The following is a 140199-nucleotide window of genomic DNA, read 5'->3' as shown; positions in this document are numbered from 1 at the left end:
TGACAACTGCAATTGTTTCATCTTTTTTCCTTGCAGATGAGTGGTTCTCCTGCTCAACACCCCTCGGGTACAACCATTGCCACTTGACGCTGCAGGCAGACGGCGAAGAGAACGAAGAGGATTCATTGAAAAGAAATAGGCCTTTTTCCTTTCTACATTTATTCCCTGGACAATCACTCTTCCACAAATGTAAAATAACTTAACAGTTAAACAGGAAAAATAAGACATACATACCAGAACTGTATGAGCCATGTCTGATCATAAGGACATGACAAATCGCCACCTGCGGCATAAGCTACAGAGTCTTGGCCGAAGGTTAGATGAACTGGAGGAAGCCACCAACAAGCTGCAGAAGTCAGAAGATGAACTACTTGACCTGCAAGTCAGTACTTTCATGTGTATTCAGTTGAGCATTCTTGCATTGAATGGTTATTATTGGGGTAATTATTTTCTTAATAATAACAAACTGAGCTAAAAAAAACAACAACATAATTTGTGAATGATCACAATGAATCAAAGTGTCTTTCCGGTGAGAACTACCTGACGTTTTTCAAACATTACCCATTGATTAAGAACTCCCCTTCCTTCATAGGACAAGATCATCCAGGCTGAAGGCAGCAACTCTTCACTGCTAGGGGATGTGGAAGCTCTCAGAAAGCGGCTGCTTAAGATCCAGGGCAAGGATGAGGAGGTTTGCAAGGCTGAGGATCTCTGCCGCACGGTGAGAGAGAAACTGGAAGAGGAGGAGAGCCTCACCAAGGAACTGAAGGCAGAGATCGAGCGCCTTCAACAGAGGATGGCTGAACTGGAAAAACTGGAAGAGGCATTCGGGAAGAGCAAGTCCGACTGTAGCCAGCTGTGTCTCAGTCTCAACGAGGAGAAGAACCTCACTAAGAAGCTCTCGTCCGAGTTGGACACCCTCAAGGCCCGCTTGAAGGAGGTGGAGGCATCCGAGGTGAAGCTAGACAAGGCAGAGCAGGCCTTAGCGCTCGAGATGGAAAAGCTTAAAGGTTTTACCCTGACTTTTGTGAGCGAGCGCAAGAGGCTACTGGAGAAACAGAGGGAGGACGAGAAGAACATTCTGAAACTGACGGAAAAACTGGAACGTCAGAAGAACCGTCTGGGCTCTGGGGCAGACACTGATCATGCAGATTTCATGAGGTCGCGCATCGAGGATGAGCTCTCTTCCACGGGCCTTCTCGGCAGCAAGCTGAACCCACACAAGAAGAGCCTGGACTACCTGAAGTTAGCGGACGACATTGGTCTCAGGAACAAATCGGAGAACGAGAAGAACAGCCTCGAGGGCTCGCAGGAGGAGGACAACAAAGTGAAAGAGCTGTCGCAGGAGGTGGAGAGGCTAAAGAACCGCCTGAAACAGCTGGCGATAGTCGAGGAAGACCTGAAGAACTCAGAGTCCAAGAACGGGGAGCTCCAGGAGAAGTTCCAGTTGGAGCGCGATCGGACCCAGCAGCTCAGTGAGCAAGTGGAGAAGCTCAGGACGCAGCTCTGCGGGAATGGTGGGACCGATAACGGAAGTAGCCACGGCAATGAAAGCACTAACCTTTGCCCCAAAAGCCCGGCCAAGGTTCTGGAGAACGGCAAAGCAGAGAACGAGGAGATAAATGTGAGGGGAGGTTTCAGGCAAGAGAAGCCCAAATACAGGAGCGCCGCGACCATCTCTGAACCGAGCTCTCCCAAATACAGGAATAGGGAGCTGTCTCCGCAGCACAAGCGAGAGCCCAAGCTGAGGAGCAAAGAGCTGAGCCACTCAGAGGAGAGCTCTCCAAAGTTTGTAAGGAGAGCCCTCAGTCCTGCTCACAAGAGCAGGAGAACACCCAAAACCACAAGTACTGCAGCTGCATCTGATAATGGAATAAGAGACATAGGAAAGGGTCCAGAGGAGAAGACGAGAGGAGCCACACACAGCTCTTTAAATGCTTCCTCTACTGACAATAAGAAAGTTTCTGTCCTCAGTCGCTATCCTCCAGCGGCTAACGACCAGAAGCCGTGCAGGACGGCTCAGAAGCAGAGCGATGGGGAGAGTAAGAAGAGCAGAGTAGAAAAGTTTTCAAAGTTGTACGTGGGTAGCGATAGCGAATCAAACAATTCTGATGCCGTGCCCGAGAGCTCCTGCAAAGCCAACAACCTCTTGGCGCAGGAGAGGGACGCAGCGTGCGCGTCGGATCAGGAATCGCTGGATCAGGCCCTGGAGTCAGTTGCTGTTCCCGTCTCAGCGTCCAAAGCCAACGGGTCCTACACAGCCTTCAGATCCCACGTCACGCCCCTGATGCCCAACGACCAGGGGTCAGAAGGTCACTCCTCCGCCTCAGAAACGGAATCCACTGGTTCGAGGCCCTCTGAACCGGAGCCCATCACTGAGGTGCCTACTACAAATGTAAGCAGTCGGAGTACGACCCCTAAGTATCCTAGATACTCCCGCGTCCGTGATTCAAATTCGGAAGGTTCCTCATCCAGAAGCTCGTTTGATGAAGAGCTTCATAATAGGCCGCTGCCCGCCGACAGAGGCATCCCAGAGCACACGCAACCGCCGTCGGGGCTTGAGATCCAGCGGGTGTGCAGCCCACGAGAGGCGCTGAGGTCAAAGGGCGTCATCAAGCCGGCCATCGTCGAGATCGACAGGAAGGAAGTCATGATGTCAGATGCATTGGCCACCAACGGCAAACCCAAAATCTCCACCAAACCCATTGTGACCACCACAAGTAAAATGACCAGCAGTATAACCATCTACCCCAATGACCCAAGCTTATCCAGGACCAGCAGTCGTAGTAGTAGCGTGTCCAGTGAACCCATGCCCATCAAAGAGCGGCACACGTCCACCAGTAACATCCTCATAGGTATGATCTCACCTTTTTAACCTACGAATTGGTAGAGCGGCTTTCCTTATTCTTTCTTATCTTTTCTCGTCCTTGGGTAAATCCTTGAATTATTGGATAAAAAATGTACCTTCAACTCTTCTTGAATTATAAAAATGACACATACAGTGGACAAAGTATTAAGTAATCGTTGCCCATACATTGAGCTAAAACCCAATTGAGCTGAATGTTATTGTCATTGTGTTCAACTTTCTTCCTAGGCTTGAGCGGTACTACTTAGTCCTTATTAACATTATATTAAAAAAATTATATATTTTGAAGGAACCAGAAAGAGTTGTGGAAATTGTAGAATTTATATAACATGATAAATGTTTTGAAATGTTCCTGCCAGGCCCCAGCATCGAGCACCGTGGCAGCATCTCTGTCCCATATGAAATCTCCATTCCAAAAAGCGAGATCACGTTGCGGACCTGCCAGGACTACGACTGCGGCGCTGAAGACCAGGAGGACGTCTCGCCGACAAGGTCCAGCCTGTACGACACTTCCAGGGTGGAAACCGCCGCCGGCCGCCTCGGCACCCAACGCAGCAGCTTCAACGTCCAGTCCCTGGAGGCCGGCTCCGGCGACTTCAGCAACGACACGGAGTCAGGATTCGAGAGCAGCAGCAGCAGCACCACCACGGCGGTCTCAAGCTGGAGAAGCCAGGGTCACAGCCTGCACCCGCAGGACGACAGCCTGCCAGACCTGAGGAACGTGACCGTGCGAAGCACTTGGAGGAACCGGGACCCCGCATCCGTGGACGAGGCCGCCGGTCGAGGCAGGGTGTGTCAGACGGCGGCGACAGACGGCTTCTCTGAGGATGAGGCTGAACCTTCTCCCACATGGAGGGCCTACAGAGCCAACACCGTTTTCGACACAGAGGAGACGGGGAACAGTGGGCTGGGCGTGAGTGGGAGTAAAGGGGCCAGGCCGACCCCGGCAGAGGTGAGCAAGGGTATAAAAATAGAATGAAATAGAATATAGGGCTGAACGGTTTGAGAAAATTTGGTAATTGTGATTTATTTAGACCAATATTGCGATTTAGTATGCAATTTTTTTTAAAGTTCCTTATTTTCTGTGTTATTCACTAAACACAATTAATTAGTCATTCATTATACAGTGAACATATAACTGCTCTTTCCTGTAGGCCCGGTCTACGTCTTCTGTTGAAATTAGATGAATTGATATGAATAACATTGTATTTAACTATTGAATTGTAAAAAGAAAAACCTTCATTCACAGTAGAATATTGACGCATTGATTTAACTTCAATCCTTGTAATTGTTAGAATCTGAAAAGTAACATTTGAAAAATATGCGCCATTTCAGCAGATGTTTTATTATTTATTTATTAAAAACGTTGCGCGCATACGTGGGCATACACGGAGCACCACTCCGTGTGCTCAGGGACAGCTTTTTGCTTTATTTTTATGATAAAAAAATAAAAAACAGAGGCAGTGTTCTGGAAGAGGCTCCATCCAGACTCTACGGGTGCGGAGAGTTGAAACAATCTCTAAAGCCCGGGTGGGCACGGAGAAAGTGTCCCCATTGGTTCCATTAGGAGACATGAAATAAAAACATACTGTTCTTCATCGTCGGTACCATCGGCGTGGGAGACAAGTTTTTTTAGTTTTTTTTTTTAAACGGAGCCCTTGTGATTTAAAATTTCCGTTCTGTTAAATTGCGATGTCAGTTTGAATTCGATTCATCGTTCAGCCCTAATAGGATGGATTTATTTTTCCGTAGATGAACTTCGGGTGTACTTTTCGTCAACTTCACACATGTCAGCTGTTTAAAGAGTTTGAAATGGAAAAGACTTCCTTTGCCCTGACGATAGTATCCTAGATTTAAGGCGTGTGTCCGTAGATCCGTTATTCAATCACCTTTCTGGATATTTCCACTCGCCCTCATAAAGCTTGTTAATGGCTGTTTTCCAGTGGTTTTAGTGATCTGCAGTATCACCCTCCCAGCTTTTATCTTTCGCATATTGTGGAACGAGAACGACCCGGGGAACAGAACGCTGAAAGGAATAGTCATACGCCGCTTGCATGTCACCGACACTAACGACTTCTTCCTCATGTTCAATCGCAGTTGTACATGCGCAAGATCAAAAACGTGGTCACCAGCACCCGGGAGGTGCAGGAGCCCGGGGCCCGTCGGAGCAGAACTCAGGTCGCGGAGGCGAGAGGGCCCGGCAGAACCGTTCCCCACGAGCCCGTCACGTCCCAGTCCTGGGGACGCTCCTACACACAACCCACGGTGAGGACGAGTGGGAACGGGGGATGTGAAAAAGAGCCCACGTCCGTATATAGTGAAGGGAACGTCGGCTCAATGTCGATCCGGATCTCAATTGTAGGTTCAACCGGGATCCAAAACGCTGGATTTCATACGACTTAAAGAAATATCCTCTTTATTACATCTAAACGTCCTCAATAGTGTGGGTAAGACGATCCGGAGCTATAATGCCTTAAGTGTTTTGTTCCAGTGGAAAGTATGGAACTATATGAATGATCTGTACTTTGTTTACCCTGAAAAAGGGGGAAACTATGTGAAACTCTTATCTGGCTTTAACGCTGACATATTAGATCCTTCATTTATCACCAGGCAGAAAAGTAGAAAACACTGTCAAGGTCTTGGCAGGTTTTGGCTGGCAATTTTCCCATGCTTGGGATACCAAGTTCTTTTGAGGATAAGTGAAGAAAAATCCTCCCTCAAATTAAGTTTTAACAGAAGCTAGTTGAGAGCGGGCTCTGGATTCTTTTTTTTTTCCTTTTTCCATCCTCTCACAATGGTCTTTTCATTCCAAGATGCTGGCAAGGGACCACAGTGTTTAAATGTGGTGTTTGGCACCGCGAGTGTGACTGATATTTCCTGACAGATATGTGTAAAAATGTTCATATCCCCCTTTTTCAAAGCGGCGCTTCTGGATCTCGGTCAAAAGATAAAACTTGTTTATTTGATTCAAAACAGTACTTGAAAATCCATTGTTGCTTTTATGGGGGGGGCGGGGGGGGTCTCGTCCCGGTCACAGGGGGATGTTTTGCGTCCGGTTTAATGAACATGTCTGGCACAATGGAATTGCCAGACATGCCTTTAATCCAAAACAGCGCCTGTAGTTTTCACAGTAAGGCATCTGAAAGGATACTACTACGTGTGTGTGTGTGTGTGTGTGTGTGTGTGTGTGTGTGTGTGTGTGTGTGTGTGCGTGTGCGTGTGCGTGTGTATATGAGAGAGACTGCATGAGAACCCGCTTGTGTTTTTCCTCGACGCCAGCCTCTTGGACTTGGAGCTTAGCACAGCAGTTCTCTGGGCCCCCACTCCTCCTGCCCTAGCGAGCACAAAGGGAAAAAGGGTGGGACAAAAAGGAGGGAGGATGGAATGAAAAAAAGGGTTCTCAACAGGGAGAAAAGGAGGTTAGCAGAAACCTCTAAGAGGAGAAAATAGCTTGCTCGTGTTCTGGCCTTACTCTGCACCCATGTCCGGCTGCGCCGCTGTTCCGCGCGCACGTAATTGAAGATGGGCATTGTTGTTCCACCTTTAAATTCGGCCCAATATGAGGCTGTTTTATGTCAGGCCACCAGGATATGAATAACTTGTTTTTGACTGAGAAGGTGTGTGTGTGTGTGTGTGTGTGTGTGTGTGTGTGTGTGTGTGTGTGTGTGTGTGTGTGTGTGTGTGTGTGTGTGTGTGTGTGTGTGTGTGTGTGTGGTATCTCAAGTGCTCACGAGTTAATTTATATACAGAGGGTGGAGAGGTTGACAAACAGATGATGATGAAAAACGAGGTGAGGATTACAAACGGACAACGGCAATAACACCGGCGTCTCTCGGTATCAAGTCCGCCGTCAGATTGCCGGAGGAACTTAAACATCCCCGGGGCTTGGTAGTTACAACAACACGTCCGTCTGCATGCTTGACAAACTAGCTTTTTTCACCAAAGGCCGCTGCGTAGGGTTCCCTCTATTTCATACGCAGATAAGTTTTAGCGTTTCCAAGAATGTGTTCAAAGACCCGCACGCTTTGATTGATGCGTGAGCTTATCTCCTCTCAGCCCGTGTTTCTCTTGTCTTTTTCTCAAATATGATATAATGGTGAAAGATAAAATTGTAAAAGATGTTGTCCTGGTATGCGTATGGGCTGAGATGACACTGATGCATTTGGATTTTTTTGCCCCCCCCTTTTTTCCCTTGGATTTTAAATCTTCCGCTCATGGTCCCTCAACAGCAATGCAGAGTTTACCCGAGAAATGCTCTGGTGTTCATATAAATATAAACATCGATGAACAGCCGCTAAACATCCTCAGCTTGTTGTGGTGTTTGCCGGTTTTCGTGTCTTTTTTTGTTTTGTTTTTTGTTTTTTTTGGAACTTAGAATTACTTGCATTGTAAAGCAGTCAGGGTAAATGGATACTGAATGTGTGCATCACATGTTGTCGTGGCTGTTTTCTAAGACGTCTGCTACAGCTCTCCTGGATGGATTCATCATGACACATTATAAGTCACATTTCATTGACGCAGTTATTAACGATTTGGTAGAAACGGATATATCTTTCTTCTTTCGACATTGACTTTCACATTCACCGTCGACCGCGTAGGAACGGTTTCATGTCGATCGAGTGTTCCCCATCAATGGCTGTGGTAAAGGGGGGAGGCAAACATCCCAGCATCCTTTGCGTCTCCGGTAAGCCCGATTGGCATGTGACGATTCCAAAACGGACTTCCGAGGCCTCGTGCTGCACGTGGGTCCGGTATCCATACAGCCCGTCCGTGCATACATCAATTCACACGCACACACACACGCCAACACTCATCAGTCAAAGCGAAGGAGGACAATGAAAAGGGAGCGCGGAGCCTTCTGCCGGGGCCTCCCATCTCCAGCCAGGCGAGCCATTGTATAAATAACATAAGAGGTAACATGCCCTTAGAGCTGTAATTACTGTCCATCTCTGCCTCGTTGCACACGCGCACACAAACATGGAGCCCCTCCCACTCATTAGCCTTCAATGGGGCTTAATTAAATCAGTCTAACAGAGGGCCTTAACTTTCAACCCCCCCCCCCCATGTCACTTTTGTCATGTGCCTTTTGACCCCGAGCTCTACCTTTCTCTCCCTCGCTCTCTCTTTTTTTTTTTTTTCCTATTACTCCCTGTCTTTCTCCTACTCACCTCACACACACACATCCTCTCCATCACCTTTCACTTCTTCTCTCTTTCTCCCTCTCTCTCTCTCTTCCCGCTAACCTTCTTTTAATTTGTCATCTGAGCTCTGCCTGGAACAAAGTTTTCAGAGAAGCTCAGTCAAGGTTAGTGGCCAAGTTAATTCTGCCACATGCCCTTAAACTCAGCCCAGTGCGTTAATAACACACACACACACGCACACACACACACACACACACACACGCGCGCACGCACACACGCACACACAGACACTCACTCACCAGCCCCAGTCTACTATTCCCTCATCAGCCGTCCTCTCCAGCCCTCTATGAAGACGGACTATGGGTTATTTTGGATCCACTCACTGGAGTCTGGGGGCCCATTCTGGAGTGCTATGCCAGCTGTTGGCGTCCTCACACTGAACCACGATCTATTCCTTAAATCCCCGTCCTGCCAATCACCCGTTGTGCCCTCCATTCCATCCAGGTCCTCTGCCCGGATACTGGGCCGCCCGGCGTATTACAGTAATACCATCTTCATCCAAACCTCAGACTTATAAACTGGCCGCTCTGTCGAACAGACATAATAAAAACAGGATTCAGTGCAAAAAAAGAGAAAAAAAGTTTTACTTTGGAATTTGACTTTTGAGTTTGTTTTGGAGCACCCTGCTAAAGCTGCGGTTTGAGATTTCAATATATTTAAGTGGTTTAAAGTGAGCATCCTCTATTTCCAAAGCTCTTGCATAAAAGGGCAACTTTGTTTTGGACACTGGGAGCTTGGAGATAACCGTGTGATTATGGCGTCAGCGGATTGATAGCCGTGAGCGGGGTCATTACAAGATGAAGGCTCCGGGGTCTGATGAGAGTGGAATGAAGTCAATATTTGCATGCTGACAGCACAGGTTTAAAAAAAGGAAAAAAAGAAAAAGGAATATAGTCAATATTTACCACATTGACTTTCCCCCAGCCAGTTATCCATACTGACCCTTGATCTGCACTGAGAGGCATTTTTTGATTGATTCGGTGGGATACACAGGGTTATACAAGTCATATCATGTTGGACCTTTGCGACTGTCAATCAATAGGACGCGGCGGCCTGGGAAAGTTCCTCGCTATCAATTATCAATATTGAATACCGTCAACAGTACACAGTCAAAGGAGAACCCTTGGATTGGAATTCCTCTTTAATCAAACTTGTCTTTCACATTTTCTTCATACGTGTTTGAAAACCAGCAAGATCAAGTTACACCGGAAAGGCTCTCTCGCTCAATAGCCATTTACAGGGAGACGACCGCTTCCCGTTCCTTTAAGTACCCTAGAGTGACCCCAGACAAGACGACAGCCTATTTATCCTCTTCTCTTCAACCCCTCCATGAATAAATGATTTGGTCGTCGTTTATTTTCCCGCTTTATGGGGCAGGGAGCGATACCACTTTTGTCTCTTGGAAAGGCCATTGCCGCCTGCCTCGACGCCATCGCTGCTGCCATGACCTTGACAGTGGCCCCCCAACCCCCTTTGGTTTCCTGGAACCAGGGTAAATAGCACACATTTCTAGGGCCCTGATAATGGGTGTGGTGACCAGAGGCCATGATGAGGAATGAGCGCACAGGATATTGTCAAAAACCCGCTTAAAGTCCATTTCAAATATGAATAGCGCTGGTGGGCCTGAGTTAAAAAGGGCGGTTGCTTTGCTTTATGCGGCGGTCTCTCCTCACCTCCCCGGTACAGGACAGGACGGCATTGTAGTGTTTCCTTCCCAGTGCGGTGCGAGGAAACCTCAGCCCCAACATGAATGGGCTGTGAACTTATGTTTGGCCGAGGCCGGCGGGGCCTTATATGGTCGATGAGCGAGATACCAAAACATCCTTTGTTGAGTTGAAAACCAGCGGCACCAAGGTGAAATGTGGTCAAACAGTCGTACTACGGTTCGTGTGTTTTTTTGGGGGTTTTTTTTGTTGTCTTTTTTTTTTTTGCCTGACATAACCCAAATAGAAAAAATAAAAAAAATAAACCTTCTGGAATAGCAATCTGTGCAGGAGCTGGAGTTGGCAGCCGCAGCGGTGGGTTACTGGTCGGAGGCTAGAACAGCAGACACCGTACAAATGAACTGCGAGAAACGCTATTGAAGCAGTGTCTTTTTGTAACGTATGTTAGACCCATTAAGTTTACCCCCTTCTTTTTTTTTTTTTTTTTTTTTTTTCTCTTCTCTTCTCCAGCCTGGCCAAATTAAAGGCCAGGCTGAACATTTTTATAAAAAATAATAATAATGAAAAATTCAATTGAACGTGTGTTTTAAAACCTTTCCCGAAAGTATGAAACCGAGTTTCACAAACACTGAAGGGAATACAGATATCTTTCTAATTGGGACTACACAAAAGCAGCTCACTAATCAGACGGCACCGCAGCGAACAAGGTACTGCGGCGAGGCCGGCAGGAAGAGAAGCCGTGCCAGAAGTTTTCCCCTCCTCGTCTGGCACATCATTATTACCTAAGGGCATTTATTGCAGGCTGGTGTTTCTCCAACTCAAATATTATGGCAAATTGATATTCAGTCAAATTTGGAGCGACAGAAATGACAGTTAAACTTAAATGTTTTAAAGCATATTATGGCAATTCCTTTGCTAACTATATAAGTACTAAGTAGTAATATAATGTAACACTGTGTTAGTGGACAGTGGACTTTATATTCTGTCCTTGTTTTATTTTCTATATTTTATTCTGAGGGGAATATTGACGTGGACTTGGTATCACCATAGTTACCAACCTAGCGTTTCGAGTCTTGTGTTCAGCCTATTTGCCTCGGAGCGGTGTCTTACCATAGAAGGACAAAGCGCTGCGCAAGCCGTTTCCTCCCACCGTCGACCAGAGCAGGAAGTGACCTCATTGGCCACGCCCACTTGGCAGCGCCGGCATGCTGACTGATTTCCTGTCTGCTGCCCCCGGAGAAACGAGTAAGGCAGTCCAGCGGTGCTCCATTAAAGCCAATTAGCAAAAATGCGTTTTTCTGAAACTTCCATCAGAAGCCAACTCCAACCCACCAACTGTCACTAATTATGGTGCTTTTTAAAAGCTGAAATTACAGGAGCGCAGTGCTGTTTCTGTGTGTTTAGGAACTGCTTCGTCATCTAACTCTCGCTTTCCCCAGCGCCGGGTCACTGAGGTTACGCGCTGATGCAGACTCCGCAGGGCCGGCAGCTTTGGGGGTTTGTTTTCTAGTCGGGCCACCAAATTATAAATCTCTCGGCTTGGGGGTGTTTTTTTTGTTTTGTTTTTTTTGTTTTGTTTTTTTTCGGGTTGGGGAATTTTTCCTCTGGCAAAACTCCACATGGCATGGATTTTTCCTTGTTGCACACTAGTTAACATAAGCAGCATGTATCAAATGCCCAGATAATATGCTGCCCGGATCAAACATAGCCCTACACCACCCAAGGAAATTGCCCAGAGCGCTTAGAATGTTGCCTTGGTTCAATAATTGAACCACGACTTGTTGGGTATTACATGTTTTCCGGCGATAGTTGCAGCCAACTCTACCGCAGTGGGAAAATTGTTTATGATTTTATGAAATCGTCATTGTTACCCGACCGGCCCTGTCGCTCTACCTCCCTTGTCCATCAAACGGTATACAGCCCCCCGCCCCCCCCAAAAAAATGGGACCGGTCGGACCAGTGGTTTTAAACATGGGGCCCCCAAGGGGGTTCATTCAAGAGGTTCCAGGGGGTCCCCAGCAAAATGATTAATAGTTAAACTTCACCACTATTTCCTTTAAAATGTAAAATAATTACTGCTTTGAGCATAGTTTCGCTGTTCTCTCCCTAAATATAGTGCAGACATTATTTGGGACTAAATCATATCTGACTGTCAGAGCCTTTTTCCGATGGGGGTCCAATAAGCCCAATCTTAACAAATGGGGTCCGGGGCCTTATGCCTTGAGAGTCCTTAATATGATAAAGGACATTCTTGCGCCTTACGACACTCATAACCTTTCTCCCTCTTCTCTATTTTAGGCTTCCGAGAGCGCAGAGCCCGCTCCCTTTGGCCATAACCCCGGCCACAGCCCGGCCTCCTGGAGGCGCCACCCGCCCGGCGGCGACCCCCACCACCCGGGGAGCTCCTACTCCTACGACCGGGGCCCCAAGGCCACGGGGGCCTCCTCCCGGGGAGAGCCGTGGTCCGGCAGGGGTCAGGCGTCGGCGGGGAGGGCCGAGGGACAGAGCGGCGTCGGGGGCAGACCCTGGAGCCACCGCCAGTCCGAGAACCACTAGACCGGCCTGGTCTGAATGGGAGATTTGGACCAGCGTGGAGGCCAGGTTAGGAAGAATAACGGCAAATAGGCAGAGATATCTTTATTCCTCTTCCTCTTATTTATTTTTATCCGTCTTTCTTCATCTTCCTTTCTGTTTTCCTCTCTGCAGGAAAAAGGGAGATCTTTCTGATCTCCGTCTCGCACTAAAACAGTCGTCATTGGGGGATTCGGCAAAAATAAATGAATAAATAAAAACTGACGTTCTCCCTCTTGACCGAACTGAGGCCGCCTCTTCAAACCCCTAATTAAAAGGAAACTTATGTAATTACTCCTTCTGCAATTATGACAGATGTCTTAAGGGGATTTTCGCACCAAACCGAGCGCACAGAGCTGACTCTTAGCGCTGGGCAGAGGAGGTTCGGCGCGGCAGTGACGTCCGGCTGTAGTACCTTCGAGAAACATGTTGAACCTTCTAAAAATAAATAAATAAATTAAAAAATAAAGAAGAGAGATTTATAGTATAATTATAAACCTTTTCTTTTGTGTATATATATATTTTTTTTTTACAGCACTCAATCTCTCATCTGTGCCAGGAAGGCCCTAGTCCCGGCTCCATCTTTTTCCCACCACTTTCCATCTCACATCTGCTGCTTGTGCCAAGACGGAGAGCAGCGGTTGCACCGATCGCCGACGCTGACCCCACGGCCCTCCCACCCCCACCCCCCCACCCACCCGAGCGCACGCATGAGCAGAGACGCCAACAGAAGCTCCGTTCCGGAATTTCTCCCGACCCTTCCCGGGAGGCTCGTAAAAACCCTCCCGCCCGCACCCCTGCTGTCTCCGGTGAGGTGCCGGGGGGCGGGGGTGGAGGTTTTTTTTTTTTGTTTTTTGTTTTTTTTTGAGCCTTCATCAGCCGACGTTCCCTCTTCCGCTTCTTCAGTTGGATATATTTTAGTGTAACCCCCATGTTTGACAAAGGAGAGGCCGGCGTGGGCGGGGGTTGGACGGCCGGGGCTGCGCGCGCGCGCGTGCGTGTGTGTGTGTGTGTGGGGGGCGTGTCACGCAAGCGACCCGGTTGGAGTTTTTCGGAACTGTGTCACGTTCCCCTCACAGGCACCAGCGGGCGGAGGGGGAACCCAACCCGACGTCTGCTCGGCGGCGACAGACTTTTCACCCGATGGAAGTCCACCGAAAAAAACAAAAGGATAAAAAAAAAAAAAAAAAAAATAAATGACGGATTTGTATCTGAAATGTGACCAAAAAACAGGGAGCGAATTACATCGCATATGGCGCTGCGTTCTTTCCGGGGGGGGGGGCGTTGTCAACGCGCACGCAGACATAAGTATAAGCGCAGAAAAAGATGCAAACATATGCACAGACATGCGGGCACACCTACGGAGGACCTATTCTAACCCATATGTTACCACTTTCTGGCATGACCTAAAGCTGCATATAAATGTTAGGCACTAAGATTGTCGGTGAATGCATCCGCATGCTTTTAAAGCCCCTCGATGAAGAGCACTTTGGAGGATTATGTCTCGGCATGCACTCCGCATTCAAGAGGGCCTCGCCGGGCCCCCCCCCTCCCGGACTTTAGGGGACGCGAACACGTTGTTTTTTTTTTTATTTGATCTCGCGCCGTTACCGACTCCCTTTTCCACGCCGTTTTTTTTCCAGGCTATTTTGATTCACAGTAATTCGCTTCCTGTTGTGCGCCGTCCCCTCCCCCTCGACCGCAGCGGGGCGAGGGAAGCTCGCGGCGAACGATTCTAAGAGACAAAAAAGACAGCCGCGGGGGGGGGGGGGGGGGGGGGGTGCGTAGTTTGGCACTACGGTTCCCATGGTGCTTTATTTCATGTTGCTACTGTAACTTGCTCACGTAGGATGAGAGAGCAGGAGCCAAAACGGAACTGTTGGAACTGAGCGCCAGCGAGGAGGACGCCGGTGCCTCGCGTCCGAGCCCGCCGCCGAGAGACTCGACGGCCGATCGGAGGAGGACGCCGGGGGGCTTCCGCCTCCGCCGACCTCCACCCGCCACAAACTGTCAGTCCGACTTGTATGCGACCGGGTTCGCCGTGCGAATCGTCTCAACTTCTACCTTTCTTTTTTTTTGTTTGTTTTTTTTTTTCTATAGAGATGTATTATATTATAACGATAACGACTTTTCACTTCTGTTTGGCGGGTTACGGAGGAATGTCTCTTGACTGATCACCGGCGGCCGCTGTAACCGCGGGGGTGCCGCAGAAACGCAAACGTGGCCACGGGGGCCGATATCGAACGGGCCGTCAAAGATTCGATTTCTGACGCATCCGAAACGGCGGGCTCCGCCTTGTCCAGTGCTCCGTCTGTTCAAGTGCCAAGCCTCCGAAATAGTCTCAAGCAACCATCGATGGAAGCCTCGACCTCTCGCCTCAGAGCGGCTCCGCGGCCAGACCGCGGGGGGGTTGCGTTTGTTGTTGTTTGAGATTCGTTGTTTTTTCCACATCTGTAGTCGTGACCGGATTTTTGGATTCTGACGCTGCCGGGTCAGAGTCTGCCCCCCGGGGTAACCGGCATCATCTCGCCACATCCGATCACTTGACCTAAACCCCGCCCAGCGACCAGCCATTTTTTTTTTTTTTTTTTTTTTTTTTTTTTTTTCCTCCATCCAGCAGCCATGTTTACCGGCATCTACCCCGCTACGTGTCCTTTCAGTCTGAATATGTCCGCCCGGCGTTGCCATCCCAGCCCGGGACGGCCCTGCCCGCTCTCACCGTGCACCGTTTGTTTTTGTTTTGTTTTTTTTGTTTGTTTTCTGTTTTTTGTGCGGAAGCAGGAAGGGGAGGCCACTCGACGCCAACCGATAAACACTCCACCCGTGCCCCTGTCCGTGCGAACCCCCCTGCTACGTCCGCACGGACAGCATTGGAAACTCGTCACTTTAATCGCGTCCGGTTCCTCGTACTTGGTGTTTGATCAGGCCAAAACCAACCGGCATTTTGTGCTTCATAATATTCACCTTTTTTTTTTTTTTTATTCCGTCACTGATTACGCCCCATCACGTTCGGTCTCCTCTTCCCTGCTCCGAAAGATTATTCAACATGCTCCATTAGTGCCTTGGGGGTCGGGGGCGGAGGGCGTGTCGCTCTCACTGTGTTACCGCAGCCGTGCCGCCGTCGTCAGCTTTCTGTAAAGTCCTGAATGCAGATCAGGTGTGAAGGTTTTGATCATTCTGACGAACGCTTATCGATACGACCTGCGTCTTGAGAAGTTGCATTACGGGACGCTGTCGCCGTGTTTGGATTCAGGTGCAGAAGAACCTTCCCCCAAATCGATGCTGGTTTAAAAACAAACAAACAAACAAAAAAAAAAAAAAAACACTTTGGCCAAACTTGCACTTTTGGCCTCAAAGAATGTAGGCGGCCGGGAAGGGAGCGGCCCGACCCTGGTGCTCCTCCGCGGGGTTCAGATTCGTACCTTCTGTGGCTTCCGGGGGATTTTATCGTGCGTACTGTGAGGCGGTTTTCCTTTCAGTATGTTTGGGAATCAAAGACGCGCGGCGCTCCGTCTCCCCTCCCCTCCCTCCTCTTCCCTTCCGTTCCTCCCCTCCTCCGCCCCCCGTTCTTTCCCCCCGTCTCTTCCTCTCTTTGCCATCGAGGGGCTTCTTTGATTGTTGTTATCAGCGAATAGAGGTCGCTTCAGGGAGTGGACCTCTGATGGGGGACCGGGGGCACGTTGGCCAGATGGTGACGGACAGGACCCCCCCCCCCCCCCCACCGGGTAGCGGGGAAGGTCAGAGGTCGTGGCCGAGGCTAATCCTGTCTCTTCCTTTTAACTCAGGGCGTCTAAATACATGAGAGAGGAGGACGGAGAGCGCCCCGGCAGGCCGACGACGTCCACTTTTTTTTGAGGACGATGAAAGCGGAGGAAGGGATCGGATTTCCGGCTCCGCCGGTGCAGGAGCACGCGGTTCTCTGTTCTACGGGACGTTGGTATTAATATTATGGCGAGTGGGGCTCTCGTTTAAGCCCCGACGTGTGAACTGGAATTAGCTCTTCCAAAGCCCCCCAACCCCCCCCCCCGCAGCCCCCGGCCCCCCAGAGCAGCTGGGTGTATTTATAAGCTGGTGTTGTAGAACACAGGCCTCCGGCTTTTATTTTTATTTGTGGTGGCTGTTTATGGAGGCTGACGACACCCTGAGTCAGGATCGGATCGCGAAGCGGTGACGCAACCCCTGTTCACACTTCCCCACCGACTCGCCCACGCTCGCTCTCTCTCTCTCTCTCTCTCTCACCTGTCTCTCTTCATCCGTTCAGTCCTCTTGTGCTGGAAAAGGGTGGTGCCTCCGCCGGGTCGCGTTGAACGCTCGTCATCGAGTCTCCCTCCACTTGACCTTCTCGACAAATGAACGAAATGCCCTCGCCGTCCGCACTCACCTCCACCCGCCCATCCCCACCCTCCCCCCTCCACCCTCCACGCCTCAGAGGGGACTGTCACCCGCAGCGGGGGGGCCGGGGGGGGATCCCGGCGAGCGGACGGACAGCTGTCGGAAGCCGTAGGTTTTACCTACGTCCGAGGGGGTTCCCTCCGAGGAGACCGGCTTCAAAGAAGGGGCGAAGCTGAAACTCCATCCGCGCACGCCGGCCGGCTCCGCCCTTACAAGCCCCGCTCCCGTCCGCCGCTCCCTTTGCTCGACGGACGGCGGCCCGGGCCTCGACCGGGCTCGGTCCACGTGGGGACCGGGCGGGCAACCCAGGCACGCGCGGTTTTACCCAGAGGGCGTCTTAACGATCGGGCCCTCCAGATCCAGGTCCAGATCCAGGTCCAGATCCAGATCGCCCCCCCGCCGTGACGGCACGTTTTTGCCAACCCTCTGGGACGTGGACGCAGACATCAAGAGGTTTCGTCCCCGTTGACTCGGGTTCATCGATATTTCTTCGGCCGTAGACTTTCTGCAACCGCGCGGTGGATGCGGGTTTTTCCAACTCCCAAGCGAGGTGTGTCCGACTGGCAAGGACGGGAGCAGCACTTTGTTTGTGCCAGTTCTAACAATTAATTGAAATCCTCCAAAGCCCCTGCTGGTGTAAACATCCGTTGCTTACGGCCCATTGTTTTCTTTCCCCCTTCCACAAAGTTGTCTAGAATGTACTTAGCGGAGATCAGAGGGCCTGGATGGAAAACGGCTCTTGGGTTCTGAGCTGAAGGCCTCCATTATAAAGCCACGGTCATTGGTGTCATTGGGTGGCGTAGGCCGTAATCTGCACTTAACCAGCACTTAACTTTTAAGACCTCCAACAAGTAAAGCCCCCCCCGCCCTCCCCCTTAGTCCTCTTTCAAAACTGACCTGCTTTTTTTTCTTTTTACCTGCTCCAGAAATGTACTCCGGACTCTCCGTTTCCATTATTCCTACGCTGAATGTATCTTTGCCAGAAATATGTTTTAGCACCAGCCAAACTGAATTTTATCTTTAAAACATGACTTGGAATACACCTCAACGGATCCAGATAGGAATTGCTTGGACATGCTGAGGGAATCTTTTTTTTTTTTTTTTTTTTTTGTGTGTGAACAGTTTCAACCATTATTTTTATTTTTATTTTATTTTCCCTAGGGATGGCACCCGGTGGTGCCTGCGTCTCAGCCTTGGAACATAGTGCCAAAATCATTCCACAGTATTTCCAGTTTACAGTCGGTGCCGGTGTTTCTCCAGATGGATACCCTGTCTCTTAGACTGCTATCATGCTGTAATTAAGGGGAAATATTCAATTTAAGGTTGTTTTTTTTCTTTTCTTCAATTCTGACTATGCATGTTTTCTTTTCTTTGTTAAACAAAAGATATCTTATTTTGGAAGATGTATCGGATAGATTTTATTTAAGGAAAAATCGTGTAATTTTGTAAAGTGGGCCTTATTAATGAAATATATTTGGTATTTGTCCTCTTTGATTTTAAGAATGATATTTTTACCACATTAATGCATCTTTTTTTTTCTCATTGTTATTGCACTCCTGGAGAGTTATTTTTTCCTGTATTTTGTGTTTGTTGTTTTAATGCAAGACATTTCTCACGGCCTGGGAATATGATAATACGCCATGACTCAGAGAGAGAAACGGGGTTTATGAGCGAACGAGAGGCTAGAGGGAGACGGAGGCCAGATTTGTGTCCCAGTAATCGAAGAATGACGGGGGTGTGTGTGTGTGTGTGTGTGTGTGTGTGTGTGTGTGTGTGTGTGTGTGTGTGTGTGTGTGTGTGTGTGTGTGTGTGTGTGTGTGTGTGTGTGTGTGTGTGTGTGTGTGTGTGTGTGTGTGTCGGAGCTGAGCGGGTCTGCCGTGCTGAGCGCTTTGCCATGTGCAGTCCTGTTGTGTCAGGAACCGCGCTCCAAGGTCTTTACAAACCCCCCCAGCCCCCCCCCCCCCCCCCCCAAGTCTCCCTCTCGCTTCTAAAAACGAAAAAAAGAAAAAAATCATGGTTATCACATCGTATGTTCGTAAGCTCTGCCAAAGAAAGAGGCGTAAAAAAAAAAGGCCTTGAGACGCACATGCAGACACATAGAAACAGATCCTCCTATGCAGGATTTAAACGGAATAAACACAGATCAAACTGTCTGTCTGCATAACACAGAAATGCATCTCACACACACACACACACACACACACACACACATAATGATGCCTTTGCAAGCAAAACCCAGCAGTCGAATGACATATTTTTTCAAATTCTAATTTCCAATGTGCTTATTAATACGAACATGTCTGTAGAGAGACAGGCGGCGGTGACAACCTGGAGTGTGTGTGTGTGTGTGTGTGTGCGTGTGCGTGTGCGTGTGCGTGCGTGCGTGCGTGCGTGCGTGCGTGCGTGCATGTAAAGAGATGAAGAAGGGTGTTTTCAGATTTGTCACTCCGCCGCTCCACACGTCTCAGTGGGTCACATATCCGAGTGGGGGTGCTGGGGCGGGGCTGTTTTTTTTTTTTTTCTGTTTTAGATTAAGTACATTGTGCATGTTTTAACCTCGCCGTGGCTGCACACTCTGCATGTAGATCTACTCCAAGCTGCCAAACAGACTCTGTACAGCAGATTATGTATTCCAATAAAAATGAAAGAAGAAAAAAAAGAAATCTCAACCTGGGAATGTTGTTTAAAAGGCAGAAAAGCTACTGACGTGAGGCACCATACGCGAGCCATCTGACAAATTAGGCAAATTGGTCAGGTGCGAAGGAGGGAGGGGGAAAAATAAAAAAATAAATAAAAAAGCGCGAGCGGGCGTGGAATGCGGAGTCAGCAGACACTCCCTTCTATTAAAGCTCGACGCCGTGCTGTGAGCAGCGGGGCAATGGGGCCGTTCTTGACCTGGAGATGCAGCTTTTCGCTTTTTTTTTTTTTTTTTAACAGGCCACTTAAAATACACAGAGCAGAGATGTCACCAAATACCGGTGCCCCGCCCGCACCGAAAGTGAGGGGAAATGCATTACGCCACTTTTGGTAATCTCATTCGGTTTAAAATTAAGGTGCAAAATGACTTTAATTTGTTTTGGAACGCCTTTCTACTTATCTCCCTGCGTCTTATACCCGTACTTTGAGATATTTGGCTTCCTTCAGGGGGGTTTGATGATGGTGGTAGAGAAACCGCATTGATAAGAAGTATAATCAAACCACGCCTCCCCCCACCCCCCCCCCAACAAGCAAAATGGAATTTTCCAATTATTCCGATATTAATTCTCACAATGTGTTGCGTCGCTTCCCATGCGTCCCTTTCAAAAAAAAAAATACATCCTACGTGATTAAGAAATAACTTTAACAAGTCTGTTTTTCACCACAGCGACAATAGGGGGAGGGAGGGAGGCGGTCGGCTTAGGCGATGGAAAACCTTTCATTTTCAATGTGCAGTATTGGAGTGCGCGCTGGAGAGTCGGGGGTTAACAGCGTCTCCTGCTTGTGTGGTTTGATTTAATCTGCCCCGAGATCACATCCAGCCAGGTGCTGCCGAACACTGCGGTGCCGGCCTGGAACTTGGCACCGCGGGCCCCGACACCGATGCCTGACCTGAATTATTGAAGTGAAGTCAACCGTGGAAATGACTCGCACACACTGCAGGAAGAGGGGAATGAGGGGTGGGTTGTTTTTATAATTATTATGCTTTTATATTTCATAGAACTGGTTTATTGGTTAAAATAAAAATAAAAATTTAATCTGTAGGGGATGTTGCTTTGTGTGAACAAAAGCTCTATAAGAGGTCAAAGGGTTTAACAACAGTTCCATTTTTATCCTGACCATACCGTGGTTTCCATTAACAAAAAAACAAAAAGCCTCCCACAAATAAGTCGATTATTCATCCCATTATGAAGTCGTTTCAAACCATGGCACAGCGACTTCTTATTTCGGAAACGGAATCATTTCAGTTCATGGTCATGGATGGTGTCCTCGTTATGCAGCACTATGTGGGAGGCGTGCGTGTATGCGCGCCCACACTCCAGCACATTCCTCCCCACACCTGTGGCGTCTATGCCGTGCTGTGAATCACACGGCGGCCCGAGATGTGCTCAGACACGCTGTGGCCCATTTTGTATTTTGTTTTTCTCCCCTCGCTCTCTTCCCTATCAAAAAATAAGTGGTTCATGTGGGACCGCGATTACTATATGAAAAATCGACTCATCAGTCAATGGTTGCACGCTGCTCCAAGCGTATGGTTTACCAGGGAAGTGAAAATACCCCCGATGCCATTCACTCACTCCCAAATTCCCGTCTGAAATTGCTGCCTAGATCAAAACCTTCCTCTTGGTCACGATAACCGCAGCCCTGCAGGAAAAAACAAGGCTTGTGATTGCTGGGGGATGCATGGAAACAGAGGGGGCACGCAGCCCTGGTATTCAGTTCCTCAGAAAAGCCCCATAGCTCATGGCTGACCATTTTAATGTCTTTCCTCATTCATCAGATCCCCCACTACGCGGGGCCGCTGCCAGAGACCCTCGCTGTGCGCACGCGCGCGCACACGCGCGCGCACACACGCACGCAGACACACACAGCGCTGCAGGCCCCGGGGGACGAGCCAGGCCCGAGGAGGTCGGCAGGAGGTCACAGAGGAGGCAACGTTCATGTTGTGCGATGGTTCTGGACCTCGCTGTGCGTAAACGGGGCTAGAACACCGGATTGGAAAATGTTAATTATCCCAAGTTGTTGTCTGCAATGCTGGCAAAGACATTAGAGACAACAGGCAAAGGAATAAATTCAAAGCAGGCGGGCAGTGTGGCTCGGAAGGTAAAAACGGGTGGTCCGGTAATCAAAGGATTGGCGGTTCAATCCCCGGTTACTCGCTGATGTGTCCTTGAGCAGGACGCTCAAGGTGGATTGGGACCTCGCACGGCTTCCTGTCGTCTTCGATTTCTTATTAAGAAGGTCTCAAATAACAGGAGGGAGAAGTTGGACTCAAGATGCAATTATTTTATTTAACAGAACAAAGAACGTATAAAAAGTAATGACAACCGCAATAAAATAAAGTTAAACAAAGTCGGAATAGTAACAAAAACATTCACAAAAAACGTATTTTCCAAATATCTATTTAGCATTTAAAACTTCTTATATCTATTTTCTCTATGCTATGCGACCTAAAGGGATGAAATAGCTTTTAGGAGGCACACTTCTACCGCACAGACGTGTTTTTCAGCCTTAAAACCAAGACCAGGTCCTCTGAACGTTTCCAAAACTGATTAACAGAAAAATAAAGTGAGTTTGAATCACCTGCCTCCGAGGGTGTGATGTTTCTGTAAGCAGAAAGAAAGGAGTGTGCTGACTGCCCTGTCTTGTTTTTAAGGTTGAACTCTGATAATGCTTCGGGAGTACTAGGATACTCATCGGGAATTCCTGGAGTGGGAGCCTCTTCCGTGTAGCTCCGGGGAGCTGTCCGCGTTGGTGACGCTGCAAAAACGCTTAAATAACAGAAATATATATAAACACAAGTATAACGCCTGGCCATAAAATTCTCCAATCTGACATATGTTCAGAAATACTGCGAACCACCAGCATCACATATGATTTCAGTTCCGTAGACCCAGAAAACAGACTGAAAGCGGAAATGTTTCATGTGGGTGTGTTTTTTTTGAGGTGAAGCTCCACGGCTCCTCATGAGATCACTCAGTGCCGTCCGAGGGCTGGGGGGGGGGGTTCTAGACACTGGGCGTGGGAGGGGCCTGCTGGGGGTTGCTGGCGGCCGGGGCGCTGGCCTGCCGGGGCAGCGTGTACATGGCTCCCAGGAACTGGTCCGCGATGCGTCCGGCCTCGCGGAGCCCGCTGAGCAGCGCGCCGTGCACCGTGGCCGGGTAGTTCCTGATGGTGTGCTCCCCGGCGAAGAACAGGCGAGGGACGGGCTGGGAGGAGAGGGAGGAGAAGGCAGAGTGTTCACGGGTGCCGCACCGAGGGAGGGGGGGACAGTGGGAATGGAAGATGACAGGTCGTAGGAGCGGACACATAAATACGACTTGTTCGCGTCGGTCGGCGCCGCTGGCTTCAAAGCGGCCCCAAAACCATCTGCGTGAGGAGTCTGGTCAAGGACCGTGGGCTTCGCCGGGCACGCGCACACACATACACACACACAGTTGCCCATTGCCATCTCATGTGGTCTGGTTGCCCCGTTGTCAACCACTTTTCATATGTAAAAATAAATAAATAAACACGGCATAACGTTGTTTAGAAATTGAGAATGGGGCGTTACCCCGCCCCATTGATTCCAAACAAGTGGAAATACAGATTATGTAGCATTTTGGAGAATTGTGACTCAGACATAAAATGATTAAAATTCAGCGACCATTTTCTCGGGCTTGGCAACCGGCGTGTCGCGCGGCTGCCGACCTCTGGTAAAAAGCTGGCACCGGGGCCGTACCTGCGAGGCCCCTGGGATGGCGGGGCCCGGCGTGATGGGCTGGGCCATCAGGTCGTAGTCGTTACCGGAGGAACCTGCCGCCACGTACGAGTAGGACCCCCGCGCCCAGGGATCCGCGCGCCAGCGAGTCACCACGGTTTCCTTGGGCTGCCAAGACAACAAAACAACAACACAAACAGGGTCGGTTATTAAGTTTCCGTGCTCGGGCTTCAAAATAAAAAGTCAACAGCTGGATGGGGAAGGGCTCCAGCGCTGGCCACCGCACGTATGATTTTCCCCCCACGTGAAACCATACAGAATAATTTATAATGACGGGTGGTTTGGCTCCGGCCGCAGATATGAGAAGCTCGACTTGTGAGGAAGCCGCGCCGGCCGGGGTCGGTACGGCGACCAATTTGATATTCCGCTTAAGCCGTTGGAAGCGCCAAAGAAAAGACTATTCGCGGATCTTACAACATTTAATGGACCGCCATTTTTGTGGCGGCTGGAAATCCGCTGGCGGGAGTTTAGGGGCCCTAATTCCAGAGAATTAGGCGGAATATTGCAGTTGCAGTGTGGAGAACACCTTCTTTTACATTCTGTCTGGTGGCTAGTAACGTGTAAGGCCACAGAGAAAGAACTGAAGTAGAACTGCAGTAGAACTGCAGTACTTCAGGGACAAGTGGACTGACCTGGGGCACGGCGCTGCTTCCGAAGATCCCTTTCAGGATGGCGAGGCAGCGTCCCACTATAACGTCGTCGCTGATGTTCTCCATGATGCCAGCCGCCTCGCCGGCCATGAGAGCCAGCAGGATGGGAGCTGATGAAGGACAAACAGAACTTAAGTTCAAAATGACCAATAACTACATTTGTTACGTGTTTAGAATTTACTAAAGCACCACCGGCAAAAACATGTTTGAGTTGTATCACTAAAGGACTATGAAATGGTCTTCAATGAATATTTATTGTATTTAAAGAGATTAGAATCCATCCCAATGGAGTCTTGTCTTGATCACTTGCTCGGTCCTTCTGAAATAAAATGTAGTCTGGGAAATATACCCAATATATTATTTAGTGTTTATGTAGCATCGAAATAACGAACGGAATCTAAAGTGTGGCCTAAAATGACACCTTTGTAGAGGTTCCAGAAGAGGAAGAGCTCCCCTCGGCTGGCGGTGGTGGAGCCGACGTGACCGAAGAGGTTGACGCTGGGATCCCAGAACACACGGTCGAAGCACAGCACCACCTAGAGGCGGGGAGGACAAAAGATCAGTCCCACGCACCGACCCCGGCTCCGCCCTTGACCTCAGCCGCAGAGCTGTTATTAATTGGGTTTGAGCGCTTTTTGCCGCACAGCTGAAAGGGAATGAAGATGGAGTACAAAACCGATGATTACATTTAAATTACTAAATGGAATTCAAGACGTACAAGAAAGAAGCAGCGGTGATTGAAGATGAATTGACTTATTTTCTCTATTGTTTTATTAATGGATTGAGTGAAGGTGAAGCGAATGGGATCCGGTGGTAGAGCTCCCTCTGGTGGTCAGACGCAGTACCAGCGGCTCCCATTGCATAATAATGCCGCATTCTCTCCTCTGTGCTGCAGCAGTATTAGGGAATGGAATTGTCCGCAGTAAGTGATACTCGACCACGGGGGGAGGGGAGAGACGGATGTGACCGGAAACGATCATTGCCAAAAAAAAACAAAAACAAATTGACACTTTGACACCCTCTACTCTCCTGTCCTAAGCTCAGCCTCTCTCTCTCTCTCTCTCTCTCTCTCTCCGTGCACCCAACTCAAGAAGCACCCAGATGTAACCCAGTCTGGCACGGTAGCCCACAGGCTATTTATAGGGAGGAGGATGAGGACGGTGGGAACTAAACACCTGTTCTGACGGCACAGAGATGCTGCAGTTAAACAGCGCCTTCATGAAGCAGGGTGGAGTTACCTGCCTCCACTGCAGCAGCTCAAGGTGAAGTTGCCAACACAAGGACACTGCAGCAGAAACTGCGTGGGGGCGGGGTAGCGCTGGGCGATATCGACAAAACTACTTATCGCAATATTTTTGACGATAATGTGACGATATTTTGGGGATGATATTTACACATAAGAGGAAAAAATAAAAACCTTAGTATGTGGATGTTATCACTAAGGTCGGGGTGTCGATTAGAACAGCAGGACTTTCAGCGGAATCAATGAACCGCTGACGACCTCTGACGCCTAAAATGTGCGAATGTGTCTTGGGAGTCGGACCTTGTTGAGGTTTCCAAAGCCCATCCTCTGGATGGCGGAGGTCTTCCACTCGGGCAGCGGAGGAACAAACTGCACAGCGGGCGGCTGCTGCTTCATCACCCCCAGCGGCAGCGTGCACAGCACCGCGTCGCACTTGTAGATGAAGGTCTGGGTGGTGGAGCGGGTGTTGACCGCGATCACCTCGCAGCCTGGAGACGGGGAACCAGCGATGAGAAGCTTTCTTATAACTAGCGTTGATTACTTGATTGAGACAAAAAATATTACACCTAATAAACGTTTTGCACTGGAATTTATCAAAGCATATCCTTATTGTGGAGAGATTACCAAATCATTTTGGGAGTGTCATTTTAGGCGAAGTTAAGGGGAAAAAGGCTGAGGGTTAAAGTGGTAGTAGTTAGTTGCGTCGTCAAAGGTGTTTTTATTTCTATCTAGTCATTACCAAATCTCTGAACACCTTTGTACACCTTTATCACGTTTGTGCACAAATCTGAAAATTATTGCCAATTTTAAAGGGGAACTGAAAGCACCCGTCGACGTACCAGAGGCCGTGTATCGGACTTGGCGTACTGCCGTGTTCAGTTTGATGTCCAGCCCCTCGGCCAGGGCCACGGGAACGCAGGAGTAGCCGTTCCGTACGGTCAGGTGACTCCCCGTGAACTCAAAGTCGTCGTCCTGTACGGAGGTTTTACGACCGTGAGACCAGGTGATGGATTTAAAGGGACAGCGTGTTGGTTATAAAAACACAGGGTGTCTATACCTGATCCCAGTGCTTGAGTGATAGAGTGGACAGCGGTGTGGCGTTGGCAAACTCCAGATTGGCAAAGTGCCAGTCGAGGATCTGCCGGTCCCTGGACGATAAGTAGACGTCACTGTTGAGAGACAGAGGACAAGGGGACAAAGGGCGGGAGGAGACATTAGCCGTAGAAGTATGATTGCTCACGGTGGAGCTTGGCATTTCTCGTCATGATCGGAGGTAGCAGAAAAGGTAATCCAATCATTTAAGCGTTATTATGATTTGAAGGTTTATACATACATACATACATACAAAGCTATAATTGGTAGCCAGAAAAAACACAGCAAAAAACAATAGCTATAAATGGCCGACAGGGAGGCGTTGGCTCACTAAAGAAGCATCGCCAGGCTGTAGAAAGGATGTTTGATGCCGCAGCAACAAAACGGATGCATTACTAGACCGATGGATATCGGTCTTACCTGGGGGGATTTGCCTCCAGCTCCTGAAGCTTTTCTTCCAGTTTGACCTGCAATTCCACCAGCTCATCATACTCCTAAAGCGGATAAACAGGAAGTAGTATTATCCATCCGTTTCAGGGAACGGAGGAACAAAAGCATTTTACTAAACGTATATTCAATCGAAATCCCAACGCTAGAATGAATAGATGACTTGTCCCCATAGAATACATGTCAGGTCAGAAATAACCTGTCTTAAGTTTTTTTGTTTGTACATATTATTCAAGTCATTAATATTTAATTACAATCATTGAGAAACAATCAGTTCACATCATTAAAAACACTTTAATTACAGGATTCCTGGAAGAAAACAATTGTCTGGGTCACTTTTGTCCCATTACATGCATTGTAGGGTGACTGTGCAACTTGGGACCAGAGCAAGCTGCAGAACATTTTCCCCTCAGCCAGCTAAGGGATTTCGTCCCAAGATAAGCAATGTGAAGGGAAATAAAAGCCCCGGCGTGCTGATGCATGTCAGTGTATTTATGTGCAATGTACACACCCTGAGTGTTCTGGGACAGGTAGAAAGGACAAACGGTCTGTGGTGGAAGGGCTGACTCAGCCGGTTCTGAGGCACACCACAACAGTACCGACAACTGAAGCAGCATGAAATGCCAGCTATAATAGCACCACTTCCCCCCGAGAGGCTGGAATTAGCAACGCCATCTACCTCCCTGCTCTCGGGAGACAGCTTGAGTAGAAACACTGTGGAGCGCTCTGATACCAGAGGTTAGCCAGCTGGCCGAAATGTTTTATTTTGCATCAACAAAAATAACCAACCACGGACTACTAATTGAAACTCAGCCCCTGTGCTGTAAAAATAACTAGACCAACATGGGGTCTTTCAAGAGGTCCCAGGGTGTCCCTAGCAAAATGATTACTATTTCGATTTCACCAATATTTCATTTAGAAGCCGTGAGCACCATGAGATTGCACAATGACCTAGTTCCTTGATCCTAGTTTCACCATTCTCTGACTACTATATAACTATAGTGGGAACAGGTAGAGCATTTTGAGCTATGAGTTATCAATAACAATCTTCTCAGATTGGGGTCATAAATTCAAAATCTTCGCAAATGGGGTCCATGGCCTAATGCATATCAAATTAAGGGTCCTTGATATGAAAAAGGTTGAGAATCACTGAACTACACAACTACCTTACCGCTGCACTTTTTGTGTGTATTCATGCACGCACCTGTGTGTACAGCACCAAACAGACGTACAGTCAGACACTGATTCCACACCCTTTAAGTGGTTTCTCAGACAGCGGATGGGGGAAGGACAGCAGCTGTGTTTAAACCAACTAAATCCCCCTTCTTAAATATACACATGGCTCTAGTGGATGTGATTTATCTGCACCAGAAATAAAACTGCAACTCTGCCTCTAATAATACATACAGCCCAGGCATTAAACCACTTAAACACAGCCTGTCTGGTTTACTTAAGAGAGAATTACAATTGCGTGCTATTAAGATTCTGCAGGGCATCCTCCCTGACATGACTGTCCATAATACATCATTTTTACGTTCTGGTTCGAATAGGCATGCTTTCTCAGTCCATAAGACAGGGATTTTATAAATTACAGACATAGTTGATAGCCATAGGGCTTTTATAAACTAGACACAGTTGATAGCTGTGAAAGACAGAGTGGTTCAAACTAGTGTGATTTACAACACTGTATGATTATATAACCCAACAAACAATTAGCGGCCCAATTTTCCTGCTTTGACTTTGAGAGAATTTTAAGCGCTGGTGTCGGATCTCTGCTCGATCCAGGTCTGAGGACACATGCAGTAATCACACCAAGACACAAGTGTTTAAGGACCACAACCTCTTCAATCGAGCCAGTATTGAAAGAATAGTTTCAGCCGACTGCTGCGCACAGAGCTGCAGACACCCGCCTCTTCTCATACTAATTTGCCTTCCTGCTCATTCTGTCCCGGTACTTTGTAGTGTGGAGTGGCTTCTTGGTGTAAAACAGGAGAGAAATTGAAAATCGGTGCACTAAAATGCTGCAGCGGCAGCAGCAGTTGAGCTCACTTTGCAGAGGGCGGTGAGGTCGCGGTGCTTGCTCTTCACCAGGAACTCGGCTGTGATGTCTCTGGGTGGTTTGACCTCGCTGGCCTCCTTGTACTGCTGATGCAGCTCCTTAACTCTCTCCTTAGTGGTCACCAGCTGGAGGGAGGTGTAGAGGAGAGAGGAGGAGGGAAGAGGTAGGAGGATACATCAGAATAAATGGAAGACACGCACGCACGCACACACAGTTCCTTTTCCACAAAGATCACCTTATTTAGAAGTTCCTTGAGGTCCTCTTGGGTTTTCACAATCTTCTTCCAGTGTTCAATCTGTTCATCTTTGACATGCTTCTCCTGCAGCCTGGAGGACAGATACAATCATTAAGTACTGACTGTGTGTGTCTGTGTGTGTGTGTGTGTGTGTGTGTGTGTGTGTGTGTGTGTGTGTGTGTGTGTGTGTGTGTGTGTTCAGTCCACTCACTGTATGACCACCTCCAAGGCTTGTCCCAGAGAAACAGGCTTGTTGTTGAGGAAGTTAAAGTCCAGCTGATGGCTGAGGTACGAGGTGGCCTCAAGGAGCCTGTTGAACTCCTGCTCCACCATCTCATCCTTCTCCTTGGGCACCTTGGTCGCACAAGCGAATAAATAAATAAATAAATACATGAATGAATAAATAAATAAATAAATGCTTAGAAACTCACCTACCCACAACAGTAACACAAAATCAACTTATACTTCTTGAATAATAATAATTTAGCAGTTTGAGTTAAACAAATAACACAGTGAAACATAATATATGGCCAGCATATTAACCAATGTCTGGCCATCCATTCTTTCATTTGATGGAGCATGTACCAATCATACAAACACACACGGATCAGCCACAACATTAAAACCACTGACATATGAAGTGAAGAACATTGATCAACTGGTTGCAATGGCACCTGTCAAGCGGTGGGATATATAAGGCAGCAAGTGAACAGTCAGTTCTTGAAGTTGATGTGTTGGAAGCAGGAAAGATGGGCAAGCGTAAGGATCTGAGCCACTTTGACAAGGACCAAATTGTGATGGCTCGACGACTGAGTCCGAGCATCTCCAAAACTACAGGTCTTGTGGGGTGTTCCCAGTATGCAGTGGTTAGTAACTACCAAAAGTGGTACAAGGAAGGACAACCAGTGAACTGGCAACAGGGTCACGGGCACCCAAGGCTCATTGATGCACGTGGGGAGTGAAGTCTAGTCTGTCTGGTCCAATCGCACAGAAGAACTTCTGTAGCACAAATTGGTGAAAAAGTTAATGCTGCTATGACAGAAAGATGTCAGAACACACAGTGCATCACAGCTTGCTGGTATTCCCTGATGGCAGTGGCCTCTTTCATGCCCTGCCAAACCGCAAAAGAAATTTCAGGAATGGTTTGAGGAACATGACAAAGAGTTCAAGGTGTTGACTTGGCCTCCAAATTCCTTCAGAGGTCTTGTGGAGTCCATGCCTCAACGGGTCAGAGCTGTTTTGATGGCACAAAGGGGGGCTACACAATATAAGGCAGGTGGTTTTAATGTAGTGGCTGATGGGTGTATATTACACCAGTTACCATTTTTTAGTTTTTCAAGTCACTGGAGTTGAGAAAACAAAAATAATGCAGTTGTCACTTAAGATGTTTAAATGTTAGAATGTGTTTCTTCATGAACATGCAGTGACATATTTACCCTCATGCTTTCAAAAACAATTTCATTTAACATGCAGAGCATTTGCCAAACACAATTAATGAATCTTTTAATGGTTAAAATATATATATATAATATAATAATCCACCCTAAAACAAGATCCACAAATGCCATTTCAACGATCTTGGACGGGATCGTATTCATTATTTATGAACACTGATCCAAAAGAAAGAAATCACTGAGTCAGAAACTTTTTTTTTGGCACGTTTGCCAAAAGATCATTACTGGAAATACCCTTATTAAATGACTTGGGACTGAGGCATGTATATATGAATTGTGTTTTGGTGTGGATTTTCCCTTGTTGGAGAGTATAATTAATCTTCAATTTGGTAATTGCTATTCTAAAAAGAAAGCCAACAGGGCTAGATTTTGTTTACAGATAAATAGAAGACGACGTGTTATACAAAGCAAACTGAAATGGATGGAGTTAAAGGTGAACTGAAATAATTTCATATTGTGTAAAGAAGTGATTGTAAATAAACCAATACATACACTTGTGCATCGTTCACCCTTTAGTAGTTCACCAAAAAGATGAACACGGGAGGGGTTGAGAAGGCGACGGGGGCGGGAGAGAAAAAGAAAGAATATTAAGTAAATACAACCTAACCTCAAACAGGTTCACACAAATGAAAACATGTACATACGATCTGGCTTTTCCTGCAGAGGAGGAAACCAGTTACACACGATGTTCATGCTTCAAGGGCGCCGCTGGCGACCTTCTAACCTTAAAGTGGAAACGCCCTGAAACACGAATCTAAACATCCTTGCGTTGTTTGTTTCTAATCTAATGCCTTGGCCTTTGTCTGCTCTCTGCCCCGCACTTTTAGACTGGAGCTGTTGTTTATGACACGCTAGTGCCAAGTCGATTTGTAAACAGAATCCACCCTTTTTGTTTTTCTAGCATTTGGGGAGTGAAGACCTGCCTGAGGACAAAACCAGCTCTGGAGCTACTAACCCCTCCAACTGGGAGTGCTTTGCTAAGGCGAAGTGTTTCTCAAGCATTTGAATATGTTTTGTGCAGCCCTAGCGACACTTAGCACGACAGTCAGTGATTTTGTGGTTAGTGGATTTCAGGGTCACAAAGCCCAATGCAGAACTAAGCCAACTAGTATACATAGCAGTTATTGAGGTATTTCTCACCCACACAGAAGCTTTGGGTTGTCTATTGAGGGGAGAACGGGACATTTTTTCACAATGGGATATTGGAAAATGAAACACTTTGTGCGATACCTGATTCTTTCAAGAGTAAAGCTATAACATTACCCTCTAAAGCTACAACATTGAACTTCCACACCTTAATTAAAAACATTAAATAAACAAACAGATCAAAACAATCTTTGGACTAATTAAGGCATCTCAAACATCAGTTTGTGTAGTAGAAGAGTGAAAAGACTGGCGATGGAAGAACAAACAAGAACAATTAAATATCTATATACTCACAGCCTGACCGTTGGCTTCATACAAAGGACACTTCTGCTTTATCTTCGCCAGCTCCATGTTCACCTGCTTACTAATTACTGCCATGGGGTTACCTCCTACACACACACACACACACACACACACACACACACACACACACACACACACACACACACACACACACACACACACACACACACACACACACACACACACACACACACACACACACACACACGCTAACAAATTACTGAACGATATCGCCCTCTATGGGGGTCTGTCAGTTACTGCAGTACTTTTCTAAGCATCATGTCAGCAATGTTTTACTAGATTTCTGTTGCTATAGGGACGGCATTGGGGAACACTGGTCCCTTACCCAGTCCTGTCACCACCATGGCACCCAGATCTGCCACATAGTTGCCTTTCCTAAATGTGGCTACTCTGCCTCCAACACGATCCTGTGGGGGGGGGGGGGGGGGGGGGGAATACAACTGTCAACCTGGAATTCAGTTGTCACAATTGCTTTAACTGAAGGTCGAGACATGTTTGATAGAATTTTCATTGACCTACCCTGGCTTCCAGAACCGTCACATCCATCCCAAAGCTTTGTAGCTGCCTGGCTGCAGCTAGCCCAGACACTCCGCCTCCGATAATTATCACCTTCCCCGTCTTTTTAGCTGCATGGAAAGAAGATGGTGACAGGTATGTTTTAGTCTCTGAAGTTCCCATCAATCAAAAATGTTTAAAAAAAATATTAAAAAAAAAAATATATATACACACACACACACACACATATATATATATATATATATATAAAATTGCAGGAGTTATATATATAAAATTGCAGGAGTTATTTATTTTTTTCTTTTTTCTTTTCGTGAAATTCCCAAGCAACTCACTTGGTAGTGGCTTGACCCTCTTGTAAATACCAAAGTTGATGAGACCATGTCTTTCTAAGTAGCTGTGTATCCTGTGGACCAGCACAGTGTCACCTAGAATGATTAAAAGAAGCACATAAGAATTAAAAAAATTTAAAAAAAACTTCAATGTTCAGAAAAAATAACAACAACCTTGTTGGAACTCACTGTTGTATGGAGCTTCAAGCTGCTGTGCGGTGGCTTCAAAAGTCAGCTGGATTTTTGGATTGTCGAGCCACAGTTGGAGCTAGATGAGGCAATCCCAATGAATCAATTATTTACATGTATACATAAGTCTGTACACACATCACTCACGCACATGATTCTTGTTTTCACGGTTACAGGTGTGTATTTGTGTGCCCTTACCGTGCGGTTGCGAATGTAAAGGAAGACCTTCTGTGTCTGCTGGGGGCCGCTGATGATGTCCGGGAAGCAGGCAGCCTCCTGGGATGTCATGCGGTCGTGAGGGAGACGGCTCTGGAAGGCAGCACCCTCCACACCTGGAATTACACATTCGTAACACCGTTAGGAGCCGGGTGACCTTGACTAAATCCAATATCACTGTATTTTTGACCAACACCTTACTTGGTTTTGATCTCAATGCAACATTTGATCTAAATTTAGAGTGGGTGATAATGCTAAGAAAAAGCCAGCCTCATATTACAACATCAATGTTGGATCCCAGATCTGATAAGAAGCATCGATGTTGAGACACACCGGAGGGCTCCTCTGGCTCACTGTCATTCTCTTCCTCTGGTGGTGGGGCCGGCGGAGGGATGACCTGCTTCCTTTCCTTCTCTGCCTTGGCATTCCTCTCCTCCTCCGAGTAATATTCGTCCTCAGACAGATTGGCCAGGCTCTCGTCCATCTCGCGGTACTCCACCTGCAACAAGAGGCACAATAAAAGCGCCATTAAAACCTAGTTCTGGGATCCGCTGGACGGCAGACAGGCTTCTACAGCCCTGTGTGGCACCCGCATTTTCTATAGGGGAAGAAAGACAGAATCTGTTAAGCTTGATCTTGAGAAAAGATAAAACATATCAGGGGTATCTAGGTGGCTCATTGGGGTAATATGCAAGTTTTCAACTTGTCAAATTAGACATGAACCATAAATCTTACATGTTCTCGTCTTCCTGTAATGTAATGATGTACCATTTCCTGAAAATAATATGGCACTGGGTATCTACAATCGTATCTACAAAAGTGTTCATAATTAAAACTATGCAATTGTATAACTATTTTATTAATGAGCCAATTCAATATTGCATTTATTTAAAATGTGGCTGCAATTGCAGTGATATGTGGCCACTGACGATAGCTTACCATGTCAACAGGAAATGGAAGACGAACAAGTCCCAAAGGCGCTGGGGATGTGTTTCACCACAACCCTCAGCCATTCTGCACCCTGTGTCCATTGCAGGAATTTCACTTACTCAAAAATTAGGGCTAGGGTGTGAGTTGGGAAATAGTGTCTCTCTCTCTCTCTCTTGGTATCGTTGAGATATACCTCAACTATATCAAGAGAGATATATATAGTAGTAGAGATAGACATGAATATGAAATATACATTTTACACTGCCCACTTACTGTACAATGAGTGAGGTAATGACACTTTATTTCATGTTCATTAAGGTTCATAGGGTATAGATATTATAAATGATGATCTCTTAATTAAAAGTATGACTGAGACAAGTATTTGAAAAGGGTTCATTTCCAGCCAAATATCACCCTTTAAAGCCATAAGGGCAATGGCTATATAAGATGTTTACTTTTGCTCGCTTGCGGCGGCTCGTCCTGCGCACTTCAGCCGAGTCCTGGTCCACTCCCCCTGGGCCTGCTTGATGGGGCAGAGGGGGTCCCCCCGGTTCCCCACTCGGGGAAGCCCTCTCCTTTTTTTTAACATCTGCAGGCCCAGGAGCAGAGGCTGAAGGCCCAGACGGCGCATCGGAGACCGGAGCCCTATCACCTCCCACCGCCCCGACAGAGGATGAAGAGGTGGAAGAAGAGGAGCCAGCGTCTGACTTTTTACTGGACAACATCATGGAGGACGTTGGAGGCCTCTCCTAGATTAAGAGGAAAAGCATATCGTAAGCACCAACAATTTCTCTGAACTCAAAAAATAGCCAAAGCCAAAAATGTTTTTGAAGTGAAATGGCAACAGCTTTAATGTTTCACAATCAGTCCAGCACATAGAATAACAAGATCATAAATTAAGCCCTTAAAACAAGATGACAGCCACAAAAAGTGTAAATGATGATGAAGAAAGGCATTTAGTAACATTATATGCAATTTGTGATTTTCTTTTTATGTTTAATTTAGGCCTAACTGAAATAATTGTCCCTTCTGTAAGGACAATGAATGCACCTGCTAAAAGGGGCTACAGCAACCATCAGATCGGGCTGTGTTTCAGGTATGCATAACCCAACAAAAGCAACACAGCTTTGATATGCAAAAAAAAACTGTGCATGGATGTCATGGTTTCATGAAATGAGAGCTCTATGGTACAATAACTTTGTCTTGTTTTACCCATTTCTCCGTGCACCTGGTAATATCCATTCAAACACTAAGAAATAGAGACAGAACCAGAGATACAGTTATAAACAACTCCTAACGTCACCAGTCCAAAAGTTTTGGCCATGTCGGTCACCATCACAGGGGAAACAACAGACAACTCACACACTCATTTGCCCTGTTTAAAAAAATGGCTTTTTTTGTGTTATGGTAATTTCATATTACTTCTCAAATGTTCTAATAGTTGTGTCCACAAATTGTCGTTTACATAAGTTATATATATAAATATTTTACTATAGCTATACTGAAACTGTTTCAATAAGTGAGGGGTTTGTCAAATACCGACATTCACAGTGAGTGAACCAGACGACTAGTCCATTTTAATTACTTTTAAGAATAGTTAATTAATAATAATGAAATAATTAATAATAATTTTTGAGCTAATCATCAATAGTTATCCATGTCCGTACTAATTTTCTATTAATATTATTCATCCTGTACAGATTATTATATCTATACATGCATGCATGCCTGCCCAGTCAGTACTAGCAACTACAACTTTTAATGTATCCAGTGCATTGTCCAATATATATTCTGTATGTTTTGATTTTCTTTTTATCGAATGTTAAGCTTTTTATCCCACTCGCCTGTACAACACCGCACGAACGCTTAGCAAGAAAAAAAAATGTTTATATGATAATGTAGGTGACGAATAGACGGATTGAGATTCTTATAGCTAATGCTAAGCTAACCGAAGAGCCTGCAGCAGGTTTGACTAGCCGGCTGATGACAGCTTACTTGCTATTATTTCCCCAATAATTCCAATTACTGTGAAATTTTATGTACAGACTTAGATAAGATATTTGACTTTTAAAGTGAAAATCTCGCTATTTAAAGAACAATTTTCCCGCAGTTCGCCTCGTTTTGCATTAGCTCTTAGCTAACGGCTAACGGCACGGCTAACAATGAGAATCGGCTAGCAGCGACTGTGGCAGAGCAGGTGTGACCTGATAAAACACAACACTGACTGCGTTTTCAAATGGCTTTCCGAAGATAATGTACTGCCTCGGTAATTCCAAAATACACCTTCCCACCATTGCATGCGGTGCTTTGCACGGTATTTGTGAAACGATTAAAAGACAATTATTATTACCTCTCGATCCCCGAAAAACGTCAACACACACACACACACAAACACACAAAGGCGGCTCTCCTCCTGCGAGTCTTCGCTGAAGGGACCCTCCTGTGATTGGTCGAGCTCGGAACGACGATTGGTCGCAGCAGCTGTCAATCGAGACGAGGGGCGGGGCCTATTATAAAGTACATATTCATATACCGCGTGTTTTGACAGAGCGCGTATCTCGATCATCTTCAGCTATAATCGATAATCCCTCCTATCGTCTACGATTAAGACGGTTATTACATCACCGAACACCGGGGTTCCGTGCCAGCCTTCATTTTTAACATAGATATAGAGGCCGAGAGAGCTGATTCTCCGCTGAATCCGCCTGCCGTGATACGTCAGGAGCGCCGCCATCTTTTTGCAGGGCACGCCTATAGCTCAAGCTCGGACGTCGCTCGGTCGTGCCTCAGAATAATAAAAATAATAATAATAATAATAGTAATAATAATGTTTACTTATTTATATACATGTTTTTCAGACATGTATTTCTTTCATTTTACGTGTTTTTTGTCCACCCATAACCCCACACCCCTTATCCTTTGGAACAATATCATACAAATAATAATATATGAATGTATTTTTGTTATTATTATTATTATTATTATTATTATTATTATTATTATTATTATTATTATAAATAATAATTATAATAATAATATAAAATATCTATATCAAGTATTTATCTAAAATATTTCGATCAGGGTGCTCAGTCCGCCCTACGAACACCGGACAAAGATGGCGACGGTATTTACGCGTCTGGTTCTGCGCATCTGGGGTCTCTATATCTACGTCACTGTAGAACCCGCTTGGCAGGAAGTCGGGCGGTGGACAGGTAAAGGTGTATCCGCGGTTTGGGTGAAGCTCTGCGGTGTCCGGTTGATTTGTTTGCTCGTCCGTACACTCCGTAAGTAAAACTAGAAATGTATTTGGGAAAGTACTTCCAGATTGTTTTCCCGATTCTCTTTATATAAGTATGTTCCAGCAGAGAAGCACGCTTCATGTGGTCCGAGTCCAACACCAAGCTCCCTGACGATTGTTCCGTTTTCTACACAGGGTATTATAAACACAGGGTTGATAATATTGTATACATTTTTATGTTTATTTATAAAAAAAAAAATGTGTATGTTGTTTTTAGTTTCTTTTCTCTGTTTTTCTAATTCTGGACAAAAACATTTCTCACAGAAATCAGAACGAGTTAGAACAAGGACCTGATCTTCATGTAGATCATATGGATCTAGTCACATCATGACGAATAAAATTCAAAGTGACGCACTGCCCTTTCTACTTCAGTAAAAGTAAATTAGTGCCTGCTATTAAGTGTACTTTTTTTTTCATAATAAGATTAGAATATATTTTATATATAGTGATATTACTATCATGGTATTATTATCATATAATAAGCAATATTATCATCAACATGTTTTTATAGACAGTTTTTTTATCCACTGTAAATTCTAAAATGTATATTCTTGAACTTGTCTAGTACTTATTTTATTGTATACCGTACTTATATATTTTTTAATTTAGTGTAATTATTCTCTGCTGTCTTATCTTAAAAGTGCTCATATTCACTGCCGGGATATAACAGACTATAATATGGCATGAAATGTGTCTAATGTAGTAGTGTAAAGATTTATACAATTACTTTCAAATGTAGTTGGAAAGTAAATAATAAAGAAAAAAAATGTCTCCGAAACAAATAGACATATATTCTACAGTAGGTGCTTTACTTTAAATTTACTTAAGTACAGTCATGAAGTACTTTTCCTTTGTTACTTTCCACCGCTACGCTCCGTCGTCATACACAGTCGTGTTTCTGAGAACCATTGCCTGGGACGTGATTTTCCCACCAGGAGAAGCAGAATGGTGAAGGAGGAGCTGAGCTCAGCCAACCGGCCGGACAACACGGCCTTCACCCAGCAGCGCCTGCCGGCCTGGCAGCCCATCCTGTCCGCCGGCATCATCATCCCGGGGTTCGTCCTCATCGGCCTGGCCTTCATTGGCATCGGCGTCGCCCTTTTCGTCACCTCGCAGAACATCACAGTGCTGGAGGTACGGCCGTGACTTCAAATAAACCTGGTAAAACCCGCACGTCTGAGGGTTGAAGGTCAATTCCTGTTGCAGGGTGACACCATAAATAAGTCTTTATAAATTGAGGAAATGAAGGCAGACAAAGTTGGTTGACGTTGAAAGCATTCACAATTTTACATATCGAAACGGGAAAACAGTGTTGATCTAGCAAATAATGGACTGTTAATAGACACATTATTTGGACTGCTATTGGTTTACAGTGGATTAATGTTACACACGGGGTTGACAAGGTGGTGTCAGTGACCAACACCAAACTACAACTACTGATGAATATTTAATGCCTGGGCTTGTGCGGGCTTCTCAGGCTTGCACTTACTACTCTTACTACTTCTAAATCCTCAAAATGTTTAGCCTGTTTTTAATCTGCGCTTCAACCTTATTATCTTTGTCTTTTGCGTTTTTTTTTAATAGACTTTTTATAACTAAGTGTGTAATAACATTTTTTACCTGAGTTTCTAGTTGGATTTGCACTTCATCTCTTCAATTTTTTATTTTTTTACTCTGCCCTTTTTTTTTTTTCTGTTTCCAACTTTTAACTTCTATGCTTGTATTCATCTTTGCTTATATATAATGTGGTGTACAAATAAACTTGCGTTGCCCTTTAACCTTCTTATATGCTCTCTCGCATATGCACAGAGGGACTATACCGGCATAGAGACAGACTCTTCTTGCTTCAAGTGCACAGACCCGGATGTCAAGAACTGCAAATGCACCGTGAACATCAACCTCGACCAGCTGTTTGAGGTGAAGCTTAATATACGTACAAATAACCTTTCACTATGTGAATCCACTGCTCTATTGCCTTTCTATGATTCCATTGTTTTCCACAGGGGCCGGTGTTCTTTTACTATGGCCTGACCAACTACTTCCAAAACTACCGGAGATACGGTGTTTCCAGAGATGACAGCCAGCTGTCCGGGCACAGAGAGAACTTTCTGGTAAAAGTGGGAGATAAGTTGTGAAAATAGAGGCCGAAAGCAGATGTCGCTTCACAAGTCTTGTCATGCGCGTGCATTATTAGCTCAATCGAAGTTAAGACAAACTATGTAGCCAACCATCTCACAAGGATTTGCTAGTTAATCTCAAGATATTCAAGTATTTAATGTCAACAAGGTGCACAATTTGTTGTTGCACCGTAGTCAGTTAAAATTAGTGTAAATTACATTTTCAGATATGATGAATAACATAATTTTTGTTTTTGAGATACAAAGAATTTAGTCAATTCATGAGTTGTAATTAATCAATGCAAAAAAATACAACCATCACCATATCCTCAATAGTTATTGCATAATTACATTTTACCATATTTTGACGTGACTAACACTGTAGTTTTTTTCTGATTTGTATAAATATTAGTGATAACACAAACGGTGTTGCTATTGTAAGAACGTTTTTTATTTTATTATAATTATTATTTATTTTTTTCTTTAGTTCTGAAATCATGGCATTTCTCATTTTATTTAATTATTGTTGTTATTATACTCAAGGATCCGATTGAAGACTGCGCTCCCTACCAGTATGATGCCAACAAAAAGCCAATTGTTCCTTGTGGATTACTTGCAAACAGCATGTTTAATGGTAAGTTATGGTAGAAAAAAATATATAAATCCAGATGTATTTGAATTAGAGTCGTTGGCTATGTATCGTATTTCTTTATGGTATATGATCCATGCTTCTTACTTTTGTTTTCTAAGACACCTTCAGGCTTTACCAGATTATCAAAGGGACAAAGAAGCTCGTGCCCTTTGATGGAAAGGGGATCGCTTGGTGGACGGATTACAATGTGAAATACCGGAACCCTTCCATCACTCCGCTGAAAGATGCATTCAATGGTTGTAATTTGCATTTAATTTAACAGAACCTGCTGCACGTTCCTCTTAACGCTGTGATGCCAGATACATTTGAGAATGTCTACTATATGGCTAAAATATTTCTGACAGGGGGTTAAACAAATACTATTATAAAGGTCTATTCTATATTGGCTGAATAGCCCTCAAAATAATTACATGGGAGCAGAAATTGGGTCGATTCATTTTATTTTTCTCAAACACTTGCAATTAAATTCTTGTTTGAATGAAAAATACAATTTTTAAATCATTTTCAGGTACTGTGAAACCCCTGTTTTGGTCCAGACCAGCATATGAGCTCGATCCCACGGACCCGGCGAATAACGGCTTCATCAACCAGGACTTCTTGGTGTGGATGAGACGGGCCGCGCTGCCGGACTTCAGGAAACTGTATCGTCGCATCACAGAGGGAGATTATGCAGCCGGCCTGCCAGCGGGGAACTACTCCCTTGAAATTGAATACAGTATCCTTTCATAAAGAAGTGGAATGTATGGGTTAAGTGATAACACAGTTTATAGATAATATCTGGTCTCAAGTAAGAAATGCGGAAAGGAATTATCCAATCACTCTAATAATAGCATAAATAATAATGCTTGTGCCATAGGTAGCACTCAGTTTATGTGGGTGGGAGGCTTTTCATGGTACAGGCCCTTTTCCACTAAGTTTGTTATATTGCGTCATATCCCATGTTATATTTTTCTTTATCAAATGGCTTTGAAAGCAAAACTTTGGTTCTGCCCTTTGGTTATCTCTTTTTATCCACATTTTAAAGTGCAGTACAGCTCCATATGTACTTTTTATTTTAAAAATGTTTAAGACAGCTGGCCATTTTGAACATAATAGGTCTTGTGTCAAGTTACAACACCTACTTGGACTCTGTGTCTGTTTGCTGCACAGTGCAGCCTGACCTGCTCTACCAGTTGGGTGTGGCTACTTTTTTTTTGTCTCTGAAAAATGGGCGTCCCTGAAATGGAAAGAGAAGCACAGGCACATTTATTTGCAATACGCAAACATTTTACTGGGTGATTGATTTGTGAGTTCCTTAAGGTTCCTTTCACTGTCCTTTTCATATCAATGTAATCGTATTTATTGTTTAACTTCTTTTTCTGTGTACTGTTTTTCACTTAATTAACTGTAATAAGTCCTTAATGCGTTTAACCAGACTACCCCGTGGTGGGATTTAATGGCAGAAAGAAAGTGGTGTTCAGCAACGTGTCCTGGATGGGAGGCAAGAACCAGTTCCTGGGCATCGCCTACCTGGTCATTGGCTCCTTGTGCGTTGTGATGTCATTAGTCATGCTCATAGTCTATGCTAAATTCAAGTTCCCTGATGAGGAATGATGATCTGGCTGTCAATTTTGGCTTGACTGATGTACAAAGCTCTCTTTACGAGGATGCAATTTAGTGCTTATTTGTGGAGAAATGGAACGTCACAAATCACAGTTTAACATTTAAGACAAGTCAATTCTCTTTTTAAAGTTGTAAGACTGACAGTGTGTATATGTATACCACTGTCAGTCTACATTTATGAAGAATAAGAGATAAGTAAACGTTGAGCGTATATCCGTTACAGTATGTGTTTGTTCAGGGAGTTTAAGTTAACTAGTGTTTGTTTCGTTTCACCGGTACTTTTCAGACCTTCTGCTACGTCACCTTTCTGTTGTGTCTGGTCGGTTCTCTAAAGCTTAATTCAACCTCTAAATTCTGAATCATGCCTCACTACATACAGCCATAATTTTGAAGCCATACTGTGCCTATAACAAGAATTTTATAATTGGATTATATACATCTCTGTTTATAAGACAATCTATTATCTCTTTGGTAATACACCTTGTTTTACCACTAGCTCAGGCATATGGCTAAGATTAAATTGTACATTTTGAGATCCGAATATGTATATATCTTGTTAATGTTTTAAATGCGAACGTTATTTGACGTTAATGTTTTAGATTGTTTTAAAGTTTTATTTAATAAAAGAGTTACTAAAGCTCAACTGTTTTTCTCCTTAAATGTTCTGAATTCAGAGTAAAAGGGTGAAACTATCTTAGTTACAGCACTAACAACTTCTTAATCTGGGAAGATTGTGTTTATTTTCCGTCCCTTTTCAAGTCTGTCCCCAGCAACAATTTTGTCTGTTTGTACCAGCATGGGCAGTCAGGAGTAATTCCTAATTCCATCACTAGGTGAGACTGGCAATACCACCAGCACTTTAAATGACTGACCAAGGGTATTGATGTTTATTTAATTCTTTATTTTTTTGCGACCCCTAACGGGAGCAGCCAAAAGAAAAAGAAGAATATTTTTTTATTACTATTATTATTGTTTTAACCTGTGCCATCAGCATGCTGGGCTTACAGGTTAAGAGACGGCTGAGTATTTGTATGCCATTCCATCTAGTACAGAGTTAATCTGCAAGTACAGTTCAAGTTCTCAACCTGCACTGCAACTCTTTATTCACTCTTTAATCATCAAGAACTGCTGCAGTAACTCTGTCCTGTGGACGACCTGTAGGATGACAAGAGCACAGCTTTTTGTTACACAGAACCACCACCAATCCCCCTCTTTGGAGCAGGATCTTACCATGTTTTAATCTATAGACAACTAATCATCATTGCCAACATGTACATGGAAAAACATGAGCCTAGAAACATCAGATGACTGTATTCACAAAACAGTTAATTATGTCCAGGAGAACTGGAACAGCAATTGGGCATATGGCCTCTTCCAGTGATAGCTAGGGCTATCCACCTGTGAGTGTACGGGACTTGTCCCAATTGATTCTGGTGTATGAGGTCGCAATTATATCGTAGCACCTCCAAGCAGCGGAAAAGGCGCCGAAGCCACCCCTGAGTGCAGCAGCCGTATAGACACCCTGCAGTCGCAGAAGACCCCAAGCCCAGAGAGAAGCCGGGAGCCTTTGGTGCAACACCCACGCATGGCCCAGGGGTATTTAAACCAGTCCCAGAGAGCGCAAGAAGACCCTGCACCCCTGAGGTGCACACATACAGCCACAGGCCCGGAGTCATGCCCCATGTCGACAGACCGACACCCCACCCAAACCTCCCGCTGACGGGACCCCCCAAAGCCAACCAACGCTCCGAGCAAAGGCAAGGCCCGCCATACTGCAACCGGCCAGATGCCCCACACTGCCGCAAGCCCGGAGCGCCCATAAGGGTATTGATGTCTACTATGGGCATACTCCATACATGTCTTCATATGAATGTTTCCAAAAAAGCATGCGTTCATTTGGTCAGTTAAAGTTAACACTGAGTCTACTGTAGTTCATTATTTCTTCTTAGCTCACAATAAATCATGGGCATCTGTGTGCACCCGTATTATGAGCAGAAGGGATTCTGGAATTCTTTTTAGATTCGATTCACAGGAATTGTAAAATCTACGATAGGAAGTATAAATCCTTATCTAAATGACACCTAAATAATATTGTATAGCCCTTTTCTATGAACTGCGGAAACAGGCCTTTATAAAGCATACCAAGGTTTCAGGCTACCACACCACATCCAGTGCTCACACTGGGATACGGACAAGCCATAAATACCCTAACCCATAAATACATGTCCAACCTGAATTATTATTGCTTTTTATTCATGATTTAAATGTTATTTGCATTCATCAAGAACAATACCAAGTCAGTTCAGAACCAAAAGGTAAACCACTTAATCAACCAAATGCAAGGAGTTACTTATGATTTAGTTTCTATTCCGCATGAAAGTAAAGTGGGAAAAGCGAGTGACAACGTCCCTCCGCTTGAGATAACAATTCTAACGAAGGGCCGGAGAAGCGGCGCAGCCCCTCCTGCCTTTCGGGGCGTCTCCCGAAACGCATTCTGGGCGACGCAGTTCGGAACCCCCGCAACCTACGAAACCGTAGTTCGTCGGGACTACAAATCCCACAGTCCACCGCGCCGACAAATCTGACCGGAGCGCCGTGGCGGTGTGACAGCGGCCGCCGCCCAGTCATTCCCGTTCGCTCCGCAGACGCAGTGAGCCGCTCCCCGGCGCCGAGTCTTTGTTCGCGAATCATCGTCGACGACTTTTTTTTGTTTCCCCTCCCCTGCCTCCAGTGATGTCCGACGGCGGCGGGACGGACGACAACTCCGGCACCATGGAGGTGTCGGCGGTCCAGACGGTGGCGGATACGTCGGTGCTGCAGAAGCACATCCGCAAGCTGGTCCCGCTGCTTCTGGAAGATGGCGGCGAGGCCCCGGGCTCCCTGGAGTCCGCCCTGGAGGAGAAGAGCTCCGTGGAGCAGATGAGGAAGTTCCTGTCCGACCCGCAGGTCCAGACCATCCTGGTGGAGAGGAGCTGCCTCAAAGGTTGGCGTCGCAAGCGTGTTTCCCTCCCCTCCGTAGCTCCAGTTGACCCAACTAGGCTTCGGTTGGTGCGATTGAGCGCCGACCTAGCATGGCATGGATGGATGGATGGATGGATGGATTTATTTTATTTACGAAAGAAAAGTGAATTGTCTGTACAGCACAGCACCCACCCTACTAAGACAAATCCTTTGTATATGGAAATTCATGTGGCCGAATAAACGCAGTATGATTGTGAATCGACACGACACAACACATGACAGGCGTGGTGAGCTTGTCTGTGATTTTCCGCATATAATGTCAGACCACCGAAGCGTAGTCGCACTTGGGCTACGAGCAATCGTTTCGTTATGTTTCGTAATATGCCTTTAAAAAAAATGAGAGAGAATGGAACTATTGTTATGAGTCGGTGCTAGCTTACATATTAGCTTCTGGCGCCCTGGTCATGTGAGCAAGCTCCTCACAACGTTCACTTTTCATTACACCATCCCTGAGGCCAAGTCATGATCAACTGCAGCCTGTTATGTTTCTAATATTGATCTTTATCCCCGTCAGATGACTAGCAACTGATTCAAAGGTTTTTTTTTTTTTAATTTTCCCTACTTTGGTTTTCTAACCCAGTCAGGGGGTTTATCTTATTATGTTCCATTCCATCTGTGCTGGTCAGCCACGTACTGCAATGCGGGTGGGGCGGTGTCTGCAGTTGAAAATCTTTTGGGAACAACTTCGCTTGTGAGGGAGATGGTGCTGCTGCCTCTTCGTATCTCAGTGCAAAACAAATTATTTTACATTTGCATTACATTACATTACATTTAGTCATTTAGCAGACGCTTTTATCCAAAGCGACTTACAAGGGAGAATAACATTCAAGCTACAGTGCGACAGAGACATTAGTGTAACAATAAATACTGCTAGGTAGTTCTAAGTAATTGTAGGTTAGGACAGGAGGTACTCACTGAAGAGCTTGGTCTTCAAGTGCTTCTTAAAGACAGAGAGGGAGGTCTCTGCTCTGGTCATTTTTGGCAGGTCGTTCCACCAACGTGGAAGTACAAATGAGAATAGCCTGGATTTCCGTGGCTGTATGGCCGGCAGAGCCAGGCGACGCTCATTTGACGAGCGCAGCACCCGGGGGGCAACATGTGTTCTTACAAGAGCATTTAAGTAGGTGGGAGCATTCCCAGCAATCACTCTGTAGGCCAGCATAAGAGACTTGAACTTGATGCGGGCGGCTACAGGTAACCAGTGGAGCTCGATGAGCAGCGGAGTGACATGTGCCCTCCAAACAGGTATTTTCCAAATACCTGTCAATTAAAATGGTTCTCCAGTTAGGAAATGTCCCCCTTTTCAAATTAAGCTGCTGATTAATAAGAGCATCATTTTGTAATGTGAGGCCCAACATTGGCGCACTGGCAATAGTATGGTCAGGAATAATGCAAAGGAGCTATTAGGTATATTATGCAGTTGTTTTTTTTCACGTTCAGATTATGTTAATGTTAATTAATGTATTGCTGTTTTTTTGTTTCTCCTTTTTGGAAGATTCCAGTGATAGTGCTAAAAAATAGTTACAATAAATACAGTAAAATATGTTATAATGCCATTGCTGCCCTATTGGGCAGAAGTGCTTTGTCATGACTGTTCATTTATTATTTATAGAGGGGCGTGTTGTTGTAAAGTGACTCATCGTTTTCATACCAAGATGGCTGTTCAGGGGATTTTATACGCTGGACTGCTTTTTTGCAGAGGATGTTGGAGATGAAGGAGAGGAAGAAAAGGAGTCCATCTCTTACAACATCAACATTGATATTCACTATGGGATCAAGTCCAACAGGTATGTAATGAATCTCAATCTCATACCACACGCAACACCTTCTATATTGTACATTTGTGTAAATTGCAGTATTGTTTCTGAATTTATACTGTAATTCTTTTCACTGTGCTTCTCTAAATTCCATATCTCATTGTCTCACTTATCTTTTGCACTTGCTCTTTGTGTAAGCTTTGTTTAGTGTTAACTAGTAAAGGGCTTCACCTTGTCACTGTTTCTCCCATTCAGCCTGGCTTTCATCAAGAGGACTGGAGTCATCGACGCAGACAAACCCATTTCTACCCAGGTCCGAGTTCTGACTCTAAGTGAGGACTCCCCCTATGAGACACTGCATTCTTTCATCAGCAATGCCGTCGCACCTTTCTTCAAGTCCTACATCCGTGAGTCTGGCAAGGCAGACAGGTAATTCTGAGCATTTCAAAAAATGGCCCTTCATAATGCGACTGTTTGTGAATTTGGGTGAATTGAGATCTTGCCAGAAGGCGGAGCCTGTTGGACTATCATAGGTTTCAGAGTTGTATGTCTTGTGTTATACCTAGGGATGGGGATAAAATGGCTCCCTCTGTTGAGAAGAAGATTGCCGAGCTGGAGATGGGTCTGCTCCATCTGCAGCAGAACATTGAGATTCCGGAGATCAGCCTGCTCATCCACCCCATCATCAGCAACATCGCCAAGCAGTGCTATGAGCGTGGTGAAAAGCCAAAGGTCACTGACTTTGGAGACAAAGTCGAGGATCCCAGCTTCCTGAACCAGCTGCAGTCTGGGGTCAACCGATGGATCAGGGAGATTCAGAAGGTGTGTGCTTGAATTATTGTTTTGTTCGTATATTAAATTATAGAAAACATTCACAACTTGGCGTGTGCTAAAATACCATTTTTATGTTACGGTAGTAATGACAAGGCATTGCATGTTGGACTCATTTCCAAAACAACACAATAATACTTAATGGATGGTTATGAAAAAATGGGCTTATTTTAATTGTCTCTTCCTACCTGATGTTTTAACCAGGTTTGTTCTCTTTCTTCTTGTTCTTCTTTCGAAGGTGACTAAGCTGGACCGTGACCCGGCCTCTGGCACTGCGCTGCAGGAGATCAGCTTCTGGCTGAACCTGGAGCGAGCTCTCAACAGGATCCAGGAAAAGAGAGAGAGCCCAGAGGTTCTGCTCACCCTGGATATTCTCAAACATGGCAAACGCTTTCACGCAACAGTCAGCTTTGACACGGACACCGGTAAGTACCTTGGTCAACCCTTTATTAAGCTACATGGCTGTAGAAAAAAAGAAAAAAAAAAAAAAAAAAAAAAAAAAGTGAAGCTTGATTTACAATTCTTAATGAAATAATAATGGTTATTCTTCCTCTTATAGGTCTGAAGCAAGCAGTGGAGACGGTCAACGACTACAACCCTCTGATGAAGGACTTCCCTCTCAACGATCTTCTGTCCGCTACCGAGCTCGATAAGATTCGCCAAGCTCTGATGGCCATTTTCACTCACCTTAAAAAGATCAGGAACACCAAGTACCCCATCCAGAGAGCCCTGCGCCTGGTGGAGGCCATCTCCAGGGACCTGAGCTCCCAGCTGCTCAAAGTGTTGGGAACCAGGAAGCTCATGCATGTTGCGTACGAGGAGTTTGAAAAGGTGAGCGTTCCCCACCAGAATATGTGTAATATCGTAGCCCATAAGGCCTACCCCACAAACAACATGAAAAAAATAATATGTTCAGTAACATTATAAGTACTTCATGTTGAACTAATTGTTATTATAATTGTTGTGTGCAGGTGATGGTGGCTTGCTTCGAGGTGTTCCAGACCTGGGAGGACGAGTATGAGAAACTCCAGGTTCTTCTGAGAGACATTGTGAAGAGGAAGCGCGAGGAGAACCTGAAGATGGTGTGGCGCCTAAGCCCCGCCCACAGGAAGCTCCAGTCACGCCTGGACCACATGAGGCGCTTCAGACGGCAGCACGAGCAGCTGAGGGCTGTGATTGTCCGAGTGCTCAGGCCTCAGGTAGAACGAAACTCGACAAGCTTCATCAGGAAGATGTCTTTGGCTTCCAGTCTTTGCCAATTCCTGCAATTTTACCTTGACAAAACTGCAGTGCAAATTGCATGGCAAGGTTTGGAAAGCTACTGCATACTTAGTAGCAAGGATTAGGGTTGTGCGATATGGCCAAAATCTTCTTCATATCTTCTTCATATCTCACTTTGGTTCGGCTCGGTAGCCACCCTCAGCTTACGTTGTTGCGACATGGTAGTAGACGGCCACATGAATGGTGGCATCATGCGATATGACATATCCTTATCCAACACAAGTTGATGTTTAGCAACAAAACACGACTGCTTTACTTCAAAACACTTTAAAAAGTTGCAAAAAAAAAAAAAGGGACTGGATTTTTTTTCTCTTCTGTGTTGAGCTCTGTACGCCATGATTGGTCCGTGAGTAATTTCCGGAAGCATCATGTTCCTTCATGTTTGAGTACAGTTGCTCACGCATGCAGATAACATCAAGCACGTGACTCCAAATGACGTAGAATATTTCCAAAAGGCAGAAGTGATACAAACAATATAATATATACGTTTTATCATCGTTTTATGATATGGATCGTCATATCGCACATTTCTAGCAAGGATCCCAAGAACCTCAGCAAAATCCTGAAGAGTTCTGGCTATTGCAAAAACGTATCTACTGTATATCAGTTTCAATATTTAGCTCATAATGGCCTTGATTTATATGAATGTCAAGTTTTCTTATTTTATCTCAAATGTCACATTGCGTGACAGAAATGTCTGCTGGTTTAATGACTAATGTTGTGTCGTCCAGGTTTCTGCTGTGCCCCAGCATGCTCCTGGGGAGACGGCGGAGCCTCAGGACATGAAGGTCGCTGAAGTCCTGTTTGACGCGGCCGATGCCAACGCCATTGAGGAGGTCAACCTGGCTTACGAGAACGTCAAAGAGGTGGACGGCCTGGATGTGTCCAAGGAGGGTATGGAAGCCTGGGAGGCGGCCATGAAGCGCTATGACGAGCGCATCGACCGCGTGGAGACCCGCATCACCGCCCGCCTGCGTGACCAGCTGGGAACCGCCAAGAACGCCAATGAGATGTTCCGCATCTTCTCCCGCTTCAACGCGCTTTTCGTGCGCCCCCACATCCGCGGTGCCATCCGGGAATACCAGACTCAGCTGATCCAGCGTGTGAAAGATGACATTGAGTCGCTCCATGACAAGTTCAAGGTGCAGTACCCTCAGAGCCAGGCTTGCAAAATGAGCCATGTGCGCGACCTGCCGCCCGTCTCGGGCTCCATCATCTGGGCCAAGCAGATCGACCGTCAGCTGACGGCGTACATGAAGCGGGTGGAGGACGTCCTTGGGAAAGGATGGGAGAACCACGTGGAGGGGCTGAAGCTCAAGCAGGACGGAGACAGCTTCAGGACCAAGCTCAACACCCAGGAGATCTTTGACGATTGGGCACGCAAGGTACAGATGTGATCATTGTTTAATTTTCGGGGCTGGGTATTGGGCAGGATTTCAAGATTGGATTAGATTTCAAATAAATAGAATTGTGTAGTATTATAGAATAGAAAAAATAAATCATATTTTTTTTTATTGTTTGTTTGTTTGTTTTATAGCCCAGCCATACAAAGTAGGCTACTTTGCTATATGTTTTTAAATTGAAAATATGTTTCAGCTTTTTTTTTTCATGTTTAACTTGGTTTATGTTTGACCTTTGCTTCAGGTCCAGCAGCGTAACCTTGGTGTGTCCGGCCGCATCTTCACCATCGAGAGCAGCCGCGCCCGCGGACGCACGGGAAACATGGCCAAACTCAAAGTGAACTTCCTCCCTGAGATAATCACCTTATCCAAGGAGGTTCGCAACCTGAAATGGTTGAGCTTCCGCGTTCCCTTGGCGATTGTCAACAAGGCGCACCAGGCCAATCAGCTCTACCCCTTTGCCATCTCTCTGATCGAGAGCGTGCGCACCTACGAGCGCACATGCGAGAAGGTGGAGGAGAGGTCCTCCATCTCTCTGCTGGTGGCGGGACTGAAGAAAGAGGTCCAGGCTCTGGTTACCGAGGGAATTGCTCTTGTGTGGGAGTCCTACAAGCTGGACCCGTATGTCCAGAGGCTGGCTGAGACTGTCTTCAACTTCCAGGAGAAGGTTTGTTTGGACAAGTGTTATTGAAATTTTATTTTATACCGCTTTTTACACCAGAATTAGCGGGTATAGCCAGTTTCTTTTTTATTTTATTATTATTATTTTTTTTAAACACGAGTAAACCCACTGAAAACAGGCCATTGACGCCTTTCCCATTGCCAGGAGAGGACTATGCCTTTCTTTTTTTATTTTTATTTTTTCTGGTATGTCGCATTCAACGTCACAAACACACCGGATAAGGGGTGTGTCCTGGTTCCAGTGTAATTGGTAACAAAACAGTAAAAGCAGCATAGAGTATCCATGCCCACACCGGCAGTGCCCGAGGTGTGTGCCCCAGTCCTTCAGCGGCGGGGACTGGAGACGCTTGCGGCAGTGCTGGAGTGGCTCAGAGCCCAGCGGGGAGCTTGGGGGGGGGGGGTTCTCTGCTGCGATTCCCGCAGAGCGATCCCTACAGACATTTCATGGTTCCTGCATGCAGGAAAAGGACAATAACTTCTTATTTTAATTTTGAATTCAAAATCGGATATGAAAGGATTGAATGAAGGATACACGAATATTCCTGTCTATTTATCGCCACCGTTGCGCCAGAACTTAAATTGCAGAGTTATTTGTCCCGGGAATGAAACTCGAGTGTAACCTTTCCCACTAATGACAAATGGCAGACGTTAGCGGGTGTTACCGGGATTTTGGCGCAGTGGGAAAGGGGTATTAGTAGAATAAATGAATGGGGGTTAAAATGGGATAATTCTTACTTTTTGACTCAAATGTATGTTGCTATTAATATCAAATACTCTACTTTTATTTTATTTTTTCTGTACCCTATTTGTTCCCACCAGGTGGACGATCTTTTGCTGATTGAGGAGAAGATTGATCTGGAGGTTCGTTCGCTGGAGACCTGCATGTTCGAGAACAGGACCTTTTCAGAGATCCTCAACCGTGTGCAGAAGGCTGTGGACGACCTCAACCTTCACTCCTACTCCAACCTTCCCATTTGGGTCAACAAGCTGGACATTGAGGTAGGCAGCACAAAACTTACTTCACACATTGGTAGTGCTACTCCGTCGTATGATGGTTTATATTTTCCAGCGAAAGAGTTATAACCATGTCTGTGTTTTTAAAGGATTGACAGAAATTCTTTTGCCTGTTCTCTAGATTGAGCGCATCTTGGGAGTGCGTCTGCAGGCCGGTCTGAGGGCCTGGACCCAGGTGCTCCGTGGGCAGATGGAGGACAAAGCTGATGTAGACATGGACACAGAGGCTCCACAAGCTGGACACAAGCCCGGAGGGGAGCCCAGGATCAAGGTATGGCACTATGGTTGGGTTTCCATCTGTTTATATCCCTTTGTCCCTGTATTGACCTACTGGTTTGCCATTGAAAATGTTGATTTTTTTCTGTTTTATCTCGTAGCATGTCGTGCACGAGCTGAGGATTACCAACCAAGTGATCTACCTCAACCCACCTATTGAGGACTGTCGCTACAAGCTCTACCAGGAGATGTTTGCCTGGAAGATGGTCATTCTCTCCCTCCCTAGGATTCAGAGTCAGAGATACCAGGTAGGTGCTCATCATGCACTTTTAGCTGTGGCAAATAATGACCACCGGTTCTATTAATGCTAAAATGGCCTCCATTGACACAAGCTTTGAATTAAAGTAATTTCAAGATTGTTTGCACATCATACGTGTGTGTGTGTGTGTGTGTGTGTGTGTGTGTGTGTGTGTGTGTGTGTGTGTGTGTGTGTGTGTGTGTGTGTGTGTGTGTGTGTGTGTGTGTGTGTGTGTGTGTGTGTGTGTGTGTGTGTGTGTGTGTGAGAAAGATGAGAACGGATCACATGATAAAATGGTCAGCGAAAGGAGACTTGAATACATTCCATCATTACGGTTCCTTTGTAACGATGGTACGGGTGCCGCTGTTCAGGACAGATTCTTATCAAAGTATCTCTGGCTCTGGTTCCCAGGTGGGCGTCCACTATGAGGTGTCGGAGGAGGACAAGTTCTACAGGAACGCCCTCACCAGAATGCCAGATGGCCCGGCCGCCCTGGAGGAGGCTTACAACTCGGTGGAAGACAATGTCAATGAAGTGGAACAGTACGTCAAGGTAGGAGAATACTATTGGAAGCATATTGATTCCAGTCACTGTTTGTTGACTTTTTTATTTTTTTCTTCTCAGTATTTTTCTTTCAAATATGTCATTTTACTACCATATTAACCCAAATATAAGACAGCCCTGACAATTTTTTTTTCTGGAAAAAAGGCTTTTTTTTGAAGACCAAATCTTGTTTTTATAAATACAATCATTTTATTTGTAATTAATGATAACGCAGTATGCAGTCATAAGGAGTGTGCGAGGATTGATGAACGTAATGAGGAACCAAGCATGAGTTCCAACCGGAAACCTTAAGCTGCGGAACCAAATGTCACACAAGCGTGAGTTACACCTGGAAGCCGTGAGCAACATGCTAAGCTTAGCCCAAGCTGATTGGCATCTGACTGAGTCAGTTACACTACGGAGAGTGCAAATGAGTTTGACACACAGGAGCTAGAAGACCCACCTGCTTCTTTTAAATCAACCCCTGTGGAGAAAATTAAGCCCCGGTTATACCTTTGCCTCACCTTTGCCTCATCTTATCTTCTGAGGGAGTGCAGGGCGTTTTATAGCTGGCACATTCCCTGTTGTAGTATTCTCAGAAACCACATAGTAGAGAGAAAGTACTGTGTGAAGCAGGAAGTAGGAAACGAAGAAGACGCTACACAGCAAACATGGCTGCATGCACAGCAGCTTGTGCCAAGGAGCTGTTCATGGTGGTTGAATCGACAAAAGGAAAATAATGCTCAGCATTATTTTATTACAGAGGAACTTACTGATATGTTCCATTCAAGAGTCAAAGTGTGTTAATATTCTCCCTCGTTGCAAGAAAGTGCACATAAATACCAATTAAAATGGTACCTTTTATTCGTAAACTTAACTTTACAACAACCGTGTTAATTTACAATAAAATCATCATCAAACCTGAATGAGCTTTGCGTATACTTACTCAAAAAGTAATCGGTAATTTTTTAATTTCACATCTTAATTGTGCTGCAGATCAGTGTGAGATGAAATAAAACAGCAAAACGCTTATCTCCCCTCGCTTCCAATGCCTTTCCAAGGAACGGCCCCCATGTGCCATGGCACCACCCCCTGGTGACGTCATTGCGTCACCCGCTCCCATAAACCTAGCTTTAATCAAGTCATTCAAGTCAATACGGTACATTGTGTAAGTTGGTGTATAACATTTTATTTTTTTGTCTCTTCTTCAGGTGTGGCTGCAGTACCAGTGCTTGTGGGACATGCAGCCTGAGAACATCTACAACCGTCTGGGGGAAGACCTCACCAAGTGGCAAGCCCTGCTGGTTCAGATCCGCAAGGCCCGGGGAACCTTCGACAACGCAGAGACACGCAAGGACTTCGGACCGGTGGTGATCGACTATGGCAAGGTAATGAGGGCCTGGCTCGTACTGGTCATAGTTGAGGGGGGGATCTAATTTTGAAAATTAAGTTGTGATTGAACAGTTGGGGACATGTTTTTGAAAAGAACAAATAGCTTTGAGACCTCAAAATCGTTAGTACTTCATACAAGAACAGTAATATATCTAATCCTTTTTCTTTGGTATTTTTTCTGATTTAGGTTCAGTCCAAAGTGAACCTGAAGTACGACTCGTGGCACAAAGAGGTGCTCAGTAGGTTCGGTCAGATGCTTGGTCAGAACATGCAGGACTTCCACTCTCAGATCTCCAAGGTAAAGTCATTTTCTGTAACTTTAAAAATCCAAACAAATCTTAAATCCATTATTACATCATGACATCATTATGCAAAGAAAACAGAATTGAATTCTTCACCACGCTATTTTGTTTTCCTGTACAGTCCCGCCAGGAACTGGAGCAGCACTCTGTGGACACCGCCAGCACCTCCGATGCCGTCACCTTCATCACATACGTGCAGACCCTCAAACGCAAGATCAAACAGTTTGAGAAGAATGTGGATGTAAGTGCCTTGCTGGGGTGGAACTAGCGGTAGACAAAAAGGTTTCCTTTCCTCTGGTGAGAATTGGAATCTGAATTTCTTTTTTTTTGTTGCGTCTCTTCAGTTGTTCCGCAACGGACAGCGCCTGCTTGAGAAACAGCGCTTCCAGTTCCCTCCGTCCTGGCTCTACATCGACAACATAGAGGGCGAGTGGGGCGCTTTCAGCGACATCATGAAGCGCAAGGACACCGCCATCCAGCAGCAGGTCGCCAACCTGCAGATGAAGATTGTCCAGGAGGACCGGGCCGTGGAGAACCGCACCACCGACCTGCTCAATGACTGGGAGAAGACCAAACCCGTGGCTGTGAGTGGGGACATCTCATTTGAGATTAGGGAAACTGATTTTATACAAAATGTCAAGCCTCCTTTGAATGAGGAGTCAAAGGAACTGCTATTTTAAACGGCAGAGTTTCTTTTCCCTGCTGTCGGTCTGTGACGCTCACCATGTTCCGTCCTCTTCCTGCAGGGAAGCCTGCGTCCAGAGGAGGCCCTCCAGTCACTCACCATCTATGAGGGCAAGTTTGGCCGTTTGAAGGACGACAGGGAGAAGTGCGCTCGCGCCAAAGAGGCTCTGGAGCTCACAGACACCGGCCTGCTCAGTGGCAGCGAGGAGCGGGTGCAGGTAATGTCAGCGCACCTATGATTCCGATCGATAAGACGACATGCTGGTAAAGTTTACGATGCAAAACCTAGTGTGGGAGCATCTGTCTAAGTATCTCTTGGGATGACCTGCAGGTGGCGCTGGAGGAGCTGCAAGATCTGAAGGGCGTGTGGTCCGAACTCTCCAAGGTCTGGGAGCAGATCGACCAGATGAAGGAGCAGCCATGGGTGTCTGTTCAGCCACGCAAGGTAAAACACACATACACACACAAGTGACTTAATTAGTTGAATGAGACTGTCAAATATCTTATTAAGTACTTTACTTACCGAGGTCTATCATCTGTTTGGTGTCTGTCTTCATGTTTTATTGTGCATTCACAGCTCCGCCAGAGTTTGGATGGTCTTCTGAACCAGTTGAAGAACTTCCCAGCCAGACTACGGCAGTATGCTTCTTACGAATATGTCCAGAGGCTCCTGAAAGGATACATGAAGGTCAGGGTCCAATTTTGCCTTTCAAACGGTAACAAATGTGTTGATCGTTTCTGATGGTTTCAGGGTTATTTAAAAAATAAAAAATAAATACATTTTTCAATGTACACCCCCTCCCCCACCCACACCCACACCCACATCTCTCCAGATCAACATGCTGGTGATAGAGCTGAAGTCAGAGGCCCTTAAGGACCGCCACTGGAAGCAGCTGATGAAGCACTTGCACGTGAACTGGGTCCTCTCAGAGCTGACGCTGGGTCAGGTCTGGGACGTGGACCTGCAGAAGAACGAGATGGTGGTCAGGGATGTTCTCCTGGTGGCCCAGGGAGAGATGGCGTTGGAGGAGTTCCTCAAACAGGTGATGCCGACTTAAAAAAAAAAAATTTCACCGAGCAAAGTGAACAAATAGGGCTGTCACATTCATTCAATTTAAGTTGTCCCTGATTAATTTTATGCCATTATCATACATGATGTATAGTATATAGCATAGTGCGTACTAACCTGTACTTATCATGCTTGTGTATTTCTCCTCAGATCCGTGAAGTGTGGAACTCGTACGAGCTGGACCTGGTGAACTACCAGAACAAGTGTCGCCTGATCAGAGGCTGGGACGACCTCTTCAACAAGGTCAAGGAGCACATCAACAGCGTGTCCGCCATGAAGCTCTCCCCTTACTACAAGGTAGCAGGAGCTCTCGTATTTATTCTTCAGTATGAGCATGTTGTCTGCCTTAAAGCTACACTGCACGGCATCATGCGCGTCTCCCTCCCTCCCGCAGGTGTTTGAGGAGGACGCTCTGAGCTGGGAGGACAAGCTGAATCGCATCATGGCCCTGTTCGACGTGTGGATCGACGTCCAGCGGCGCTGGGTCTACCTGGAAGGCATCTTCACCGGCAGCGCCGACATCAAGCACCTGCTGCCCGTGGAGACACAGAGGTTCCAGAGGTAATGGGCAAACTTCCACATTTTCTTTTCAAATGACAGTGTTTCATACATGAACATTTAAACTTATAAAATAACCTTGAAGATTGTTAGACATTAAAAGGCTGATTTGTTTTGTGTGTTTTTTTTTCCTCCCATCTCCAGCATCAGCACAGAGTTCCTGGCGCTGATGAAGAAGGTGACCAAGTCTCCTCTGGTCATGGATGTGCTGAACATCCAGGGAGTCCAGAGGTCACTGGAGAGGCTGGCCGATCTGTTGGGCAAAATCCAGAAGGCCCTGGGAGAATACTTGGAGAGAGAGAGGTCCTCCTTCCCCAGGTAGGATGACTGCAACCGAACTGGTAGATGGGAAGGTTAATAAAAAGACATTCAAATATAATAGTTGATATTTATTGATTGGTATTTTCATTCTACTGCTCCTACATTTGATATATCAAATATAATGATATATCAACCCTTTCCTCTTCCTCCCAGGTTCTACTTCGTAGGAGACGAGGACCTGCTTGAGATCATTGGAAACAGCAAGAACGTGCCCAAGCTGCAGAAGCACTTCAAGAAGATGTTCGCTGGTGTCTCCAGCATTCTGCTGAACGAGGACAACACGGTGGTGCTCGGAATCTCCTCACGCGAGGGCGAGGAGATTCTCTACAAGACGCCGGTGTCCATCACTGAGCACCCCAAGATCAACGAGTGGCTCACCCTGGTGGAGGAGGAGATGAGGGTGACGCTGGCCAAGCTGCTGGCGGAATCTGTGACTGAGGTGACTGCCTTCAACCAGGGCGACGCCATCGACCTGAGCCAGTACATCAACTGGATTGACCGCTACCAGGTAAAAAATGATAGATAAAAGTAAACTGTAGTTGCTCAATGTGAAATTTATGCTTCTCTAAACCATTCGGAGGATTATTTTTAGAATTATTGGAAAATTGTTAACTATTTGAGACCAATAATAACTGAAAATAATTAGCTGAGGACCCACCCCACACACTTTTTCTTTTTTTCTTTTTTCTCCTCCCTCCACAGGCCCAGCTCGTGGTCCTATCTGCCCAGATCGCTTGGTCTGAGAACGTCGAGGTGGCACTGACAACCATCTCGGGCGGCGGCGACAGGACGCCCATGGCGGCCGTGCTGACCAACGTGGAGGCCACCCTCAACGTGCTGGCAGACACTGTGCTGATGGAGCAGCCCCCCATCCGCAGGAGGAAGCTGGAGCACCTGGTCAGTGGAGACCCCCCCCCCCCCCCCCCCGCCAGTATATTTTAATCTTTAAGGTGCCTGTCTGACCCTCTCGTCTCCCTTCCAGATCACAGAGCTAGTGCACCAGCGCGACGTGACCAGGCAACTGAACAAGAACAAGATCGACCACCCCAAGTCCTTCGAGTGGCTCAGCCAGATGCGTTTCTACTTCGACCCCAAGCAGACGGACGTGCTGCAACAGCTCTCCATCCAGATGGCCAACGCCAAGTTCAACTACGGCTTCGAGTACCTGGGAGTTCAGGACAAGCTGGTCCAGACCCCGCTGACTGACCGCTGCTACCTGACCATGACCCAGGCCCTGGAGGCCCGTCTTGGAGGATCACCCTTCGGTATGGAGGCAACTGATGTTAACTATTTGAGCTAATCCACTTCATTTAGTAAAATGAATTGATTCCACAATAATGTGTTTTCATCTAAATGTCAAGAGAATTCTAAACCAATGTTAAGCAATAAATACATTGATATATTTGGTTATCCATTAGCTGATTTGAGGAAATTGCTGTCTACCTCAGTTGTTATACTCCAATGTTCAATGCGTAAGTGGATTTTCCCCACAAGATGGATGTGTGTAATGACACTATGACAGGCTTATATGAATATTTGGGAAAAATGTGATCGTCAACTAAAATTTCATGATCGTGACGGCCCTAAACTCAACGTAACTGTGAACCTGTCCCTCCCCCAGGACCCGCCGGCACAGGGAAGACAGAGTCTGTCAAGGCTTTGGGACACCAGCTGGGACGCTTCGTCTTGGTCTTTAACTGCGACGAGACCTTTGACTTTCAGGTATGTAATCCCAAAATATTATAGAGCTGCCCAATTAATCATTATAAGATATGTTTTTGGCTCCATTGTATTGCTTGGTTTTGATTTTAGGAAAAGAAAAAGAAAAATCTATGTTTTAATTATCTGGGGTTTTTTTTCGCAGGCCATGGGTCGCATCTTCGTTGGTCTGTGCCAGGTGGGAGCCTGGGGATGCTTCGACGAGTTCAACCGTCTGGAGGAGAGGATGCTGTCTGCCGTTTCCCAGCAAGTCCAGTATATCCAGGTCGCTCTAAAGGAGCACAGCAACCCCAACAGAGACAGGAGTAAGCTGTGCAGATTTAGTGCCGATGTCAGACCGTTTCTCAGTCCAAAGACTTTAACCCTCATACAGAGTTTAGTCTGCCCAGGGCGGCCTTGCCATGAAAAAGTTTGGTAAACCTGGTTAAACCAGAACTAAGCTCACCCCGTTTGTCTTTGCTCCCTGTAGGTGCACCGATCACTACAGAGCTGCTGAACAAACAGGTGAAGGTGAGCCCGGACATGGCCATGTTCATCACTATGAACCCCGGCTACGCCGGCCGCTCCAACCTGCCCGACAACTTGAAGAAACTCTTCCGCAGCTTGGCCATGACCAAGCCCGACCGCCAGCTCATCGCCCAGGTCATGCTCTACTCACAGGGCTTCCGTACGGCCGAGATACTCGCCAAGAAGATTGTGCCCTTCTTCAAGTATGAGCCTTGCTGTTTTTCTTGATTCCTCTTAAATCACAATAATTTTATGGCTTCACCTCATTCCATCCATGACTCTTCTGCTGTCTGCTGATGGGGAAAAATTCTCTCCTTTTTTCCTCAGGCTGTGTGATGAGCAGTTGTCGTCTCAGAGTCACTATGACTTCGGCCTGCGAGCCCTGAAGAGCGTGCTTGTCAGTGCCGGTAACGTAAAGCGCGAGCGCATCCAAAAGATAAAGAGGGAGAAGAGGGAGCGGGGAGAGAACGTCGATGAGAATGAAATTGCAGAGAACCTACCTGAGCAGGAGGTAAAAAAAAATGTCTGTTTCTTTTTAATTTTTGCTCAATAATGATGAGCAGCAGTTGGAGCACTAATAATAATTGCTGTACAGCGATCAAAAATCTTGTCATTAAACCCTTTTGAAACTGCCGGTTGGCCAAATGATCTGCCCTCCTGTTCCTGTGTGTCATTCGCCTGCTGTATGCGCCCTCAGATCCTGATTCAGAGTGTGTGTGAGACCATGGTTCCCAAGCTGGTGGCTGAGGACATCCCGCTCCTCTTCAGCCTGCTGTCTGACGTCTTCCCCGGCGTCCAGTACATGCGCGGAGAGATGAACGCTCTCCGAGAGGAGCTTAAGAAGGTCTGCGCAGAGATGTACCTCACCTACGGAGATGGTGACGACGTGGGCGGCATGTGGGTGGAGAAGGTATGAAACTTTATTCATTGAAGCCAAATCCTCCGTGTTGCCTGATGACCTTGTTCTAGAGGCTCTGGTTAACAGTGTGCTAATGCTTTTTGGTATCTTTGCAGTACATCTTAATAACAAATGCATGTTTGCTTAGTGTAGTTTGGAAGATTCCCCATTGGCCGATTGAATTGACACTTATTGATCTGTAACGCATGCGTCATTCTTTCACCCCTTCAGGTTCTGCAGCTGTACCAGATCACCCAGATCAACCATGGGCTGATGATGGTGGGTCCCTCAGGCAGCGGGAAGACCATGGCCTGGAGAGTGCTGCTCAAGGCCCTGGAGAGGCTGGAGGGAGTTGAGGGCGTGGCTCACATCATCGACCCAAAGGCCATCAGCAAGGACCACCTCTATGGAACCCTGGACCCCAACACCCGCGAGTGGACCGATGGCTTGTTCACACACGTCCTCAGGAAGTGAGTATTGTGGAGAGGTGTATGTATATTATACATGCTTTAATTTAAACTGTATTATACGATCCCGTTCCGCATACTTTTGGTGGTAATCTACCTCCCATTTCAGAATCATTGATAACGTGCGTGGAGAGCTTCAGAAGCGCCAGTGGATCATCTTTGATGGTGACGTAGACCCAGAGTGGGTTGAGAATCTCAACTCTGTCCTGGATGACAACAAGCTGCTTACGCTGCCCAACGGAGAACGTCTCAGCCTGCCACCCAACGTGAGGAACACCTCAAAATGTTTCCTTTATACACCTCAAAACATCAAATTATTGTTATATCTATATTGTCACATGAGACCAAGCACCTACAGGTGGGTGGTAGGGCAGAGGGTGCCCGAGCACCTGCCCCTTTGCCTCTTGATGCCCTTTTTTTTAATTTATTTTATTTTTTTTATTATTTGTTGTTGTTTTTTGCATGAATGGGCAGTTGTCATTAGAAACAGCTGTATTATACTGTATATCAACTAAAAGAGGTGTCCCCATCCCTACAGACCCCTGTTTTAGTCGGATGGTTGGGGGGGACTGATGGGGGAATGTTTCTCCCAGAGAGACACTCAAAGGCAGAGCAGAGCCTTTTCTTCTATTTATCACCAAAATCCCAATATCAATTGTCAACTTTGGATAAAATAGAATAATATAGCTTACAGAATTATTAATCTATTCCTCCAGTATCAGAGGTTCGCCGTTGGCCTGGCTTTGTGTGTTTAACCAGGCAAATCGCCTCCTCTCTCATTCCTCAGGTGCGCGTCATGTTTGAGGTGCAGGACCTGAAGTATGCCACACTGGCCACGGTGTCTCGCTGCGGCATGGTGTGGTTCAGCGAGGACGTCCTCAGCTCCGACATGGTCTTCAACAACTTCCTAGCTCGCCTCCGCAGCATTCCACTGGACGAGGGAGAGGACGAGGCTCAGCGCATGAGGAAGGGCATGGAGGATGAGGAGGAAACTTCATCACCCATGCTGCAGGTGGGTTTTTGCTCTAGGCTCTGAGGTTCATTCACTCCCCACAGTCCCACAAACTTGTTTAATTAATTTAAGTTCGAAACCGAACCTTTGTTTGTTTTAAAACCTTGTTTCAAAAGCGGCCGGAATCCAGAACCAGAAGCTGCTGTGGGACACAGAACCACTTTCTCTGCTGTCCCATCTCTCTGTTAGATCCAGCGTGATACTGCAGCCGTCCTACAGCCCTACTTCACCTCCACCGGGATGGTGATCAAAGCTCTGGAGCATGCCTCCAAGATGGAGCACATCATGGACTTCACCCGGCTGCGCTGCATGGGCTCCCTGTTCTCCATGCTGCACCAGGCCTGCAGGAACGTGGCGCTCTACAACAACAACCACCCAGACTTCCCCATGCCCATTGATCAGCTTGAGAGATACATGCAGGTGAGCTTTCCATTTTACTGTTATAGTTCTATTTTTACTTTCAAAAGTAGATCCACCCAATTGCGTCCAGAGAAATTTTGGTCTGTGCCCCTTGGAAATTTAAAATTAACTGAGAGATTCAAGACTAATTCGCATTTGGGAATTGGTCTGGCAATGCCAGGAAACCCCCACTTTTATTTAATAATAATGACTTTGTAATAATGAGTTACTTGCTCTAATCACCAAGATGTTTCTGTTGGGGAAAAAAACGTAGTGCCAGCATAATGAACTTTAAATATATTGTTTCTCACCTCATTTGTGCTATACTTGGGCTTAAATCAGCAATTGGCGGTATTTATTTTTTATCCACCGGGAAAAATCGGAGCATTGGTGTAAGTGCAGTTTACCGTGTCGCCGAATTTTGCAAGATCGCCCAAACCTACTTTGTGCTTTTGCCTTGACGCAGAGGTATCTGATCTACGCCGTGCTATGGTCCTTCTCTGGTGATGGACGGCTGAAGATCAGGGGGGAACTTGGGGAGTACATCAGGCGCATCACCACGGTGCCTCTCCCCTCCGCTCCAAACGTCCCCATCATCGACTACGAGGTACAGTGGTTGACAGGGGAAGGCACATTGACGTCCTGAACTTGAATTTATACAGATCAATAAATAATGATTTACAACCAAAATGCCTCCAATCTTTATTTATTTTTGGTTCTCGATCCCCCATAACGAATATGTCCTTTCTTTGCAGGTGTGCATCTCTGGTGACTGGCAGTCATGGCAGGGCAAGGTTCCCCAGATCGAAGTGGAGACTCACAAGGTGGCATCCCCAGACGTGGTGGTTCCTACACTGGACACAGTTCGCCACGAGGCCTTGCTCTACACCTGGCTGGCTGAGCACAAGCCCCTGGTGCTGTGCGGACCCCCAGGCTCCGGAAAAACCATGACCCTGTTCAGCGCCCTCAGGGCCCTCCCTGACATGGAGGTAGGAGGAGCTGGATGGTTTGCATCAGATACCAGTTAGATAGATCAGCTAGATTTTATCCAAAGGCAATCATTGTGTGAAATTTGGGACGTGTGTCTCGCTTAATTGTCTCGTTTCCCTTATTCATTTCCTGTCAGGTTGTGGGTCTGAACTTCTCCAGTGCCACCACCCCAGAGCTGCTGCTGAAGACCTTCGACCACTACTGCGAGTACCGTCGCACACCCAACGGGGTGGTGCTCGCCCCTGTGCAGCTGGGCAAGTGGCTGGTGCTGTTCTGCGACGAGATCAACCTGCCGGACATGGACAAGTACGGCACGCAGAGGGTCATCTCCTTCCTCAGACAGGTGATGTTTTGCCTTCACTCACAGGCGGCAGGTTTCTAATCAGAACGGATATCTCTCTCCTGGACTATTAAAGGTGACCTCTCGTGTTCTCTCTGCAGATGGTGGAGCACGGAGGGTTCTACCGCACCTCGGACCAGACCTGGGTCAAACTGGAAAGGATCCAGTTTGTAGGGGCCTGTAATCCTCCTACCGACCCTGGCAGAAAGCCTTTGACACACAGGTATAAGAAAAAAACCGAGCTAATTCTGGATGTGCAAAAAGCAACTTTTTGCTTGAAGTCGCAATAATGTATTAAATTCAGTTTTACAAATGTCAGGCCAAGTCTTCAAGTGTAAATGGTCTCAAATTAGATTTTGTGAGGTCTTCATTTTGTCTAATTATATTGAGCAATCCTGTTGAGAAAATAACCTATGCTAGATTTACCAAATTCACTTTTATACTTATTTGTAGAGAGAAATCCAAGTTAAGAATAACAGATAAGATAAAGTTGCTTTAGATGGGTGTTTTGTCTAAAAATCTGTCTTGAAAGTATTACTTTTAATTGGGATACCTGCAGTACACCCTGTAATTCAAAATGAACTGGCACCGCCCTCTGGTGCACCACTCGTACTTGATCTCGGTTAAATCAATGTCATCAGTGCTTACCCCTGAGCTTTGACCGTTTCGTGTCATGCTACTCTGCCCCCACCAGGTTCCTGCGTCACGTTCCTGTTGTGTACGTGGACTATCCAGGCCCAGCATCTCTCACCCAGATCTATGGAACATTCAACCGGGCCATGCTGCGTCTCATCCCCTCGCTACGCACCTTCGCTGAGCCGCTGACTGCAGCCATGGTCGAGTTCTACACCATGTCTCAAGTAAGAACCCTCCCTCTGCAAATTAGGCGATTCTGGAAAATATTTCGTTAGAAAGGATTGTGCCGCCTTTCAACAACGGGTACATTCTGCCAGAACAGATTTTGTTCGTCACATCTCATGCCTTTTTTTTTTTTTATTTTATTTTAGGAGCGTTTCACCCAGGACACCCAGCCACACTACATCTACTCCCCCAGAGAAATGACCCGTTGGGTCAGGGGTATCTTCGAGGCCTTGCGACCCCTGGAGACACTCCCTGTGGAGGGCCTGATCCGTGTCTGGGCCCATGAAGCTCTGCGCCTCTTCCAGGACAGGTAGGTGGGAAGGTTGGAAGTGTCCGATTGAGACGAGCGACTTCCACCATTCCAAGATGGAGTGGCGAAGTGGGGGGATGGCAAGGTTGAAAGGTTTCAGGCTTTATCGATGGACGTTAAACTCTCCGGGTTTAATCATCAGTACAAAACAATAAGCGACATTGAAAGAATCCTGGTTGGTTGATGGGGGGGAAAAGTCAAAGGTTCATGATTGTTTTCGGAATTCTTTCACCACAACAAAGTATTTGGAAAACGATCTGGTCGTTGACAAACAGCTGTTGCCGTCTCACAGGCTGGTGGAGGATGAAGAGAGGCGCTGGACCGATGAGAACATCAACACGGTGGCTCTCAAGCACTTCCCCAACATCGACAAGGAGAAGGCTCTGAACAGACCCATCCTATACAGCAACTGGCTGTCCAAGGTATACTGGGATTGCAAATACAGGTTATCAAATTCAAATGTAAAAGCAGGCTGTTTTGTTTTTTTTGTGTGTGTGTGTATAACGTAGATTTTATTTGTAGTTTTGCTTATATTGAATCAGGGTAGCCTGTTTGTACCAAGTGTTCCGACCTACCTGCAGGACTACATCCCAGTGGAGCAGGAGGAGCTGAGGGACTATGTGAAGGCCCGTCTGAAGGTCTTCTATGAAGAGGAGCTCGACGTTCCACTGGTGCTCTTCAACGAGGTTCTGGACCACGTCCTCAGGATCGACCGGTGAGTTACAACTTCTTAATCAAAATGTTTTATTTATTTTTTTTGTTGACACGGTGTTTAAGAGTTTTGGTTCTCTTGGGCTAAATCCTCTTTTCCTCTACCCTGCAGAATCTTCCGTCAGCCACAGGGCCATCTCCTGCTAATTGGTGTGAGCGGAGCCGGGAAGACCACCCTGTCTCGCTTCGTCGCCTGGATGAACGGACTGAGTGTCTACCAGATCAAGGTTGCTGCAGTTGACCCAAATGTGAATCCCAAACTCTTTCGGTATAATCGCCTGTTGGGTGCTGAACCTTTTTTTGCGTGACAGGTGCACAGGAAGTACACAGGAGAGGACTTTGACGAGGACTTGCGTACCGTGCTGCGTCGGTCCGGCTGTAAGAACGAGAAGATCGCCTTCATCATGGACGAGTCGAATGTGTTGGACTCAGGGTTCCTGGAGAGAATGAACACTCTGCTGGCCAACGGCGAGGTAATAATGGCTGTCAGCCTCCACTTTTTACACAGACTATCTTATGGTTTTCTACTTTAATGTGCTTTTAAAAAAAAAAAAAAAAAAAAGTTTTATTTATTTATTTTTTTCTTTCCTCCCTCCTCCTCAGGTTCCTGGTTTGTTTGAGGGAGATGAGTATGCCACACTGATGACCCAGTGCAAGGAGGGGGCCCAGAAGGAGGGCCTGATGCTGGACACACATGAGGAGCTGTACAAGTGGTTCACCAGCCAGGTCATCAGGAACCTCCACGTGGTCTTCACCATGAACCCCTCGTCGGAGGGGCTGAAGGACCGAGCAGCCACGTCACCTGCTCTCTTCAACAGGTAGGAAGACCGGCCACCAATCTGCACCCTCTATGGATCATATAGTCACTATTGTGAAATATTAGTTGACGATTTATTGTCATACATATGTACATATAACTGCAATGAACAGTGTAATTTAGTCTGCCTGTTGCAGAAGAGCCATTTATTGGCATTGAAAATTGGGTTGGCAGTTAATTTTCCGCAACCCATCTGATAGAGATGCAACCAATGCACATTTCGTTTTTTTACAACATTTCTAACAGTGGTTTAAAATTCCCCTTAAATGTCATTCTGGAATCCAATGAGAAGTAAACCCTTCATACTTCCTCTTCTTCCTGCGCCAGGTGTGTGCTGAACTGGTTCGGAGACTGGTCCACAGAGGCCCTGTACCAGGTGGGCAAGGAGTTCACCTGCAAGATGGACCTGGAGAAGCCCAACTACAAGGTGCCGGACTACATGCCCATCATCTACGACAAAATGCCACAGCCGCCCACTCACCGCGAGGCCATCGTCAACGGCTGCGTGTTTGTGCACCAGACACTGCACCAGGTAGGGCTGACACCGACCAGACTATCGTTTAGTACAGGGTCTCTTAAGGCCACACACTGAATTTAAGACATTTTAAGGGCCTGCAAAGTCATTAAATAGTCTCAGATTTCCATCTTGTATTTATACCTTGAAATGAAAGTCATTTTGCTTCCAACGAATCCCTTCAGGCGAACAACCGTTTGGCCAAGCGGGGAGGTCGCACCATGGCCATCACTCCTCGCCACTACCTGGACTTCATCAACCACTACGCCGACCTGTTTAACGAGAAGCGCAGCGAGCTAGAGGAGCAGCAGATGCACCTCAACGTGGGTCTCCGCAAGATCAAGGAGACCGTCGACCAGGTAAACGGGATCTCCTTGTGAAGGGCTGGTCTCAGGTTTTTGGACATATTAACTTCAGTATAGCTGCCAGCATGCCCTGTGCCCACACTCTGTCATTCCACCTTCTCGTTTTTCCCTCCACTTAGGTGGAGGAGTTGCGTCGTGACCTCAGGATCAAGAGCCAGGAGCTTGAGGTGAAGAATGCTGCTGCTAATGACAAGCTGAAGAAGATGGTCATAGGCCAGCAGGAGGCAGAGAAGAAAAAGGTAAAATCTCTTAAAAAGATGGAAGAGATGATTTAAAAAAACATATATTTTTGTCTCTGGTTCTTTCTTTTTTCCTCATTGTCACTGTCAAACCTCATTTAAGGCGGCATTACAGTAAATATATGCATTTTTCTGAACTTCATGGACAGTTCTAATTCACGCCTCTTGGTTATTGATGGTTATGGTTTAAAATACTGTGATATTTAATTTTTATTTTTCAGTATCACCCTGGTCCCACCATAGGCCAGTGAAAATGCAGCTGAATCTAATGTCGATCTTCCTTGTGTATTTACTTTACGATGATGCAAGATTTTCATTCAACAGTGATCTTTTCTGTGGTGAATTCAGGTGATGAGTCAGGAGATCCAGGAATCCGTGTACAAGCAGCAGGAGGTGATAAAGGACAAGCAGCTGAGTGTCAAAGTGGACTTGGACCAGGTGGAGCCAGCTGTCCATGAAGCTCAAAACGGTACTTTCTTTATTTATTTTACCTAGATGAGCCACAGTGTCTGGTGTACTGTAGGGCTGGGCGATGAATTACTATTATATTGTGATAAGAGACTAGTTATCATCTGGGACTTTGGTTACTGTAACGCACTGTAGTTAAATTGAAAGTTGTCTTTAAGGCAAAAGATTCTGAATTTCATCGACTGTTCTAGCTGATCTAATCAATGTCCCTACTATTGCCTCGTTATAATATGCACATTACTAATAATTCTCAAATATTTATATATATTGCGTGTAAATATCTTGCAAAAAGTGGAAATGCAAATGACTCATCCCCAAAATCATCAAATTATTGATATCAAGGCATTTGTCCCAAAAAAAAGTGTGAAATCACCCAGCCCTAAAAATCTAGTAAAAATGTATATTTTTCTATTAGAGTTTTTGTTTTTGTTATGCTAGAAAAAACAACACTTATAGTTCACAGTATTCAGCAGCCCTGTTGAGTGGAAATGCTGTATACGTGAGTCCTTCCAGCCTGTCAAAGTTATTCCTTTAAGACCTTGCAATGTGTATTCAAGGTCACGACTCAATCTCCGCTCGTTATTTATTTCAAAGGTCCCATATTATACTGTTTTTCAACAAGTTAATATAGGTTTCTGAGGTCCCCAAAACATGTCTTAAGTTTTTTTGATGAAAATACCACTCAAATTATGCATTCTAGACAATGAGTTGTTGCTTCCCACGCTCTCTATATCAACCAGTTATGCACAGGGCTTTTTTCGTTTTATTCAATTACTAAACCGAGGAAATGAATACATCTACAATAAAAACACACTGTTTTTATTGGTTTTGTTTGGAGAAACGCAAGGCAGAGCAAAGTTGAAAAACTAAGGTTAAAAATCTGGGAAAATATTTAAACGGGAGGACAGTGGGAGAGTGGTCAAATACGGGAGGGTTGACAGGTATGCCTTAAAAGCGGCAAAAAGAAACACAGCACAGTTATTTAAAAAAAAAAAAAAAAGTACATCTCCCTCGTCTGCAGCTTTGTCATGAACAGTTGGTATTGATTCCTCTTTCTTTTAGAAGAGTTGTGCTGGTCTGGGGAGCCAAAAACAGAGCAGTTACCATGCTTGGCTCTGAGCTTCAACATAATGCTAGCTTGTCCGGCACGTGCGAGAAAAAAATGGCACAACTCTGCAAAGCTATTTCTCAAGCCGTGGGTGGAGATACTCGGATGGGGGGGGGGCAGTCTTATTCTAATGAACCCCAATCCGAACGGCTTGTTGAATCGCATGTTTTCGGAAATAGAGAGTCCACAAAAAACTAACTGGGTTGTCTAATTCAGAGTGTGTGTGTTAGTAGGCCCATCAGAGACCCAAATGTATGTACATAATCACTGAAAAGTGAGTTTTTAATAATACGTCCCCTTTCACGTATGCAATCTTTCTCTTGTACTCACACTCATCCTCTGCTCACCACCGCCCCCTCCCCCCTTCATTCTGTTACGCTGCAACCATGTTCGCTCGGTGTTGATAGCCGTTAAGTCCATTAAGAAGCAGCACCTGGTGGAGGTGCGTTCCATGGCCAACCCCCCCGGGGCCGTCAAGCTGGCCCTGGAGTCGATCTGTCTGCTGCTGGGAGAGAGCACCACGGACTGGAAGCAGATCCGCTCCATCATCATGAGGGAGAACTTCATCCCCACCATCGTCAACTTCTCCGCCGATGAGATCAGGTGAAAGGAGTGCAAGATGTGAATGCACGTGACTAAAATGTGTTCTCCCCCACCCCCACCCCTCCTTGCTCTCTTTCTCTCTGTGAAAATCTGCCTTTCCTCTTCTTTATTCCCCTGGTTATACCTGACCATCGCCACCCACCATTATGCCTTCATACCTCCCTTCCCCCCTGCCCAGCGGTGAGCTCTATAAAGCGGCAGCACCTAGTAGAAGTGCGGGTCATGACCAACCCCCCGGGGGCCGTCAAGCTGGCCCTGGAGTCTATCTGCCTGTTGCTGGGCGAGGAGACCAGTGACTGGAAAAAGATCAGACAAGTTATTATCAGAGACAATTTCATCAGCAGCATTGTGAACTTTTCCTCAGAGGAGATGAGGTACCGTCTTCAAAACACGTAGAGTCTCCTCTCGCTTAATCGGATGGAGGCGCAATCAAATTTTCTTTGATCATTGTGTTCAATCGATAAAGCTCCCGTGATTATAATTTTGATTTTTGCATTTTATGATGTACAAAAAATGATTTCCATCTTATGTTTTTGTATTTGGAGAATCAAAAACAAATGTGCTGATCATAACTTGTCGTCGAGTCCTTGTCCTTGAGTTCAATAACCTCGTTCAGACAAGCAACTGGACATTGATTAATTGTGCTTTTTATCTTTTTTTTTTAAATTTACAATTTATAAAATGTAGATAATACTGTATATCCTTCCTATCACCAGAATTTAAAAAACATTTCTCCCCAACATCCTTTGATTATCATTTTCCCCACCCTAAATCATTCTACAAAAAAAACAAAATATTGTTCCTGACTTTCTAAATCAATTTCTTCTTTCTCCAGTGACTCCATCCGTGAAAAGATGAAGAAAAACTACTGCTCCAACCCCAGCTACAACTATGAGCAGGTCAACAGGGCTTCTCTAGCCTGCGGACCCATGGTTAAATGGGCCATCGCTCAGGTGAGGAAGCCTGCAGTGTTCTGGAAGTATCAGTTATTCCAGACTGGGGTGTGCAGTCTAATAATTTGATTAAAATTTAAATCAATAATAATATGCTTATTAATAATTAGGCTGCCAATAATTTCAATAATTTATTATTTGTGCCATGTTGTACTCTTAACTCTATTCAGGTATTGTGTCAAGTTCATTATACTTAAAAATTATAAATTCATACAGTGCAGGATAAAACTACTATGCTATTAATGTAATTAGATATCTAGATTAATTATATAGATCAATGTTTCTACTCGCTCCCCCTTCTCCCGCAGCTGAACTATGCCGACATGCTGAAGCGCGTGGAGCCTCTACGTAACGAGCTGCAGAAGCTCGAGGACGATGCCACGGACAACACCACCAAGGCGGAGGAGGTGGAGCAGATGATCAGGGACCTGGAGGCCAGCATCGCCCGCTACAAGGAGGAGTACGCCGTGCTGATCTCCGAGGCCCAGGCCATCAAGGCTGACCTGGCTGCAGTGGAGGCCAAGGTAGAAAAAAATAAATAAAAATAGTCCCATCAGTTCAGCACCTCTGCCCGCTCGGTCTCTGACCCGCCCCACCGCGGCGTCCTTGTGTTTGACCTCTGTCGCTCGGCCCCCCGTTTCCAGGTGAACCGCAGCACAGCCCTGCTCAAGAGCTTGTCCGCCGAGAGCGAGCGCTGGGAGCAGACCAGCGAGACGTTCAAGAACCAGATGTCCACCATCGCTGGAGACTGCCTGCTCTCCGCGGCCTTCATCGCCTACGCCGGGTACTTTGAGCAGCAGATGAGGCAGAACCTGTTCACCACCTGGTCGCACCACCTGCAGCAGGCCAACATTCAGGTACCTGGACCTCTTTCAGAGGAGTCTCCCCTCTTAAATTTACCACTTGAATTTGAATCTGAATATAAGTACCACAGTGAAGATAAGACCCTGCGTATTTATTGTTTTTGCCCAAGGAAGTCTTTTAAATTTCCCCAGAATAGGAGGTGGCCACAACTATAAGGACATTTCATGTATTATGTTTGAAAAGACTATTAATATTGATGCACAGCAGAGCCCAACGCCAGTTGATGAGAACTTCTAGCTTGCATACCTTGCACAGTAATCCCTTCTTAACACACAACCTTTAATTCATCCCTCAGTTCCGTACAGACATTGCCAGAACCGAGTACCTGTCCAACGCAGACGAGCGGCTCCGCTGGCAGGCGAGCTCCCTCCCAGCTGACGACCTGTGCACTGAGAATGCCATCATGCTCAAGAGGTTCAACAGGTGTGTTCACCTCAGCGCAGAACACCACGATACGTGCTGCAGAATGTTACGTGGTTCTGTTTTATCAGAGATGTCGAGTTATACTTCTTCCCTGCGCATCCACAGGTACCCACTGATCATCGATCCGTCGGGCCAGGCCACGGAGTTCATCATGAACGAGTTCAAGGACCGCAAGATCACCCGAACCAGCTTCCTGGACGACGCCTTCAGGAAGAATCTGGAGAGCGCCCTGCGCTTCGGAAACCCACTGCTGGTCCAGGTGAGATTGAATGTGAATCCTGAGGTGGATGGAGGATGTATTTATTTATCCTCTGTTCGTTATTCACTCCATCTCGCGTTTGTGTGTCTCCCCTCCTTTTAGGACGTGGAGAGCTACGACCCCATCCTGAACCCCGTGCTGAACAGAGAAGTGCGCAGGACCGGGGGACGAGTTCTCATCACCCTGGGCGACCAGGACATTGACCTGTCGCCTTCGTTCGTCATCTTCCTTTCCACACGAGACCCCACGGTGAGAAAGCCGCTTGAGAGGTTGACTACAATACAAGGGGCTGCGTTATTGTTGACTGTCGTAATGTGTGCCACCAATAAATATATAAATGTACGGTAAATAAAGAAATTGGGGGGGAAACAAATTGCAACTCAACCGACATGTTGATTGGTTCTTCTCCAACCAGGTTGAGTTCCCACCAGACCTGTGCTCTCGTGTGACATTTGTCAACTTTACGGTGACACGCAGCAGTCTGCAGAGCCAGTGTCTCTACAAGGTCCTCAAGGCCGAGAGGCCCGACGTGGACGAGAAGCGTTCCGACCTCCTCAAACTGCAGGGTGAGACGACTGGCCAACACGAGCATCTACAGTATTCGACTGCTAATACAAATGTCCGGCTTTGTGACGTGAGACACACTAAATAACATCTTTTTGTCCTTTAAAAAAAAATTAAAATAAAGGTGAATTCCAGCTTCGTCTACGCCAGCTTGAAAAGTCTCTGCTCCAGGCCCTCAACGAGGTCAAGGGTCGTATCCTCGACGACGACACCATCATCACTACGCTGGAGAACCTGAAGAAGGAGGCGGCCGAGGTGACCAGGAAGGTGGAGGAGACGGACATTGTCATGGCCGAGGTGGAGGCCGTGTCCCAGCAGTACCTTTCCCTCTCCTCCGCCTGCAGCAGCATCTACTTCACCATGGAGGCTCTCAACCAGGTCTGGACGTGCAGGATCATTTTTAATATAATTAATAGAAATGTGCACGCACACCTTTGGGCATGCCAAACTTAACGTGGTGTTCCCAGGATTATGTCAGGAAACAGTTGTAAACCAGTGAAACATAACATCGTTGTTGTGTCTCCAGATGCACTTCCTGTACCAGTACTCTCTTCACTTCTTCCTGGACACTTACCACACAGTCCTCTACGAGAACGCCAACCTCAAGGGAATCAGCGACCACATCCAGAGGCTGTCCGTCATCACCAAGGATCTCTTCCAAGTATGCTCATGCCCTCTCAAAAGAAAATAGTGGTTTTATTATTAATAATTTTGGAGGTACGTTTTTAAATATTAGAAATGAACCTTTTTATTTCCTTGTTTGTACGTAGGTGGCATTCAACAGAGTGGCCAGAGGAATGCTGCACCAGGACCACATCACCTTTTCCATGCTGCTGGCGAGGATCAACCTGAAGGGCATCACCACGTAAGAAACAAGTGTAGTCACACACACACACAGTCACTTACATAAAAGTAGTTAATTACAAAATATGAGGGTTTCCCAATGCATTAGGGTTTATTAGGGTGGGTTAGGGTGCATCATAATTATTATTATTTTTATTTTTTTATCGTTCAGATTATTTATGTAATGATCACTTATTCTTTCGCCGTGTCATTATGGAATTGTGTTCAAAGTTGCCGTAATGTCCGATCCACAGCGAGCCCTCATACGATACAGAGTTCCAGCACTTCCTGCGCGGTAAGGAGATCGTGCTGACCGCCATCTCCATGCCAAAGGTGGATGGTCTGACGACCGAGCAGACCGAGGCCATGGTGCGCCTCAGCCACCTGCCGGTCTTCAAGGACCTGGTGGCCAAAGTCCAGGCTGACGAGGTGAGCGCCAACAGATACCGTCTGAACATCCTGATTATAATCTGCCGCCACAACATGTCTAAAGTGGCCGAATAGGGACATGGGTGTGGAAACTGTTTCAACCTATTTTTTTTGTATTGATGAGCGTCTTAAAATGTGGGCTACAACCATTATTCTCATTATCTTTCAATTGACTTGTGACCGCAGCAATACTTCATGTGGCTGGAGAGCAACACCCCAGAGTTATCGGTCCCTTACCTGTGGGCCGAGGAGAAGCAGTCCAGTGAGTATTCGGAAAATAAATACAGACATTTCACCATTTGAACCCTCTACCGTTGAACTATTTTCCCACTAAATGTGTCATTATCTGTCGCCAGCTCCCATCGGCCAGGCACTGCACCAGCTGCTGCTGATCCAGGCCTTCCGCCCCGACCGCCTCCTGGCCATGTCGCACATCTTTGTGTGCAAGGTGCTGGGAGAGAGCTTCATGAACATCATCGAGCAGCCGCTCGACCTGGGTAACATTGTGGACAGCGAGGTACGCCTTCTTAATCCATCCCCTTTTTTTCAGGCTTGAAACCGCGGCCAGCTTCATCCTCCACTCACACCGTCCTCTGTTCTGTGCAGGTGAAGCCCAGCACCCCCGTGCTGATGTGTTCCGTGCCTGGCTATGACGCCAGCGGCCTGGTCAGGGATCTGGCTACCGAGCAGAACAAGCACATCACCTCCATCTCCATCGGTGAGTGTGTGAGTGAGTGTGAGTGAGTGTGAGTGAGTGTGAGTGAGTGTGAGTGAGTGTGAGTGAGTGTGAGTGAGTGTGAGTGAGTGAGTGTGAGTGAGTGTGAGTGAGTGAGTGTGAGTGAGTGAGTGTGAGTGAGTGAGTGTGAGTGAGTGTGAGTGAGTGAGTGAGTGAGTATGTGTGAGTGAGTATGTGTGAGTGAGTATGTGTGAGTGAGTATGTGTGAGTGTGAGTGTGTGTGTGTGAGTGTGTGTGAGTGTGAGTGAGTGTGAGTGAGAGTGTGAGTGAGTGTGAGTGAGTGTGAGTGAGTGTGAGTGAGTGTGAGTGAGTGTGAGTGAGTGTGAGTGAGTGTGAGTGAGTGTGAGTGAGTGTGAGTGTGTGTCTCTCTCACATTGAGGATGGATATCTCCATGCGATCACAGGTTCCGCTGAGGGCTTCAACAAGGCCGACAGAGACATCAACACGGCGGTCAAGTCCGGCAGGTGGGTTCATGGGATGTCGTGCGCCCTCTGCACTTCGCATCAAGTACGGTTCCGCACTGACAGCAAGAACTGCCGTCTCTGTTCAGGTGGGTGATGTTGGAGAACGTCCACCTGGCCCCCGGCTGGCTGATGCAGCTGGAGAAGAAGCTCCACTCCATGCACCCGCACGCCAGCTTCAGGCTGTTCCTAACCATGGAGATCAATCCCAAGGTCAAACCACGTCATTTGTAACATTACACCACACTGCTGTGATTGAGCGTCAAGACGATGCTCCAAAGCTTCTTCGGTTGCCCAGAACTTTGGACGTGATGTGTTTCCCGTTAGGTGCCGGTGAACCTGCTGCGCGCCGGTCGCATCTTCGTGTTCGAGCCCCCTCCGGGCGTGAAGGCCAACATGCTCAGGACCTTCAGCAGCATCCCCGTGAGCCGCATGTGCAAGGTGACGTTTAACCTCTGACTCTCCATGCACGTCAGCGTTCAGTCTGTCGCATTGGTTGTGTTTTTTTTTTTGTTCTTTTTTGTCTTGTTTTTTCAATCTGACGTCCTCTCCTCGCAGTCGCCCAACGAGCGTGCACGTCTCTACTTCCTGCTGGCCTGGTTCCACGCCGTCATCCAGGAGCGTCTGCGCTACGCCCCGCTGGGCTGGTCCAAAAAGTACGAGTTTGGAGAGTCGGACCTGCGTTCGGCCTGCGACACAGTCGACACCTGGCTGGACGACACTGCCAAGGTCAGAGAGAAACCTCCCCCCTGGTGTTGGCTCAAAACTGACCTGGCCTAGAATTAGTTTTCTTTTTTTTTTTTTCTATACATTTGTACATATTTAATTCATGATAAACAGTGAGTTCATACCACCAAAGCTTAATTAAGAAATTCCTGGAGTCCTACAGTATATTCAAATATTTTTAAGAGGGAAAAAAAGCAATTGTCTTGGTTTTCGTATTATATTATTATTATTATTGGGAGTATTTATTTACTCTTATTTTATCATTTTCCACACAGGGTCGTCAGAACATCTCCCCAGACAAGATCCCCTGGGCGGCCCTGAAGACCTTGATGGCTCTGTCCATCTACGGCGGCCGCATTGACAACGAGTTCGACCAGCGGCTCCTCAACACCTTCCTGGAGCGCATCTTCACCACTGGCAGCTTTGACAGCGAGTTCAAACTGGCTCTGAAGGTGGACGGCCACAAGGACATCAAGATGCCCGACGGCATCCGGTCAGTGGCTGCTTCGATCGGACCGGCGTGAAGTTTCTCTCGGGCAGTTGATGGATTTTGAACATTAGAGGGAGGTTTTTTCCCTCATGTCATTTTTCTCCTGTTTTTTTTTCTTTTACCGTCTTTTCCAGCCGCGAGGAGTTCATGCACTGGGTGGAGATGCTCCCCGACACCCAGACGCCGGTGTGGCTGGGGTTGCCTAGCAACGCTGAGAAGGTTTTGCTCACCACTCAAGGTACGCCTCAGCCGGTCACGTTGAACCGCCGGACTCTTCCCGACTTCTGTCCTGGTCTCATGACGGCAGTGTTACCCTCCTTTCTCATCCGCCATTTTTAGAACTGCATTTCAATCTCACTGGTTCTCTTACAGGGGTGGACTTAGACCTCATCCTTGGGCTTGGGGCCATGCATCCGGTCATGAATAACTTCATCCTCGTTTTTTCCAGCCTTAAACCGTTCTTGCTTCAACAGGTGCTCCAGAGTGGATGAGTGGTCCCAGCTCTTACTATATTTTATTTAGATTCTACTTTGGGCAGGGTACTATGCATTTGAGGTGTCCCCCCCCCCAAAGATAAATATGACATCATTTCATCATTTAATCCACACTTTGAGCTTTTCCTCCACCGGTGTCATGAAGTCGGGTGGTTGGTGATTAAATCTTCAAGCCTCGGGTGTTTTGAGGTGTTCCGCTCCGCTCGGGGTTGGTGTCTCCTCACCCTCCAGCAGCTGTATTTCACGTCCATCATGTCACCTTACTCCATTAAACTACATGTTACTCCGCTCACGCCCGCGACCCCGTTGGTGCTCCAATCCCACCACCACCACCCCCACCCCCGTCCCAAAGCTCCATCCATTTTAGCGTTCACTGTCCCACAGTCAGTCCTATTCCCAGTTGTAAGACTTCCAAATCCCCCACCTCCATCAGTTCAGTTCCGTTCCACTCCTCCATCCCAACCTGTTTTCCCATCCTATGTTTTTCAGTTCATTCAAAAGCTGCATGTTCCCCATTGTACAAACGTTGATTGGTGTGTGTGTTTGTCTTGTGCCTGAAGCCATGCCCTCCTCTGGTCCTCTTGAAGCTGTTTCTGATGCTGTCGTACGTCGGGCACAAATCCTTGTTTTTTTCCTCTAACACTCTTCGTTAACACAGCCTCGCGATGGTACTGTTTTTTGTGCCACAATTTAATTTCTTCTCCCCCCCCCCCCTACCTTCCACCACGGTCTGGTCTCCCTCCCCCCTCCCCCACACCCCCCCCCCCCCCCCCCCCCCAACACCCCCGCTGGCTCCCTCTGCTGGGCTGCGTAGGCATTGACATGATGGGTAAGATGCTGAAAATGCAGATGTTGGAGGATGAGGATGACCTTGCCTACGAGACGGAGACGAAGCAACGCACCGCTACCTCGTCCGACACGCAGCCCGCCTGGATGAGGACACTCCACACCACCGCCTGCAACTGGCTGCAGCTCATCCCCCAGGCGGTCAACCCCCTCAAACGCACCGTGGAGAACATCAAGGTAAAGGTGGCGGAAAGAGGGAAGGCCGGTGAGAGGATCCTACTGTAAGTCAGGGTCTCTGCAGGAAGAAAAAAAAATGATCTCAAATAAGCACGGGCTCACTCGTAAGATCTGTGGGTTCAGAGCTGGGACACGAGGAGTTTCTTAATATGGTCAGAGAGAATTTTACACGTTATCTCTACGCAGACACCATGATATTTATTGAGTCACATCCCCATGTTACAGAATTCCAACTGATTGGTAGACGATCTGTTTAATCGGACCAAATAACGGGTTACATATTATCATCAAATACAAACTAGTATCACAATATAATACTGAATTACAATAACAGACTAGACCAGTGAAAGACTAACCGATGAGCTGTGACGTAGTGGGAGTTTATTCCAACCGCAGTGGTATTCAAACTTTTTTAGCAAATTAGATGATGGGAAGTTAATGTATACGGCTTACTATTCTCCAAACTTTAAATAGGTGTATTTCATCAAATTGAATTAATAATGTCAAATTATTGATTAAAAGTGAAGAGGATATACTTAAATATTTATTGAACTATTTAAATAACTTACATTTTAATTTCCATAGTTTTGAATACCACTTATTAAAAATCCCTGTAAAGCAAAAATAAATGTGTTCTGTTTTTGTCATACCATAGGAAAAATGTGCTCTTAACCACCCAGCCAAATTTGAATGATTAAAAAAAAAAAAAAAAAAACAATAATAATAATAATAATGATAATAAATAAATCGCCTAGTATATAAAATCGTGGGGGTAATGAGACACTGAAACCACGCCCAATCCCGTTAATCGTGTCAAACGTTTACATTGGAGTCAATTCCATGTTTAAATGTTCTGCTGAACCTGGTCCTGTGTCTAGTCGCTCACCTCAAAGCACCTCTGTCTGACTGTGGAACTCCCCACTCTCCGGTGCCCGCTGCTGGCTCCTCCACAAGCCAGGTTGGGGCGGTAATGCTAACATAACCAAACCCCACGTGGTCAAACCAACGGGACGGTTCTTTTTTTTGTTCCGGGCTTATTGGGGCAGATTCATGTTTCTGCTGGTGGGTCCTGTGGCACGGGATCGCACAGCAGAGTGGAGATCCGGGTTGTTAGCTTCCCTTATTTCATCACTGATGCTCCAATTCTGACCTGGCTTTATATGCACCGCGTTCCAAATGATTATGCAAGTGATATTTTTCTCTGATTTTCCTAAATAGTCGATGCAAATGACAGTCGCAGTCACAGATGCAATTTTCAAGTCATCAACCGTTAGGGTATAATTTGAATGTTATTGAACCAACCTCCCAATAACAGGATTTTTTTTAGAAAATAAAAATTAAAAATGCACTGTTCCAAATTATTATGCACAACAGAGTTTCAAAACATTTTATAGGTTGTAAAAAACTGAAAATGGTCATTTGTTGATTTGTTGCAGCATTAGGAGGTCATATTTACTGAAATCAAAAGCTATTTCAATCAAAAGCATCTTAAGAGGCCAAGTTACATGTTTACATTGGACCCTTCTTTGATATCACCTTCACAATTCTTGCATCCAATGAACTTGTGAGTTCTTGGAGAGTTTCTGCTTGAATTTCTTTGCAGGATGTCAGAATAGCCTCCCAGAGCTGCTGTTTTGATGCCAACTGCCTCCACCCTCATAGATCTTTTGCTTGAGGATGCTCCAAAGGTTCTCAATAGGGTCGAGGTCAGGGGAGGATGGGGGCCACACCATGAGTTTCTCTCCTTTTATGCCCGTAGCAGCCAATGACAGAGGTATTCTTTGCAGCATGAGATGGTGCATTGTCATGCATGAAGATGGTTTTGCTACGGAAGGCACGGTTCTTCTTTTTGTACCATGGAAGAAAGTGCTCAGTCACAAACTCTGTATACTTTGTCGAGGTCATCACCTTCAGGGACCCTAAAGGGTCTACCAGCTCTCTCACCACGATTCCGGCCCAAAACATGACTCCGCCACCTCCTTGCTGACGTTGCAGCCTTGTTGGGACATGGTGGCCATCCACCAACCATCCACTACTCCATCCATCTGCACCATCCAGGGTTGAACAGCACTCATCAGTAAACAAGACTGTTTGAAAATGAGTCTTCACGTATTTCGGGGCCCACTGCAACCGTCTCTGCTTGTGAGCATTGGTTTGGGTTGGCCCAATAGGAGGTTTATGCACAACTGCGAGCCTCTGGAGGATCCTCTTGCGGTACTCCAGAGGCACCAGCAGCTTCAAATACCTGTTTGCTGCTTTGTAACGGCATTTTAGCAGCTGCTCTCTTAATCCGATGAATTTGTCTGGCAGAAACCTTCCCCATTCTGCCTTTATCTGCACAAACCCGTCTTTGCTCTGAATCAGCCACAAATCTCTTCACAGTACGATGCCCACACTTAAGTTTTTGTGAAATATCGAATGTTTTCATACCTTGTCCAAGGCATTGGACTATTTGAGGCTTTTCGGCAGCAGGGAGATCCTTTTTCTTTCCCATATTGCTTGGAACCTGTGGCCTGCTGAATAATGTGGAACGTCCTTCTTAAGTAGTTTTCCTTTAATGGGGCTCACCTGGCAAACTAATTATCACAGATGTCTCAGATTGATTTCACTGATCCAAAGAGCCCTGAGACACAACACCATCCATGAGTTTAATTGAAAAGCAAAAAATTAAATGTGTATGACACTTACATCCAATTTGTATAATAATTTGGAATGCGGTGTAGTGTTAGGGGAGGGGCCATGGCAGGTAGCAACATCACACGTCCTTGATTTAGGCCCCGCCCAAACAAGCCGAACCACAAAAATGGTGAGAACGGTTTAAAGCTCCACAAATCAGTACTACATCATTCAGTCTTTTTACATGTTTTCAGCAATGGTTTTCTAAAGCCACTTTCCCACGTGGAATCCGTAACATTACTGGATTAAAAAAATATCCGGCAAAGGTAGTCGGTAGACATTCCCACATTGGCGTCCTTTACAGAAAATTTCCGTCTGGAGTCTCTTCCCACATGATGACTGTTGTAAAATGTAAGAATATGAAGACCTGTCTCCGTAGACTGGACATGTTTCAGTTTTTCGTCTTTGCAGCCGAATGCCACGGTTTGGATCGGACTCGCCATTTTTCCAAATGGTTTTTTTTTTTTTTTTTTGGGGGTGTTTTTTCCCCCGAAAAAAAAAAAAAAAACTTTCGAGATATTTGTACAAATGAAATATTCTGAAAACTCTACCTTTTGTGCTTTATTTGGATTTGTCTCCACCCCAACTGTACAGCAATGTTCATGCTTCCATTCCCACACACTTCCACTCACAGCCGTACCGGCATTTTCCTGGAAATTATATTAGGTCTAGTGGAGAAATTTATGGAAGGACTTTCACGGAACATCAACCCCAGCTCCTTTTCCCACATGACACCAATGCAGAACGTTGCCAGTAGATTTATGGCTTTCAGTGCAAGTGGGAAAGGGGCTTAACATGTGTGATGTGTTTCGAAACAAATCACTGAATTCACTTTACAGGGACTTTTAATGGCTTCTAATCAACTTCTCTTTTATTTTGGCTAATTATTTATCTCCCCCCCCCACACACACACACACACACACACACACACACACACACACACACACACACACACACACACACACACACACACACACACACACACACACACACACACACACACACACACACACACACTATCAACCCCCAGGACCCGCTGTTCCGCTTCTTTGAGCGTGAAGTGAAAATGGGAGGCAAGATGCTGCAGGAGATCCGCCAGGACCTGACGGACGTGGTGCAGGTGTGCGAGGGCAAGAAGAAGCAGACCAACGACCTGCGCACGCTCATCAACGACCTCGTTAAAGGTACAATCTTTTATTGTTTTGGGTCCAAAAAGAGATGAAAATGAAAACATATATGTGTAAACAGAGGTTAACAGGGAGCAGCACTTGTGCAGCATTTGCTCGGATTGGTTAATTTCATGTTATTATCCATGATACATGAAACACCTTATTTTTAATTCTTTCTTGGAAAATGTTCCCGTCTTATTTTCTTTCCCCGTGGTTCCCTCCAGGTATCCTCTCCCGCAGCTGGTGCCGCTACACCGTACCGGCCTCCATGACGGTGATCCAGTGGGTGGCTGATTTCAGCGAGAGGATCAAACAGCTGCAGCAGATCTCCCAGGCATCAGCCACTGGGGGTGCCAAGGAGCTCAAGGTACAGCATAACCTGTTCTGTGTACTACCTCAAAACCCTTCCCTGACCTCTAAGGTGGCCTCTCCCCAAAAAATACCCAGTGGAGAAAAAGGGTCAAAGAACTGAAAGAGCCTTGGTCTTTTTCCTACTCTGAACAATGTTTTTTTCACTTTGTTATTCCTATTGCTCTTCCCCTCCAGAACATCCACGTGTGCCTGGGCAGCCTGTTCGTGCCAGAGGCCTACATCACGGCCACCCGCCAGTACGTGGCTCAGGCAAACAGCTGGTCCCTGGAAGAGCTCTGCCTGGAGGTGAACGTCACCAGCGCCCAGGGAGCCGCTCTGGACGCCTGCAGCTTCGGCATCATAGGTCAGAGCGGACGCCGCTGTAGCGAGGGGGCGAGTGCTGTGGTCACCACAGCAGGGTTGAATAAAAAGGAATGCATTTGAATTTGCTCAACTGGTTCCAGATTCCCATCCATATTGTTTTGTTTTGTTTTTCCCCCAACAGTCATCTTTCTCGAAAATATGCCTTCCTCTGATCGATTGATTTGTTTACTGACAGCAATTAGCTTCGCTTATTTATCAAATTCAATGCAGCTGCACACTTGTTACTTAAACCCTATCTTTGCATTCCTGCTGGGAAAGGCGGACCCCGCCGACCAACAATGGAAACAGCAAATAGAAAACCACATACATACTGGACGGCTGTTTCTGAAAAAGTGCCCTAACCCTAACCCAGCTAAATAAAATATCAAATTTGAGATTTTTGTTTCACAAAATAATCTCAAGGATTACCACTTAAAATTCAGTTTCACTCCATGTCAACCTTTTGTCGCCGTCTCCTCTGTAGGTCTGAAGCTGCAGGGGGCAACTTGTGCCAACAACAAGCTCTCCCTGTCGACCTCCATCTCCACGGAGCTGCCGCTCACTCAGCTCCGCTGGTTCAAGCACTGCCAGACCGAGAAGAGACACACGGTACGGCCACGTTGAGAACATTGACGCCCACAATTCTGCCAAATACCCAATGTGAAAATAATATGACACGTTAGTTACGAACAAAGATATAAATGCATTGACGCCCTTCAGTTTCATCATGAGCGTGTTTTGCCATTTCAATCCAAAGCCAGGTGAAAAATGTTGATTTTTTTTATTTATTTTTTGGTTTGTTTTTTCCCTCCTCCTCCCGACAGGTCACTCTGCCCGTCTACCTGAACTTCACCAGGTCAGACCTCATCTTCACCGTGGACTTCGACATCGCAACCAAGGAAGACCCGCACAACTTCTACGAGCGCGGAGTCGCTGTCCTGTGCACCGAGTAAAGTCTTCATTAAAAAAAAAAAATAATTATACTTATTATACTCCAGTAGGAAACCAAGAAACTGTACACCTTTAATCTACATGCATTCATTCCCGCAGTTTTTGGAAAGTTGTTTTTTTTTAGAGGGTCTGCGCAGTGTTGACGGGTGGTTGGTGAAGGTCGAGGAAAGAAGTGAAAGAAGCAGTTGTTTTTATGAAGGAAGCGGTATGTTTTAATGAAGGAGCAAAGGTGATTGGAATAAAATAAAATGCATCAACAATGAAAATTGTGCTTCTTGTTCTTTGCAGTACATTGGTCACTGGGAATGCATTGTAGCCGCAGAGGGGAAAGTCCTGTATTATATGTATTAAAACAACCTCTTTCTCCTAATATGATTTGCAAGCGCATCCGGACTCCACAGGTCAGGTCCTACCATGGAAGAATGTTTATCCCGCTGCCACCCAGAGCCTTGATCCCCACAAAGAAAGGTTTACTCCAACTCAAAATGAAACAACCTATTAAAAGTTTGTCATGTACTATATTTTAGAAAAAAATACCTTTTTTGTCAAACAAACAGGAAATGGCCTGTTAGGCATCGTAGGATCTGTCTGCTTTGCTGCCATTTGCTCGAACCGTGACCGGCCTGATGGTTTTCGAAGGAAAAGGGGAAAATCTAAAGAATTTGAGATTTGTGTGCGGTCTGTTTGTGCCTGGGCTGGATGGTTTCTGGTTCCTGAGTCAAACCTTTAACGCTGGTTCTCTCTGCGCCGTACCGCTTTGAAACAGTCCCAGTCTCACACATCCAGTGTTTGTTTTCCATCCTCTCTCACCTATTCAGCTGCCTCTGGATAAACTTAAATCTCTGACTCCAGCCGGGGACAGACGCTTACTATGGAGTTAATTGATAAGCTTCACTGTTCAGAATGATGTTCCAGTACTCAACTTTTTTTTTTTTTTTTTGTACTGTACTGGAAGTTTCCAGAAGCTTTTTCTTACAAGAAAATATTCAATGTCCTAGATTGTACTGACAGTTGTATCATGAATTCTAATAACTCAAAATCAGTGTTGCCCTCCTGACAGCAGGGCGGGGGGCTGTCGCAAAGCAGTTGTCATTAAGAATCTCACATCGAGTTGTACTCTGCTCCAATAATCTGGGACTGAGGTGTTGGGTTTGTATGGATACTGTAATGTACCGTCCAATGCACAAGAACTGGAGTCCACTTGCTTGGGCAGAAAAAGTAAATTTTATTTTACATAAATCTTCCACAAAACACCATCTTTTAAGTTCAAGTGTCCCTTAGTCAATCAAAGGTAACCCAATTACTGTTAGAATTGCAACAAAATCAATAATCCCGCACAAAGCAGCCATTCGTGGAAAAGCTGTGGTAGGCAAAGTGTGGTCTGAGAGACACTCCCAGGCATCTGAGGTATCATTTACTCAATCATTTATTACTTGAAGGCAATGAAGAGGTCTAAAGTGCATTGGCAGAAACTGTACAGATAGATGTCCTACCTGATTTTAATCATTCAGGCCACCAAGACTACAATTTGATTGTAATTATTTCAGCCGGACACCGGTTTCAGAGGAGTTTTGTCGGTCAGATTGTCGCAGGGATGTCTTGGCGCTCTTGAATAGTCCGTCCTCTACCACCGAATCTAACATTCAAACACCCTTCACAGGATCCCCTTCCCTCTGCTTGTCCTCCATGTTTATCAGGCACTGCTTCTTCCTCTGCCCCAGCTCCAGCCCCAGAGGCCCCAGCTTCCTCTTGTACAGGTGTCCGTAGCTTAGGGATCCCTCTGGGGAGCCTTCGGGCGGCGGGAAGGAGCTCGACGCCGCGGCCGGGAGCGCGCGGGGCGTCTGGCACCGGGCCGCGTGCGTCCCCGAATCATCGAACTGCATGTTCTCCTCCGAATCGGCACGTCGGGCCCGTTTCGTCGACTCGACGGACGACGCCCCCCCGGGATCCCTGCAGGTGCTCCTGTCGCTGACCGAGGGGGACGGCGTGTCCAGCTCGCACACCCACAGCTCGGCGTCGCTTCCCGATTCCATCTGGACGTCCTGCCTGAGCGCCTCCCTGTGGGCGGCGGGGGCAGGCGGCGGGAGGATGTATCGCCTGTTTCGGCACGAGGAGTGACCACACCCGCCCCCCTGCGGCCTCGGCCTCCGTCCCAGGGAACCTGCGCGGCTGTGCGCCTCGTCCGAATCCTCAGAGCTGCCGTCGTAGGGGTCCAAAAACTTATAAAATAAATCACACACACACGCATTACTACATTAAATTCAAGGACTTTCAAGTACTTTTATAAGCCCTGTTTTAAATTTTCAAGGACTCCACGCGAAACAAATACAATCGGTTTTCAATATGATCTTTATTAAACTAACAATCTTAGTCTCATTGTCTATTTTTTATATTAGTACATCTATTATATTAGTATATCTATATATGGATTATAAAATTGTATTGTCATCTATAAGTGTCCAACCATGCTGGATAAAATGTACATTTCCCTTGCATAATCTGTCTCCAAAGCAATTCTGGAAAACTTATTACGTTACAATTTGAATAACAAAGCCAGGGGGAATTTCACAGATTTTCAATGATCACAATATAATATTATAATATGTTTTATTTTTTGTTATTATTACTGCCTATTATTTTTTTTATGAGGGCTGCTGGGACAGTGCAATTTCACTCCAGGATGAAAAAAGTATCCATCCCTCCATCCACCCACCCACCCATCCATCCATCTCACTAATGGATGCATTGGAAAGGTGGGAAGCAGAATTGGCACCTGGGAGTAGCAGGGATGTCGCCCGACCAGCTTGTGTGTCAGTGACAGGGTTCTCTGGAGCGGCGTTCTCTCTGGAGCGCTGCTCGCCAATCCCTGCTCATAAATACCAGATACGGAAAGCTTCAATTCTTCATCACTCTATCCCCAGAACTACACAACTAAAAATATTACATGTGGTGGAGGAAGTACACCTGGACCGCAGTAAAGGTAAAAAATAAAAAGTGATGGAAAACAGTCCTCCATTCTGCACCCTCCTTTAATAATACAGTAGCTGATATTAAATGTACCTAGGAATCAAAAGTAGGAGAACTTGTTCAATATCTGACCTGTTATTTCAGCAAGGTGGTAAATAGAATCCTTAATGCAATAGTTTCTAAAGGACCTGACAGTCCATGTTTGGTTGCAGACTCAAATCTAAAAGTTAATATTTCAACAAAGCGGTTGCATTGCTTGCATAAGAACACCATTATTAAAATGATCAGGGTGATACGTTTTATAAGTACAAAGTAAGATAATTATCCCTAAAACCAAATGACTCAAGCACAAATAGCTCAAAATGTAACTTGCGTATAGTATTTGAATAAGAATATTGCGTCGCTTTCATCATGTAGTCCTATTTTGTATGCCCTGCGAAAAATGATGTATATCCGCAAAGTGTTACGTGTCGTGGGTTTATGGCAAAATTTTAATTTATCAGCACCAACCGAGAGGACTACTTTTCGAACATGTTTTCATATTTGGATTTTGTCGAGGTGTGTGACTATGGACCAGTGGTCTCAAACTGAAACGACCTGGGGGCCACTGGCCAGGTTGTCTTCTTCTAGGGGGGGCTGTGTTGAACTTAGTGGGAAAACCGGCCTATTTGTTTCTTTCTCACGCATGTTAGTGAATTTCCTCATAATCTATTATATTTATACTTTGAAAACATTAAGTATATTTGTGTGGATTAATTAAGCATTGTGATTTGAAAAATAATATAATAATATATATATATATATATATATATATATATATATATATTATCATCATGTAGCGGGCCACGTTACATTTTTCTTGTGCGCAGGATGTGGCCCCTGGGCCTGTAGTTTGAGACCCCCCTGCTATAGACAGTACTGCAGAGAAACCTGGAGGCCCAGAGGTTTTGGAGCCCCTCAACTACCAAACCCTTCACCTTTGGAAAATAATATTAAAATTCAACAAATTAAACATAAGACACACCGTGTACATATCTCATCCATCACATCCCTCGGCCCGTGTGTTAAATAAATACCATGGTGCTGGTGTCAGAGCCCCGTGGGCTGATGTCTGACCCAGAGTCTGTGCTGGACTCCACTTTGCACATCTCCTGCAGGAAACACAGGTTTTCATTTGGATTTGCACACTTTGCAGCAGTGTCAGATACAGCAGTGAATGGGGAAACAGACAAGTGCATTGCATTTCACTGAATGCATGAATGAATGCATGAATAAACGCATTAATGCAAGAAAGAATACATGAATGCATGCATGAATAAATGAATGAATGGATGGATGAATGAATGAATGTGGGACTGGATGTGACATATCACCATGTATTTGAAAGCAAGCTTGTCCACACTGCAGCTCCGGCCCCCTCTGTTAACTGGAGGTGGAGAAAGATGCAGAGGAGTAGAATTAAAGACAGCAGCATGTGGGCCACACCACTAATGTCCATTCAAAAAAGGGGAAAAAATATTACCTGGCATTGAGGGATGTTTCCTCCTCGATGGCATGTCGTTTTGCACCAAAAGCCTTTAATTTGATAACTCCTTGCAGCCACCAAACAGCCTGCAGTCATGACCGGTTTGCAGCCCCCCCTAATTGTGTTTAACAGGTGCTTTTAATATAGTGCACGTTCCCAGTGGAGAGGCTTCTCCATGCATGATCGGGGTTCTCTGGCGCAAACTCCAGACACAAACGCCACCTCGTGCGAGACCGCCACGCGTTGCCGCGCAAATAGTTCCGCTTCCCACCGTTTTCTTTGCAGTAAATGGAAAAATTAAAATAAAAGTTGCAAATGGGCCGTGCCGCGTTCGAGTCGTGTGGGAGAACCGGCAACTCCACGTTTCAACTGCTTGAATTAGTTGTAGTCAGTGGTTCTCAGACTTAAAAAAAAAATGAGATGAATTTGTAGTGTAACCCCTCTTAGATCAATTTTTTTTTTCAACTGAGTACCCCCTTATTATTTGTCGGTTTTTGTTTAACAAAAAAAAATAACATTTTGTACTGTATGTGTTTTTTTGAAACATTATACGTAACCAATATGTTTTAACACTTTTTATTTTTATTTTCGGAGCAGCCCCTGCAGTAGCCCATTTGAGAAACACCACTTTAAGTACTTGAATGTACTTAAAGTATTTAAAGTCCGTATCTAGTTCCCTGATACAATCGACAATATTACGGCATCAACTGCTACTGTACGCGTGTCCTGCAGACCAGCGTTCATGCATCCACCGAAAACAACTTACAGCAATTTAACAAACTGAGTATATGGACCAAATGAAACCACTGATGAGCCATCCCCAATCGGCAGCTCGACCCGGTCCCGGGTGTGTTTCAAACGCGACTGTGACGGAAACGTCGCAGAGCAGATATTGTCGCGATGTTGGCAAGAAAAATGTGTTGGAACGGGGTCGAACGGCGTGATCTTCCACACGGATCCGTCTCCATTTCCCCCACATGACTTGAAAGCAGCACCGGACGGCGCTGCGGCTCCCTGCGTCACATCCGGGCTCTGGGGCGGGAGGGGGGGTTTAAATGAACGTTAATCTGTGAATATACAGAAACTAATAAGGAATCAAAACCTTCCCGCGTGATTAATTCTGATAATAATTACGATAGTGCTTTATTCAACGACGTGAATCATTTCAATACTGTGTGCGTTGCTCGTTTCTGTGCCCTTTGGTGTGTTTGAGTGGAATGTATACAACGTGAAATATGACTACAATTAATAATGACACAAACAAAATGTCCAACAAAAAAATGACATCTCTCATTTCCCACGCGACTTTAACGCAACACCAGACAGCGCTGCCTCTCCCTGCGTCACATCCGGGGCTCGGACGTTAGTTTCCAAGATGGCGGCGGAGGGAGGAGGAGGAGGTGGCGGCGGCGGAGGCGGAGGCGGTAGTAGTAGTAGCGGCGGCGGCGGCGGCAGCGGTGGTGGTGGTGGTGGTGGAGGCGGCAGCAGCAGCAGCGGCGGCGGTGGTGGCGGCGGCAGCGGCGGGGGCGGAGGAGGGAAAGAGATGAACGAGATCAAAACCCAGTTCACCACCCGGGAGGGCGTCTACAAGCTCCTCGCCCACTCCGAGTACAGCCGCCCGAACCGGGTGCCGTTCAACTCGCAGGGCTCCAACCCGGTCCGCGTCTCCTTCGTCGACGTGAACGACCAGTCGGGCAACGGCGACAGGGTCTGCTTCAACGTGGGCCGGGAGCTCTACTTCTACATCTATAAAGGCGTTAGGAAGGTAACGGCTGCGGAGACGCGTGACCGTGGTTGCACCGCCGGCCGACGGGGGTGGTTGTCGTGCGGGGCTCGTGTTTGTCGTCGGGTCAGTGGAACCGAGCTGCTAAGTGGCTAGCGCCTAGCATGCCTAGCTAACGGACGACTCGGTCGGAGCGAACGAATCGCTTAAAAGAGTTGGGCGTCGAGAGTCCTTCCGGCAAAAAAAAAACAACAAAAAAAAACGAGCGAGCGAGCAAGTGAAACTCGGACCGACAAAACCGAAAACAACCGCCGAGGACGAAATTAAAAGTCCCAAGGGCGAACCACGACCAAGGCGTCTTTCGTGATTAGTATCCGATGTGACGGGTTTACGCTTTAAAAATGTCGACCTAACGTCGGGTACGCCAGTCGACTACTTTTATATCTCGACTCGAGGTATTCTGTTACCGTCCAGTGTCGAGTGTAGAATCCGTGCATCGTCTAGTCCCGTGCTGTACGCCATGAAATGCCTCCAAAGTAATATATATTAAAAAAAAAAAAAACAATAAACGCAGAAGAGTCGGAAAATCGATCCTTCCTAATAAAACCCATTCCTCTCGTTTGGTCTCCGAGGGACGCCGCACGATTGGAAAGTTGAAATGCTCTCAAGTGTGTCCGGGTCGATCGTGATGTGATCAGATGTGCTGCGTGGGCATATTGAGGTCCGATGTGATTAGCGATAGCCGTGGACGTCTGAAGGTACACAACTCCAGAGTGGCTTTAGATTCCAACCATCGTCCCGACTATTGTACTTTTGGAGGCTGGGAGGTCTGGGCCAGTTGTTGGGAATACGGAGCCGTAGAAGATAACAAAGCAGGCAGCGATCCATGAGTCATCATTTTCCGATCATTCTTGCAAGATGTAAACTGTGAATCATTAACTCGTAGACTCGTTGCGTTCGTTCCTTGTATTGTCTTGTTGTTTTGGGATATTGTGGGTTGATACTGTTGGCCACACAATGAATATGACCTTGTTTATTGAACATGTTTATTATTGGATGGTAAACCTTGCGCTCAACGAGCGTGCGTAGCAGAGCTCTTGTCCAACTTCAAACAGGTGTGTTTATACAGTGTCATTTATTCATGCTCTGTGTCACCGGGGTTTACAATAAGGCGCCGTTCAACAAACTCGAGTGTCATAATGTCTTTATTAATAGATGAGCATCTCTTCTCCTTCATCTCACTCTGGTGTCGAAGGCTGGACGGATATAGCGCGTCATTGCGGTCTCCCCCTCGGGCGTCTTGCTGATTCTGTGCGCCTTTGTGCCCGTCGGCAGGCTGCTGACTTGAGCAAACCCATTGACAAGCGCATCTACAAGGGAACGCAGCCCACCTGCCACGACTTCAACCACCTGACGGCAACGGCGGAGAGCGTGTCATTATTGGTGGGTTTCTCAGCAGGACAAGTGCAGCTTATCGACCCAATCAAGAAGGAGACCAGCAAACTCTTCAACGAGGAAGTAAGTCCCTTGTTACTTAGTGTCCTGTCTAGTGATGACAGGACGTAGGAAAGCTACCGGACTGGTTGTTATACGTACCACTAATACTTGCATGCATGTTGATTTATACATACAATTCTAACAATTTTATGACGAAACAATTTAAGGAAGTATCTCCTTAGTATCTCCTCTATGAGAATTAAAGTTGCTTAATTACTAGGGCTGCCCCCGACTAAAGATTTTCCTCGTCGGCTATTAGTCATCAGTTCAAGCCATTAGTCGAGTAGTCATTGCACGTTTATGATACTAATTTAATTATTTAAATATGTTCTTGGGGCATCAGAAAATGGTTTGAGTTCCAGGGCTGAGAAAGATTGCTATAACTAACGTTGTTAACACTGTACTACATTACAGATACATACAAAACCTAATAACCAGCCTTTAAAATATAAGTATAATTTACAAGCGCTGCGCGGTCCGCACGCATGAAGCGAACCGCCTGTTAATCACACAGGTTTAACATTACATTGGTTGAACTTATTTGGCCCTGTTATTTTATTATTGTACACATTAAAATTACATATTGACATAATTTCCACTGAAATGTGGCGTACGGACGATCGTTTTCCCAGTGTCGGCGTCCCCTCGTTAGGGACCCCTTGTCGAGCACATTTCCCGGGTCTGCGGATCCCCGCTCCTCGCCGTAAAGTCGACCAAATTTCCCCCTGCAACTGCAGCTAGTTCATTGTAGACATTGTGTGCCGCCACAAAGGAAGACCTGTGCCACTTGAGACGTTTGTTAAGTGAATTGGATGTTGGAGTGGAGTTTCCCTGTAACTCTACTGGATCAGTATAAATGAATGATTTGCCAAAGGCCATGACTTTTTCTCTGCTTCACCACTTTTCCTTCACAAGGCATGCAATAACAACTCACAACTGCTAATACCTGTTATTACTTCCGCATTACCTAAGTTTTGAGACTGATTTGATTCCAGTATGGTTGTGTATTCGCTATGATTTTTTTATAATTTCAATATTTATACTTGTCTTGTTATTGTCGCTTATATATATTTAAGCATCATTAGTTTAGTGTAATATTTCTACAATGTTCATATTTATATCCCAACTGTACATCTTGACACCTTTTTTTTTTGTTTTTTTTTCCTTCACTTTCTCCCGCCTCTTTCTCCCACAACCCACCATCCTCCTCCCCGCCTCCCAGAGACTAATAGACAAGTCCAGAGTAACATGTGTGAAATGGGTGCCTGGCTCAGAAAGCCTGTTTCTGGTTTCCCACGCCAGCGGGACCATGTACCTGTACAACGTGGAGCACACCTGTGGCACCACCGCTCCACACTACCAGCTGCTCAAGCAGGGAGAGAACTACTCCGTGCACACATGTAAGAGCAAGTCCACGCGGAACCCCCTCCTAAAATGGACAGTGGGCGAGGGGGCACTGAACGAGTTTGCCTTCTCGCCCGACGGGAAGTTTCTAGCCTGTGTGAGCCAAGATGGCTTCTTGCGTGTGTTCAACTTTGACGCGGTGGAGCTTCACGGAACCATGAAGAGCTACTTTGGCGGCCTGCTGTGCGTGTGCTGGAGCCCCGATGGGAAGTACATAGTGGCGGGCGGAGAGGACGATCTGGTGACTGTGTGGTCGTTCCTCGACTGCAGAGTTATTGCCCGGGGTCACGGACACAAGTCGTGGGTGAGCGTGGTGGCGTTCGACCACTACACGACCAGCGTCGAGGAGAGCGACCCCATGGAGTTCAGCGGCAGCGACGAGGACTTCCAGGATCAGATGATCCACTTTGGACGAGACCGAGCCAACAGTACGCAGTCTCGGCTCTCCAAGAGGAACTCGACGGACAGTCGGCCCGTTAGCGTTACGTACCGGTTTGGCTCCGTGGGCCAGGACACGCAGCTGTGCCTATGGGACCTCACTGAGGACATCCTCTTCCCCCACCTCCCGCTTTCACGGACACGGACACACACTAACGTCATGAACGCTACCAGTCCTCCTGCAGGGGCTACCGTAGTTGCCAACACCCCTGCCAACGCCACCAACGGCAACGACGGCGCTGCGAACACACCGGGCGTGAACTCCGTCTCCACGACGCTGCCGCGCTCAAACAGCCTGCCCCACTCAGCGGGCACAAACACAACGGCAAACAGCACCAACAAGGCGGGCGGCGGGGGGATCGGTAGTGGCATCATGGACAGCGCGATTGCCACGGGCGTAAGTAAATTCGCCACCCTATCACTCCACGACCGGAAAGAGCGGCATCACGAGAAGGACCACAAACGCAACCACAGCATGGGCCACATCAGCAGCAAGAGCAGCGACAAGCTCAATCTGCTGACCAAAACCAAAACGGACCCTGCCAAGACTCTGGGCACCTTGCTGTGCCCGCGCATGGAGGATGTGCCCCTTCTGGAGCCCCTCATCTGTAAAAAGATAGCTCACGAGAGACTGACTGTACTCATATTTTTAGAGGACTGTTTAGTGACTGCTTGTCAGGAGGGATTTATTTGCACATGGGCAAGGCCAGGCAAAGTGGTAAGTTCTTTTTAATGAAGAAACTGTACTGAATTAAAAGGAGGAAAAAAAAAAACCCAGCTGGTATCATCTTTGAAAGACGTCTTATAATCATTTGCGGAAATTTAACTAAGCTCCGAGATGTATTCTGAGACCGTCAAATAAACTGAGTAACATTTAGAATGTAGTTAGATTGACCTTCCAGGCAGGAAAGAGTCATTATACTAACGTGTTAAACTTCTTTTATCTGCTTTCCCATGCAAAACCTCAAAGACGACAGATGCGTAGAATATATTCAGTATTTGTTTATATGATGCATTCGCTGAAAATGAGGTCGTCCTGTGTAGACCCACGAGGGAGGAGGATAAACAAATTCATCCTTATTGACTGTATTGACATATTCCAGTTGTCCGCTAGGGCGTAGCCAAGAAGGTTAGATGTCCTGCCATTTGCCCACACCCTCCTGCTAGGTGTCCAGCCTTTATGCAAAGGGCTCTGCACATGCCAAACAAGTCAGTGCAAGTTCTGTGCCAAACGCTTTTACTCTAATATGCGTATGCACGGTCGTGCATATGTGTATTTCTGTGTTTGAGGGGATTTGTCTGAAGGAGGCACCGCAGTCTAGTAAGCACGACGGTGGCTGATGTATTCACAAAGTCACAGTACCTCGACCAGACAGTCCTCTCAAAGACTCTAAGCCTTACAATCACACCCACTCTAAGTGCCACGCACATGCCTTTCCTTAAAAGCAGGGCAGGGGGCAGCGAGCCGGGGGCTCACTATTCATTTGTGGCTTCTTCTTCTTTCTTTTTTTTTTTTTTTTTTTTTGCTCTGTGAACTTTCCCAATGCAACTCTCCTTGTTCTCCTCTTCCAGGGCTTGTTGTCATCCCAAAATCAAGCCAGCTCTCCCAGTGGAACAGTAGTATAGCCACAATATTTCTGCTGCTAAAGAACCCTGCAACCCAGAGTCTGATGGTGCTCTTCACCTCGCAAGCATTGCAAGTTTTCTTTTCTTTACCCTCCCCCCTTCCTGCTCTATGTTGATGGCTTTTCTATGATTTTTGTTTGTCACTCGCTTGACCTAGAGGAAGAACGGCGCAAGACAGGGTGTGGCGCAATTTTGTACGGTTGCGGTCATCTATTGTCTCTCGAGTTTTAAAATGTTTTAGAATGATTATTATTATTCTTTTTTTTCCTCACTCTCAGAATGCTAAGACTTTCAGCTCGGCTGTCACCCAGTCAACTAAGGCTTGTAACTGAAGGGATAGTTTGTTCATTTTTCATATTGTATTAACCTTTTTAACCTGTTGGCCTAAGAGTAACTGACTAAAAAGTGAATAATGAACTGTCCTTTTATGACCAAGTTGTGGGCATCTTGAAAATAATCTGCATCCAACCACACTGAAACACCACTCTGTCCTTTTGAGTCGGACATCCCCACAAACAAGTTTGCACTGATTTTGTTATTTTCTTGTTTGTTTTTATAACTACTATAACGGAACAAAACAAGAGGGTTGAGGACCGCCTCGCTGCACTCGGCTTAAACATCTTCAGTCTTGTACCCGCATCTTTTACTGCTGAATGCTGCAATCAGTCTTTTTTAAAGAAAAATAATTGCACTTAATTTAGTTAAAAAAAAACATGGCTTTACATTTTTGAGTGTGTTCAAAACTCACACATGGCTAATACGGTAGGTGAGGAAAATTATTAAACTATTAAACCTTTATCTATTGAGCATTTATAATATTTCAGATTCCAATCTTTGCATCATATGTATATTGTAATTCAGTAATTTATGGGAGAACTAAAGCAAACGACCAGATTACTCCAGTGACTTTTTGTCATCGATAGTTTTATTTCTTAAGCCTAAAGTTATACATATTAATATTAAAATCTTGAATAAACAGGTTTTTGTTCTGTTCCCCTTTATTTCATCCCCAACTCCACCCACATGTACAGGTTTTAAATGACGGATAAATAATTCCCCCCTGTAATACGACTGTTGTTATCCAGGAGATGTTGTCCAAGATGGTCTTCCAGACGGCGACTGAGAGCCGTCCTCAATCACAAACTGCAATTTAGAGTAAAATGTGGAGATCCATGTTTATTTTCCAAGCCACCAAAACATGGTCACTCAAGAAAATAAGTTGATTCAATCACTGACCAACCAATGCTTTGGGACATTAGGGACAAAGTTCCAGTAACAATCAACAGGGTTTGTCCATTTGAAACTAGAATTTCTTGCCCAATGCCCAATGACCCTACACTAGGAGAAAGATTGTTAATATATTTTTTGATTAATGTGGATAACCTTTTACATTTCACGATTTATTCTTCATTAAAAAAGTCATGATTCTCATACATTTGTTTTCAGATCTTTTTTTTTGTGTTAAGATCATGAGCGCACAATGAATGGGGTACATTTTACTCAAAATAGCGATTTGTGGTGTTTCGCGCTGAATTTCTCACACAACATGTTGCAGATTGAGTTTGATTCTGGTGCAGTTAAAGGTTTGTATGAAATAGGTATGTGGTAAAACCTCACCGGGATATAAAAAGTCATTTGATTGTGGGCCCCGGCAAGAAGGTACGGCAAGAAAAACAAGTGAGCAGCTAGTGTTTTAGTTTCTTATGACTTGTCTTAAAGGCCACATTGTGCGGTAAGAAATTTGAGGGGAAAATGACCCGATATATTATTGGGGGGGGGGGGGGGGGACTACTGTGCTAGTCACAAGAAGTTATTTTAAAACTTGTCATTAACATGCTTCTGCGAACATCCCCGTCCAGCATTTCTCTCGTCTTTGACACCATTGAACTGCTAAGCATGAGTGGTCGCCTCTGGCTTCGCTGGTCTGTCGTAGTGTCGTCGTGTGAATGGGGGATACAGTATGTACTGTACTACTGAACTGTTGTGAAGAAGGCCGTTTGGCTCAAAGTCAACAAGAGATTATCATTAATATTTGTTTTGGTTTGCTTTCTATCGCGGTACAAAAAAGATCGAACAACTGTAGGTTACACTCTTTTATTGTAGTAGTGCTGAAGTGGTCTCAATGTCTGTATATTTCCCAAACATTGGAGTTGCTGTCCAGGATGGGGGGCACCCGACTGAAGAATATATTCTCCTGATCCCAAACAACAAGGTAAATTAAACCTTTACAGGTTGTTCTCACTGAGAAGAAATACTCTTCTAGTTCAGTCAGTAGCCTCCACGTTTCCTCTCCAAGGGGGGGAAGTAGAAGGACTTGAAGGCTGAGCGGTGCGGCTCGTCCCTGGGCTGCAAAGGCGAAAGACATGCCGGCTGAATTTCCAATTCAAACCTGCCGCGCGACACGTCTGCACCGCGCCCCCTTTCCCTCCGGACCCCGTTCGGGTCCCCACCACCGCAACAACGCGCGGCTTACCTTGCCCAACCGCGGATGGCACTTTTTGGATGTGATGGCAGGCAGCGAGTTCCGGTGGGTGACCGTCAGAGGGGGCATGCTGGACGCCTGGTAGGAGCTCTGCGGACCCGGTCCCACCATGTTGAGCTTGGGCAGCTCGGCCACGTAGTGCGGGATGTTCTGCCTCATCAGGGGCTCCGAGGCGTGCTTCATGCTGTGCTGCTGACAGGAAAGCCCCGCCCCTCCGTTAGAAAGCCGCCGCGCCTTTTTATTCACGTTCCCATTCGTACGTCGAGCTGAGCCGGTTGTACTTACACTCAGTAAAGACATCTGCCTCGTGTGTCTTGCCCTCACTTGTCTCCCGCGCCTCGCCGGGCGCCAGATGTGTTCTATTGAACTCAGCGCCCCGCTGCTATCCGCTCCCCCAGCCGCTCCGAAAGTCTTGAGTGGGGTCATAGCTTTCTTCTCTGACAGTCTGGGTGGGGGAAAATGAGCGATAGAGGAAATACTTTGATTACGATTTTAAAGGCACTTCTGAGGTTCTGCAGTTTAGGTCTCTGTGTTGACCTTTCCTGTCCCAATTATTATTATTATTATTATTTATTTTATTTTTTCTATACACTGAAATGTGAAATGAACTCGATGTGAAATGACACCTGATTTCCCTGAAGTACGTGTGTTGCAAGGCTTTTTCTGCGGAGATGCGCTCCCCAGGGTCGTAGGAGAGCATCTGGTAGAGCAGAGCCAGGGCCGGCGCCGGACAGTTTGGGATTAGCCGGGAAATACCGCTGCCCTTGTTCTGCGGGAAGTCGAAACACATCGCCCTGGACCTGCCAGGCGGCGGAACGGCGGTGAGGTATTGTTTGTTTTAAACTCGCCGTTCTCTATTATGAGGGAACGTTAACAATGACGAACAAACCCCCTGAGGGCAGAATGTGACCTTACTGCTTGAACTTTTGAAGGAGGCCGCTGTCCGGTGTTCCCAGGACGCTGTGGATCTTGGCAACCTGGTCTATCTCGTTGGTTCCGGGGAACAGGGGGTTCAAGCTGAAATTAAAATTAACGTCACAATCTCTCCGATAACTGGGTAAGAGGAGCACGCGGACCGCCTTCAAAAAGTATTGCAATGTGGGAAAACAAATATTTCAGTTCCGAATTCAACCTCGGAATTATGAGAATGATTTTTTTTTTTTTTTTTTTTTTCAATTATCTTTTCATGGGGCCCAGGTATTTCAGGTATTCCAATTTCTATACAGAGAAGAAAAACAGAAAAAAAAACAAAGGAAATAAACTAGGCTTTTTTAAAGTTAAATTAGATCATTTGAAGCATATGGACAGTGGGTTAATTTGGCATGGGCCCTGTAGTCGCTGGTGGATTTGATCACCAGCGGTCTAGGGTCTTCCCACGCGGTCATCACCTCATGATCTCGTAGAAGACGCAGCCGGCGCTCCACACGTCCATCTTCAGGCTGTAGTATCCGTCCGTGAGGAGGCACTCGGGCGCTCTGTACCAGCGAGTGGAGATGTACTCGGTGTGGGGGGGCTTGGAGTACACGCTCCTGCACGAGCCGAAGTCTCCCAGCTTCAGAACGTCTTGCTGCGGGGGGGGGGGGGGGGGTTCAAAGGTCGCATCAGCATCAGTTCATTGGAAGAAGAAGTTGTGCAAATGGGACAGAGTTGGCACTGACTTTGATGAGGATGTTTTCCGGCTTCACGTCTCTGTGGAAGATCCCGCAGCTGGAATACAGAGAGGAAAGGGAGTTGAAAGATGGAGGAAACGCCGCCTTTTTCCATTTTTTTTTTCCCCTCAATAACAGGAACCGAAACATCTCTTGACCAACCTGTGAATATGCTCGAGCGATTTACAAAGCTGGTACATGTAGTTCTTGACCGTGCTCTCGGGCACCGGAGTTTTTCGACCTGCGCAAGGAATATCTTTTAAGAGTCTCGCCGATTTCGGAATTGAATTCACTCAAGAATGTATTTTCAAATAGAACTTATTTTGGCATTTCACAGGTTTTTATGTCAATCAATCAATACCTTACGAACCAACTACGGATTCTATCATCTTGGAACCTAAACTCACCTTGTATGAACTCGTAGATGTTCATCTCCATGAGTTCACAAATCAAGGACAGGGTGCCCGTTGCTTTGTCACTGAAACATTGAATGGCGTCACTCGCATGGAACAATTTCAGAGACGGGTAGTAAGGTTTTCAGGTCAACTCGATAGGAAAAACAAAAAGGTAGAAGAACTCTGCGGCGCTCACAATATCAGCTCGTGCAGCTGGATGATGTTGGCGTGGGGACTGAGTCTCTTCATGGCCTGGACTTCTCGCAGGTTGTTGGCTTGCTCGAGACTAAAGGGAGTCAAGATCTACGTTTACAAACCAGTCATTTAACTGAACAGAATAATCGTATGTCGTCATGACAATTTGAGTCGTTAGAAATATGGATTAGGAGTGACATTTATAATATCCATGGGTGGATGTTTATAGCAATGCACTGCTGGTTGGTGGGGGCGGGTGCTGCTCACTCAATGCAATGGCTCTAGGACCAAAGGGTCACGCCCAATGGATGCAGCGATACTGTACATGTACATGACCTGCCTACTCCTTCAACAAAACACCCCTAACCTGTTAATGCTCTGCTTCATCGTTTTACACGCGTAATATTTCCCATCTCTCAGATTTTGGATTTTCACCACCTCGGAAAACGTGCCCTCCCCAATCTTCTTGATTATTTTGTAGCCTGCAAAGGAAAAAAAGAGTCCACATTAGATAAAAGTGATTTATTTATTTATTATTCCTATTTAAAGGTTTCTGGAGTTAGTTATGGGAACATGGTACAAATAGATTAAAATAAATTGGTTTTTTTTAAATCTAAAAATTAAAATATGACAAGCCAGGAATGGAAAAAAATAATAAACTGCCTTCAAAACATTAGCTCAAAATACTTATTTATGTTTCAAGACATCGTCATGGCACAAATATACGTTACGCTACATTAAAATGTGTGGAGTTTTTTTTTGTTGTTTTTTTTACCAAAAGATGAAAATGACAAAATGTAAATGCCCATGTAAGATAGTGACAATATATTATTTTATATCATATAGAGAGCAATAGAAGCAAAGCTGACACCAAATACAAACCCATAATATTTAACAGAGAACAGGGCATGCAAAGCTTTACTTTTCTCTCTTACTCTTAATAACTAAATCTGCGATTATTAATATGAAATTATCCATTTATTTACAAAATGACCAGATTATCATGCAGTCCTTTTTTTTTTTTTTTTTAAATCAGCGTTTCCAATGAATACAAATAAAATTAAAATAAATCTCACGTTCGGTTGTAATCCCATTTTTTCCCCCAAATCACAGTTGTAACAATATTTTATAAATAAAAAAAACAACCGACATATGTCGTATTAAATGATAAGCTGAATAAAGGATCACTTGGGAAGCCCTTGAAGCTGACCTGCCGCGGGGCGCTGCATGCTGTGCGCCAAGCGCTCAGTCCGCGCTACTGCAGTTCACAATCCACGTTTCCACACGCAGATCTCCCATAATAACGTGGATCTTCCACGAAACACCGTAGCGTTTCGATAACAACGCGCACCTTCCAATCACCTAATATCGTTTACGCCGCGTCAATCTGTTGGGTTTTTTTTTTTCTTTAATTCTTATTATTTAAAAAAAAAAAAAAAAAAAAAAAAAAAAACCCTCGATAGCCTACAAGCTCCTCGGCTTCGGGGGTGACAAGCCGCAGCCCGCGAGCGAGCCCTGTTAGCTGCCCCGTCGCCTTGGCAACCGAGCACGCCGCACCCTGAACTATGACCTCAGCGGATCCACGCACACGGGACCGGCGCCGGACTGACTCCCAGAAAACGCATCTCGCTCCCGATCCGCCCGCAAACAATGCACCCGCAGGATAGCGAACAGTCTGGCGCAGGCCTCTTCAAATGCACGCGGTGTCCAAAATGAAACATTACAAATTAAAAAATAAATAAATGAAGGTTTAAAAAAAAAAAAAATAAAATAAAAAAAAAAACCCCCCCAAAAACAGAGAGAATAGTTGTTTGGAACCAACATGTTATTTCCGCGCTCCGTACCTTTTTTCCAGAGGTGGACGTTGAGTCCCACCTCGGACGCCTTTCGGCCGGGCAGGTTCCCCCCGCCGTGCGGCGTTTCGCACGCATTCCGGACGCACGCTCTGTTTTTCACCCCGATCAGCCAGTTCGAGTAGTGCATCATCGCGCCGCGGGACGCGGGGTCCGACCCACGGGGAAAGCCGCCGCCGAGCCGACCCGCACCGCGCAGCGCTCACCTGGCCGGGGCGCACGAACGCGTCACCGGTGTGGTCCCCATACGCGCCGCGCCCCCCCCCACACACACACACACACTCACACACACACACACACTCACACACACACACACACACACACGCACACACTCGCGCACACACACATACACACGCGCGCGAGTGGTACCGCCGCGCGTGCATGTGACGCGAATTGAATTGTCCTTTTTTTTTTCCCCTCGAACAAATAAAATAGAAACATAAAAAAAAAGAAGAGTTGAGACGCGAACAGAAACAAAACATAGCATTTAATAAGCTCTATCCTATCATAGCAAGAGCAATATATATATATATATATATATATATATATATATATATATATATATATATATATATATATATATATATATTCAAGATATTTTATTCGTCACGTACATGTACATACTTTCATACATATATGCAGTGAAATGTAATGCAACGCACCCGGTGATAACACACAATATGTTCTAGGAAAAATTTCTAATAGCCCAACTAACTGACTCCTAAAACGTAATACAGTAAGTCGAATACTTATAGAATAAAAAAAATATATATAGAATAAAATAAAAATACAATAAAACTAAAATGAAATAAAATGAAAAAAAAAAAAAAAGAAATATATATATATGTGTGTGTGTGTGTTATTATTTTAAAGCAACATTTAACAATGACATGTGAAAACATGCGATTGTTTTTTGGTGCTTAACTACATTTGCAATAAAGTTTCCCCGGCGACAGGAGCCACAGGACCGCGCGTCGACCCGTCTCCAATAAACGAGCAAAATAGCGACAATAACAAATCGCACGTTCGAACGACGTCGGTGTTCCTCGGGGGCTTCCGTCGAAGTCGTCGCCGGTCGCCACTGCGCACGCGCACCACCGACTCTCTGCCCTCGCGCCGTGCTTGCAATGTTGACATGATGGTTTGTCTGTAACATACGCGTTTATATTCGTTATACATACACATATATATATATATATATAGAGAGAGAGATATAGCTCCTGATATAAAGTCAACATGAAGACGAGATTCAACACCGTGGACATCAGGGCGGTGATTGCCGAGATCAATGCCAAGTAAGCCGTGTGTCCCAGCTAAATGGGGGGGGAAGAAAAGCGTGGTGCCGATTAATGCCAAGTCGTGGAATGTCGCCGTCATTGTTTTGCTCGTTCCACAGCTACATTGGCATGAGGGTGAACAACGTGTACGACATCGACACCAAGACGTATCTGATCCGCCTCCAGAAGTAAGACGCGTTTGGCAGATTCGGCACGCCCCAGAACGACGCCGGCACCCCGTGTGATACGCGGTGGTGGTGTTTTCATGAGTTATTAGCTCATGCGCGACTCGTGTGTTTGCTTGTTTCCAGGCCTGACACCAAAGCCATCCTCCTCGTCGAGTCCGGGCTCCGTATCCACGCCACGGACTTTGAATGGCCCAAGAACATGATGCCTTCTGGCTTTGCAATGAAGGTAATCACGACAACAACCACCCAGGGTCAGGGCAGCATGTCCCATTCATTGCAAAGGTGTCTGAGCCCTGACCCTTGTGACGAGACCAGGCACAGGACTCCATTGTTTTTTGTTTGTTGTTCAACAGTAAAAAGTAAACGACATAGATCGTTTTTAGGGCATGTATTACAGCTGCAAATTGAAACGTTATTGCTCCGGACATGTCTGTGCATGTTGTGACAGTGTTCTTACCCGGGTCCTTGAAGTGCTTGAATTTCGTCCTCAGAAATGCACTTACTGGAATACCTTGGGAAAAAAAGCCCCGTTTGTGCTGAAGTGCTTGGAAAGTCCTTGTGGAAAAAAACTTGATAATTGAAAACCTGTGACATTCCCCCAGGTTGAAAATTACATTTAAACCAGCATGAAGGGAAGTAGACACTTATTATAGTAGATGACAACAAGATTAATTAGTTATATATATATTTATATACACACCGAACACAACATTAAAACCACTGACTGAGTGAAGAACATTGATCATGTTGTTGATGACACATTGTGACGGCTAGACGACTGGGTCAGAGCACCTCCAAAACGACAGGTCTTGTGGGGTGTTCCTGGTATGCAGTGGTAAGTACCTTCCAAAAGTGGTCCAAGGAAGGACATCCAGTGAACCAGCGACAGGGTCATGGGTGTAAATGGGTGCACGTGGGGAGTGAAGTCCAGCCTGTCTGGTCCGATCCCACAGAAGAGCTACTGTAGCACCAATTGGTGAAAAAGTTAATGCTGCTATGATAGAAAGGTGTCAGAACACACAGTGCATCACAGCTTGTTGCTTATGGGGCTGCGTAGCTGCAGATCGGTCAGTGTCCATGCTGACCCCTGTCCACCATCGAAAGCCCCTACAATGGGCACGTGAGCGTCAGAACTGAACCATGGAGCAATGGAAGAAGGTGGCCTGGTCTGATGAATCACGTTTTCTTCTCCATCATGTGGATGGGGGGGGTTAAGGTCCGATCTGATCGAGCATCTGTGGGATGTGCTGGAACAACAAGCCTGATCCATGAGGGTCCTTAAAGGACTTAAAGGATCTGCTGCTGACGTCTTGGTGCCAGATACCACAGGACACCTTCAGAGGTCTTGTGGAGTCCATGCCTCCACGGGTCACAGCTGTTTTGGCGGCACAAGGGGGAGCTACACAATATTTGTGGTTATTATTGGTGGTTTTAATGTTGTGGCTGATCGTTGTATATAATAGATATACTCATATAAATATTAGACAATGAGACTAAGATTATATTGTTTTTAAATTGATGAAGATCACATTGAAATTTGATTGTATTTGTTTTGCATGAAGTCCTTTGAAAATCGAAAAGTAGTGCTTAAAAAAAGTACCTTAAAGTCGTTGAATTTCATTTTGTAGTTTCACAATGAACCCTGTTGTCATTACTTTGTCTTTAGTGCCGAAAACACCTGAAATCAAGACGCTTGACCCAGGTTAAGCAGCTTGGAATCGATAGGATTGTCGACATCCAGTTTGGCTCGGACGAGGCTGCCTACCACCTGATCATTGAACTTTATGACAGGGTGAGATGGAGATGACGTAGTGACATGATGACATATCTCCTGTAGTAACAGTCGTCTCAGTGATAACATTGTTATTAGATCATATTAAACATCATGGCTGAGATCCTTCGCTGTTAACGTGTTCGTTTCACGCCCCTGACTTTGTTGTGTCCATGCATGTGTGATCGTTTCTCTTTGGCCTGTCTACATCTTGCAGGGCAACATTGTCCTCACAGACCATGAGTACATGATCCTGAATCTGCTGCGCTTCCGCACAGCTGAGGCAGAGGATGTTAAGATCGCTGTGAGAGAGCGGTACCCCGTGGAGAGCGCTCGACCCTCGGAACCCCTCATCAGTCTGGAGAGGTGATTTCATGCCACGGCTTTAAAAACCTCAATACTTTGTATGGAATTGTTTCAGTCCTGCTACTGGGATCAGTTCGAGCTGCCCCTTTTTTTTTTTTTTTTAATTCTATAAGTTGGCGGAAACAGCCGGGAAGTTGAACTCCCACGAGGGCGCCAAATGGATACTGATGTGACAGCGGTGTTCAGAAATAAACCCTGCAGAATGATGTTATTGCATTTTCATGCTGTTGTGTTTCATGTAGACTTACTGACGTCCTCTCGAATGCACCAAATGGAGAGCAAGTGAGAAGGATCCTTAACCCCCACCTTCGTAAGTAGCTCAATCACCCCTTCTGAGGGAATGTGAATCAATCACATTTTCATAATTTCTCGACAATCCATTCCCATCACCGTGTTTGACATTATATAAATACAATTTGACTCCGTATCCCTGTCCTGGTCCATTTTCTTCAGCCTATGGAGCAACTCTGATAGAGCACTGTTTGATTGAAGTGGGTCTGTCAGGATCAGTGAAGGTGGACAACCAAGCGGATACTGCTCAAGGTACAGAATTCTCGTACCAGAGACGTTGTTGTCCTTATTGGTGTTTGTATACAGTTCATAGAGATAACAGACCGGTTGAATTGTTGGTTTAAGACTCGCAGGATGATCTGAAGATTTGATGTCACGAAAAAAATCATATTCAAGGCTCGTTATTTTCTATCTTTGTGAAAGATGTTTAATATATTTCACAGATAAACACAACATCTTGATGAGCTGAAGCTTGATCAAGTTGCTTGATTTTGACTTTATTAACCCCAAAGAGTTTCTGAATAGGCTGCATCAGTCAAGTACCAACACACACAGACATCAATCTATGATTTAAAAAGATAATTGGCCCCACATTTATTTGTTCTTAGTCGGTTCTGGCCGCGTTTGATGGCGGCTATTATCGGTTTGTCATCACGGTAAACATAGTTCACCAGTGCGCTTGAATCGACGACAATCAAGTTTTTGTTTGCTTTTGTAGTTGCACCCAAAATACTGGAAGCTCTGCAGATGGCGGAAAAATACATGGAGGAAACGGGAACCTTCAGTGGAAAGGTAAAAACAAATGAATTCAGTTTGTTTTAGATACTACAGAACATATTCAAGTTGTTTGCAACAGGCCTACAATTTCCCTTTTTTGTTTCATTCTAAGGGTTACATTATTCAAAAGAGTGAGAAGAAGCCGAGCCTGGTTCCAGACAAGCCCAGTGAAGAGCTACTCACGTAAATCCTATTGAACTGGCAGTTGATGTGACTAGTATGCTGTACTTGATGTACTTCAACCGTTCACGGCACAACATTTTAAGAATTACAGAAGCCTTTTCTTTCAACAGGTATGAAGAATTTCATCCATTCCTCTTTGCTCAGCATGCAAAGAGCCCCCATGTGGAGTTTGACACGTTTAACAAGGTGAGGAATAGCTGTGTTACATTTTCACTGTCTTTGAGATTGTTTTCTTTAACAATAAAATAATAATCTTATTAGATTTCATGATATAACATACTTATCTGTCAGAAAATCCAAAACCTAATACAAGTAAAAATCAACTAAATCGCTTTCATGGGTGGGCGCTTGGGACATCTAGCCGTTTGGGGTATGGCGGGCCTCACCTTTGCGCAGGGTGCTGTGGGCATGGGGCCCCCAGCCGGCTCGCCTGCGGGGCGGGCGGTTCTGCCAGGGTGTCCGTCTGTCAGCATGGGACGCGGCTCCGGGCCTGTGATCTGTGCCTGGCGCCCACATCCTGGGTTCTGTGCTTGCGGGTGCGTCTTATGCCTGCACGTGGTGGGGGCGGTTATTAGATGAAAACATGGTAAGATAGTTCTTTCAAACAGGGGGATTGGTAGCGGTTTTGTGTAATTAAAAAGCTGTGCTTGTGTCATCCCAAAGGCGTAGAGTTATTGCAGCAGTTCTTAATGGTTAAAGAATGAATAACAGTGGTATTGCAGGTTGAGCAGTTGAACTCTACTTGCAGACTAACTCTGTCCTAGATGCACAGGAACAAATAACTCTGTGTTGTACGCCCAGAATGCTGACAGCACAGGTTAAAAACAAAAAATTGAAAAACTAAATCAGTCTTCTCTAATTAGGCGGTGGATGAGTTCTATTCCAAGATGGAGAGTCAGAGGATTGACATGAAGGCCTTGCAGCAGGAGAAGCAGGCCATGAAGAAGCTGGACAACGTCAAGAAGGACCACGAGCACAGGCTGGAGGCTCTTCACCAGGCGCAGGTCAGAAAGTGAAAGTCCTTTCCAGCATTTTGAGTCAACCGTCTGGGTCTGCTTAATGAGCACAACCCAGAGCTTTAACCAATGATTGAAATCACCTTGCTCAGTGTGTGGGTGGAGCAAAGCTTCCTTATGGTCCAAATAAATCCCCATACAAGATGACACAGGGTTGTGGTGTAAACCTTGCATTCGCACTTTACTTATTGAGGCTTTAATATAAGTATTGATGACTATTATCTGTTCCCGAAACCCGTTGCTGGGTTGCAGGAGGTGGACAGATTGAAAGGTGAGCTGGTGGAGATGAACCTGGCCGTGGTGGAGAGGGCTCTGCAGGTGGTCCGCAGTGCCCTGGCCAACCAGGTCGACTGGACGGAGATTGGCCTCATCGTCAAGGAAGCCCAGGAAGCCGGAGACCCCGTTGCCTGCGCCATCAAGGAGCTGAAACTGCAGACCAACCACATCACTATGCTCCTGAAGTGAGACCATTAGTGACCGACTGATTATTGTCGTATAACTTGTTTATTATTCTGCCTAAATGTCCTGAATCCAAGTTGCCAGCTGGTGTAATACTCAACACGTGTCCCTTTCTACATTGCGAGGAAAAGATTTCCATTTACCTGTTTTCCTCCAACCATTCAAATGATATAATAGATCCCCTGCCTCCGATTCTCCCATCCAGGAATCCATACGTTTCAGAGGAGGACCAAGAGGAAGGGGAGGAGGAACACGTGGCCGAGAAGAAGGAGGTGCAGAAGGGGAAGAAGACCAAGAAAGATAAAGTGCAGAAGAACCAGCTTCAGAAGAACAAGCCCATGTTAGTGGATGTGGACCTCAGCCTGTCGGCCTACGCCAACGCAAAGAAGTAGGTTTTTGCTTTTAAAGCTTTAATTTTTTTTACGTTAGCGTCAGTAAGAGGTTTGCAGGGTGTTCACAGGTGATAAAAATGGCTAAACCCAGACTTGCCATTTTTAGGTACTATGACCACAAACGAACCGCTGCGAAGAAAGAGCAGAAGACGGTCGAGGCGGCGCAGAAGGTGAGACTGGAAGACTCTCTCAAGATGTGCAGTATTTGCACCCGGGCAAATGCAAAATCAAAATCCTTTTTTAGCGTTCAAGGTTTTGATAATATTACATAACGATGTACATCTTGTTGTAGGCGTTTAAATCTGCAGAAAAGAAGACAAAAAAAACACTTAAAGAGGTTCAGACTGTGACCACAATCCAGAAGGCCAGGAAGGTTTACTGGTTAGTGTGCATGTACTCCACACCGTTGATCTAAATTGAATACGGCAGTCGGCTTGTGGTCGCCCTGTGTCTCACTCCTCCTGTTTCCTTCCAGGTTCGAGAAGTTCCTGTGGTTCATCAGCTCAGAGAACTACCTCGTCATCGCGGGGAGAGACCAGCAGCAGAACGAGATGATCGTCAAACGTTATCTCCGGGCCGGTAAGAGATTCCCCCCCCCCCGGTCGGCACTCGCTTCCATTTCGACGTCGCAAAATAAATTTCAGAAAATCCATCTCCTCATGAGGAAACCTCTCTGCTGCTGCCAGGTGACCTCTATGTGCACGCCGACCTCCATGGAGCCACCAGCTGCGTCATCAAAAACCCCTCGGGTAAACCTGCTTTTGCCTTCGGTTACTTTTGGCTTTGAAAAGACTGTGGATCGTATTGTTTACCCTCTTTTCCACTTGACCTGTCACCCCCCTCCAGGGAATCCGATTCCTCCTCGCACCCTCACGGAGGCTGGGACCATGGCTGTCTGCTACAGTGCCGCGTGGGATGCCAAGGTCATCACCAGCGCCTGGTGGGTCCACCATCACCAGGTAACCACCACGCTCTGTCAGACGACAATAGATATTGTTTTATGAGGTGTTTTATCTTTTGAGAAAAAAGCCAGATCATTGTGACTTTGTCTCTTATTTCACTCAAAGTCACTGGTGTGAAAGTACACAGAACATGCATTCATTCTTCATGGCGTTACGACTAGATTTGTGTGTGTGGATTTGGAGATGGGGAGAAAAAAAAAAAAAAGATAAATGATTCTGCTCCCCATGTGCACAGGTTTCCAAAACCGCTCCGACGGGAGAGTACCTGACCACTGGAAGTTTTATGATCAGAGGTATGTCACGCTGGTCACAAAGCTCTAATTCATCTGGGCCAGTGAATCCCAACCTGGGGTGCCAGACCCCCCCAAAGGGGCTCATCAGAGATGAGACCACGGGTGATTTGAGGCACAGGTTTCCCAATAGTGAAATATTGATCCGAATTTCAAATGTATATTGTAAAAACATCCATAATTACATGTTCTTCTGTGTTTTAGACCCTATAAAGCCTGCTCTCCACCATGAAAATAAAGCCAATTTAGACAGCTAATAAATAGATGGGGACATCTTTTTTTTAAATGGGGTTCTCCGATTTAATCAGGTTTGATTTAGGGCGGAAAGAAACGTTGGGGACCCCTGGTTGAGTGGGTTACAGCATCAGTGCCTTAGTGTCAAAGAATTTAAACTGGTCTGTTTCTCTTCAGGAAAGAAGAACTTTCTGCCGCCTTCGTACTTGATGATGGGTTTCAGCTTTCTCTTCAAGGTAAACGGTCCGCAGGGTACATTGTTGTTCTCCCGCCCGTGTTGGACCCGCATGAGAAGTGATGTCCGTCCCCGCGCTCCCTCCTCCTTCTACTCCCTGCGCTGCAGGTGGACGAGCTGTGTGTGTTCAGGCACCGAGGGGAGAGGAAGGTGAAGAGCGTCGACGAGGCCATGGAGGAGATCACGTCCAGCACGTCCGAGCTGCTGGAGGACGGGGAGGAGCTGATCGGTAGAGGACGCGCTGCTCGGGGCGGTCACAACTATGACATAATAGTGCAACTATGGCATAATCACCCGATCCCAATCATTTGAGCTCATCGCAGTAATTTGATCGGTCGATTGTTTGATTATCCAATCAGAAGTTTCCATCCAAAGTTTGTGCCAATGTTGGAATTGTCACAATAAGTAGAAAGCTTTCGTTGTTTGGGTTGAAGCAAATCAACCGTCTATTTAAATGTTAATGTTCCAATATTCATTTGGGCATTTTCTTTTACGGTGAATGTGTATTATTGCACTCTGGCATAACATGAACATACAAAATTTAAATTGTTAATCACAATAAAATCTTACGGCTGTCCTCATTCTGAAGGTTATAGTCTTGCTGCCAGCAGTCAAGCAAGTTCTCTTAAAATATCTTTAAACCTTAAAGTAATATGTATTCATGTAGTTTATTTTACTGTAGATGCTCCTCACCTCAATTAAAGTCTGTATCCGTCACTCCTCCTTTACCTTGCATCGCTTTCGCAAACAGTCTCAAGAACACAATTCCGACTTGTGCATGAAACCGCTCGAAACATCCCACGCGAGTCTATGAAAAAATAAAAAATGAAACAGCCCGTGGTTTCAGCAGATTTAGGACGTTTGAGCGCTCTGAACCTTCGTCTTCGGTGCTCTTTGCAGGGGACGACAGCAGTAACGAAGGAGAGGGAGCAGAAGGGGATGAGGAACGCGACGGAGAGGTTGAGGACAAGGCGACGAAGGTGGAAAGGGAAAACGAGGAGAAGGACCTGCCCCCCAGTCCCGAGGAGGCGGCAGAGGACGAGGAAGAAGAAAGTAGCACGAAGGAGGAGGAGGAGGAGGAGGAGGAGGAGGAGGAGGAGGAGGAGGAGGAGAGCGACCAAGAAGAGAGCGGAGGAATCAGCTTCCCCGATACCAGCATCTCTCTCTCCCACCTGCAGTCCAACAGGTGGTGTTGCTGTTCATCCGCCTTGCATCCATTTTCACCCCCGGGGACATGGTGCCGCTCCTCTCTTCTATTCAATTTGGGTTCCTCTTTGATTTCTATTATGAATGTCGATCTAAATCTGGATTTATTTATTTATTTTATTTTATTTTTTTCAGGGGTCCACCCAATGTGGGGTTCAAAAAGGAGGTGACCTTCCAGGTGATCCGTTGCCGTCTCAGACCACATGCACCACCAACCGTCGGAGCAACCGATTCACATGTTGCATAAGGAGACCTAATTACACAACTGTTAATTGTCCTTTGTGTCTCTAGGCTGAAGCCGATGCTCAGGGGAGGAAACACATGACGGCCAAGCAGAGAAGGTGAGACAGCTGGTCAGAAAGCCAAACACCTCGGCACATTACCTCTGGTGAAGGAATAATAACCGGGCTTCGGCTCCATCTTGGCTCCTATGAGGTGGAACACAGTCCAAAGATAAGAAGGTCCTGATTGGAAGGGGATCATTATTGGCTTCTCGGGGGGATCAAAGGCCATTTCTATTGACCCCAAAACCTTGGGATTACGGGGTCTGCGCCGGATTGATCCTTGGTGGGTTTCTTTTTCTTCTTCGATCGTGAGGGAGGAGAAGAAGAAGAAGCAACAGAAGCCGGACGGTTCTGAAGCTCCGCCCGAAGCCGACGGGAAGACGGACGTCCCCGCGGCTGACCAGGGAAACAAGGGCGGAGGAGGAGGAGCCTCCCAGCCGCCTCCCAAGAGAGGGCAAAAGGTCAATTTTAAGATTTATCCTGGAATCAATTCTGTGATTGGGAACAAAGACAAGATTAAGTGTGTGATTTATTAAAAAAAAAAACAAAAAGAAACTTTTAGTCCTCTTTTAGGTGATTGATGATGGATAATACACAGGTTAATCATGACACTGGTATTAAAGCTATAGAGACTCGAGCATTTTGTGTTATGTTACATTTGATGCCCAACGCTATTACTTCTGTTCCTCATTTAAGGGATAAAAGAAGAACCATTCATCAATGGGTAATATCACATTTTTTTTCTCCCTTACGTCTTCCCGTTTATATTACAGAACAAGTTAAAGAAAATCAAGGAGAAGTACAAGGACCAGGACGAAGAGGACAAGGAGCTGATGATGAAGCTGCTGGGGGTCAGAGGAATTAGGAAAAAAAACAAAACAAGTCAATGTCTCTATCAAACCCTCTCTGTGAACGCGGTAGGGAGTTAAAACGGCTCGTCTTTCTGTCTAGTCTGCCGGCACGATTAAGGAGGAGAAGGGGAAGAAAGGGAAGAAAGGCAAAGAGGAGTACGTGAGGAAAGCCCCCCAGAAGCCGCCTCAGAAGCCCCGCGGCCTGGATGAGACGGCGAGGAAAGCGGAGAGGACGGGAGAAGCGGGGGACGAGGCGGACGGGGCGGCCGGGCAGCACGGAGCTGAACAGGAAGACAAGGTGGGGAATGATGGAGAGCTGCACCCTCCCGCTGCAGATGTTAGCATGTTATGCCATTAAATGTTGCACTTAAATTACGCGAGGACTCCATCAGAAGGTCAACATGTATTCATTATTTTTCACCATTTTGTCTCAGCAGCCTTTTTTTTTTGAGTCTTTCAGATTGGATTTTATGTGGTTATATGCAAATACATTTTCTGTATTTCAGGAAGACGATGTGGACCAGGACAACCCTGGAGCAGAGGTGGGCTCCCACCATTATGACATAAAACATCGTAATTTTTGTGGACATCTGTGTTATGTGATGTTTGTTAAATGGAAGCGGGTTTGCGTATGCAGTAGGAAAAAAGAAAAACTCAATGAAAAGCAACCCTTTTTCCCCTCGTTTTTTTTTTTTTTTTTTATGAAGCCGATAGCATGTACTGCAACTCCAAATTATCCATTTATGGGTCTCACCAGGAAGCAGAGAATCTCCTCAACTCTCTGACCGGCCAGCCTCATCCTGAAGACCTGCTGCTGTTCGCCGTACCAGTCTGTGCGCCCTACACCGCCATGTCCAACTACAAGTACAAAACCTTGCTTTATCTTGGTCGTTCTCGCACACACACATCTTAGGGAGAGGTAAAGAGCTGATATATTAATGATTTGGTTATCTTGCAGGCATAAGGTGAAGTTGACACCAGGAACTCAAAAGAAGGGAAAAGGTAGGACCAGTGCTCGTAATCATTCACGCTGGGGGTGTTGTTTCACATGATCAAGACGTCTCGTAATGGAGTGTGATGTTAATTGTGACCCAGAGTTGTGGTTTTGTCCCGGCAAGCTGCGCGCACCGCCGTGTTCAGCTTTATGAAAGCCAGGGAGGCGTCCGCCAGAGAGAGGGACTTGTTTCGTAGTGTCAAGGTAAGAAAAAACATGTATTTCCCTTCCGCGTCATTAATCAAAGTTAACGGAAAAGGGCATTTTACTGTATGCAGGGTTAAGTATGAACCATAAATGTGGTGTCGGCAAGTCTTAAAAGGTCAAGCTTAAAAACATTATACCTTGAAAAACATTGGTCTTGAATCTACAGAGGTCACATGTTGCCCTTTATTTACTTACCAGTCTGAGGTTCATAACCTATTTCTACCTAATACTTCTATATAGTTATGTAGACCTACCTGCAATACTTTATTGAATAAGGCAGAGATGATTTTTCAAAACAACTTGTTTTAAATCGACCTCTGATACCTGCAGGCGCCTCGCATTGATTACAAGTTAAAATATCTTTTAACTTTTGCCTAGTCACCGGTCCAAGCTCCAACAGCCGCTTGTGTGTTACAGGACACGGACTTATCCAGGAACATGCCGGGGAAGGTGAAAGTCTCTGCTCCCAACCTGCTGGCCGCCAAGAAGAAATAAGACACTGAACCAAACACAGGATTCTAATTGGACTATGCCAACACCCTGCCTTTTCTGATTTGATAACGTGATTACATTGAAGCTTCAACACACCGGGGTTATGTGCAGCCGTTGCGCTTTTTTTTTTTTTTTTGGTGCAGTGGGACTCCTTGGATCATGTCAGAATTTTTTTTTATCTATGAGTTGGATCATAAATGTGTTTTGTTTTTTTTCTCCTCCAAATGAAAGCAGGGCATGTGAATGAACAATTGGCAAACGTTTGAGATGTTTATTCATTCTTGACTCAATTTTAAATATGTTCTGTACAATTAGTTCTACGATGAAAACACAAATGAAAGACTGTGCAAACCAGACAAATTAGAGAAGAATCCTGATTGAGAGGAATTTCAGTGCAACGTGGCTCAACATCAATAAACTCGAGAGTGAGGATTAAATGCTACAGGAGTCACCAATGAAAACTTAAAGGCTCTGGAGCCTCTGTCAGTAGGATTTAAGATAGTGAAACACAAGCACCACACACCTCCACACAAAATATAAATTACCAGTTATACAAAAGATAGAACCTAAAAAATTGCCATTATAGGGAGTGAGTGATTAAGAGCACTATTTTCAAATACGCGTCAACTTAAGCAAACTTAGTGTCGTTAAGATCATTTCAACATTGGTACAAGCATGGGATTGAAGGGACGTTTCGATTTTAAAACCCATTTTGTTAGATATTGACGGCAATGTTTTTCACCAAACTAGTCCTTTAATGCTCGCGCTGTATCTCTGGGTTGTATGATCTTTTTACAGTTCATTCGGCTGAAGCACACGACTAGCTCTACCTGTTTTACAGGGGGTTTGATTGTTGTGACCAACTTTGGGGATCGCCCCGTGAGACTAAGTACGGCGATGCACACAGACAAGGCAAATCGACTACGACTACTCCCATTTCGTTTGCATGCATGTTTGTACGTGTGCACACAAAAGCAAAATGGTGTTTCTCGAAAAAGGACCCGTCTCTTTCAGAGCGCCAGCTGTGACTTGTTCCCCTCAGTTTCAAACACTCGTTCTCTCGCAGTCACACATTACTCCGTCGTCCCCTTTCTCCCCCCGGAACTATGAACCCATGGTGTTGACTTGACCCATCCTCTGTTGCAGGCTGTGCAGGAGGTGTTTTGGCAAATAGTCCCAGGAACTGGCCAGACGCTGCCTGTGCTGCAGAGCGGCCTCTATACAGAACCTAAGAGCAGAGCGCGTCAGATACAGGCACAACAAAGCCAAAGGGGCGAACGTCTGGAATGTGAACACGATGTAATCATACTCACCGAACTAGCGATTTGGGCTGCACGTTGAAAATTAACAGCTCGTTGCTGTGTGCCTGTACAAGGAAGCAAATATTTATTACGGGAATTGGTTTAAGGTTTGTTTTCATGTCATTGCGCTCTACGTGCGTGTGCTTATATGCATGACGTGACTCACTGCTCTCTGATGAGATAACAGGTTGTTTGCACAGCCTCCGAACACAAACACCTCCCCATCTGGGCCGGAGCAAGCGGTGTGCCACAGCCTAAAAACACAAACAAGCACGGGCGCTGTAAACTAACCAAGTTCATCACCGGGAATGAATGTATACAGTGCTTTTTTTTTAGTCATTATGCAAAATCCTGCTACAGACAGTGGAGGACTTGGATTGCAGCTCTTCTGAGGGAAAAAAAACATTGCCCTATTCCGTACTAAAATACTCTGTATTGAACTTATTTCATCCACACGCTAGTAGAGAGAGAGAGAGAGACACACACACACACACACACACACACCTACCTTGGGCTCTCTAAGTGACTGTGTTTGAACGCTGTCCACTCATTTTTGCTCACACAATAAAGCCAAGCATCACCTAACAGAATAAAAACATGACAAAAGATAAACAGGTAGGTACTTATGAGAAACAGGCATTACAGGCTGCTTCTACTTCGACTCTGGGTATTTTGGTAGCTCTGAGCAAAAAATCTCAGGACTCACTGAGCGTCTGTCTTTCCGTCGTGAAGCCTCCAAATAGGAAGATGTGGTCGGGTGACACGGGGGTGAAGGAGTGCCAGGACCGCCCCGTTGGACCCTGCTGGGGGACGCTCCTACACGGGGAACAGTTAGAGAAGATGGACGTCGAGGTTCAGGGCAGACGAGGCGCAGAATAATAAATGAACGGGAATCGTGGTTTCAGCGAGGGGAAAAAAAAGGAAAACCCGAGAAGAAGGCTTTGAGCGACGCCTCTGCACAAGGCCTACATTTCATTCCACTCCCATGTTTCCATGTCGATGTAGAACAGGTCGTTCAATCTGAAGTTCTGTGAGGAGAAAAGAACAAGAAATAAGACGCAGGAAACAAAACAGGTCTTTCACACCGTCACAGGAAAACAATCACAACAGTCAGCCAATCACTAAATCACACGTGACACCATCTCAACAGCTGTAGTAGAAAGTATACGATGGATATGTAGTTTTGAAAGTTGAATTTCATACGACCTGTCTCAAGTGGGAACCACCCCCTTTTCTTTTTCTTACCTTATATCTTCCCCCGAACACGTAACCTCTGTTGCCCACCGTGGCACAGGCGTGAGCTGCTCTGGGAGACGGGGGATTGCCCTGTTTCAGGACAAAGTCCAAAAGGGAGAAGAGATGTGCAAACAAGGCATTTGAAATAAACATATTCATAGCCACACTTTACCGAGATTAGAGAAATTAATTCTATGAAAATATAGAATTATGACAAGGGTTTAAGGTACTTGCCAATAATGCGTACTTATACAAGTAAAAGATGTACGTGTGAATGTTTACCTTAGTGATGGGCTGGCTCCACGTAGAAGTTTCCAGGTCCAGGATGTGGATGTGATTGTTCCAGCCTCGACCAGGGCTGTCCAACTGCAACACCGAAAATAAACAGAAAAGAAAACAATTTACAGCCTACGGCTTTATTACCATGTTCACACTCACACTTCACTTTTTAAAGACAAACCTGCTTTGGATCAAAGAACACTAGAATACGAGAAAGTTTCAGGACGGGAAAGTCAAATCCAAAAATAAACGAAGGTAAATAATGTCATGCAATTCATGTACAGAGCATAATTGTTTACAAACCATGAATGAAGATGATTCGTCATATTCAAAAGTTCCTCTGTGCAGTCCTTGTGCGGCATAGCCATAGCCTCCGAAAAACACTAGTCTGTAAATATAATTTAAAAAAGGCAACTTTAATCACTATAAATATATTTATATGCTTATGACCGAAGAAAAAAAATAAAATGAAGCTGCCTCTTTCTTAAGGAAATGAGTGAGTGACTAGTTTAGTTGTTTTTTAAAAGTAATAATAATAATGAAAAAAAAAAAAAAACATTTCCTTTTTGTTTGATTGTGACTCCTCTACCTGTTCCTCTGGACCCAGCAGCCCAGTTTGTCCTTGCAGGACGGAGGGAGTCCTTTCAAATCCCTCATTTCCTCCCAGACAAGATTGGGAGCTCTGAGGGGCAGACGGAAGATCTGCAGCCCAGAACACAAGGATTTAAGACGAAGCCAATGCGGCGGAACATTTGCCAAAAAACAGAGTTCCGTCTTATTCAAGTGCCTCAACGTACAATATATTTTTTTTTAATCCCTGTGAATCCCTAAAAGTACGGTCCTTACCCTGTTTGTGTTCCCCCTGGAGTGATGCCCTCCAAACAGGTACAGGACTCCATCAACACACACTCCACAGCTGCCAGACATGGACGTGTAGAGGTTACCTCCGGTTAAATGTTTTGTCCTGTAAATATGGATTTTCCGTTGATTTTTTCCCAACAGTCCCATGACTCATGGATGTGGTACAGACAGTAATTAGGGATGGCACTGATTGCAATGTTCGCGGTAATTACCACACTTCTGTCTCCATGTTGTACGCCCAGATCTCATTCCTCGGCAAGTATAAGTCGAAAAATCCATGGTTTTGGGCGTACTGGTTTCACACAAAAGGAGCAACATATTCATAGTCACAACATAAAACGTTCTTTTTATTGTACATTCCCTATCTTTAGCTTTACTGTTTATTGACAATTCTTTCAGGTGATTGTGGTTAATTGTTTATTGCATATTGCAATTTTCTGTTACCATTTCTGTTCTAACTATCCATCTATCTAAAAATGCAGTATATATACTGTAAATATGCAATCTAAGAGTAAAATAGATTAAAATAGATTGTCACATACATATATATTTCTGCATACAGACACTTAGGTTATCTCTACCTATTTACATTTTAAGATCAATTTTACATATATGCAGTGAAATGTCACGACACCTGGTGATTACACACAATAGCTTCCTTTAATGTTATTTAAGTACTGAATATTCAAAATTAAACAAACAGAAAACATACCTTGTATCCACCCCAAACATACATACAGTTCCTATCAACCACTGCTATGTGGCCGCTGCGTTCTGCTGGGGACTCCAACTCAAAGGACTCTGGTGCTTCGGCCTCCAGTGGGTGGCCATCCTCTTCTTCCTCCTCCTCCTCCTCTTCCTCTTCTCCCACCTCCTCCTCCTCTTCATCGTCATCTACGCCAATCCAGTCAAATACCCTTTCTTCTTCGTCCCTCTCCGACTCATCGTCATCCCCCTCCCCACCAGGAGCCAGTTCTCCCATATCCTCCTCCATCTCTGCCATACTTCCCGACCGGTACAGTAGCACGCCAGTAGTTTTCTTCTTGACAGAAACAAACTGATTACACAGACAGACAGACAGATAGATAGATAGACAGACAGGCAGGTTGATAGACAGGGTGATAGATAGATAGATAGATAGATAGATAGAAATATTCCAAATATTCTGTTTTAATCAGGTACATATCGGTATGTGTTTACATAGCTGGGATAGAGAAATAATACTAGTTCAAGTCAAACGCAGGATGGCCTAGTCCAAGGAAATGAACTATATTTCTGCATACAGATACTTAGGTTATCTCTACCTATTTACATTTTAATATCATTTTTTCCACATATGACTGTGTTTGAGTTTTATCCTGTTTTCCATTTGTTTCTGCAATGTAAACATATGTTTCCCTTGTTAATCAAATTGAACTAGATAGACATTTCAACCATCTAGATGTGCGCTGTGTCACAGCAGCGCACATCAGACCAAAGATCATAAAAAAAAAAGATAAGTAGAAAAAACGGCCAATATATAACAAACCTCAAAACAAACGATAGACCAGTAAATTAGAAGGCTCAACCACTCCTTAGAAAATCTACGAGTGTGACTGTGTGTATGAAATCCACTTTTAAGTGAGGGAATGGGAAACAATTTGCAAGCTAAGGAACTTTGTCGAGAGTATTTATTTTCCAGCGTTTCCAAGTTCTTGTCAAAACCCCACGTAGTACCATTACTACCACACCAGCAACGCACTCGCCAAGACAACAACAACACATGGTTTATTCAACACTTTGAATACAGTATGCCTGGTTGAATTGCTTGCTAGCTCAGTCGATTAGCCGTTTGGGCTAACAGCTGTTCCAACTGCCATTGTTTGATATTTAAAACCTTAAAAATATATTACACCCGCGGCTGTAGGGCGGTTAAGTTCCTCGTTGTGTTTTACTTGAAAGTTTATAAGCAAGCGAATATACATGCAACAAGTATGAACGCGTATTCAGGCCTACCTCACAAAGTGTTTGTTTTTGTGCAGATGCAGGACGCCATCTGTGTGAGGTCCCTGCACTTCCGGGGGCCCGACCGGAAGCTGCCGACAGCCTCAATCCGCCATTTTTGAAAGGTCAAAACAAATCGATGTAGATGGATGGATGGATGGATGGATGGATGGATGGATACTGTTGGATAGGTGGATGATAGATAGTTGATGGATGGATAGATACATGGATAGATAGATCAATGGGTGGATGGTTAGATGGATGGTGGATAGATATATGGATGGATAGATCGATGAGTGGATAGATGGATGGATGGATAGGTGGATTATAGATAGTTGATGGATGGATGGATACTGTTGGATAGGTGGATTATAGATAGTTGATGGATGGATGGATGGATACATGGATAGATAGATCAATGGGTGGATGGTTAGATATATGGATGGAAAGATCGATGAGTGGATAGATGGATGGATGGATGGATGAATGTAGATGGATGGAGCAAAATTGCAGAATATCTCAATAGACCCACAATAAGAAATACAACATCTAGAATAAAAACCTTTATTTTTTTTAAGAGGGAAAAGGTACAAACGGATGCAAACGTCAACGTGGGCATGGCACCTTGTGAATATAAAACATATTTTACAGAGATATGAATCCGACAACAAGGTTGACGGTTGATCCATTGGAAAACCGTCATGGTGGGGTTTGTTAGAGGCCTTGAAGTTTGCTGTAAAGACATGAGAACACAGCACAAATTACGCAGCTATTATAAATAACATGTTATACCTGTGTAACATAGTCATATTCATTGATTTATTTATTAACAAACAGGATTCAAGATGTTTATTTGTCACATACTTATACATACAAGCGTACATACAATATATGTAGGGAAATGTAATTGCAACACACCTGGAGATTATGCACAATAAGTACAAAGACACAATAGCTAAGTAACTAGGTAATTAACTAAGTAAGCAAACTGATTCCTAAAACGTAATTTAGTTAATAAATAAAATAAAATAAGCATTTAAAAAGTAATATACTGAATGAGGATGCAAAATAAATTAAACAAAAATTAATATGAAACCAAGATAATTATATATATATATATATATATATATATATATATAATGCTGCATCTCACCTGTCTTCAACAGTTCTGTTGGATGGATAGTACACCTTGAAAGAAAAGCTGCTTCTTGGAAACGATCCCTGAAATAACAAAATAATTTAAGAAAAAAAACAAAAAACAATTTTTCAACAACAGGCTTTGAATTACTGAATTATTGAGTCTTAAATTTAACTTTAACTCAAGTACAGAAGTCCTGAAAGCCCCCGCTGAAGGAAGGATCCATACCGGGTTGATGCACAGGCAGTCGCTGTTGGTGATGTTGAAGGGATCATATTTATCCGCGAAGATAACGACGTCGGGGACGGGGTACACGCGCAGTGCGTAGTCGAACGCCCAGAACACGGGACTGACGTAGAGCGGCAGCGGAGTCAGGTGGCCCTGCGACAGGATGGTCTTCACAAACTGCACACGGTGGGGGGGAGAGAGAGAGAGGCACTTCAAACCCTTGACCCCCAGCGGCGTCTTCCCAAAATGCCTCGGGAGTTATCTAAAGGACCCAGCCTGTTACACCGAGGAAATAAAGACATTGTCCAAAAAAAACAAAAAAACAAAAAGACTGACGTGGTTGGGGATGTCCAGGCTGTCGGTCGGTAAACGGACACAGTTTCTGCACATCTTGTTGACCAGGTCTTCTCTGATGACGATGATCTCCTGGCTGCAGTACTGAATCCTGGCAGAGAGCGAGCACAGCACACGCTCCTAATCGTAGAAACGCTTACCCCGGCGTCGCCGATTGGGTTTTTATTTTCCCAAAACTGACTTGAAATGAGCAAAGCAGTTGCCCCCGAAAACACCGGTTCCAAAGTAAATCAGCGTTTTTATTTAGAAATAACAATGGTTGATACTGTGATCGACCATACTTGTTTTCTCCATACCCAACTCCAACCACGCTGTGATTTACCTGCAGGGGTTGGTGGTGAAGACCGAGAAGGGCACTCTCTGCCTGAACTCCTCAGTGATGTGATCTGCCAGTGGAGGCCTGGAGAAAACAAAGTCCTTTGTATTATTTATGTTCGCCGAACGAGGTCCACATCGCTGACTCCCTCAAACCAGCGTCTTCAAATGTTCACCTTGGTAAGATCATGCTGGGGCCGGGGTCCTCGGGGCCGGGCACGAACACAAATCGGCTGCTGCGGGTTCAAAATGAATACGTAAGTCGACCAAATGCTATTTTTTCTCTCAAGTCATACTGAAATTCACACGGGAAAGAGTGGAAAGAAGAAATAAAAAAACGGTTGCCTCCATTAAGCCGTACCCGCTGTGGATGCTGGGGTACGAACATATTGCATCGGCGAGAGTCTTCAGCGACTCTAAAAAAAAAAACAAAAAAAACCCACATTTCAATCAAGTTCAAGTTCAAGAGATTATCGTGTCGATGACGCACATTTTAGTATTTTTAGAGCTTATAGAATCACCGATATTGTCAAGCAATCCCTGTGTCATGCTTCGCAATCAACGAAAACACAATTTTTGTCATTTGAAAATTGCTCTTATTAAAAAAAAAAAAAAAAAATCACGACTGCAATTTGAAAAGGATTAATTGTCGAGCCCTAAACAAAAATCAATAAATCACAATATCTTCAGACGATCACGATTTTTCCAACCCTCACCTTTCAGTGACTTGATCTGCGTTTTCCCGTACGGAGCCGAGGAGAAGTTTCCACAGAGGATGAAACAGGTAGGAGGCATCGCAGCGTAGCCTACGAGGAAAAACAAAACATGCTATTGGATGGGCGTCACGCACTCCACGCGTGTTTGAGCCAACCTACCGACTTAAAAATCACCCGTTTTAACGTGTTTGGATGCTTCTTTTCAGCGGATAGTTCCTAAGAGGTAACGAGGCAAAAGAAACCAGCGACGGCCGGCCTTAAAACGGACAAGAAACCAAACTTCGTTCACGTCTCGGCGCATGTACTGGGCACGGGGGAGGCGCTCTGACCTGAGAACATGAGGTGGAGCTTCTCCATCACCTCCACGCTGTCCAGCCACACGTCGGAAAGAACTACAAACATGGCGTCCTCGTTCTCCTCCTCCAGCTGCTTCAACTTGGCAGACGCCTTCACCGACGTGGTCGACGGGCCCCCGAAGAAGTTCAGGTTGCCGTAGTAAGCTCTGGGGGGAAAGTCAAGCATTTTTGGCGGATATTCGGCAGGGAAGTGCGGTAGGGCAATGAGCTGGTGAGTGGATTAGAGTAGATGAAGCTCTATTCACTGGATCTCCTATGGAAGGGTTCATTGACTGCATCTCCCTTAAGTCATAGTCATCTGCAGGAATTATGTTTTATTTCAGAAACAGTGACGGATTCACCGTGATCTACTCCATCCAGTCAGTGCTGCAGACGCCGGTGACGCTTATCACCTTCATATTAACGTGCATGTGCTTCGACACAACTCTCTTCAACAACTCAGTACAAATGGAGTAGCGCTCCCATTCTAAACCTGCCAACGGAGGCGGGCGGGTGGCAGGAAAAATTTTAACAGCGGCCGACCTTGTGGTTGAAGAAGGTTCCGTTGGCGGGAAGCCGAAGGCGTTGACGTGGAAAACAGAGTCCTCATACCAGCCTAGAACACAGAGGACAGGAAATGACCGAGCCCCAAATAACACAAGTGAACATTTCTCCGCATCAGAATATCTTCGATATGGTCTAATTTGTTACTTACCCTCTGCCAGCACAAAGCAGGATTCCGTGTACAGGCCGTTGTGAAACTGGTGAAATCGCAGTTAAGGGACGTTTCCACATTAACAGTTGTGTGATGTTAACTTGTGATCATAGCGAACAGACTCCGATCCATGAAATCAGATTTGACAGCTCTTGGTCTCGGTCTCGTCGACACTGAAAGGATATCGCTTTGGACATGTCCAGCTGGACCGTGCCGCTCGGATCCTCGAGGAAGAATTTACCCTGCGGAGAAGACGGAAAAAATAAAATTGTCAAATTAAAATTCAAACTGACGACAACTCTGCGAGACAAGTGAGAGAACACCTTTGGGAGCGATTTGGGAAGAGAAATCATTATCACCACGTCACCTCTTTCAGCTGTGTGATCATCCCCAGGACGATAACTTCTCTCACTTTGGCTGTGCAGCCCAGGAGCGCCTCAACGGTTTTCAGCTGGAAAAATAACCGACCGGAATAACCCACTGCTGTCAAACTAAAATCAAAGCGAGTAAATGGGTGAGAAAGCACTTCAACACAGTGTCATGGCCGGTTTGGGATGAGACACCTGAAATTTGTTCCTGCCTTCATCAACAGCGGCTCCTATTGCGGGCGGGGTGAAGAGCTCGTGCCGATGTGTTCGCTACCAAAAAGAGGAAAAAATAAAGGCTTTTCGTGAATATGACGAAAGCACGACACGTTTGACAGTTGTTTTGTACCGTGGTCGACATGTAAAGGCATAACATTGCATGTTATTTGATGCTTTTTTACAATTTTAGACACTTCGTAGCTAATCTGTGTTGATAGGATGAAACTATCCCGGGTAGGCATCTTTGGCTCCATGAAGTGTCTTTTTGATTTTTGGAGGTTCTATTATGTTTTTCTTGAGTCAAAGAAGAAATCTTAACACAGCAACCCCCCAAATAGAAGCGCACAGGGCTCATTCTAAAGGGGGAGCGAACCTGAACCCGGCTTTTCCTCCGCCCTTTGTTATTTTGTGACACATAAACAAGGGCATACAACATCATGCACAGTTGGTATATATCTTCATTTTGGGCGGGGGGGGGGTAATATTTTAACTAAAGCCCAAAACAATGTGGAAAATGACGAGTGCTTTTAAATCCAAGAGGAAGATCATAAGAAAACAGACCTGTTGTAGGATTGTGTAGCGCTCCCGAAAGAGTTCCGCCTTGTCTCTGGCGACGCCACACAGACTCGGGGCTGGATGGTTGGTCATATTGATGCTGGGCACGACAGAGACAGAGTGAATAGTTAGCCTGAACAACATCTATAAGTGATCCTGGTAAAATTCAATGGAAAGAGAAATTACCAATACATCTGAGACATTTGCTACCATTGTTTATTAAGGTAAATATTGACAAAAACATTCACATTACTTACGGTACAAATTTCTTCCTCTCCAGACTGTAGATGAATCGGGGAACATCGAAAGCCCCAATGATGTTAAAAACATTATCTCTAAAATAAAAAAGTCAAACAGCTGTCATAAGAAAGAGGAATACATTTTTATTTTTTACAGGTTATAAGTTGGCATTTACATATTAGAGCTATATAACTATGTAATTAATCATATGTAACTACACTCTCATAACAACGTAGTAAAGATCAATCAGTTAGACGTACACTCATGCATAAAAAATGTAAAAGGAGAAAATAAATACACCAGGGAAATGATATAAAACACGTGGTTAAAAGCCGGCATATAAAAGTGCATCTTCAAGCAGCTCTTGAAGCTTCTGCTGACCCGATACTAAGGGGAAGCTTCACTCCACAACCTGAGCACGGGGACAGCAAAGAGCAGCGGTGTTCCACTTACATGGTTTCATCGCATGACTGACTGCAGTCCTGAACCGCACTCTCCACGACGGACAACTCTACCATAGTAGAGGACACTGTTGGAAAGAACAGGCAAAGCTCCATAACCAAACAACAGGCACTGATGTCAGGTAACAGAATATACCACGGTAAGAGGTATAACGCCACGGAGTGAGACGCGCCAATATGTTACGGGTCAAGCCACCTCGCCACAGATTGCGTTTTCACCCGGTGACACATTGACTTACGCGGTTGCTTCTCCACCGCGTCCATGATCCTTTCGACAACAACATCGAATTCGGTAGGACTAACAGACTCCAGCACCTCCACAAGGTATCTGCTGGCTTCGCTGTGACAGAGGAGACCATGCTGATTAATGCATGTAATTATATTAATGCTGGTGATAAATAACGTGACTCATGGCGGATTTTCTCTTTCTTTTATCGATCCCAATTATACAAACAAAGTCAGAGTAGAAACTTGGCAGCAAACTGTATCCTAACAATACAATAATTATGGAAATGAACGTACAAATAAATAAACTCATGCATGGATGGATTTTTTGTATTTGTAAAAAAAAAAAAAAAAAGTGTTGCTTTTCTTATTATCAGATTGAGAGATTTCAGGCGTGAATTCAATTCAGTTATAAATTGGGGACGAGTGGGCCAGGGTTATTCTTTGTCTATGGATAAATAATTGACCATATAAAAGAGGTTGTATAAAATTGCATACACAAAGGCCTTTTATAAACTATGTAGTAAATCGGTGACATATTCTAAGGGCTTGCTGGTGCTATTATCATCACAAATAATAGCGGTATCAGTAACTTTGGCAGAATGGAAAAGTGGAGTTTAAATACGGACAAACAAAAATAAACACGCGGTGTGCAGTATAATAACACGATTGTTTCTATATTATCGTTCACGCCAGACTAGGAGGATCTCAGTACTGCCAATCCCCCGCAAACGGCACGAAAATACTAGAGGACTACAAAAAAAAAAACCCCTTTAAAACTTGAAACAAGCAGAGTTTAAAAATGACACATAAAAAATAACAAAAAAAACACGTACGGCCGAAGCATGAGTCCCCGCATCTTGAACCCCGAGGACACTTTGGTCTTTATTTTGCGCAGGGCGTCCATGACCAGCGCCGCCGACAAGACGACGACGACGACTACGACTACGACTCAACTTTGGCGCTAAATCCGCGCTTCCGCGTGTGTGTCGTCACATCCGGCGTAGCGGTCGGTCTCGTTGTTGTCGCTCACGCAAGCCCTTTGAAACAATACTTGAAATTCGAAAAGAGAGACGAAAACAACGAAATGAACGACGCTCCCCACGTCTGAAAGTGATGCGTATCTATTTTGTAGTTTGTCGGTATGACTTTCAGTTTTGTATATATATATTTTTTTTAATGGTTTTTTTTCTGCGAGCGCAGAACACACAGCGACATCTGGTGGTTTGCACGAGTTGCTGCAGCCGCGTCATCTTCGTCAGTAAGTCAGGCAATCAAGGTTCAAGATTAGAGGTTTATTCGTGACATACATGTACATACTTTCATACATATATGCAGTGGGATGTAATCAGGTCCAGTCAAGTAATTAGTTCGGTAAAGTAAGTTCATAAAAAGGTTCAAATGTCTTATCTAATGAGTACATGTTAAGTTATGTGTTACTTTTCTGCTACAGAATAGTATAGACGCTATAAATGCCATGGTTGTATGCATTTTCCCTTGACGGTTTACATTTATTTGACCAGAGAAAAAGAACATTTCATCATCAGTATGAAGAAATGTGAAAAGGCAAGTGGACCATGCATTATGCGTAGGTTTGGGGGATCTAGTGTCTTGTGAGGTGAGCGGGAGCCCAGTGGATCCTCTTTCCACTTGTGTGCACTCATCTACTGTTATTGACTCATCCTATATCTGTCCGTTCTGTACGTCACACACTCCTCTAGACAAGTTGATCCGTATTTGTAAAGCGTAGTTCATCAACAAAGACAATTCAAAGTGCTTTGCGTAAGGCGTGAAGCAACGAGGAATAAACACATAGAAATAAAAAAACAAAACAAGACATGAAGGCAGTGTAAAACAGGCCTAGCCACACAAATACATATAAGAATAGACAGATAATGAGACTTATTCTTTATCTTTCTATTCTCATTTAAAATATATATATATATATATATATGTGTTCTTCTGCTTGACATGTCGTATCTCTCTACACGTCCACTGACTCGACCCCGAGTAATACAAACGCCGCCGGCTCCGCGCTGACGCCTGGCTCGAACCCATCCCACCACTTCCGCATCTGACGTCCGACGTCACAGTCACGCGTAAAGCGACAGTTCGGACACGAGCGCCGCCCCCCCCCCCCCCCCCCCCCCCCCCCCCCCCACTACCTGGACGTCGCTCCGCGTCCGGCGGTGTTCGGGAAGTGGACTCCCAAGCGATCTATCACGTCAATAAATAACCGCACACCCACCCCACCCCCCCCCCCCAAAAAAACCAACAACAACAACAACAACAGCAGCAGCAGCAGCAGCAGCAGCAGCAGCGCATGTTGTTCTGACAACAGAACATGGACGCGGCGCGAGGGGGGAACCTGGAACTCGTCGCCCGGGAGCGAAGCGGCCACACGGCCGTGGCGGAGGGGAGGCTGCTGTACGTGTGGGGAGGCTACGCGGTGAGGAGCCTTGCGCGCTGCTCCACAGGCGACGATGCGTGTGCGTGGATGCCATAGTAATGTTGTCGTCTCTACACAGTCTGTTGGCGACGATGAAGTGTTTCTACACAACGATGAAATCTGGACATATGACTTAGAACGAGGCGTGTGGTGAGAATTTCACATCATTTCTGGTCCCATTTGCCTATACATGCATTTACGTGTGTGTGTGTATCTATGCATACTGTATGTATGCACGTGTATATTATATATTAACAACAACAACAATACAAGCTTTACAGTAATAATGCAATTAACAATCATAATACTACTAATGCTGCTACTACTACTACTACTAAAAATAATAATCACAAATAAATATTGCCGCAGGCAGCATTACACAGGGTCAAGGCCCTTCGTTAAAGTTCAATGGACGAGTGTGCTTTGGCTGTCTGTTCCGGTGTGTTTTGTGACTGCAGAAGTTCATTCCTTCCGGCCTGGTTACAGTGTAATTCTATAATCGGGTGGTGTGTGTGGCTGTGGGTGGGTTTCCTAAGCCGCAACTTAATAGCGGTTATCATTATCATTAGAATCACGATTATTCATCTATTTTGGGGAACGCAATTCCTTTGTTCCGCTTCGTCAATGAACAGAAAACGTAGTTCACAATAATAATGCATGTCATGAACCTATAAATAAATAAATAAACTCAAATGTACAACTATCTGAATCAAAACAGGACTTTGTTCACGTGCTATAACATGATCCGTGTACTCCGTGAACTTGCGCATGCGTGCAAGGATTTCCCAGTCGTGGCATACAACTGTGTGTGAGGTTGCGTTGGTGAGGTTGCGATTGTTGATCACAAACCTCTTCCACAATACTGAACCACCGATCTGGATGAAACCCGAATGAAAGCCAAATTGGAACTGCTCCAAATACATATCTTATTTATTTTTTTCTGTGGGTTCATCAGATCCATGACATCCATACACCACTGACATCAGTTTTCATTAACAATTATTATAGGTCCAGCCCCGAATAATCATCGCTATGACCGGGTCCTCGAAGTGCAAGCGTCGGTGGGACCCGATAAATCGGCTAGGAGGAGTTTGCGAAAGTACAAAGCATAAAAATGACCAAAAAAGTGACCCAAATTGCACATTTAATCAAATATGGCCGACTTCCTGTTTCGGTGTCAGTCATGGCGGCAATATAATTTTCTTTAAGTCTAGTGTGGTTATGTAAATGTACCGAATTTTGTTGGGAAAAAGTGAATAGGTTTGATTTTCTTGAAATTCTGAAAAGGGGGCGTGGTTGGTCATTTTGCCACGCCCATGCACGGGACCCTTAGGATGGCAAATGACACGCCTGGACTGACCAGTGTGCAGAGTGTGTTTGAGCTAGAGTATCTTAAGGTCCCCAAATAGCCCGACGCAAACAGGCTGAAGAACAAGAAGAACAAGAAGAAGAATAAGCAATAACGATAGGGTCTTCTCCCACATTCTGAATTTACTGTAACCGAGGGAAGCAATGTATGGATTCCACGTTAGTCACAGCAATTGCACCAATGGCAATAATGGGATTCATTGAAGACAGTTAAGGTAAACATGATTATTAATGCTCTGTGCTATGTTTTAAGGAATGGCAAAGAATCTTGAATCATACCATTCACATACAATATATTCCAAATTAGCTGATGATGTCACAATGTGCCCTGCTCCACGACTTCCGCTCCCTCCGCCCCATCCTACGGACACGGTCCAATGTTCATCAAACTTGGACTACAGCATGGCCGGACTGCCCCGAATTCAATTCATTCGTTTCGTGTCCATGGGTTTGCGCGGTTTCAGAGAATGGCAAGAAGAAGAATAATAATAATCTGAACAAAAAACTATAGGGTTCACACACTTTGAGCTGGACCCTTAATAATAATAGGTGTCTTACACCTGTGTTTTCTCTCAATAGTTTTAGACATATACCAGTGGGCAATGACATCGCTTTCCTTTAGGCAAAGCCAGATGATTTTGCAGTATTTCTACTTAATAAGGTCAATGTAAACAAATAGTTGTCCAGTTGTTTAAACCTTGTTTGTTTGTGTGTTTGTTTGTTTTTTAAGGGAAATGTCCAAAATGAAGGGGGATGTACCGCCACCCATGTCGGGCAGCTGCGGCTGTTCTTTGGATGGACACCTGTACATATTTGGAGGTTGTATTAACAATGGACAGACCAATGAGGTGAGTTTGACATGCCTTAAATGAGTGGTCGAGCAGCGGTCACGCCCAGCCTTGAGAACGACACCGTCATTACTCTCTATCATAAGCGTTCGTTAGCGGTACATTAAGCATGCTTTAATCGCAATCTCTCCTCAATCTTCACGATGAAGCTCTTTCTGGGATGATTAAAATGATCGTTATCGGAAATCAAACAGATCTACTGTGTCAACCTCACGGATGGGAACTATATCTGGAGGAAGGTCACCGTGGACGTCGGAACACCTCCTTCTCCTCGGGACAAACTGTCCTGCTGGGTGTACAAGGATAGGTAAGCGCGCGGTGGATATATTTAATTTATTTCTCTGGAACGCTTTATTCAATGGTATTTTCGGTGCTGTAGGGGCTGGTGTTGATCCCAAAACCTGCCTGTGTAGGGTTTCAGATGATCATGTGCAATGGCAGAGGAGCAGCCTTGAAACTGCAAATATAGAAACTGAGATTGAAATTACACCTTTGGAAAGTATTAGCCGCATTAGGGACTGTGTACTAGCCTCAATTGGGTAAAAAACAAAAAAAAGCGTGCGCATCTTCTGATAGAATTACTCCTTTCATTTTTATGAAACCCCGCTATGAACAAAGGGAAACGAAAAGCAAAAGCTAGATCCTGTTTTGCTGAACACTTAGAACCACTTGAAAACCCCATTTTGTACGATCATTGGTTATAAGAAGGCTTCTGGGTGTTTCTGCAGGATCATCTACTTTGGAGGGTACGGTCACAAACTCCTCAGGGACATTGACCGCCGGACCAGCAACTTCATTCTGGATGACGCGTCATGGGTATTTCCATTTTCTCGTGATGGATGCACTTTGCCAAACTCCACGCTGTGTCTACGTCAGGAGACGGTGGGGACCTTGTCGTTACCTGGAGTCTGCTTTAAACCCTCCTCCCACATTGCTGCCAGGTCGAGGATGTCTTCTGGGGATGGAACAACGAGGTCCATATATTTGACCCGAAGCAAGTGAGCTGGAGGGAACCCCAAACCCACGTAAGTCCACCCCTGGGCTCCGTAAAAAAACGCCCTTCTGGACGGGAAGCGTTTAAATATTGATTCCTCAGTGTTGCGCAGGGTTCCCCCCCGGCGCCTCGGGCAGCGCACGCCAGCGCCACCTTGGGCCACAAGGGATACGTGTGCGGCGGGAGAGTCATGGTAAGAGGGGTTCCTCGTCCGTTTCTTAACGCCTTTTCTCACTTTTGGAGGCAGTCGTTGCTGGAGGTGTCGAGGTCTGTAATGTCTTTGATGCATGAATGTGTTTTTTTTTTGTTTTGTTTTGTTTTTTTTTTTTTTTTTTTTTCCCCAATGGAGGAAACCAGGAGGAATGACCTTTACTGTCTCGACCTTGAGACGTGGACGTGGTCGGAAATGTATGTACTGTATGGACATAGACATTTTGGACGATAGAGTGGATGGGGTCAATGTTTGATAATACCAATAATCGTTAATAGTATCATAAAATAATACAAAATGCTTTGTTGGTGGTAAATATCTCAATCAGAACTCCAGTCTCCGCTGTTCCAGTGGGCAGGTCATGGCATACGCTCACAGCAGTGTCCGACCGCTCCTTGTTCATGTTTGGGGGACTGAGCGTGGACTGCAAACCGATGAGTAAGAGCACGCACTGGGTGGACATGTTTTCAAATGCCCTTGGACAACAAAATGTTTTCTAAAGTTTTTTTTTTTTTTTTTTTTCCCCCCCAGGTGATGGCTGGTTGCTCGACGTCGAGGCGAAGAAATGGAGCGAAGTGAAACACCCATATGAAAACAAACCCAGGTAGTTGTGAAAACAGAAATGGGATCCGAGAATTTCCACCGACACGGTGTCCAACGGTGTTTCCCAAATGGGGGGTCCTCTTACCCCTAGGGGTACTTTGGGGGACAGCAGGGGGAACTCGGAATATAAAAAGAAGAAGGGGGAAAAAAAAAGTGTTTTAATAAGAAAAACAACGTCGACGCAAGCGAGTGAGCGGTATCGCCCCTTTCCCCGTGAGAGGCAGCCAGGCGAAAGAAAAGGAGAAAATGAACCATCACCAGCACCATCCTCCTAACGCTCGTGTTAACACTGCACGCACGATACATCGTTCATGTCTGTTTTCTTTTTTTCCAAAAGTTTTTGGGCCAACTGAAAAAATAAAAATAAATCTCAGATGGGGTACACTACTTAGAAAAAAAAAAAAAAGTGAGAACCACTCCCTCATTTACTGGCATAACTATGACAGGAAGGGGCCACGTGCCCAATTGCTGTTCCAGTTTTCCTGGACCTGATTAACTCTTGTTTTTCAATACACGTTGTCGTCCAATGTTTATGTTTCCGTGTAAATGTTGTCTGGTTCTATGTTTAATTGTCTCACCCGTGGTGATTCTCCCCCTCTTGGAGTCGTGATTAGTTGTTTATAGACCCAAACGTGATAAACAGTTCTCCAAAGAGGGGGATTGGTGGCTTAAAAAAAAAAAAGAAATGAACCACCGGTGTACGATATGTTGTTGTTTGAGGTGTGTTTCAAAGTCTTTTTCCTGAGACTCCTCATCTCCTCTCCCGCTCAAGGCTGTGGCACACGGCGTGTCTGGGAAAGGACTCGGACGTCATCGTGTTCGGGGGAAGCTGTGACTACATCCTTCTGGTCGACACCGTAGGTATCGCAGCGAGAGAAATCCGGTCGGGACGAACGGCGAGACGGTGCGCCCCCTCGACCCTCTGTCGCCGACGCATTCATCTCCGCTCGAGATCCCCCGCCAAGTCGAAGACTTTTTGGAAGAAAACGAAACGAAAATGAAAATGAAAATACACCGAGACGGACTGACACCGAAACATTGTAGTTGTTACATAAAAAAAGCAAACAAAAAAAAAAACAAAGAGTTTTCATCCGGATATTATCAACAATAACGAAGAAATCTTTGGATGTGGAGGAGTTGCAGAAAGTGAAGAGCTAAGACTGTAGTCTTGCATCACAGGCTATAAAAATTGTAAAAAGAAAATATGTTCGTAAATATATAATTCGGCATAAAAAACTTTGATCTGGTAAAGGATAGGTTGCGTGTTCTCGACTCAGGCCGCATGGAAATGTTTCCTCCCGTCATTTATAACTGTTCATAGCACAACCTCGCTGAAGGCTTTCAATATTGAGGAACGTGCCACTCTGCTGCAGCTTCTCACTTAATTGCTTGAACGCAGTGCAGTGGGGCGAGCGTTTGAGGCCTTGAAAAAACATCACAGGGGCCTTTTCGAAAAGGGGAATTCTTGTGTGATAATGCATACCCTAAATATGGGGAGGGGCCAGATTTGTCAGTTGCCAATTTCCTCACCTGGAGAAAGCTGCTTATGTATCACAATTCACAGTCACATTAAAAAAAAAAAATGTTTATTTTGCAAGTCGATTCTTGGGAAACAAAACAAAACAAAAAAACCCTAATGAGCCTCTGATGCAATTTTTTTTTCCTCCAGGGTCACTGCAATGACGCGCTCATTTTTCAGACGCAACCGTATCCACTATTCAGGTAAAAATACTTTACTCGTAGGGTTTTTGTTTAAATTTTTACAATGGAAAAGAAAATGTCAAACTGCACGGCTCATATTAATTTGCCGGGCGTGAAGTGAAGCCAGGGAGTTGGATCACGTAAAACCTTTTATCCGAACATTCGGAGAGCTGACGGGCTTTTTTTTTTTTTTTTTTTCGGGACAGGATCTGCGAGGATTACATTGCAGAGAATGTTGGAACGTGCAAGACGCTGGCAGAGCAGCTTCCCCTGCTGCCCCCGGTACTGCAGAACAACGTGCGCAGAAGAATGACGTTCTACCGGCCCTCCAAGAAGAAAACGCAATAGTTTGACGCACTTTTTGTTTTGCTGATACAATACGACATTTTAAAATGTATGTAGTGGTGTTTCGGGAGCATATTGCATTTTGAAATATAATTTGCACAAAGGGCAAGGTCATGCAATATGCTTCCACATTAGGCTGCATATTTATCTGGAAACTTTAAAAGATGGTTAAATATGCTTATATTTTATTGTTTTATATACGTTTTATACACCACTGTCTGTTCTGCCTGTTTTAAAATAATTATTATTCATATTATATGTATTATGTGTATTGTCAAACTTGAACAGATATGTAAAGCTTAGAGATTAGAATGTGTTGGCATGATTGCATTGGCACACACACACACACACACACACACTCAATGACAATAAAGCGATAAAGTATAAAGTTTCCAATACTCAAGTGAGATTTTGAAACACCAAACCCTCTTGGTTAACTTGAGTGTAAAAGTGCACACACTGGTCTTGCGTTCCACCGCTTAGTGGCAGTCGGCCTCTACTTGTAGTGAAATACCGTCTGGATCAGCAGAAACACGGCTGCCAAAGAAGGGGCCACACAGAGCCCATTCTGAAGCCACACATTCCTTTTAAGGAGTTCAGCGACTGTGGTCAGGAAATGAGCCTAAAATAAATACTTCCAGCTCATACATTTGCACAGTTGCTTACTTGCTCTTATTTTGGAAGAGAAAGACCAATGTCTGAGGAAATGGCCGTCTTTTAAAAGTTAATTCGCCGAATCTTGTGTGTGGCTATTGTAATCCTCAAGCTGAGGAAGATATTTTTCTCCTCACATTTTGTTGTAAATTTTACCTTAAGTCTGTTAATAGACATGAAAGTGAAGCAACCAATAGATTACAAAAAAAAAAAGTGGGCCATGGGTGTTCAGCAAAGGGAATTAGGATTCAGTACTGCAAGACTAGCGTCGCAGGATTAAATGATTAAGGAGTTCTTAAGCCACTGTCAAGAGTTCTGCCAAAGGTTCAAAAACATTATTTTTTTTTTTGGCACTGCACGCATAAAAACGCTTCATGATGATGAATAAAATGTGGCTTCATGGAAAGGACCGGATCAGCGCATCCATAAATAACAACGTTCATAAATACAATTTTCTCCTCTGACTTGGTGTTGGGATAACCAGGAATGTGAGTTCAATCGAGGTTTTTTTGATCGCCGGCCCCCTCTTGACATTTCCCCCCGGACGACGGGGTCAGTTTGCAGCGGTCTCGTGTGGTGCGGGCGGGGCTGTGTCTGTGGGTGGTGGTCGGGGGGGGTGGTGCCGGGATGAGGGTGTCAGATAAACTCCCTCACAATAGTCTCCATCAGCTCCTCTTCCGATCCGTCGTACAGGTTGATGGGCATGGCCGCTGTGGTGCTCTGGCCGCCGCGTGACGATCTGGAACATATGAAGCAAGGATTACGAATAATGTTGTCATTACAGAGGCATCAAACATTCATGATACAAACCAACGTTCTGTTATAAAAGAACATTTCATCTGCTCTGCAGACTCGTCACAATGCAGACAAACAAACGTAGTCTTTTCAAATGTTTCATTTAACCTTTATTTAATTCTAGGGGATACGTTGCGGGGTGAACCCTCATTTTCGAAGATGCCGAGATTATTTGATTATTATTATTAGATTATTACATTAGACAGAAAAAAAATAAAAATAAATAAACAAGTCTGGAAGACGAGAAGAACACAAACATCAACATTGGTTTAAACAATTCCTAGTTAAACTAATTACATTCTGAAACAATGAGATAAGCACATTTCGCAAATGTCCCAATGGTAACAAGGAATCAATATTTAAAGTGCATTGTAGGTTGTTCCACGATCCAGAGCGCAACTTTTAAAAGTAGCCTTTGCGAGTTCGGAGTTGACCCCGCGGAACATCTAATGTAAACCAGTCCTGAGAGCGGGCTCGATACCCAGTCCTGATACCCTCCTGCGTTGAGGTGTAATAGTAAAGTCATAAATTGGTCATTTTATTAGGAACGCTTTGCAAATGAACATACACCAGTGTTGATCTTGTCTCCCAAAGAGAGAGGGCCAGCCAACCTTTTCATAGAGTACAATGATGGTACTGCAGGTATCACCAGTAATACGTCTAAGAGCAGAGTGATACAGTATATAGCATCTAAGGGCTTAGGGTTGGTAACAGCAGCATGTCTATATATTACATCACCATAATCCAAGACAAAGTAAAACAGTTACAACAATTTTTTTTCTACTAAACACGGTAAAGCAGATTCTATTGAGATAAAGGAAGCCAAGTTTTGGCTGCAGCTTTTCGACCAGTTTATCGACATTAGATTCAACTAATTGTCATTGCACTGAGTACAACTACTGAGGCAATGAAATGCATTTCTCCGCATTTTACCATCCTAGTAACTGATGTATCTAGGAGCAGTGGGACGCCATCTAGCGGTGCCTGGGGAGCAGTTATGGGGTTCAGTGTCTTGCTCAGGGACACATCAGCACGCTACCAGGAGGAGCCAGGAATTTAACTGGCAACCTTCTGGACACTAGACGACAGGCTCTACCTCCTGAGCCACTGCCCCCAGCAGTGTGAACTTTAAAAGTGAGCTCATCATCAATCCAGATGCCTAAATATTTATAGTGTGGGACTCTTCAATAGCTGCACCGAGTTAAGTTTATGAAGTTTGCTATGATCGATTTTCTAAGCTCTTGTAAATATCACATATTTAGTTTTTTTCCAGCATTTAACATCAGTTTGAGATCGCTAAGTGCCTCTTGAAGAACATGAGAAAGTTGCACATTGTTATAGCCAATTGTATGGAGTCAGCCCAGCATTGTAAGATAGTGTCATCTGCGTACAGACGGACACTAAAGGTATTCAAAGACTGGACAATATCATTGATATCAATTGTGAAAAGGACCAGTCCTAAAATCGAACCTTGAGGGACACCTTTTGTTGTCGCTTTAAATTAAAAATTGAACATGACCCATTTTCACGCACTGCTGTCTGTCAGAGAGGTGGTTTTGGAACAATCAATAAGCATTAGGGTCATGACCAATACTTAGCCATCTGTGTAAGAGCAGGGAATGGTCAACTGTATCAAAGGCTTTTGATAGGTCGGTGAACAGAGCAGAAACTCCAGGCATTTTTGAAACCCTTGACATTTTTATTTGTCTCTGATTAGCTGGAGACATCCCTCAAGGGCCTAAACATCAGTGGTGGAAAGTAAAAAAGTAAAGGCACATTTTTACTGTACTTAAAGGTGCAGTGTGTAGAATTTACGGAACAGGCTTGGCAGAAATGAAATATCCTATTCACAAGTGTTTTAATTAGTGTATACCATGCACCGCCATGTTTCTTCTACAGTAGCCCAGAGCGGACAAACCAAACATTGGCTCTGGAGAGGGCCTTCCACTTTTTTCGCGACCACGATAGTTTCCATGGAGGCCGCCATGTTGCACCGCCATGGGGAGGGGTGTTCTGTTGGTTGCAATTTGCAACCTCGCCGCGAGATGCCACTAAATTCTACACACTGCACCTTTAAGTACATTCAGTTTAAGATGGATATTTCAAAGCAAATATTTAACACAGTTGGGTTAATATTGCAATGTGTGTGTGTGTGTGTGTGTGTGTGTGTGTGTGTGTGTGTGTGTGTGTGTGTGTGTGTGTGTGTGTGTGCGTGAGTGCGTGAAATGCTTACTCTGGGTCCGTTACTGTGTTTGGAACTGGTTCCACAGTGGAATCCCCTTGTAAGAGGACCTGTAGGGACTTGGGACAATGTACATAATAACAACAACAACAACATTCCTATAATGCACTAAAAAACAAAGAGTAATAAGAGTAATTCAAAATTACTTCACATAAATTAAACATATCGAGATATACGGTGCCAATAACTTTACAAATGAATTTGTAAAGTTAATTCTAAGAACCCACTCTGTGCCGGGTATCGGGGCTCCTCCGAGGCGCGTGTTTTCCCACCAAGTGGCTGAAGACGACAGCGCTGTCCTGCGCGGACTCCTCGTTGTCGGAATCCGCGCGTTTAAAGCGACACAGTCCGTAGGTCCTGGATCTGGCGGGGGTCTTCCCGGCGGAACCGTTCTTCGCCCCGGCCAGGTCGCCCCCGCCCCCCGCGGCGCCCCGGCAGCCCGTCGCCGCGGCGCCCGCCGCTCCACCGCCGCCCGTGTCGCGTCCTCCGCCGCGCGTCTCCAGGTGCGCGCGTCGCGTCGCGTCGGCGGTGGACCCGGGCCCGACCCCGGAGGAAAGTTCCTCCCGTGGCGAAAAGCTCGCGTCGGACGCGTGTCTTTCGCCGACGCGCGCGGGCGCGACCTTCTTGCCCCGGCTCAGACCGCCGCCCATGTCTGGAGGCGGAGGAGGAGGCGCATTTCCAGGTCCGCGCACCGGGACACTCTGCCTCCCCGTGGGTTGAAGGTTAACTTCTCCGAGCGGACGCAGAAGAAACCAGCTCTTCCCTCTGATACGAGAACTATCGGAGGGGTAAGTCCTGCAGCTTCGGGCCCATAAAGTGTCTCCTTGCGTCGCATTGCACGCGTTCTTATGGGAAAAAAAACCAAAAACCCCACCAATAAACGAACAAACGAACAAGCAAAGGAGCGAACTGTCCTTGAGGAGATCCAGTCCCAACTTGTGCGCTCCACAGTCCATCTGCAGGGCGCACAGAATTACAAGAGTTGTTTACGTAACAACGGTTTGGGCCAAGTCGGGGGTTCCCAAACTCTGGTCCGCGGCCCCCTAAATGTCCCCGAAGGAATGGCGAGCAGGAAAATAGTGTATATATTTATTTATTTAGTTATTTAAAAATGTTTTATTTATTTGTGTGTGTGTGTGTGTATATTTTTTTTTTTTGGTTGTATGTACACATATATATATATATGTTCTTTTTGTGTTGTTTTTTTTGTTGTGAAAACACATAAATAAACACATGGACTACGTGGCCTCTACATAAATTTTGGCCATTAAAAAAAAATGCCCTGAAAAGTTTGGCAACCCAACATGGAACAACTTGGAACATGGGGCAGAGGCCGCTCCTATTTTCACACAAAATAAACCTCTTGATACTTGATACTTGATAACGCGAATCACAGTATATTATGGTTCTTTAATTGAATCGTTTACCCAGAGACGTCTCTGTCAATGTCCATGTAGAACGGTCCGTATTTGTTATCAATAAATCGTGAGAAGAAAAAAAAAAAACCCCACTTCTCAAGTCCATCTCTACTCACTAAACTACAGTTTATGATATTTAACATGCGGGTCTGTAATCATAAAACCTGATTGACACGCAGCAATTGCTTTGATTTATCTGCTGCGAATGCCCTCAGTAACAAAGGCCGGCCCCACTGCCCGTCTGTGTTTAGCTAATAGGGTTTATTGAGGCGAGTAAAGAGAAGAGGGATGTGGGTCCCTGTCCGCCTGTCAGGAAGGGCCCCCGTCCCAGCGGCTTCGGCGGTGAATGATTGCTCGAGTAGCCGAGCCACACACACAAGGAAAGGGCATTCCTTTCCAACAGCTTGGCCGTCCCAGAGATTCCTCAATAAGCTTTTGTTTGGATCCACTCGCGAGCACAAAGGAACGCACAGGGGGAACCTCTAACGGCACTGTACAGCAGCAACCCCGAGTCAACCCCGCTGGAGGAGTTTGTTTACCGTCTTTTATTAACACACACACACACATGCATGCGCGCACACACACGCACGCACTCACACACACACGCACAGACGCACACACACACACACACGCGCACACTCACACACACACACACATACACACACACACACACACTTAGTTATCGTTCTGTGTGTTCGTTCACCAGACAGCTGTGCAACCTGTTCTTATTCTGGAGGCCAACCGAGTCAAAGACTTCCTGGCGGTGTTAACTCTGGTCCTCCCAAGACCCGATTACTTCCCACCCTCCGTGTGACCGTCAGGAAAACACTCCCCATCCCGCGCGGAATGTGCTGCGTGTTTTTCGAGCGTTCACACGTCGCCGCGTTTGTGTGTTCTCAAGGGGCCGGCTCCCCGTCTTCCATTTTTGAGCCGAGCTCTCACGCGGACGGCAACATCTGGAGAACAGCTCGACCGGGTTTCCAGAGGGGAGGGGGGCGGGGGGTTCTGAGGCCACAGCAGCCAGCCGAATATCTGTGGTTTCCAGGACTTCCTTCACTTTTTTTCAGAATATTCTCTCTTTCAGCTGGGAGGCCCGAACAAAGGAGGAGCTCTTTCTTTCTGAACACACACTTCATTCATCACAGCTTCGTATATTGCGCCATGTTTGGAGAGATGTGCGTGGCCTGTCTTGTATTTACTAGCTGAGAATGGAAGGATAGAAAGCAAAAAAACACGTAAGAAAGAACTTTTACACGGAAGGAAGTAAAAACCAAGTTGTTTCAGGAGTCAAATGTGCTCCCCCCCCCCCAATATTTGGAGAAACACAATCCCCAGAGTGTGTTTTACAAGATGGCTGCCCACTGATAGGTATGCCTGTAAAACGTGCCTAAGTCTCTCGCACCACCGGGAACATAAACATCACCAGTGGGAGAACAAAAGGCTCAAACTCAGCTGAAACAAGGTCGTACAAGCAAGTCAGGTGTTTCCTTCGACGCGACCCTTAAATGAATCATTAACTTCTTAAAGTCATCTCAAGTCTTGACCTTTCAGGACGAAGCCGAGATTCCCCCACTTTCAAGGTTGGGAGACCCTAAGCGGTCGTTCAAAGGCGTCACACTCATTCTACCAGACATCCGTTATCCGCGCCCGTATCAGTGTAGTCCCACAACCGCGCTATTTTTTGTCATATATCG

At 45.6% G+C, this 140199-nt stretch overlaps 10 protein-coding genes across 14 annotated transcripts; 6 read left to right on the top strand and 4 right to left on the bottom strand.

The window, feature by feature from the left end:
* Nucleotides 1–250: 250 nt before the first annotated feature.
* luzp1 (leucine zipper protein 1) lies at nucleotides 251–12287 on the top strand (the record flags this gene model as incomplete). The annotated part of the gene is made up of 5 exons (XM_080011982.1): nucleotides 251–382; nucleotides 593–2855; nucleotides 3226–3818; nucleotides 4964–5131; nucleotides 12030–12287. 5 exons carry the CDS (start codon nucleotides 251–253, stop codon nucleotides 12285–12287), a joined length of 3414 nt encoding a protein of 1137 aa, XP_079868108.1.
* Nucleotides 12288–21662: 9375 nt separating this feature from the next.
* Nucleotides 21663–36378, bottom strand: kdm1a (lysine (K)-specific demethylase 1a). Of its 3 annotated transcripts, none has more exons than XM_080012895.1 (22): nucleotides 36332–36378; nucleotides 35194–35230; nucleotides 34437–34730; nucleotides 33385–33550; nucleotides 33034–33167; nucleotides 32836–32914; nucleotides 32650–32742; nucleotides 32321–32427; nucleotides 32127–32208; nucleotides 31772–31866; nucleotides 30824–30841; nucleotides 29089–29231; nucleotides 28878–28968; nucleotides 28633–28767; nucleotides 26557–26630; nucleotides 26102–26213; nucleotides 25884–26016; nucleotides 25345–25532; nucleotides 24223–24337; nucleotides 23784–23911; nucleotides 23113–23259; nucleotides 21663–22600 (listed from the first exon to the last, which is right to left on the bottom strand). In XM_080012895.1, exons 2-22 carry the CDS (start codon nucleotides 35221–35223, stop codon nucleotides 22400–22402), a joined length of 2565 nt encoding a protein of 854 aa, XP_079869021.1. In that variant the 5' UTR covers nucleotides 35224–35230; nucleotides 36332–36378; the 3' UTR covers nucleotides 21663–22399. The 3 variants fall into 3 exon arrangements, with proteins under 3 accessions (XP_079869021.1, XP_079869022.1, XP_079869023.1); XM_080012896.1 differs by having other exon boundaries at nucleotides 33406–33550; XM_080012897.1 differs by lacking the exon at nucleotides 35194–35230 and having other exon boundaries at nucleotides 36332–36368.
* Nucleotides 36379–37183: 805 nt separating this feature from the next.
* Nucleotides 37184–42293, top strand: tmem30b (transmembrane protein 30B). Its single transcript, XM_080011892.1, has 8 exons — nucleotides 37184–37265; nucleotides 38215–38413; nucleotides 39089–39196; nucleotides 39283–39390; nucleotides 39940–40030; nucleotides 40147–40284; nucleotides 40557–40763; nucleotides 41463–42293. Exons 2-8 carry the CDS (start codon nucleotides 38225–38227, stop codon nucleotides 41639–41641), a joined length of 1020 nt encoding a protein of 339 aa, XP_079868018.1. The 5' UTR covers nucleotides 37184–37265; nucleotides 38215–38224; the 3' UTR covers nucleotides 41642–42293.
* Nucleotides 42294–44383: 2090 nt separating this feature from the next.
* Nucleotides 44384–83375, top strand: dync1h1 (dynein, cytoplasmic 1, heavy chain 1; the record flags this gene model as incomplete). Its single annotated transcript, XM_080012230.1, has 78 exons — nucleotides 44384–44633; nucleotides 46371–46458; nucleotides 46684–46857; nucleotides 46995–47250; nucleotides 47498–47684; nucleotides 47819–48090; nucleotides 48231–48458; nucleotides 49272–49925; nucleotides 50185–50607; nucleotides 51441–51620; nucleotides 51757–51906; nucleotides 52013–52159; nucleotides 52561–52701; nucleotides 53904–54080; nucleotides 54272–54382; nucleotides 54508–54627; nucleotides 54731–54970; nucleotides 55133–55288; nucleotides 55402–55515; nucleotides 55648–55758; nucleotides 55904–56113; nucleotides 56290–56436; nucleotides 56534–56700; nucleotides 56842–57015; nucleotides 57172–57526; nucleotides 57721–57915; nucleotides 58001–58283; nucleotides 58640–58740; nucleotides 58883–59042; nucleotides 59207–59447; nucleotides 59572–59755; nucleotides 59942–60154; nucleotides 60374–60612; nucleotides 60719–60875; nucleotides 61397–61621; nucleotides 61811–62041; nucleotides 62487–62627; nucleotides 62776–63009; nucleotides 63147–63353; nucleotides 63452–63573; nucleotides 64045–64210; nucleotides 64358–64521; nucleotides 64814–64943; nucleotides 65103–65236; nucleotides 65345–65459; nucleotides 65544–65705; nucleotides 65836–66050; nucleotides 66377–66581; nucleotides 66749–66922; nucleotides 67048–67167; nucleotides 67516–67636; nucleotides 69151–69346; nucleotides 70182–70299; nucleotides 70608–70823; nucleotides 70944–71156; nucleotides 71459–71586; nucleotides 71692–71845; nucleotides 71948–72094; nucleotides 72261–72411; nucleotides 72534–72787; nucleotides 72936–73070; nucleotides 73180–73274; nucleotides 73507–73681; nucleotides 73868–73943; nucleotides 74038–74198; nucleotides 74288–74399; nucleotides 74822–74882; nucleotides 74969–75092; nucleotides 75207–75320; nucleotides 75438–75608; nucleotides 75881–76098; nucleotides 76230–76333; nucleotides 77404–77612; nucleotides 81319–81472; nucleotides 81682–81824; nucleotides 82004–82172; nucleotides 82656–82780; nucleotides 82996–83375. 78 exons carry the CDS (start codon nucleotides 44384–44386, stop codon nucleotides 83122–83124), a joined length of 13923 nt encoding a protein of 4640 aa, XP_079868356.1. The 3' UTR covers nucleotides 83125–83375.
* A 7352-nt stretch (nucleotides 83376–90727) lies between these two features.
* wdr20a (WD repeat domain 20a) lies at nucleotides 90728–95718 on the top strand. 2 transcript variants are annotated; one of them, XM_080011945.1, is made up of 3 exons: nucleotides 90728–90855; nucleotides 92057–93073; nucleotides 94249–95718. In XM_080011945.1, exons 2-3 carry the CDS (start codon nucleotides 92144–92146, stop codon nucleotides 94300–94302), a joined length of 984 nt encoding a protein of 327 aa, XP_079868071.1. In that variant the 5' UTR covers nucleotides 90728–90855; nucleotides 92057–92143; the 3' UTR covers nucleotides 94303–95718. The 2 variants fall into 2 exon arrangements, with proteins under 2 accessions (XP_079868071.1, XP_079868070.1); XM_080011944.1 differs by having other exon boundaries at nucleotides 92057–95718.
* A 708-nt stretch (nucleotides 95719–96426) lies between these two features.
* On the bottom strand, nucleotides 96427–101083 carry mok (MOK protein kinase). Its single transcript, XM_080011901.1, has 12 exons — nucleotides 100868–101083; nucleotides 99391–99505; nucleotides 99025–99114; nucleotides 98841–98911; nucleotides 98596–98674; nucleotides 98443–98491; nucleotides 98173–98351; nucleotides 97700–97801; nucleotides 97411–97584; nucleotides 97070–97229; nucleotides 96776–96973; nucleotides 96427–96648 (listed from the first exon to the last, which is right to left on the bottom strand). The coding sequence occupies exons 1-12, from the start codon at nucleotides 101007–101009 to the stop codon at nucleotides 96571–96573; spliced, it is 1437 nt and encodes a 478-aa protein (XP_079868027.1). The 5' UTR covers nucleotides 101010–101083; the 3' UTR covers nucleotides 96427–96570.
* Nucleotides 101084–102024: 941 nt separating this feature from the next.
* Nucleotides 102025–113793, top strand: nemf (nuclear export mediator factor). Its single transcript, XM_080012517.1, has 32 exons — nucleotides 102025–102171; nucleotides 102273–102341; nucleotides 102465–102567; nucleotides 104008–104133; nucleotides 104330–104478; nucleotides 104721–104788; nucleotides 104932–105021; nucleotides 105488–105561; nucleotides 105659–105729; nucleotides 105840–105915; nucleotides 106593–106733; nucleotides 106998–107206; nucleotides 107410–107592; nucleotides 107703–107766; nucleotides 107889–107977; nucleotides 108072–108175; nucleotides 108283–108345; nucleotides 108443–108555; nucleotides 108794–108851; nucleotides 109260–109318; nucleotides 109426–109546; nucleotides 110218–110503; nucleotides 110659–110701; nucleotides 110815–110864; nucleotides 111121–111268; nucleotides 111581–111658; nucleotides 111759–111956; nucleotides 112165–112200; nucleotides 112416–112522; nucleotides 112617–112660; nucleotides 112777–112856; nucleotides 113277–113793. Exons 1-32 carry the CDS (start codon nucleotides 102113–102115, stop codon nucleotides 113352–113354), a joined length of 3237 nt encoding a protein of 1078 aa, XP_079868643.1. The 5' UTR covers nucleotides 102025–102112; the 3' UTR covers nucleotides 113355–113793.
* On the bottom strand, nucleotides 113609–125784 carry LOC307239399 (DNA polymerase epsilon subunit 2-like; the record flags this gene model as incomplete). Its single annotated transcript, XM_080012757.1, has 31 exons — nucleotides 113609–114579; nucleotides 114665–114717; nucleotides 114819–114906; nucleotides 115161–115233; nucleotides 115359–115468; nucleotides 115622–115680; nucleotides 115898–115978; nucleotides 116171–116254; nucleotides 116471–116555; nucleotides 116757–116869; nucleotides 117014–117131; nucleotides 117241–117320; nucleotides 117741–118032; nucleotides 120165–120232; nucleotides 120378–120554; nucleotides 120714–120822; nucleotides 121054–121131; nucleotides 121223–121282; nucleotides 121408–121462; nucleotides 121763–121852; nucleotides 122092–122264; nucleotides 122641–122713; nucleotides 122813–122861; nucleotides 122998–123054; nucleotides 123180–123263; nucleotides 123376–123450; nucleotides 123958–124051; nucleotides 124209–124286; nucleotides 124645–124720; nucleotides 124892–124992; nucleotides 125714–125784. The coding sequence occupies 31 exons, from the start codon at nucleotides 125782–125784 to the stop codon at nucleotides 114456–114458; spliced, it is 2928 nt and encodes a 975-aa protein (XP_079868883.1). The 3' UTR covers nucleotides 113609–114455.
* Nucleotides 125785–127155: 1371 nt separating this feature from the next.
* Nucleotides 127156–133787, top strand: LOC307239060 (kelch domain-containing protein 1). 2 transcript variants are annotated; one of them, XM_080012283.1, is made up of 13 exons: nucleotides 127156–127326; nucleotides 127406–127476; nucleotides 129425–129542; nucleotides 129737–129849; nucleotides 130271–130358; nucleotides 130484–130567; nucleotides 130649–130729; nucleotides 130886–130944; nucleotides 131076–131185; nucleotides 131279–131351; nucleotides 132123–132207; nucleotides 133020–133072; nucleotides 133258–133787. In XM_080012283.1, exons 1-13 carry the CDS (start codon nucleotides 127222–127224, stop codon nucleotides 133397–133399), a joined length of 1182 nt encoding a protein of 393 aa, XP_079868409.1. In that variant the 5' UTR covers nucleotides 127156–127221; the 3' UTR covers nucleotides 133400–133787. The 2 variants fall into 2 exon arrangements, with proteins under 2 accessions (XP_079868409.1, XP_079868410.1); XM_080012284.1 differs by having other exon boundaries at nucleotides 132123–132211; nucleotides 133258–133395.
* A 152-nt stretch (nucleotides 133788–133939) lies between these two features.
* Nucleotides 133940–138024, bottom strand: LOC307239062 (uncharacterized protein). The gene is made up of 3 exons (XM_080012286.1): nucleotides 137315–138024; nucleotides 137079–137146; nucleotides 133940–134789 (listed from the first exon to the last, which is right to left on the bottom strand). Exons 1-3 carry the CDS (start codon nucleotides 137735–137737, stop codon nucleotides 134687–134689), a joined length of 594 nt encoding a protein of 197 aa, XP_079868412.1. The 5' UTR covers nucleotides 137738–138024; the 3' UTR covers nucleotides 133940–134686.
* Nucleotides 138025–140199: the final 2175 nt, after the last annotated feature.

This window comes from Zeus faber (genome assembly GCF_960531495.2).
Source record: "Zeus faber genome assembly, chromosome: 13".
Lineage (NCBI taxonomy): Eukaryota > Metazoa > Chordata > Actinopteri > Zeiformes > Zeidae > Zeus > Zeus faber.
Note: the sequence above shows the minus strand (reverse complement) of the source record. Positions and strands in the feature narration are given on the sequence as shown.

Excerpts from the sequence above, each read along its gene's own strand:
- kdm1a (XM_080012895.1), bottom strand. The coding sequence starts at position 35,223 with ATGGATATTACCAGGTGCACGGAGAAATGG. Across the intron at positions 32,743-32,835 it reads GCTTGAAGCTCCATACAACA|GTGACACTGTGCTGGTCCAC; the intron begins GTGAGTTCCAAC and ends TAATCATTCTAG. Across the intron at positions 26,631-28,632 it reads ACCTCACCGCCCTCTGCAAA|GAGTATGATGAGCTGGTGGA; the intron begins GTGAGCTCAACT and ends TATCCGCTTTAG.
- tmem30b (XM_080011892.1), top strand. The coding sequence starts at position 38,225 with ATGGTGAAGGAGGAGCTGAGCTCAGCCAACCGGCCGGACAACACGGCC. Across the intron at positions 38,414-39,088 it reads AGAACATCACAGTGCTGGAG|AGGGACTATACCGGCATAGA; the intron begins GTACGGCCGTGA and ends GCATATGCACAG. Across the intron at positions 40,285-40,556 it reads GCTGAAAGATGCATTCAATG|GTACTGTGAAACCCCTGTTT; the intron begins GTTGTAATTTGC and ends AATCATTTTCAG.
- wdr20a (XM_080011944.1), top strand. The coding sequence starts at position 92,144 with ATGTACCTGTACAACGTGGAGCACACCTGTGGCACCACCGCTCCACAC.
- mok (XM_080011901.1), bottom strand. The coding sequence starts at position 101,009 with ATGATGCACTACTCGAACTGGCTGATCGGGGTGAAAAACAGAGCGTGC. Across the intron at positions 98,352-98,442 it reads CGGAAAACATCCTCATCAAA|CAAGACGTTCTGAAGCTGGG; the intron begins GTCAGTGCCAAC and ends CCCCCCCCGCAG. Across the intron at positions 97,802-98,172 it reads GTCTTCTACGAGATCATGAG|CTTGAACCCCCTGTTCCCCG; the intron begins GTGATGACCGCG and ends TTTTAATTTCAG.
- nemf (XM_080012517.1), top strand. The coding sequence starts at position 102,113 with ATGAAGACGAGATTCAACACCGTGGACATCAGGGCGGTGATTGCCGAG. Across the intron at positions 102,342-102,464 it reads TATCTGATCCGCCTCCAGAA|GCCTGACACCAAAGCCATCC; the intron begins GTAAGACGCGTT and ends GCTTGTTTCCAG. Across the intron at positions 104,479-104,720 it reads CCCCTCATCAGTCTGGAGAG|ACTTACTGACGTCCTCTCGA; the intron begins GTGATTTCATGC and ends TGTTTCATGTAG.
- LOC307239060 (XM_080012283.1), top strand. The coding sequence starts at position 127,222 with ATGGACGCGGCGCGAGGGGGGAACCTGGAACTCGTCGCCCGGGAGCGA. Across the intron at positions 127,327-127,405 it reads ACGTGTGGGGAGGCTACGCG|TCTGTTGGCGACGATGAAGT; the intron begins GTGAGGAGCCTT and ends GTCTCTACACAG. Across the intron at positions 130,730-130,885 it reads TGTGCGGCGGGAGAGTCATG|GAAACCAGGAGGAATGACCT; the intron begins GTAAGAGGGGTT and ends TCCCCAATGGAG.
- LOC307239062 (XM_080012286.1), bottom strand. The coding sequence starts at position 137,737 with ATGGGCGGCGGTCTGAGCCGGGGCAAGAAGGTCGCGCCCGCGCGCGTC. Across the intron at positions 137,147-137,314 it reads GCCCCGATACCCGGCACAGA|TCCCTACAGGTCCTCTTACA; the intron begins GTGGGTTCTTAG and ends CATTGTCCCAAG. Across the intron at positions 134,790-137,078 it reads AACACAGTAACGGACCCAGA|ATCGTCACGCGGCGGCCAGA; the intron begins GTAAGCATTTCA and ends CATATGTTCCAG.